General features: G+C 35.0%; 4 protein-coding genes and 1 pseudogene across 7 annotated transcripts in view; 2 read left to right on the forward strand and 3 right to left on the reverse strand.

Moving 5' to 3' along the window:
- The window catches only part of LOC129757840 (cytochrome P450 4c21-like), a 73,287-nt gene extending 66,817 nt beyond the window's left edge, over positions 1-6,470 (forward strand). For all 3 annotated transcript variants that reach the window (XM_055755168.1, XM_055755165.1, XM_055755166.1), the window contains exons 2-5: positions 4,853-5,235; positions 5,303-5,509; positions 5,584-6,004; positions 6,174-6,470. In XM_055755168.1, the coding sequence (XP_055611143.1) occupies positions 4,853-5,235; positions 5,303-5,509; positions 5,584-6,004; positions 6,174-6,352 (1,190 nt within the window). In that variant the 3' untranslated portion in view covers positions 6,353-6,470. The remainder of the gene's footprint in view (positions 1-4,852; positions 5,236-5,302; positions 5,510-5,583; positions 6,005-6,173) is intronic.
- Positions 6,471-9,265: 2,795 nt separating this feature from the next.
- LOC129753621 (uncharacterized) lies at positions 9,266-22,639 on the reverse strand. Its single transcript, XM_055749454.1, has 3 exons — positions 22,229-22,639; positions 21,687-22,155; positions 9,266-9,368 (listed from the first exon to the last, which is right to left on the reverse strand). Exons 1-3 carry the CDS (start codon positions 22,637-22,639, stop codon positions 9,298-9,300), a joined length of 951 nt encoding a protein of 316 aa, XP_055605429.1. The 3' UTR covers positions 9,266-9,297.
- A 25,629-nt stretch (positions 22,640-48,268) lies between these two features.
- Positions 48,269-49,790, reverse strand: LOC129757073 (uncharacterized). Of its 2 annotated transcripts, none has more exons than XM_055754192.1 (3): positions 49,734-49,790; positions 48,586-49,674; positions 48,269-48,509 (listed from the first exon to the last, which is right to left on the reverse strand). In XM_055754192.1, the coding sequence occupies exons 1-3, from the start codon at positions 49,776-49,778 to the stop codon at positions 48,300-48,302; spliced, it is 1,344 nt and encodes a 447-aa protein (XP_055610167.1). In that variant the 5' UTR covers positions 49,779-49,790; the 3' UTR covers positions 48,269-48,299. The 2 variants fall into 2 exon arrangements, with proteins under 2 accessions (XP_055610167.1, XP_055610168.1); XM_055754193.1 differs by having other exon boundaries at positions 49,746-49,783.
- Positions 49,791-58,151: 8,361 nt separating this feature from the next.
- LOC129758164 (probable cytochrome P450 313b1) lies at positions 58,152-59,837 on the reverse strand. The gene is made up of 5 exons (XM_055755627.1): positions 59,544-59,837; positions 59,226-59,487; positions 59,041-59,167; positions 58,404-58,971; positions 58,152-58,349 (listed from the first exon to the last, which is right to left on the reverse strand). Exons 1-5 carry the CDS (start codon positions 59,752-59,754, stop codon positions 58,183-58,185), a joined length of 1,335 nt encoding a protein of 444 aa, XP_055611602.1. The 5' UTR covers positions 59,755-59,837; the 3' UTR covers positions 58,152-58,182.
- A 6,656-nt stretch (positions 59,838-66,493) lies between these two features.
- LOC129757132 (uncharacterized) lies at positions 66,494-121,634 on the forward strand (annotated as a pseudogene).
- The last annotated feature ends 2,921 nt before the right edge of the window (positions 121,635-124,555 follow it).

The raw sequence follows: 124,555 nt of genomic DNA on the forward strand, positions 1-124,555 counted from the left end.
TAGCAGACATAAGAAGAAAATACTATAACTTTGTCTCAACGCTAATAACATTGCATACTTAAAGGCGCAATTTTTTATAATTAAGAGAAAATTAATTATTTTTGCTCTTTTCTTCAGACAATTGTTTGATAAATATTATTATTTGGATAAATATTAGTAATTTCTTAATCAGCAATCATAACGATCAATTTTCAGAAGAAGAATCTGCCGTTTGGAAGGGGGATCAATTGTACCCAACTCTAGAGGATCAATTATACCCATAATCAACATTTTAGAAAACTTTTTCTGAAAAAAGTTGAGGGTTTTCCATTGCTTTGAAAATATGGCATTATGAAGTTCATTTTACGCTCGAACGATTGATACATTGGAACAAATATTTTTTTCATAATTTTCCCATGTAACGAACATTTTAAAGTGATGAAAAAAGATCTTCATGTTACATTTTGTGAAATTTTTCAAACAAAGTTCAATTACTCAAACAATTATTTTGTTAAAAATTTTAAACTACAAGCATTGTTATTTTACTCATTTTGGCGCATTTTTCTAGAACATTTGATCTTTGTAAGACATTCCAGTTTCGAGATATAGCTAAGGAATCAAGTATCCCCAGGGATCAAGTATCCTCATTCTCCCCTATTATATTTTTAAACTTATCTATTTGAGAAATAAAAAATGCACCAAATGGCTCCAAAGCGTCTACTGCTTCAGGAATCGGCATTTTCTCAACGAGTTATGTATGACTACATTTTCAAAAAGATCAATAAGAATAGTTCCGGAGGCTATTAGGCTTTCCCAGAGTTATAATTTCATACATGTCGGGATTTCCCGGGAATGAAACTATGATTCCCGGGAATCGGGAATTCCCGAATTTTTGAAATTTCCGGGAATTCCCGACCGGGAATTCCCGACCGGGAAATCCCGAGACGGACACTCTATTCAGGTTCTTTTTTTCCGTTTGCTTTCGCTCTCTTAATCGATGCAAGCTTAGTTCATATTTTTTTATTTTTAGGTTAAACCCAACTGTAAATAAAAATTAAAAAATCTTAAAAAATCACCTTACACAATTTGAAAAATGGAAAAGCGATTTGCATTATACTTTAAATCAACCATTTTGTCTCTTATACTCCTTTGGCTTTGTGGGCCTAAATTGAGCTTTCTTTAAAGCAATTTTCCTAATACGCCACAAGAAGATGACGCCATTTATTGAGAAATCTTAAGCATCAGCCCAATCAACTATGTTGTCTTAAATCTTTACAGCTTTATTTGAAATAAGCAGATGCTCCCCCAGTTGTTAGTTTTTTTTTGACGTTGTTTAGAACAATTCATTTTTTAAACTTATTTTAGTACCTTGTTTTCTTCTTATTAGGTCATTGGCATATTTATCACTGGGGAAGATTCATTCTTCTTGATAATACTGGTCCTAATAGAGTGTTTTAAGAAACATAGCAACACAATTTCATGTTATTTCTATGAAAAAGAGACTTAACGCATTAGTTTTCAACTAATAGCACACAAACAAAACCCTACACTGTTTTACATGATGCTCTTATGATGTTTTCTGATTAATTTGAACAGAATTATTAAAAAAGAGTGCTTTTCAAAAATTACTCGATTTTGTCACTGTACCCAATTTTTCACCCAAAAGTGCGTCATAGGGGTGACAAAATTGGGGATTCACTGTAACGCTTTTATCAAACAAAATGTTTTGAAAGAGTTATTATTGCTCTGTTTCAACTTTAATAAAACACAAACTTAGAAGTTTGCTCCAAGCTTTCTTTAGCATGTTCTATAAAATCTCTCAGTTCTCAGAAACTCAGTGCTTGATTATTAAACCAAATGTCAAAACAGGACACGCTCAGGTTAGATAGCACATATTTGAATTGGAACTCCCATTTTTTGATAAGTTGAGTTAAAAGAAAAAAATCGCATAAAACCCTAACAATATGGGTATTAGTTGAAAGAGATCAACTTTTAAAGTTGAATTGCGTTATCTGACGCTATCTTGAAATCCAAGATGGCGGCTTTCGATAAATTTCAAAAATGCTACAAATCATTGAATATCGCATGTAACCTTCAAAATATGGGTATATGTTAATTGGGATTAGCTATAAGAAGTTGATTTTCGCATTTTGACGCTATCCTGAAATCCAAGATGGCTGCTAAAGCTGAACTTTGAAATGCTGTAAATGAATGAAAGTAGCATGAAATCCCCAAAATATGGGTATTGGGTGAAAGGGCTAGAAGTCGAGTAGAAGTCGAATATCTCATTCCGCGTTTCTCTGAAATGCTGTTAGTGGCTGAAAATCCCTTCAATCCGGTTTTCAGTGATTAAAATCATTTTAAAATTCAGTGGAAGACGCCATCTTGGATTTAAAGATGGCGTTTAATTGCAAACTTCAACTTCTACTCGTTTGTTTCTTTCAGTCAAACTTCAACTTCTACTCGTTTGTTTCTTTCAGTCAATACCCTGATTGTAGAAGATTCATGCGATTTTTTGTGATTAACAGCATTTTAAAGTTGATTAGAAGCCACCATCTTCTATTTCGAGATGTATCTGATAGCGAAATTTAACTTCTTCTAGTTTCTAGGCCCTTTCAAGGTGGGGTCTCCATGCGATTTTTAGCTATTTACAGCATTTCTAGAAGCGAAAGTCGCCATCCTGGATTTTAAGATGACGTCGGAAAGCGAAATTCAACTTTTTCACTATAGCTTTTGATGAAGATTAATATCATAGTCCTAACAAAATGTTACTTGGGTGGGGTAGTTGATAAGATGAGCACAGATTTGCAAGGCTGATGCTCAGATCATTTGAAAATGGTTCCGGCTCCGATAAATAAGGCGGAACGAATGGAAAAGCGCGGATTGTTAAAGCAGCTGCAATGATTATTTGTTCCTGTGATAAATAAGACGGAGCGACAGATAAGTGTAGATTGTTAAGTCTTCTGCTTATTGTTTGTTTCTTAATCTGCCTTCCGGTGAAAATAGACGAATTGGCATAGAAAGCGGATATTTCTAAGGCTGCTGCTGATTTTTTAAAAGTTTTATTAGTGACACTTTACCATCATTACGGCATTCGTATCGAGATGCTGCTGCTGACTGTTTGTTTTGATTTGGCTTTCCGGTGGAAAAAGGCCGATTGGCATAGAAAGGGCAGATTTTAAAAGCTGCTTCTGCTGCTGATTGTGTTTTTAATGGCCTCCCGGTGGAAACAGACGGATTGGCTTAGGAAGCGCAGATTTTGAAGGCAGCGGCTGCTGTTTGTTTGTTCTGATTTGGCCTCCCGGTGATAAATGACGGATTGGCTTGGGAAGCGCAGATTTTCAAGGCGGTTTCTGTTGTTTATTGTGTGTTTTGACTTGGTCTTTATTAGGACGGATTGGCTCAGGAAGCGCAAATTCTCGAAGCTGCTGCTGTTGTAAGTTTGTTCTAATTTGTCCTTCCAGTGGAAAAAGACTTATTGACTGGGAAGCACAGATTATCAAGTCGGTTTCTGATGTTTATTGTCTGTTTTGATTTGGTCTTCCGGAGAAAAAATGCAGGTTAGCTTAGGAGCTGCAGATTTTTGAGTCTGCTGCTGCTGTTTGTTTGTTTTGATTTGGCGTTCCGGTGGAAAAAGACGGATTGGCTTGAGAAGCGAAGATTTCCAAGGCTTCTGCTGTGGATTGTTTGATCTGGCCTCCCGGTGAAAAAAAAACGGATTGCTTTAGGAAGCGCAGATTTTTAAAAGCTGCTACTGCTGTTTGGTTTTTTTTGATATAGCCTTCTAGTGAAAATAGACAGATTTTCTTGGGCCGCGCAAATTTTCAAGGCTGATGCTGCTGTTGATTCTTTGTTTTGATTTGGCCTTCTGCTAAAAAAAGACGGCTGCTGCCACTGATTATTTGTCCTCCGGGTTATAAGACGGTGAGATATGATACGCGTTATTTATCAAGGCTGCTGAGATTGTTTTTCAATCATTTTCATTCTGATACTAAGATGGATGGCTGAAAATAAAGATTCAAGGATTACTGCTGCAATTTTTGTCTTTGTATATTTTGAAACTGGTAAAAATCAAATAAGGAGTGTATTCGAAAAAAATTCATCACTAACAAAGTGAACAACTTTTGAATGCATGGATGGAAATTGATGAAATTTTCAAAGAAGTTACTGAAGTTGTTGTTTACATATGCAAATTTTTGTGATATTCTGTCAAGTGGTTTTTGAGATAACGTCCGATAAATTTCACTAAGTTTCACTGAAGTATAGCATGAAAAGTAGTCATGCGATACCTCGCGAGGTTCCAGCAGTGATGTCAATTTAATTATTTCTTTATAAATGCGAAAAGACATACCTCTGTTTAACAGCTAATAACGTTTCTGCCTTAAAGATACGAAGTTACGGTCTTCAAAAAAGTTGTTCAGCGGAAAATTAACTTCCATGAATTCATAAATTGGCACAAAAAATATCAGCTGGCTCGGTTTCACAGAAGAAACAAAAATGATGTTGATTTTTTAGTACAACATATTATATTTTCCCATACAAACCTAAATATTCAAATTTACTCATGTAAACGTTACTTAAAAATTTTGGGAAAAATCATGGATGAGTTTTGGACCAAACGAAACTGTTTAGCCTCCAGGGCATAAGAAACTCAAAAATGGCCCTAAATCGACTTAATCTATTGTGACATACGATTTTTCCAATCTGTTTTTTTTTGCTTGAATTAAAAAAGCTACAATTGTGATGAGTCTTTTTAAATGATAGAATGATAGCTCTTTTGTGTCCGATTATCGAAATTTTCACTGTCTGTTGCCTAATTTTTTTTAGTAATTATCTGGTTACACACATTAAGAATCGTAATTTTCCCCCTCAGATGATCTATGGAAAGCGCATCGCAAAGTGCTGAACCCAACCTTCAATCTGCGGATCCTGAACAGCTTCCAGCCCATCTTCAACGATTGCGTGAATACGATGATGCGCAACATCAAGGCCCACGTGAAGCCAGGAGAGCCGATGAACATCCTGGAGTTCACGTCGCCTTGTACGCTATCGATGGTTACGCGGACTTCCCTTGGAGGTCGAGTGTTGGAACGTGAAGGCACCAAGGAGTTCTGCGAGGGAATGGAAAGTCTACTGCATCAGTTGGGCATCCGGATGTTTAACGCCAATCTTCATCCGGATTGGGTGTATCGTTATACACGAATTTATCGTGCAGAAATGAAGGCTCGTAACTTCTGCTGTGCTTGGACAGATAAGGTAGGTTTTATCGGTGATCTGGAATCTGAAAACCGAGTAAAAATCCGGTGTTGTTTCTTTTTCCCAGATTTTGGAGGAAAAGAAACAGGAGCTCGCAAAAAAGAAAGAAGACATGAATAACAACGCCGACTCCAAGGAAGAGAATGAAGACAACGAAGTTTCCTACAAAAAGCCACAGATTTTCATCGATCAGCTGCTGACGATTCCACTACCCGATGGCAGACCCTTCAGTGATCAGGAAATTCTCGATGAGATTTACACGATGATAGCTGCGGTATGTTCCAAAAATCTTAAACTAAAGATCTCTTATTGAATGTCTCATTGATCGAATTCTCCTCTCATCGCCAGGGTAATGAAACATCAGCTGTGCAATCTGCTCACACCATCCTTCTGCTAGCAATGCACCCGGAAATTCAGGAACGAGCCGTCGAGGAAATTCTACGAGTATTCCCAACCCCAGAACAGAACTTCAACCAGGACACCCTTAAACAGCTGGAGCTCCAGGAACGGATCATTAAGGAATCTCAACGACTGATGCCGGTGGCCTTCATTCTAGGAAGAGCGGCACAGCACGATATTCAGCTCGATGACTATGTGTGTCCAAAAGGCACAATCTTCATTTTGAACTTATTCGAAATGCAACGGCGGAAAGAGTTCTGGGGTGAGGATGCGCATGAGTTCAATCCGGATCGGTTCCTGCCAGAGAATAGCAAAAATAGGCATCCCTATGCGTACGCGCCTTTCAGTGCGGGACCCAGAAGTTGTATAGGTAAGATCTGAAAATGCTGGAAATTCTTCAAGGAAGTTTTTATAAGTGAATAGAAGAACATATAATATATTTACTCGAATGGAATCTATATTGTAGCAAGTTTTTGCTTAACGATATTGCCAATTTCTTTAAACAGTTCCTCTGATTCCCCTTTTTTCTGTCATTCCAGGAAGTCGCTACGCCATGATGTCGATGAAGACGCTGCTGACCGAGGTCCTGCGCAACTACAAACTCACCACCGACATCAAGTACGACGAAATTCAGTTCAAGTTTAAGGTTTCCCTTCACCTGGCCCATCCACATCGTGTTTTCCTGGAGCCACGAAATCTCTACGGAGGAAGCAAATGAACAACAAAACACAGTCCAGTTTTGCGTTTTTGCCAATATTTGTATGTGTATTTGTGTATGCAATAAGTTAACGTCTATCAATCAATACCTTTATGTTACCAAATAAAAAGTTACCTACTTCCACCGAAAGGCGGTTAGTGTTTTATTGGCGCAAAAAAGTTTCGAAAAATCCAACCGAAAAAAAGCTTATGCGTGTGAACAAATGTCTGTTCGCTTGTTTAACGAATTGCTGACAGCTCATTTGAAAGTCTTCGAGAAAGCAAAAGGAATGTTTGATAGATGGTTTAGCATTCTATAGTGGGTTGTTTACATCATTTGACGGATAGTTGATATGTGAAGGCGATTTGGATTTGGTGGAAGAAAAAGCATTAGGTACAAAGCTTTTAAAATGGATTTAATAACTTGAAAATTTAGGCGATAAAGTCGATAGAAACATTTTTAATTATAATGTCAAGCAGTCGATAACTTTTTGATTTATCATCACGTTTACCTTACATTCAATTAGGCACAACTTAAAATGGCGTCGAAAAACTGAAGTCAGACTCTGTCCCAACAGCATTGTGAGCTAGTTTGTCGGACAACTTTGGCTATTTGAAGCAGAACCAGTTCTGTGTGCGCTCTACAATTGCAGTTGCTAATTCAATCAACTCATAAACTGAGTCTGCTGCCCCGAGAGATTCCACTGATAAAGTGAACGTATAGACAGCGAACCTTGATGACCCTCCATATGTGAGCAAGAACAAAGAAAATCGATGGAAATGGAAAACTATTTGCCCCAGTTGGCAACAGCCTTGCTGCCATAAACTAAACTGAATTCTCCAAGGTGTAACTGCATATAGTAGATTTGAAACACTGTTGTTGATCTTCTGAACAAAGATTTAGAATTTTCGAGTAACAAAGTACGAGGGGATCATATTCAGGGTACCCATATAAATTGATATTTGTTTATATCAGTAAGTTCATTTGCCAGTTTGCCCGGTTTAGAATGGACTTGCCCAAATGTTTGATAAAAAAAATCGAAAGTTACGGTCCGATCGTCTGAAGCGGTTGTCTGAATTTCGATAAAAAAAAAGTTCGGATTTTCCCGGATTTATTCACTTTGTTCACAAAATGAAACAAAAATCTTTTATTAACTCAATAAATTTGTTTTCTATTTTTACATGTTAAATCGAAACTTTATGAGAAAGTTTTACCAAAAAAAATCATGAACGGTTTTTGAACGCTTAAAAAACGATCAAATGAATCAATCAAGGAAAATAATATTCTACGATATAACCGTTAAAGTTTTGAGTGACATTCGAAACAACTTAAAAGGTGAAAATGAAATGTTCGATTACAAAATCTTCTTTTCATTTTTAAAGTAACACCAATAGAATGTCATATTTTTCACTCATAAGTAAAAGACAACCAGAGATTGATTCACATATTTGTTTTTTTTTTAACTTTGAGAATATTTTGAGTTAGATTGAGAATAGAATGATATCAGCTTTGTGATTCCATGAGAATTTCATCAATTCAAAAAAAAAACAATTGGAAAATTTGTAGACGTTAGATGCATAATTTCCTCTTCTTCCTTTCATGTTGAGATGCTTAAAACCCAAAAGAAATTTGATCCAATATTCATAACTGGGTGGCGAAAAAGGTTAATACGGTGAATTGGTCTTAACGAAAAATATGAGGAAGCCTGTCATTACTGGATTAAATTGATGTAAGTATTTGCCAAGCGAAAAAACGGACTGATCCACGTTCAAGATAATGTTGTTAAGGTCCCCTTAAGGGAGGAGTAGGGTCTCACAAGAATGTTGTGTCAAATTTTCAAGTCAATCGAAGCAAAACTGTAGAAATTATAGGCCTTTATCTCCTCTTATCTAATACTGCAAGAATTCTAGAGCAGAAGCTTCAAACGCGTTTTTCTCGAAAGCACATTTTTAAAGTCAGTGGCCATCGTCATTTGAAAACAACTTATCCGATTCTTTTCAAATTTGGAACATATTTTCTACATGTAAAATACCAAACCCAAACGATTTTCTTATTTTTTTCACTTTGGGGAGATTTTAAAGAAAAAAAATGGCGGATTTTTCGTGAAAAATCGTAGTTTTTACTTCAAACAGCCACAAAAATTTCATAAATTTTTTTTTAGTTGAATAAAAACGTTGGGGTCCAGAAAAACATCTAATAAAAATATTTTGCTCTGATTTTTTTACTTCAGATGATTCTGTACTGAGATACAGTGTCCACCGCAAATCCTGTTCTCTTAAAGGCATCCTCGAAAGTGCTCCGTCACCGGCTCTTTTTTCAATATTTTTCTACGAACAAATTACTAAATGTTCTTTTAACAATGCTTTGTATATTGCAAAAAATTTGAATACATTTGTTTGAACAATAGCTCTAAAAAAAATTCGTGAAAATGGTGTTTTTTTTACCCATTAGACCTTACTCTCCCCTAAATAAAATACGTGCGTTTAGGATGGTGTCTCAAACCAGAAAGAATGAGACTTCCTCCTCAAGGAGGTTTTATTATTCTCAATCATTTGACAGCTCAAACAATCATCGATCAACGATGAGAAAGACCCACATCCGAAATGGAACTATAACAATTCTCGCTTCTTAAGTTATTAATTAAATTCACATTATTTTAATAGAAAAAAATTACAAATTCAAATTCAAATTCAAGGATTATCATTAAGCTTAACGTAAGATTTGCAATAATTTGCCACCTTTGACTTTTCAATTCACATTATACACAAAATCCACAAAAATCAATTTTAGTTTTTCTCAACCGTTCCGATCTCCTCAAGATTGGATTTTCTTCATCGCTTTTTCTTTTCGTTGGCGGCATCAAGGGGTCTGGGAATCCTCTGAACGGTCCGTCCTCATTGTCATCGTCCTCAGACACCACCCTTGGACGCTTTCCTTCTCTCCCGAAAGAAGTCATTACGTTGCTTTTAATCTTCCTTGCTGGAAATAACTTCAACTGATTTCTGTGAGCGTTCACAGTGATCCCTCCAACGGCGACCTGGAATATATTTTTAGAAACTCTTTTAATGTATTTTGCTTCAACCCATTTTTCTAAATCATGCTTTTTAGGATTTTAATAATAGACCTTGTCTTCTTGAATCAGATTTCTGAAACTGTCGAACAGTTCACTTTCATCAGATTTATAATTTTCATTTATGTTTACCGATTCTTCATTACCGTGTTGTTTATTTTTGTATCGGTGTTTAGGATGAAGCAAATCAATGATTGTCTTTGGTTTATATTTAAAAACTTTATCGAACGGTGATTCATTATCAATTGATGTGCAAGTATCTCTATAATTGAATAAAAACAACTCTAATCGATCTTCTTTGTCGAGAGATCTTAACTCAGGTTCTAGAAGAAATTTTTTAAGGGTATCTTTCATCGTCCGAACCATCCTCTCAGCCTGTCCATTGCTTTGAGGGTTATAAGGAGGGCTTTTCAAAACCAAAACACCCTGTTTTTCTAAAAACTTTACAAAAAGCAAAGAATTGAACGGGGGACCATTGTCCGTCACTACAACATCTGCAAGTCCAAAAGTTGAGAAAAACTTGATAAACTTTTTAATTACTTTCCTAGCATCTGTGCCATATTTCATTAAATAAACTTCCAACCATTTAGTATGGCTGTCTACTATCAACAAATACATCTGCTGCTCCAAATAAAAAAAATCCGCATGAATTCTACTAAACGGCTTCAAGGTTGGTTTCCATGGATTAACAACTTTGTTTGAAAAATTTGACAATTTAGCACGAGTCTCACACTTTTTGACATACTGCTCTATATCCACATTTATCTTGAACCAAAAAATACTCCTTCTAGCAATTTGCTTCATTTTGGTGATTCCGACATGATTCATATGTAAAAGCTTTAAAATATTATTTTTCAAAGATGCTGGTACAACTACTCGATCTTTGTAAAGCACACAATTTTCAATCAATTCTAAATCCTCCTTATTTGCATATGCGTCTTTAAAATCTTTTTCAACTTTATCCGGCCATCCGTCTTTAATGAATTTTATAATTGTTTTCAAAAATTTATCATTTTGTGTTTCTGTTTGTATTACGTTAAAATCCACCGGACAACTTTCAGAAAAATTCAAACTTTTAATAAAATCTGGATCATAATCCTTAGGTATCGATTGTTGTAAGGGGAATCTAGAACAGAAATCTGCGTTGCCCATATTAGATGAAGGTCTATAATAGATTTCGAAGTCATATATAGAAAGTTCTAGAACAGTGGTTTTCAAAGTGGTCCCTACCGCCCCCTTGGGGGCGTTGAGAGCTTCCAGGGGGGCGGTTAGCTCAATTTTTTGAATTTGGGGGGCGGAGGAAGGGCTCAGGGGGGCAGTGAGGTCGTAATTCACATTTTTACAAATCACGAAACAACGTAGATTTTAAATAACAAAGATTCAATTCGATGCAAAACAATGAAATCACGTTACAGAACTAAACATCAGGTTCAAGACTAAAGTATCGATAATTTCACAGAGCTGCATGCAATTTTTTGTTCCAGTAGCTCTATTTTTTTTTAAATCTATTTAAAGATTTTTATATATTATCACAGATTTTTTATACGCTCTACATGTTGATCTTGTTCTGTAAGATTTTTATGGGTTTTACTAAAAAGATTTATTTTAGATGGCAAGGCTTGATAATTTTTAAAATATATTCTCTCAAAAAATTTGATAAACAGAAAAAAAACCTTGAAAAAATCTGTGTAAAAGGTGTCATCTGTGATTTAGTGATAGCTTTTTGGAAAGAAAATTTGAGAGAATTTTTCTAGGCAAGAGAATTTTTATTTTAGTTTCTTACTTGTTCATTTTTATTTCAATCGATTCTAAAACACAATTTTGCCATCTGCAATCGACAAACTTTTAATCTTTTTGGTTATCACTAACATTGCCGAAATTCAGTTGTTAGAATCTAATTTAAACTTAAAGACCCTTGAATGTTGCATAGCTTTGAACAGGACTCAAATCCGGATATCAAGTACTATTTTTTACGTTATTTCACCGGATGGAAAGTGATTAGTTTGTATTCAATTATGCAAATTAATGGTGAATTTAAAATTTTCTTTACAAAAATTTAAGATATATAATTTTATATCAAAACATACTAATAAATCAGTTTAAGTAATTGTTCAGGAAACATTACAAAGAATTAAGTGTTTGCTGGAGGTTTGAAGCAAAATGAGGCTCTTGGAGCCAAAATCATATAAGTGAAAGTTAATTTCGATAAAACATGTTTTTACGTTAGGAAATTTTTATATATTTTTCAAAAATTTGCATTTTTCTTTCGGACGGAATAGTATGTAAATAAAATTCTAAAAATCTGAAAAATCACGAAATATAGTTTGAAATGGATATTATAAAATTAAAATCAACTATTTTTACACTTATAATACCCGCTACCTCTAGGCTCTGAGGGCATCATATAAATATGAATGAATTTTGAGTTAAGTCTTACAACAACATGAAGCCAAAAGCTAATGGTTTTTCAACGATTCAGATTATCTTTATTTTAAGATTTTTTAAAACTTTGCCCAATGGGCGATGAGCTCAAAAATTTTGCAAAAGGGGGCGGTGAGTGAAAAAAGTTTGAAAACCACTGTTCTAGAATGTACCTTTGAATACGAGTTACATAAATAGAATTTTTACCACTTTTCCCAAAGATACCAATTAATGGCTTATGATCAGTATAGATGCTAAACTTCTGCCCATATAAAAATTTGTGAAATTTTTTTATTGTACAAACCAACGCAAGAGCCTCAAGATGTAGAATTGGGTACTTCATTTGAGCAGAGCTCAACGTAAATGAAGTAAAACAAACTGGTTTTTCCACACCATTAATAACATGTGCAATTACTCCTCCAATTCCATAACCAGAAGCATCTGTCACCACAACTAAAGGTTTCTGAGGATCATAATATTCCAAAAACTTTGCATTCATCAGTTGATGCTCCACCTCCTCGAAAACCTTAGAACATTGGCTCGTCCATTCAAACTTAACATCTTTTCTTAATAAATTGTAGAGAATGTGAAGTTTTGTTGATAATTTTGATAGAAATTTAGAATAATAATTGATCAAACCTAAAAATGATTTAAGCTCCGTCACGTTCTTTGGTACACTAGCATTTTTAATAGTTGCTAATTTTTCAGGACACGGCAGTAATCCATTCGCTGTTAAAACATGTCCTAAGTACGGAAGTTTGTCCACAAAAAATCGACATTTGGACCAATTCACTTTTACATTGAATTCCTCTAATCTATCAAGTACCATCAAAACTTTAGATTTGCAATCTTCCAAACTCTTTCCGGAAATTAAAATATCATCTAAATAAACCGATACATTGTCTAAATTTTTCAAAATTTGTTCCATAACATGTTGGAAGATAGCTGCGCTTGAAGATACTCCTTGAGGCAATCTATTGTATTGGTAAAGACCTTTAATGGTATTAATCACCATAAACCGTTTGGATTTTTCACTCAACAGAAGCTGAGTATAAGCACCTTCTAAATCCAGTGAAGTAAAAACCGTCGAACCAGATAATTTGGCAAAAAGATCTTGCGCCACAGGTAAAGGATATGTTTTATTTATTTTATTTGATGTCTTTGACTATGTTGTCATACAGACCATGAGTATCTTAAATTAGGTTATATAGTTGGCTTAAAATTAGGTTACATCACGAATCAAACATTTAAATTTTGCTTTGGATACATTGAAGTCGAACAAATAAGAAACACCATTAAACACTTGGCAGCATCGTTGTAGTGGATGATTTTGGCCGAATACTGTCCTGCTTCTTGGTAGCCAGAAAAGAGTCTGGTAACGAAGTTGTCGAGTTGGAGCGTGTAGGTTCAAAGAGTAAAGCAGTTGCGGACAATCAATAGCATTCGTAGTGATATCATAGACAAACATTCGTTGTTGATAAATTCTCCTTTGGCTCAGCGACGTCAATGATAATAGACCACATCTATCGGAGTACGGTGGCAATCGAACGGGATCTCGCCAAGGCAGATGACGCAATGCGAAACGAAGAAATCTTTTCTGGACCCTCTCAATTCTGTCTATGTGAACGGAATGATAAGGTGTCCAAACTGGTGCGGCGTATTCCAAGACGCTGCGTACGAGCGAGCAGAACACAGTCTTTAGAGCATAAGGGTCTTTAAAACTCGAAGTATTTCTGCGAAGGAAACCGAACAAAGCGAAAGCCTTTGCTGTAGTTGTTGCCATATGCTGAGCGAAAGAGAGTTTTTGATCGAATGTTACTCCAAGATCTTTTATCATGGTTGTTCTTTCTAGTGTAGTGTCGCGGAACGAGTAGTCGAAGGTAACTGAAGCTCTGGTTCTAAAAAAGCTTATGCATTTACACTTTTCAGCATTCACTTTCATTCCATTTGTTTCACACCAGAGCAATAACCTTTCTATATCCTCTTGAAGCGCTGCGCAATCCACAATTGAATCGATTACTCTGTAGAATTTCAGGTCATCAGCATACAAAAGCTTAGACGACTTAAGACAGGTTGCCAAGTCATTTACAAAAAGCACAAAGATAAGCGGGCCTAAATGACTTCCTTGTGGGACTCCAGACGGCATATCGAACACTGAGGAATGTGTTCCACGGATGTTTATGAATCCTTGGCGATTTATCAGGTACGAGTGCAGCCACCTGGTTGCCCATGTAGGAAAACCATAGCGCTCTAGTTTCATCACTGCAATGCTGTGGGGTACTGTGTCGAAGGCCTTGGCGAAGTCGATATATACTGAATCCACTTGAAGTTTTTTATCGGTTGCGGTGTGTAATTCATTAACATAACACATCAGGTTTGTCACAGTCGATCTTTTCTTAACGAAACCGTGCTGGAATTCGGTAATTATCGGAGTAGCTGCAGAATAAAACCTTTCATATATCAAAACATCAAGAACTTTGGAAAAACAGCAAAGAATTGATATTGGTCGGTAGTTCTCAACACGGTGAGCGTTTCCAGACTTATGAATTGGAGATATTGCAGCCATTTTCCAAAAGCTTGGAAAAACACATTCAGAAATCGATCGGTTAAATATCATACTGAGCGGTGTGGCAAGAGAAGCAGCGAGTTTTGATGCCAACGACGATGGAATTCCATCCGGACCGGGCCCTTTCGACGGGTCTAGGTTACTTAAAACATTGAAAATCTCCTGGGCAGTTAAATGAGGCTGTGGCAGTCTAATGTCATAGTTTGGTAGAGCATCAAAGTAGATATCAGAACAGTTTGGAGATTGAAAACTATACACGCTGCTAAAGAACTCGGCATACAAATCAGCGGACTCTTTAACAGTTTCCGACGTGCGGTCACGAAACGATACAGACGACGGTACGGTGTTGGTAAGACGGCGACTTTTAACATATCTCCAGAATGTAGAAGGATCTTGTTTTACGTTGCGTTCAATTTTTAAGATGTATAGTTCAAAGGCGGTATTACGAAGAGCTTCATAGTCGGCTTCTAGTCTCGATAAGTAGGCTTTGGTTTGATCCGTCTTATCTTGGAAGTAGCGTTTTCGCGCTTTACGAACTAAATTACGGCTTCTTCTTAGCTCGGAGTTCCACCAAGGGAGCTTATAAGGCTGATGTCGGTTGAATCTTCTAGGTGGCGTGTGTTGGCGTAATGTATCCCAGAGACGTTCGTAGAATGCCGATACTGCTGCATCGACAGATAAGTTTATAAAAGCTGATTGCCAGTCAATCTCTCCTATTGCTTCTTCAACACGCTCGATGTCACAATTCCCAAAGTTCAGATTATGTCCGAGGGCGCTGCTGGTGTCCATACGCTCGTCGCAAGTATATTCGAGAAGTAAAACAGAAGGATGGTGATGTCGGTCAGTTTTTAAAATTGGATTCGGTGGGTGTATTATTTCAGCTTTTTCGGGTCTGTTTACAAAGATTAGATCCAGCATTTTACCGCTAGTATTAACGAGTGAGCACATTTGCGACAGCCCGGAGGCTATTGTTGATTCGATGACAGCGAGCTCCTGCTCAGTGGAAGCATTCACTGGCAGGAACCCATTTGAATAATAAGAGTTGGGAATAATTAGTTTATTTATCGAGACTTTACAATCTATAACAAGTCTTATTTCACCATTCTTTTTTGCCACTGCAATTACCGCTGAAGCCCATTCACTTGATTTAACTGGTTCGATAACCTTTTCAACTTCTAATTTATTTAGATGCTCCACAACTTTGTCACGCAGTCTGAAGGATACTTCATATGCTCTTTTAAAAACTGGTTGATCATCTTTCAATACAAGATCAGCCACAAAATGATTTATAGGTGTTGATAAATCCTTTTGAAAAATTGTAATATATTTATTTTTAATTTTAGACAACGTACTTTCACGATCATCTGTGTTCGGGACGTGGGCGTAGAAAAAATAAACTGGTTTTTGAGAGCAATGCAATGCAGCTTCAAACTGCAAGAAATGTATTTTTTAGTAAACAAACTAATTGAAAGGGGCAATTATTACTTACAGAATCAGTATTCGAACAGTAATTTTACCACGTGTGAACAATCTTTCCTTTTAGTTATCGATTCTCAAGGGAATCGCTGCAAATCGATTTCAAGGTTAGGTATGGTGGATTAGAGAACGTATTAAAATATTAACCTGTATATCCTACGGCGTTGGAAAGAACTTATAAACTGGATACAATCGATAACTTTGGATATTATAATAAACTTTTAAACTAAGTAAATATAATCTTGAATTTTGAGGATTTGAAAGATTTTAAGTTGGAGGTAAACTCGACGATACTGGCAGGCTCGATGAATCAGCAGAAAAGATGATTTGCCAATCATCCACCGGCTAACGTCACTCGGCAAGTTTACAGCGACGTACCCTGTCGCAAAGTGCTCCTGCAGTGTTCCCAGTTGTCAACATCCTCCCCCCCCGTAACACAGGTCGAAGAAGTGGGAGATCCTTTGTTACAAGTAGGTAAGACGTCCAAAACGGCCAACTTGGACACTGCTTGACGACTAAGACCTCTGGTCGTCTGAATAATCGCTTTCCTAACTCGACCATCTGAGCCCAATATGACCTCTAAGACCTTACCACGAACCCAACTGTGGTGTATAGGAATGACATATGAAAAATGTAAATAAAATTCGAAATGAACAAATAATTCTTAACATAAAGTTAAGACTAAACGCAAGCTTTACTTGTTTTCATTGTGCGTGTACATAATATTTCCCGTACGTTTTATCCCAACCCTGCTTGTCTGTCAGAGAAACAGCGTGAAAGAGAGATCTCTTTCACGCATTAGCTAGAGAATGGTTGCTGAAAGAGACAAGAAGAACATGAGTCAGTTTATTAGCGGATTTTGATGCGGTTGGATGTTGGCGAGATTTTGTCCGGTTTTTCCGGCGCTGATTTCTGGGGTCGCTTATGAAAATGGCCGGTTACGACACCAACCATTTCTTCTTCCCTCGTTTACGACTACTACTAAGTCTCCTGCTGCAACCGGTTTAACTTCTCCGAACCATTTCGTACGCTTCGTGATAGTCGGGAGGATTTCCCGGATCCAACGACGCCAAAACTCATCCAGCTGGTTTTGAATAAGATTCCAGGTTCGGTTCGATGTTCTGCCCAAGTCGATGAAGTTCATCGGCGGTTGTTTGACCCCTGTAGAGCTACCCAAAAGAAAATGGTTTGGGGTTAGCGCTTCATTCTCCTCAGACTCCAACGGCAAATAAGTAAGCGGCCGCGAGTTAACAATTCCTTCGGCGTCGACGATTAAAGTGTACAAGGCTTCATCGTCTAGCTTTCTCCCATCTTGAATACTGGCCTCGAGAGCTGTCTTAACTGATCGTACCATGCGTTCCCAGCAACCCCCCATATGAGGGGTTCCGGGAGGTATGAAGACCCATTTCGTGGAGGTATTGGTAAACGTAGCGGCCATATATTCGTGGAACTTGAGAATTTGTTGCTGCAGTATGTTGTCCGCACCACGGAAGTTAGTCCCGTTGTCGGAATGGATCTCAATAGGAGCTCCTCGTCGTCCTATGAACCTGCGGATACCCATGATGCAGGATTCTGTACTCAGCGTGTAGACCACTTCTACGTGAACGGCTCTGATGGTCATGCAGGTGAAAAGGGCAATCCACCGCTTGACCGAACTTCTTCCCACTTTCACCAACACCGGGCCAAAGAGATCCAAACCCACGAAACTGAAGGGGCGTACGTAGGAGGCAAGCCTTGCCTCGGGTAGGGGTGCCATCTTGGGAATCTTCGGCTTCGACTTGTAGATCTTGCACCACTGGCATTTACGGATGACTCTCTTCACAGTTGGGCGGATCTGACTGATGTGGAAATACTGCCGCAGCTCTTTAACAACGGTTTCGAAATTGGCGTGTAGGTACTTCTGGTGATAATAGTGGACTATTAGTTCTGTCACAGGATGATCTTTGTCGAGGATTACCGGAAACTTAGCACCGGTGGAAACATTTTTCGCCGCTCCGACTCGTCCGTCTATACGGAGTACGCCACGTTCATCAAGGTACGGGGTCAACTTGTAGAGCTTACTCGATTTGGGTATAGTAGCTTGGCTTTTAGTTGGAAGATCTTGATTGGCTTTCAGTAGAGCTACTTCTTCTGGAAAGGCCTGCATCTGGACAATACGAAACAAGGCATTTTCTGCTGCTAACAGCTCTTCTTGTGGCCCCGGGAAATGTTCACGCGGTAGCCTGGCGCGGTTTGGAAATCCGTTCAGGTATCGGTCCAAGAATCGGTACACGAATGACATAGATCGTAACAACCGCTCCCATTTTGAAAATCGGGAAAACTTTACCACTACTTCGAGATTAACGGGCACGTGATGTACGCAGGGGGCCTTAAGTTCTTCTGGTGTCGACGTTAGCTTTCTCGGTTGGGGCCATTCCTTCTCGGTCTTCTGCAGAAACTCTGGACCACTGAACCACGTATCGTCCACCTGCAGTGGTGGCCCAAGGGCCCATTTGGTGGCACGGTCAGCAATGTTTAACTTCGACGGAACCCATCGCCAGTCGGTGATGTTGGTTGTTGACAATATCTCTCCTACACGGCACGCTACAAACTGCGAATATCGCCGGTGGTCGGACTGAATCCACGAAAGAACGGTACTTGAATCGGACCAGAACATTACACGTTGGGGAATTACTGTATGACCTTCCATCACGAACTTCTTCAGACGCGTTCCAAGCACTGCGGCCATCAGCTCCAAACGAGGAATAGAACAGTGTTTGAGCGGCGCTACTTTAGTTTTGGCTGCTATTAAGTTGCACTTGAATTCCTCTCGATACGAAATGCGGAAGTAAGCTACGGCGGCATAGGCGTCTTCGCTGGCATCTACGAAGATGTGTAGTTCCAAACTCTGATAATGACTGGTTCGGATTTCAAAAAAGTAACAACGAGGAATACGCAAGCTTTCGACCTTCGGAAAATACTCTACCCATTTCTGCCACTTCTCAAAGGACTTTTCGTCGATTTTCTCATCCCAAGATGTTCCGAATCGCCAGACGTCTTGCAAAAGGACTTTTCCGTAAACGACGAATGCTGCCAAGAGACCAAGGGGGTCGAAAAAGGACATTAGGCATCGTAGTAATTGTCGCTTTGTTGGAGGTGTTTTCGCAGCAATGACTTCATTTATTTCGGATGGTAGAACTGTGGAGTAGCTTAAGGTATCTTCCTGGGGCAACCAATGCATGCCGAAAACACGTTCAAAGCCATGAGAGCTCTCTATGCTCAGATCTTTTGGTTGTGATGTGGTTCCACCATCAAGATGTTGTAGGACTTCCGGTCTATTAGATCTCCAGTCACGTAAATTGAACCCGCCTTTTGCGTGGATCATCTTAACTTCCGGCGCAACCTTTGCCGCTTCTAGTTCCGTCTCGAAACTGTCAAAGTAGTCATCCACGTAGTGACACTTAACTATGGCTTCAACCGCCCGTGGATAGACCTTCTCAAACTCTTGCGCGTTTCTATTTTTGATATACTGCGCTGTAGCCGGGGAACAGGTGGAACCAAATGTTGCTACATCCATCACATAGACTTCCGGGGGTTCTTGAGGGTCTGTACGCCAGAGAAACCTCTGCGATTGACGATCAGCTTGGATTATTTGTATTTGGTGGAACATATCGGCTATGTCCGCACAAACGGCAACTGGGAACTGACGGAAACGAAAAAGCACATGAGGCAAAGTTGTTAATTCATCAGGTCCTTTAAGCAGCATTTTATTCAGCGATATTTGATCAACGGTAGCAGACGCATCCCAGATTAGACGTACTTTTGATGGCTTTTTAGGATTGGTAACAACTCCGAGCGGTAAGTACCACACACGTCGCGGATCGGAGTTCAGGAGTTCTTCTTCTGTGGCTCTATGAGCGTATCCCTTGGCTTGGTAGTTCGTGAGCTGCTGGATAACGTTTTCCCGTAACTGTGGGTGTCGATTTAGTTTCCGCTCCAAACACTCTAGCCGTTTGACTGCCATCGGATATGAATCTGGAAGTTCGAAGTCATCACATCGCCATAATAGCCCAGTTTGGAATTTATCCCCTACTCTGGACGACGTATCTTGCATAATTCTTCGTGCTCGCTTATCAGCTTCGGACTCTATCTGAACAGAAGGGTAAACACCAGCTTCTTCCAACGAAAAGTAATCGCGGACTATGTTGTGCAAGGTTTCATCACTAGTGCAACTACAAGCATGATAGTTCAGCAATGGAGTAGATCTACCTGTTGATACGCCTCCGTATACACACCAACCCATCCTGGTTTTGGTAGCCTTTGGTTCATGAAATAGGCCTTCTTTGATTTTCAGCGGAACAGTGAGATGGATGTTGTTGACCCCGATCAGAACGCACGTCCCTTGAGATGGGAATATTGCTTTGTTAAACTTTCGAAATTCAGTGACTGACTTGTGAGGCCCAACTTCTTTACAGTCCTTGTCTCTTTCAGAGTTGCCTTCAATCCCGTCACGCTCGAAACTTGCATATCAATCACCTTCGATTCTCGTTCTGTTCGTGATACTTTACCAGTCCATTGTAGACACAGTTCTCGCGGGGTACCTTCAATGCCAAGCTTTTTCACCAACGCTTCCTCCACCAACGTAAGCGCAGAACCTTCGTCGATGAATGCGAACACCTCCTTCAAATTGCCATTGCCGTGAACCGTAATAGGTAGAATGCGGAAAAGAAACGGAACTTCTGAAGCACTATGAGCGAAATTTCCGCTTGCGACTGGTTGTGATGGCGAATTCTCTAGAGTACCACTAGCTGCTACTGGTTTGGTTAAATGAAGCAATGGATGATGTCGATTACTACATGCGTTGATTCCACAGCGACTACTGCTCCGGCACGATCTTCTTCCATGTGGGAACAGACAGATCCTGCAGATGTTGTATTGTTGAACAAAATGCCACCTTCCGTCCACATCGAATGACTTGAATTTGCTGCAGTCCTGCAACCGGTGATCTCGAGAACAGGCGGGACACTTCTTTTTATCGGGCGTATTCTTGGGAACTTCTCTGGGAGTCTTGGTGTGTGTATTCACTGCACCCCGCTTGGGCTTGTACTTCTCCTCCTTCACCTGAGACCCACTGTAACGAGTCACTCTACTTGCAGTCTTCACCAACTTGGTCATGAACACACCGAAGATTTCCATGTTCACTTCACTGAACTCAACACTAAAATCAGACCACTCGAGTTGCTGCTGCGTGGGAAGACGACCGACAAGCTCAGACATTAACGTGGGATTCGACAAATGTGCGCGTTGATTCGCGGCTACTAAATGGTCGCACAGGCTTTGCACCGCTATACCGAACTCCATCAGTGTTTCTAACTTGTCTGCTTTAGGAGCGGGAAGGGATCTGACCTTTGTCAACAGGGAATCAATAAGAAGCTCTGGTCGGCCAAATAAAGAACGCAGAGTGTCTATAATTTGAGGCACAGACTCGGGAAGTAGAAGTTTACTGCGCACGGCTTCTAAAGCTGCGCCTTTCAAAGAGCGCTGCAAACGATCGAGATTCTCAGCTGGGTTGAAACCGCACGCCAGGGTAGTATTTGTGAAAATGCTGATAAATAACGGCCAGTCGGCTGGGTTACCGGAAAATTCTGGCAAAGGTCGGTTCATGACCTGGCGTGTGGCTAGTTGCGAGGGGGATGGTTGATACGAGGTCATAACATTTGCAACAACTGGCAGCTCATTAGGTCCGAGGCCGAGTTGCTTAATATATGATTCGAGGTGGTCATTAACATGGGCATTATAATCATTTATTGGTCTGGGCAAAGTATTAAGTGGAATGTTCCTACCTTGTGTTTGCTGGAGGGGGTTGAGAGGGGGAGGATGGCTGTTACGGTTCGCCGACATTGGGCGGCTGAACGAAGGCTCTCCAGTACCTCCCAACGACGCCTGGTTCCTCGTCCCGATGTTGCCACCTTTCGGCTGTGCACCACTTGGACCTCGAAAACCGCATCCGGCATTCAACTTTGGTGTCGAATTTAGCTGAACCTTCGATTTGGTTGATTGATGACTCGGGGGATGTTCCTTGGATGGTCCCGGTTGAGACCCAGACGAATTGTCCACCAAATGTGGGATCGGAAAATGTCGATCCGGTAGCGATGCTCGCCGATAACTAGCTGGTTCTGTTGTTGGCTGCTTTTCCACTCCTTGCCTTCTAGAATTGGATTCTGTGGCCTCGGTACCTGGATTCGCGATGCTGGCGCGCGATTTCGGATCCTGCATTCGAAGAACGCCTTGCTGTAGCACTGCTTGCTGCACCTTCCGATTCGGGTGTTGATTCCAACCAGCTTTGAACCGGCGACTCATCCGGATCTATTTCGAAACCGCTTACCTCGCTGTCATCGGAATCCATTTGTTCCTGGAGTAGATTGAACCGTTCATCAACATATTTTTTTTCTGCATCAAGTTCCTCTAACTTGGCCTGCAGTTTCAACTTCCTTGCTTGACTCTCCAGTGCGCGCTTTGCCTCTAGCTGCTGCAATTGGAGGTCGCGACGACGAGCCTTGGAACTGGACGTGCTGGGAGCTCGTGTGTTCTGAGCCGGAATACAAAATTTGCAGCTCCACGGTCGCTTCTCGACGGAGTCCGTTACACCGGCACATGTTTGGTGCCACCAAGCTTGACACGTGTCACACTGCACCATATTGCTGGCCGAATTCGGAAGATCGCATCCTGGGCACAGGAAATCCGTTTCCTCCGGTTGTGGCGTTCCAAGTTGGCCGCTTTCATGGTTATTTTCCATGATTCTTTTGAAGAATTGTTCGGGACGTGGGCGTAGAAAAAATAAACTGGTTTTTGAGAGCAATGCAATGCAGCTTCAAACTGCAAGAAATGTATTTTTTAGTAAACAAACTAATTGAAAGGGGCAATTATTACTTACAGAATCAGTATTCGAACAGTAATTTTACCACGTGCGAACAATCTTTCCTTTTAGTTATCGATTCTCAAGGGAATCGCTGCAAATCGATTTCAAGGTTAGGTATGGTGGATTAGAGAACGTTTTAAAATATTAACCTGTATATCCTACGGCGTTGGAAAGAACTTATAAACTGGATACAATCGATAACTTTGGATATTATAATAAACTTTTAAACTAAGTAAATATAAACTTGAATTTTGAGGATTTGAAAGATTTTAAGTTGGAGGTAAACTCGACGATACTGGCAGGCTCGATGAATCAGCAGAAAAGATGATTTGCCAATCATCCACCGGCTAACGTCACTCGGCAAGTTGACAGCGACGTACCCTGTCGCAAAGTGCTCCTGCAGTGTTCCCAGTTGTCAACAATCTGAAAAGGTAACTTTTTTAAACTTCCAATTTGAAAGGCATTTTCTCTCCATTTTGGGAAAAATATGTCGAGCCAATCACGTCCTAATAAAGGTGTAAATTCAAAATTACTTTTAATAATCAAAAGTTCTAACGTTTTGTTCAACCCTTGACAAGATACGTCCACAGAAGCTTTGCCAAGAACATCCAATTTTTAACCATCCACAGATATCAAATTTTTATTGCAACTTTTTAATTTTTTTTTCGAAAAACGAAAAAATGTCGAATTATTCATCCCTGTTACCGCCGAACCACTATCGACCTCGAATTTGAAACTTTTCCCATCAATACATACATTCAGGAGACAAGGTTTGTTAACAGTTTTTGACGATACCATCATGCAACAAAATACACCTGAATCGTTATCATCATCATCATCAGAGGAGGAATGAAGATCTGCTCGAAGACGTTCAAAATAACTGCTAATTTGTGAAGAAGAAGATGGATTACTGTTCAAATGTTTAACTGATCTCGAAACGTCCTTTGCTCGCTCCGGACAATTCCGCTTTATATGACCACGCTCTCCACAAGAGTTGCAAATTAAACCAGAATGTCGATTCAAATCAAATCCTTCCCTGCTGTTGTTGCGTTTCCTCCAACCCATACGAAAACGATTTGCACTCCTACTTCTGTCCCTATTATACCTTTCTCCTTTCGCTTCGTTCCTGTTCATGAATTGTTCTCGACGACCTAGTCTATTTCTGACCGAAGCAACTTGATTTGTTTCATTGATTATTCGGACCCTACTACCGGCTAGCTCTCTCTTTACTAGCATTTTCTCTGTCATTTGTAAAGTTAAATTATCCTCATTGAGTATTTTGTATTGTAGATCTTTATCCCGAATGCCAACAACTATACGATCGCGAATCGCAGTTTCCTTGAAAGCCCCAAAATCGCAAAACTCAGCTTGGAGTTTCAAAGCCAACAGAAAATTTTCTGATGACTCATCTGAGCCTTGAACTCGAGTATTGAACTTATAACGCTGCATCATCTCATTATCAACTCTATCGAAACGTTCCTTGAGCTTTTTAATGATGTCATTGTACGCAAGATCCGCAATATTACTTGATGGATACAACAATTTCAATTCTTCGAAAACCGTTGATCCACTCAAGGTGATAAAAAGAGACTTTTTTTGCTCTTCTGGTACCTTGTTATAATCAAAAAAATAACATAAACGTTCCGCATAGTTCGTGAAAGAAGTTCCGGGGACATACGCCTCGATGGAACCAACGATATTCGCCATCTAATCAATTACCACTCAATATAATTGTCAAAACTTGAAGAAAGAAAAAAAAACTTTCTACTCACCAATTAACCTTTGAACCACCTTACTCTATCGATTGAAATGGTGTCGCTGTTGCTCGAAATATTCTGGCTACCACCACCAGTTTAGTCAACGAAAGCCGAAAACTGCCAAGCGATCTATCGGTAAAACTTTTACCTCTTCAGCAGACAGGGGCGGTCCTAGAGCTGGCTCTTGGGGGGGGTGATTTTACAATTTTCAAAAATCAGTCAATATAAAGGAACGTTAATAAATATCTGGTGAAAAAACTATCATTTGAGTGAGCGAAAGGAGGGGGAGGGGTTGCGGGGGGGGGGGGGATGGTCATTTGCAAATGAGTCTACAATTTAAGCTGCACACTGCTTCTCCTTCCCCTATGAATTTCGCTGAACAACATGTATTTAAAAAAGTATGAAACAAGAAAACTTTATCAAAGTTTCTCTTTATACTCATTTTAATATCCTTCTACACAACTTACACATCCTTTTATAAAACAACCAGTGAATCTATAATATCATCTACGAAAATTTTTTTAATAATTTTTTTATTTGTATTTGGTATTTTAAAATTGTCACTTTATTTTCATAGAACTTCTTGTTAAAAATGTTATTTTTCTATGAAAAATAATAGACGCGTTGTTGAGAAATGAAAAAGTTGAAAAAAAATTCAAGTTATCTTAATTAATTCCTGAGCTTCTAAATATTAGCGCTCTGATGTTATATAATTTTTTACCTACCCTACCTAAGGGTCCAGCGCCGATTGACCGGCGCATAGGGCTGAGATAAAAGATCTCCACTGCTGGCGATCCGGAGCCAGCGTCTTCACTTGCTGCCAGCCAAGGTTCTCGTCAACTGTGCGGATTTCAGCGGCTAGACTTCGCCGCCACGAGCTTTTGGGCCTGCCTCTTCTTCGATGCCCATCTGGATTCCAGTCAAGCGCCTCTCTGCAAATCTCGTTTTCATCTCTTCGCAGCGTGTGCCCAATCCATCTCCACTTACGTTCCCGAATCTCGATTTCTAGCGCCTTTTGATGACACCGGCGATGAAGTTCAACGTTCGAGATCCAGTTGCCAGGCCACCAAGCGCGGATGATGTTCCGCAGGCAGCGATTTACAAAAACTTGCAGTTTTCGCGTCGTCACCGCATATGTGCACCAAGTTTCACACCCGTACAGCAATACGGATTTGACGTTTGAGTTGAAGATTCGGATCTTAGTTCGTAGAGAGATCTGGCGTGAATTTTTTGGAAGTATTTTATTTTCCACCGATAAGGCCGTAAACTAATTAACAAACTTAACTAACGGGCATCAAATTGTTGATTGAGGTATTCTACTGAATCGTGATTTGGAAATTCAGTATTATTTATTATTTTCAAATTTGGAAACACCATATTTGAAATATACAATTTAAATAGAAATTAAGTAGAAAATACGATTATCAAAATCAGTTTCTGAATATGAAGCTTCTGGAACCTAATTCAATTTCATTTGCTCTTGAATTTACAGTTTTCATGCGAAATATTCAACAATACAAACAATAATGAAAAAAAGGGATTTGTCTTTTTTTATTGTCCATGAAGGTACCTAAACATAATTCCTAAACTTAAAAAAAAATATTAAATTATAATATACTTATATACAGTGTTCGGCACCAAAGCGCTAATCCGCTAATCGCTAGTAAGTCCGCTAACTTTTCATTAGCGGTTCAATATTGCCGCTAAATTTTTATTGTTCTAGCGAATTAAAAAGTTCCGCTAGTTTTTGGTTCCGCTAATTGTAGACCGTTAAATCCCATATATTTGTATCAATTTCTCGAGTTATTAGTGATAGAATAAACTTTTTGTCATTAATCAAGTTAAGGCGACATTGGGCATCGTTCTGATTGCTTGATTGGATTCATTGGAGCAATATGTACCCGAGTTAGAGGAAAGATGTATTAATTGTCATCTTTCTTTCTATATCACTTTTTTTCGCAACATCTATAGAAGATGATAATCATAACAGGTGTTCATCATAAAACAATTAATCAACATTTGTTTTAAAAGAGTTGGAATGTTAACTTTCCACAATATAGTTTTTAGAGATTTTACAGATCAGCGCATATTAAAATAAAATCAGAATCACCATAGAATGATTATAGTTCATTGTAGCCTTCGTTTTAAGTTCAAATAGAAATAATATAAGTGTTCACGTTTGAAAATACTGCTGGAAATTTGAAAAGGGGGAAAACATGTTAAAGATTTAAAAAATGAGGATAATTTAAAATAATGCAAAAAATAACAAAATGGAATAAATTGCACGTAAACTTGTCTACAACGAAATTGCACACTCTCTACTTTGCACAAAACCATAAATCGAGTAAATCTTTAACCAAAATTCAAATAAAAAAAAAAGAAATATGTAGTTAATCATCTTCCACATTTAGTCCTTTTGCTCTTGTAATTGTTTTAAAATTCGGTAATTTTTCTATTAGTACAACACAGAGAGGTGATGATAAACCCATATTTGACAGTTTTGGTCTTGCTTATATAATTGTATGAAAATTCGAACAGTTTATAGACTTTTATAAAAATATTTGAAACTTTATTCATTCCTCTTTGGGGAGTTGGAAAAAACGGAGGGGGGGGGGGAGGGCGTGACAAAAGGAGAATCAGATATTTGTTCCGGCAACAGTTAGCGATTAGCGATAGCGCTTTAAGCTTAAAGCGATAACTTTTTTGGCACATTTAGCGTTTTTAATTAGCGATCGCTAACTTTTAATGAGTTAGCGATTCACATAGCGGCGCTAATTTTTCAGTTAGCGATGCCGAACACTGCTTATCTATTATATAAAATTCTCTTGTAACGGTGTTTGTAGTACTACTCCTCCAAAATTACCCAAAAGGTTCGAATGAAATTATTTTTAGAATATTCTGTAGCCATGCGAATCGGTTTATATCGAATAAAAACAACACAAAGTCGCATCAATTGTCCGTAATAATTAAATTTGTAGTTTTTTGAATGAAATAAAAGTCATGGCTTCCATTTTTTCGAGATTTTTTTTTCCTTTGGGCGGTTTGTTTTTCGTCTCCAAGGTCGAGGCGTCGCGAGCAGACGTCGTTAGAAGATAGTAACCATGACATAGCATACTGATCAGTGAGAATATTTTGGCGCGTATTTCTCAACAAAGCATATTTTCAATGCAAGTGGTGGCGATATGAAGCCTTGATGTAATTTGTTTTGTTTTTGATTCCTAGCTCATTTATACAGCACATGGTTATGAATGACGCCTAGATGTAACTCAGGTTGACATTATGCTGATCGAATAAAACATATAGGTAATATTTGTTTTGCCAAAATCTGAAATTGAAAAGTCAGGCATCCATTTTTAGAGATTTTCATTACTTCGAGGGGTTTGTTTTTCGTCTCCATGGGCGAGGCGTCGCTAGCAAACGTCGTTTCAAGATAATAGTAACCAAAGCATACTGTTCATTGATCGCTGGAAAAATTTAAAAATTAGGCGCCTATTTCTCTACCAAGTACCTATATTTCTTATGCACGTGGGAGCGATATGCAACCTATATGTGTTATTTTTTGCTTATTTGTACACAGCAAATGGTAATAAATGACGCCTAGATGTGACACGGATTTGTATTTTATCGATCGAATCAAAACCATATAAACGATTTCAAATATTAAAACCATTTTTAATTCGTGTTAATTTAAGTAGTAAATTGTTGTCCAGAAATATGAATTTGGTAAAGATAAATATGAAATAATGTTATGACACTTTGCGGACGTTTGAAAATAAGAAATTGGGAAGCTTTACATTCAATTTCGTATAATCCAATACGCCTAGAACGCTAGACACATTAACTGAACAAGAGTCTATTCTATTCTATTTTGTTTATTTAAAGAATATTTTAACCAACTTGGTCGTTCGTCCTCTCATCAAGAGTCTGTTTTTTGAAAAAGATTAGATAGGATTGAACTATTTGATTTTTTGCAAACGTAAATTGAAGTTATCAATAAAATAATCAACTTTTTAATAACAAAAAGTGAGGATATGCATTTCCGGAAGAATTTTCAATTGAGAAAGTAGACTAGAGCAAGTGCAAACTATCAACTTTTACAATAAATGTATACATTATTTCTTCATCTAAAAATTGTTAGGCCCAAAAAAAAATTGATTAAATAAACTTTAGTCTTTTTTTAAAATCATTCACATCATTTACACGTTTACTGTTTGTTTGCACACACAATTCAAGTACAAACTTAACATTTTTTTTTTTGTTTCGATTATAGTCGTTTTACTATCTTTATGGCATTTGCGACTTTATCAACGGTGCAGTTGGCGGATCGTTATTGAAAAACTTATCCGGTACAACTGTGTTCGATGTTTACTCTTGGGCTCGAACTCGCGGACATCGGCTCAGAAGACAACAGACTTGCCAACTGAGCTATATCACAAGCCCACAAACTTAACATGAAAAGTGTGTTTTTGTTTTACATATTTTGGCTATATAGAAGAGACTTTTGATTCACTTTTTTGTTGAAAAGTTTTTTTTTTGTGATTGATATTCCAGGGGCAGCAGATTTTTGTGATGAACTTTTAATATGACCTGAAAATGTTAAAAATAATATTAATTCCTGTAATTTCTTAGGTTGAACAGCATTCAGTGAAATTGAAGTACCAAGAATTAATTTATTCCGGAGAAAAACTTATTAAGGATATAGCAATGAAAGTTGATAAAACAGATAAACAAGAACAAGTATTAAATTCATTTTAAAGTCTTTTCACTGACGCATCTGAAAAAGACCTATGTGTTTTCACTTGCCCCAATAAATGGGACGAATTTATACTCCGATATTTCCTTTTGTCAACATAACTACTATTTTTTTTTTGAAAATATTACTTTATTCAAAAAATATGAAAGTTGAACTGTGGTGATATTCGTTAGGATTTGACCGGTGTTTCATTTTTGAAAATTAAGATTAACAGTAAAAATGAAACATAACTTTTATTAAGGTTTTGTTTATATGATAATTTTCAGGAAACAAAATGAACTCATGAAACCATCGAAGCCTGAACAGATTATTTCTTTTCGATCTATTAAATTTAAAAAAAAATCTGCTTTTTAATTAAATGTTATTACATCTTAAAAATATAACGTAATCCTGAATGAAATCACAGATCACCACCAACAATGTTCAGGAAATTTTGAAATCAGAACTGCTTCAATTGAAATCTGTAAAATAATGGGTGAATATATCTAAACATATGTTTTCCTCTTTTCAAAACCATAATTTGCATTTTTTGCTTGAATAAAAAAAAGGGATTTGCAATACACAATATCGCCAGATTTAATGCCATGACAAGTGCTGTTTGGGAACAATTTAAGTTGAAATGTGTAAAGTCTATAACTCAATTATCAGGCCCGTGAAAAGACCCGTTGAGTTTAAATTCTTTGGTTTAATTCTGATAGAATTGAGCGGGACGACTCGAGTAAAGAGAAAGAAGGGAAATGTAAAGAAAACTAGGAAAAATTGAAAATGGACGCCAAATTGAACATGGTAAGACGAAGTTTACCGGGTCTGCTAGTATATAATATAATTAACTGAAGGGTTGATTCTGAAAGTTAACACTTTTCTTTGGTGAAGAGTCTCAATCATTTGCAATTGAAATAGCCAAGCTTTCAGATTCAGAATATCATACCTTAAGCTAAATTTTAACTTAAAATTTCAATATTATTGTGTAGATGAGCTGAAAGCAGTATCGGTGACATAATTGCTGTAGATCTTGAAATCCACGAGTGTTGGTTAAAAATCACTAAAAGATCTTCTAACTGTTTAGCATGAATAAATAGTGGAATGATAAGGGGATAGTTTTAATTCACAAGGGAAACATTAAAACCGAGGCAAATTGATTTTGGTTAATATGTAATATGTAAAACCTTTTCATTATCTTTTATTCATTCAACGATACAGATTAGAGGGAAAAATGCCAAAAAGTGACAAATTTCCGAAAAAAAACAACACAGATTTCGTCTAGATAATCTTCGTATTTAAAAAAATGGGGAAACAAACTTACTTCTATATTTTTTTCTCATGGAGAATAACACATAGTCTTCATGAAAATGGATTTTTAAGTTAAAACCTTTTTTCTAATTCTTTTGGATTAAAATGAATTAAATATTGCTAAAAAGTGCACATATTTTTTCAATGAACCTTTTTTTTTCAAAATGTCTACCGGAAACAAGAGCTGATATAAAAAATACAAATTTGCATTTGTGCTCCTTAATAAATCGAAATCAGTTTTCTTATACTCTGTATCTCGGAAAATGTGAATTTTGTTTCCTTGTGTTATAGTTTTGAATGCAGATTTTGGGTTCTAGAGATAAATTCGAATCTCTATCGCCAACACCAATTCCTTCATATTGAAACAGCTTTTATAAATACTTTTTTTGTTCCTTTTGGACTCAAAAAACTCATAGGGAACGTAAAAGTCATAACACGTAATCTCTTTTTTCGATTTATTGTTGCTGAAATCTCTTGAGAAGATTTTTTTTTAAATTTAAATAATTACTATGAATACTTTATATTCGATTTCTTTTTGGCAGTGCTTGTATTTTTTTAATGGTCATCCATAATATAAATGTTTGATGTGATACATTTCAAACAGAATTAAATAAAATCAGATCTGAAATTTAAATTTTTGTTTTTGAATTTCATAATATAAGTTACTAATTTTAAGTTTATAATTCATATTTGAATGGTGAAAAATTAAGAGTGAAAAAAAAACTCGCGAAATAGAATCTTTACTGTGATTCAGAATTTGAATTCCTATTTTGCAATAATTCAAGAATTCCTCGTTAACGCAAGTAAAAATAGCACTACTTTAGATTTTAAAATGAGGTTAGGATTACACAACTGATATGACTTTACAAAGTTTACAAATTTTCAATAAACCAGCTGTAAACAAAAAAAAAACAGAATTTTGAATTCAAACTCATATTTCAATTTCTGATATGTATTAGCTTTTTATTCTTAAATTAAAGTTTTATTAGTATGATTTTTCCTGATCTGAATTGATAGTTTTCCATCGATTTAATACATATTACAAAAAAAATCCTAATGGGAAGCTTCTCGCTCCTCAAAACTTTATCAAAAACGAATTTAATGCGGCATCAACACTTGTTGTTTATTACGATTGAATTTGTTTAATGTAATAATAGTGACTTAAAGACGGAAAGGAATTTGAATTGAAGGCATACGTTTCATGAACGCCTGGATGGATAATTTGACTGAAATTTAAATTTCTTACAATAAATGCAATTTAACACTTGAAGGCCTGTGACTTTTTCTATTTTGTAATTAAATTAAAATTCGAAACAAAATCAAGAATTTATAAGCTCTGAGTTTGAAGCAAGTATAAAATTAATTACGATTTGTTCGTGTTAATTTAGGCATATGAGGGAAATTAGTGACAATTAAAAAAAAAAAGTTGTTCTTACGTTTCATTAATAGCAAATCAACACTCAACATTACACTTTTGTTGAGTTACTTATCAACAAAAGTTATTTGGTATAATTCAGTTGAGTTGAGTTTGGTGGGCCGACTTTCTTCAATATTGAGCCATTTAAATGATAAATTAACTTTTTTTGATGAATAAACACCCCCACGGAGTGGAAAATTTTGAAAATTTAAAAGCATATCTACTAAGAAAAGTTCCAACTTTTTATAGAAATTCGAGCTTTTGCGGATATTTGGTAACGGTTTTTTGCCGCTTGGGGGGGGTGATCACCCCGATCACCCCCCCCATAGGACCGCGCCTGTCAGCAGAGCTCCTTATCTCCACCTACACGGCCACACGCTTTCAAAATGGCCAACTTCCGGTTTTCTCAATATCTCCTTGCCAGGCCTCTTACGTTTTAATTGCCACCACTGAGCGGAACTTCCGGTTTCCAAAATACCACCACTTATTTTGGTTCTCCCTCCTTAACCGCCGCTGTATCCTGCAGGAGATAAAAAACACAAAAGAAATAATATTATAATAGCTGCTAATAAATCTTTTGTAATCTCTATTATTCTCAAACGAAAGACTGGGCACACAATTGAATTGGATTATAGCTTTAAATCAATTTATGTTTCACTATTTGTCACGTTCACGGACGCATTAAACAAATAGAATTCTTACTCTTTTGCTTAACTAATCGGTGGAATCGTCAGAGCGAAAAAAAAAACTTGTTTAAAAAACTTCCACTTAAAACTTCTACACTTCTTCAAAATCCTTTTGTCTCGTCGCCACTAAAGAAAATACGTGCGTTTAGGATGGTGTCTCAAACCAGAAAGAATGAGACTTCCTCCTCAAGGAGGTTTTATTATTCTCAATCATTTGACAGCTCAAACAATCATCGATCAACGATGAGAAAGACTCACATCCGAAATGGAACTATAAGATCCCCTTAAGAAGTAACATCAAGATTTTTTCAAATAAATTATTTTTGTATGCCTTGTAATATTTCTGTTGTGTTTGCCTTAGTATATTTACAGAAATAAAAGTGCTTTAATTAAGAAATTTTTATTTTGCATCAGTACACCTTCCATGTTTTTTGAATGGAAATCTTACGTTTTGCATATGATTTTTGATACAGAAGTTAGACTCAAGGTGCTGAATAAGAACTGAATGTATCGATTCCAAGTTTTCAAATGTACTAGTTTTTGTATTTTTTTTTATGGTGAGAACGTTTTCTAATCATATCATATTAAAATTTACCAGACAAGCTTACAGTGGTCTTCTATTTAATCTTGAGTAAATTTGTCTAACGCTAAATTACGAGTACTTAGTGACCAGTTTTAACGGCTTTGTGCAACATCAGTTTAGTCCAGCTAAGAAATCCTACAAATGAAAGAACAGAAGCGTTACCAACAAAATTGTACCGGTTTCCTGAATGAAGTTATTTGAACGTTCAAGATAAACGGTGGAAAAAGAACAGCTAAAGCATAACTTCGAAGGTCCCAAAGCATATTTCTCTGTTCTAAAACCAACGATCGAGACAGGACCACCTCTCGCAACAACCGATCAGTGTTGAGCACCTAGATGTATCCATAAATCTTTTTTTTTTCCCCTTGAGCAACGCAGATATGTAGAGGGTAGACAGATAGTTGTCGATGGGCCATAAAACTTCATCACTTACCCTAACCGCTGCTGGTTGATCACCCAGCAACTAGTTGAGCTCCTGGTGCAACTTCTAGTTGCAAATTTTCTGAGCCCTGAGAAACAAAATATAAACGAAGTGGAATGCATCATCGATGTTGGTCTCAATGGATCAAGCTCTGTTTCAAAGTCCACGCCGCCGTTCCTCTTCCCACTCTATCTATTCGATCAGAACCACACATCTTTAAACACAGCGCCAAACTAAAGGGTTTGGAAAATGTGCAGTCGAGAAAAACTTGAATTCTGTTATTTTGCAACCGGATTTGTCATTTGAACTGCGCGGAAAACCTGCTCCAGTGACATAATGATGCTCGGCGATGGTGGTTTGAAAATCGAAACATAGAGTTTTGGTATCGTGACGGTAGAAGACGTTAGAGGAGGTAGTTATCGATGCAAAAAAAATGCACTTCAATGAAGGTCATCCGGTTAGTGAATTGCAAAATAGTTTTGATAAATTCTGCAAAGTTGCCTTTACCTTTGGTGGGTTTTGGGGGCAACTTGGGCTTAGCAGGTGGGTGACCATGAAAATGGTTTGAATTTTCAGATACCGTTAAACTTGTTCTGCATATATTTATCTATCGAAGCCGTAATGTTGGAAAAGAAGATTTGAAGAACCTTTTAGCTTTATCGAACTGTGTTTTCAAAAGGTAATTGATGAATTCCTTTTAAGCATCCTCAGTAGTGAATTAAAGGGTGCTCATCGAATTCCTTTCATCATGGATATTTTCTCAATTATCGAGAAGTTAAGCGATCTATCTAACAAAATATCGAACTTACACAACAAAATAAATTGGTTCGTTAGGACTCCAAATCAATTTGTTCAATCTTATTTCATATTCATCATCACTTTAAGTCAAACTTGCTTAGGGAAGATGAATGCATAACGAGCACCCGGGTTAAACTGGGCACTCCTCTTTTCTGAAGAAATGCGTATATTCTCGAATAAATTTTCATGAGGAACAGTTTTTTAGTTTCTATAGTATCAATTTCTCAGCAAAAAAAAATCTACTTATCATCGTTACAGAGCTATTTAAAAAGAAAACCAACTTGGTTCTCGAAAGACAAAAATATCATAATTTTTGAGCACCGGAAAATAAGTTCTTTTGGTCATTAAATCATTTTGATCTATAATGTACGCAATGTAACATGATGTACACTAGACAACTGCAAGCTTTGTATGGAAATTTCAAATTCTTAAATTTTTACACCTCCCATAACTTTTTTTTGATTAATTTTCAAGCCAGAAATAGCAATTATTCTTTCAGAAACGATCCGTTCAGTCCTTAATAAGCGCAACGATTTTCAATTTTGTATGGAAATTCGTATGGGAAAACAAAATTTTTAATTCAAAAATCGCCAGAGATGTAATGAAAGTTTCAAAAAATTGAACCTCGGGTGAAAAATATTTCTTGATTCTTGCAGTACAATTTATGTGAACAAAGCGCATACCTTACTTTTACCTCAGAAAAGTTATTCAATGTTATACAAAAAAAATATTTATATTTTTTTTATATTTTTGCGTATTTGTCTGCTTATTTGAAAGCTGTGTAACCGTAGGATAAAAAAATCTGAAAAAACGTCTTCTCATTTCCAGAGAATTTATTGGTTTATATAACCTTTGCAAAAACATTTCATACAATTACAAACAGCTCTAGCAAGCAAAGTCTGCCATTTTTAAATTCTTTTCAATGGGTCTCATTTTTCTTATTTTGAAATTGATATAACTTTTTTCATAAAATTTTTAGCTGCTTGTCATGTTAGCAAAAAATATAGCTTAAGAAAAGTTCAAACCAAAAATTAAAAACCGACTTCATTTCAAGCTCATTTGAATTTTCTGGATGATTTAATGTGCAAACTCAGGAATCAACCAAATCATTTTAAAATTTTACACTGATGCTTGGTGACTAGAGATGTACCGAATAGTGGTATTCGGCGAACGGCCGAATACCGAATACTGACCTTTTCAACTATTCGGCCAAACGAATATTCGGTCGAATATTCTGTTGAATTTTCAATAGAAATACATCATACATCTATTTCTACTGTTAATTCTAATAGAAATCTTCAATTTCTGCCATCTTAATGTCCCTCATGTTTTTAGGTCGATTATTTCTTTCCAGATGTATCAGATCTTTTTTAAGTAGAAGTCTCTTTGATTTTCAAAATGTCACCATGAGCTGAAAGGACATCAGATGGCTTGTCGCTTCTAGGACGTTTATCACAAAAGAGATAAAATTCCAGTGAAATCCTGGACAAAATCGCTTTTTTATATCCATTTAGAATGTCTAATTTTTGCTAGATGTCATCAAAATAGTTACCAAAAAGAACGACCATTAACCTTAAACATACAATACTTTCTACGACACGTATCCATACGGCCGGATCTAAACGATTTCTTGAAAAACTTGTAAAAAAGTGAAAATCTTAACACAAACAAGGCATTTTTCTCAAACATACAAGAGGAAAAAGAAATAAAATTAGTGTAAATTTAAGGTTTTCATCGAATTACAACAGCAGTGTTCAAATCGTATCTCACGAAAAAATTTACTCAAAAAATTATTTTGTAACAGAAAATTAAAAAATCTTCAAAGAGATAACCCAGCAAACATTTAAGAGGGTATATCCCAGGAACAACAGAATTAATCAAACGAATATACCAGATGAAAAGATTGTATTAAACTTACCAAAATAGCATATAGCTATAAAAGTGGAGGCGATATATCTACAATGACAAGATTTTAACGATTCGATTTCCCCACAAAATGCAAAATATACGATTTGAAGTAATTTGAGTAAAACGAAAAAAAAAAATTTCCCGACCGAGATTTGAACTCCAGCCTACGAGTTGTCTGTCCGGTATCTTACCACTATGCCAACTCATCAGATGAAATGATTCGCGCTATAGCTCTATATGTGAGATTTTCTGTTTACGAACCGGTCAAAAGAAGAAAGAAGGAAGGATCGCCCATTTATCGCAAATCAGTTTACTCAAATCGTAAATGTCGAATTAGCGTATTCTCAACTATTTGGAGACATATTTACGAATTGACTAAACTGCTATCCGATTCAACTTTTTTTGGGCAAAGCTTCTCGTAAATGAATGATAGAAAATCAATCAATACCAGCTTGTTTACGATGGCTATTGAAAATGTCTTAATATTCGATTTGGATTATCATTTCTATTACGATTTCATGTTAGCTGGGAATTAATTTTTCTTATTTGATTTAGCAAAAAAAATCTGAATAAGCCCGGCTAGAATCCAGAAAGTGTAAAAAGTATGTGGCCATCCCGGCCAGATTTAAATTTTTCTGAATTCTTTATTTATTCTAGCCTGGATATATTAATTTGGAATAAACGATAATCAAAGTATAGAGCTATCTTCAGTGAAAAATACACGGATACATCTAAAATGGTTAACTGAAACCATAAGTTTTTGATGATTTTTAAGGTTTTTCAACATAACCTTTGGATATTCAATAAGTTATCCAACATCAGTTGAAAAATTTGAGAAGTCTGTTTTTGTTTAAATTTGAAATGATAAATATTCGACCTATTCGGCCTATTCGGCCGAATACTCAGTTCAACTATTCGGTGAGCCGAATATTCGGCTTAACGGTTTTTTGGCGGTATTTGGCGCCGAATATTCGGCCGACCGAATATTCGGTACATCTCTATTGGTGACCCAAAAGGCATGGACAAAATATGGGAGCAAAAAGTCATTTTTTCAGCGGTCTAATGTACATATTGTTCCTCATTATTGAATTTTTGATTTTTCACTTCATTCAGTTTTGAAAGGCTTTTTGACTTTAACTTGTTGATTTAATGTAAATTTAATAGACTGGAATTTGCAATTTTAAAAATGTTTGTTTAGTGAAATACTGATGGTGGCGCATCTTGCTACTGCCTGTCCGAGATAACCTGATTGGTGAGATCCAACTTTTTTTTTATTTTAGGCTTTGCAATATTTGGTTTTACTATAGAGCTATTGTATATGAAGCAATAGGTAGTTTCCAACGCTTTTTCCAGTATCTTTTGCGATATTTATCACATGGTTAGCCTGGCCAAAGTTATCTCTGCAAGGCATTTTTGAATGTAACAGAGATTACTTTGAAAAGAAAAATTAGGCACACAATTCATATTTTTAAAAAATTATTTTCAAATCTAAAATTCAATATTAACTCAATGTAGGATTCGTTTTCAAAATTTTGCTCTGGAGTAGGATTCCAGAAGGGTTCAGAGTCATCGTAAAAAACTTTCTCTATTCTGAAAAAAATTGTATTTTAACTGTTAATTTAAATAAGAAACTACCTCTCAAAATCTGAGTATTAAATTTCGGAATCTGCATCTCAATTTGATCTATTTTGACAATCAATTAATGGTTAAAATACTTTTCCTAAAGCATAGCAATTGGACTTAACCTTGCGTTTTTATGAGTGTTTTTAAAGTTTATCTGAGATTGGATTTTCTAAACCTTAGTTTTCTCATTAAAGCAGTTTGTTAAAAATGTGTTAAAAATGGGTCGAAAATGATCAAAAATAGACTATGTTATATTTGAACGGCTCCTTATCGGCCTTATCGTTGAAAAGAAAGATCGTGAAAATTAGCAAGTAGAGAAAAAAAAAACAACTCTAACTGTTTCTTGCACCAGATCCGTGCAGAGAGGAGGGAGGTGGATTTCGAAATTCATATCTAATAATAACAACATCGTTTATCGTTTTCCTACTTAAGACCATCGCACAAACTCGATAAAGTTTAGTTTTAATCACCGCACGTACTTATAATCTTTTTTGATTGATATTTTTCGGTGAGCGCAAGACGAACACAATAGACAAAAGAACACGGGATAAAATTCTGCTGTTCAATTGTCCCCCACGACAGTTCTGTTTCAACCGTTGAGCAAGTCACATGTGACAGAGTGAGCAGCTGTTGAACAATTGTTGGTTTTTGAAATAGTGCTATTGAAAAGAGACTTTTTTTTTGAGTGGTAACATTTGTGTTAAAACATACGAGTGAGTTCCGTGGTAGTTATGGCCGCGGATCCGGGAGGTGGCGGAACACCTCCTAGAGTCTTCGGATCCCGTTTCGAGATGTTGGCAAATGAACAAGATAACGTTGAAAGAGGTGTTTCGTCTAAAAAATTTAAAAACGTGAAGAGAACAGCACAACGTGATCGGGAAAACGAGCAAATATTCTCCAAGCAACTTCGACTGTATGGGAAGGATAACGGCGGAAGGTTCTTGATTCTCACTCGTACCGATGAAGGCAAGACGATGGATGATGTCAATCCATTTCTCATTAAAAAATGTATTGATAATATTACATCGGGAGTTGAAATAACCAGATTCAAGGATGGGAAACTTCTACTCAAATCTACTGATCGACACCAAGCGGAGAAACTGTGCAAACAAAAATCGTTATGTGATTCAATACACGTGAATATTGTAGAACACGATTCTTTGAACCGAACGAAAGGCACAATCTACTGTCCGGATCTCAAGCCTATGAAAGATGAGGATATTCAAAAACATTTGGCAGAGTTCCACGTTGTCGAAGTAAGGCGAATGCAACGTATCAGCAGACGAGTAACCTCTACCACAACGCCGCCATCACCACCACCTGTTAGCGATCAACCAAAGGAGAATGAAAAAAAAACTAAACCTAACCTAGAAGACACCGGATCTTTCATATTGACCTTCGATCTGAGTTACTTACCAGATACCATCGATGTAGGTTTCTACAAATGTAAGCTGCGACTCTACGTACCCAACCCAATGCGGTGCAATGTGTGCCTTCGCTACGGTCATAAAAAAGAAAGCTGCAAAGGAAATCGAGTGTGCGCCAAATGTGCCGAGTTATTTCACGACCAACAGCCATGTTTGCACCCAGTCAAATGTGTAAACTGTCGGGGCTCTCACATGGCATTCTCGAAGGAATGTCCAATCTATGTTGATGAGCAAGAAATTCAAAAAATCCGAGTCACCCAGAGAGTAACGATGAAGGAAGCACGACAGAAACGGAGGCAACAGGTACCCCTTGAACTCATCATCACTCAACGTCCCTCTCAAACTTTTGCCGGTGTTCTGAGAACCGGAAGCAATGGATCGATATCACCAACTCAAACGCAGACCTCTCCAGTAGAAAATCCAACGAAGGCTCTGGCAAGCAGCAAACCGACGACACTCACTAGAACATCGAATGTAACACGAGCGACGCAACATGAGAACACGGAACAACCAACGCCGAACCCAGCAAACTGGGTTCCTCCAGGTATGCAGAATGAAAATCACGAAAAACCATGTAATATAAAAAACCAATCAGATTCAGATTTGAATGATGTGACTAGTGTTAACTTTGAAAACGTTGATCCTCCTCAAGTATCAGAATTAAGTATTTTATCACAAGCAATATCCTCTTCCATTTTATTAAATGTTCCAGATTATACGAAAATTAACGACCAAGATATATAAATTATAACAGATATTAAGATTCTTTTCTTTTACCACTTTGACACATCGGAACAAAAATTTTGAGATTTCAGAAATCATTTTACTTTTTTTTTCACAATAATTTTCGCAATGGCCATGTTACAATGGAATTGTAATGGATTTCAGCAACACATTCAGGAACTGAAACTTTTGATTAGTCAATACAATCCTTATGCTATTGGTATTCAGGAATCTCACTTTAAGCAAACTAACATTCCAACACTTAAAAATTTCAAATTGTTTTATAAGATTGACGAAATTCACCATCGAGCAAGCGGTGGTGTAGTAATTTGTATTCGCGAAGGCTTCGAAGCACAAGAACTCGATTTAGAAACAGAGCTGCAGGCAGTTGCTGTCAAATTGTTTTACCCTGTAGAGTTTACTCTATGTTGTCTTTATCTTCCACCTGGAGAGACCATTTCTGAAAAGATTTTGTACGAGTTGATTTTGCAACTTCCCAAGCCTTTTTTGATTATGAGTGACTGTAATGCACACAATGTTTGTTGGGGTAGTAGAGAGGATAGTGTGAGAGGTAAAATGTTGGTTGATTTTTTCGAACGTTTTGATTTGAATTGTTTAAACGACGGATCACCCACTCACTTTAGTGTAGCACATAATACTTATTCGTCTATTGATCTTACTTTTGGTTCGCCATCTTTATCTACTGTATTTAGCTGGGTTGTTCATGATGATTTATGTTTCAGTGATCATTATCCTATCGTTATCAATCCTTTGCAAACTAACCTTAACATTTCCAAACGACCTAGGTGGTTAACTAATGAAGCGGACTGGGCTAAGTTTCAGGACTTAGTGACAATAAATATTAATGAAAATATTCCATTAAGTACTTTAGAACAAGTGACACATTTTTCTAACTCTATCATTGAAGCAGCTACTCAATCTATTAAAAGAACGTCTGATATTATCAAAAAATTCCGTCCCCCTTGGTGGAGCTCTGAAATATCTAATAGTATTAAGGAAAAAAGAAAAGCACTAAGAAAGTTCAATGAACATATGTCTACAGAAAACATGATAGCTTACAAGTTAGCAAAATCAAAATCAAGAAATTTAATAAGACGACAATCCAAGGCTAGCTGGAATAATTTTGTAGAATCTGTGTCAGCTTCAACTTCTAATAATGTTGTATGGAGTAAAATTCAGAATCTTAGAGAAAGAACTAAAAACTGTTTAATTTCTTCGCTGAAAGTAGACAATAATTTGATAACACAGCCAGATAGAATAGCTGAACAATTAGGAAAACATTTTTCACAAATATCAAGTTGCGAGAATTACTCGAAGGATTTCACACGTTGGTCCGACGAAACTGAAAAAACTAATATTTCTTTCGATGAGTTAGAAAACAATGTATTGAATACTCCGTTCAAGATGATTGAGTTACAGATGTCTTTAGCAACATGTAAAGGTTCATCTACAGGTGTCGATGATGTTCACTATCACATGCTTCAAAATCTTCCTCCCGATGCAATGTTTTATTTGTTAAGAATGTTTAACCAAGTTTGGTCTGAAAGAGTTTTTCCTGATCAATGGCGCCGATCGATAGTTATAGCTATACTTAAACAAGGGAAAAGTCCGCTCAATAGTCAAAGCTACCGTCCAATATCTCTTACCTCCTGTTTGTGTAAATTAATGGAAAAATTAGTGAATCGAAGACTCCAATGGTTTCTAGAAAATAGTAAATTTTTTGATCCAACACAGTCCGGCTTTCGTAAATTTCGTAACACTTTGGATAATTTAGTTACATTAGAATCATCGATACAAGAAGCTTTCGAAAACAAGGAACATTTGATTTGCATATTTTTTGACATTGAGAAAGCCTACGATATGACGTGGACAGTACAAATAATTCAAACTCTCTCGGAAATGGGTGTAAGAGGAAATATGTTGCACTTTATCAACAATTTTCTAGAAGATCGTAGCTTCCAAGTTCGAATAGGAAATCATTTATCATCATCTTTCAAACAAAATAATGGATTACCACAAGGATCAGTTTTAAGTGTAACCCTTTTTCTAATTGCGATCAATTCAATGAAAACTAGTTTTCCTCCTCATGTTAGAAGTTTAAAATTTGCAGATGATACAGTAGCTTATGTAGCTGGTAAATCTTTAGAGGTAGTTCAAGAAAAACTTCAGCAAACTTTAGCAAATCTAGAAAAATGGTGTGATCATACTGGCTTCCGTTTTTCCACCACGAAAACGAAGGTAATACATTTTTGTCGACGCTTCAGATGTATTCATAATCAATCGTTAGTATTTAACAATCAAAATCTAGAGTATGTTGAATCCCATAAGTTTTTAGGTATTTTCTTTGACAAAAAACTAAAATGGGACATTCACATAAAAAATCTAAGAAAAAGCTCAGAAAATTCTTTACGGATAATCAGGACATTAGCACATACCACATTTGGTTCTAATAGGAAAACTTTACTCACCCTTCTCAAATCGTTGGTAATTTCTAAACTAGATTATGGAAGTATTGTATATGGCACTGCTAATGAGAAACTACTAAAATCACTGGGAACAATACAGAATACAGGAATTCGATTGGCAACTGGTGCATTTAGGACAAGTCCAGTGTTGAGTTTACATGCAGAGTCTGGGATTTTACCAATGGATTACCGTCGAGATTTACAAATAATCAAAACAGGAATTAAAATATGTTCTTTAGAAGACCATCCATTAAGAAAAAAAATTGTGCTTTTGAGAAATCAGACTAGGTGTGAAAATACTAACGAATGTTCGAAATCTTTCATACATCGTTGTTTGCACAAATTTGATAAATATGATTTAGTTTTCCAGTTCCCGATGCCTAGGTCAATTTTTCCTACCCCTTTTTGGACTCAAGATTCTCAGCTACAATTTGATATATCTTTAAATAAATTTAAAAAAACAAACACAAGTCCAATGACTTTTAAGGCCCACTACTTAAAAATACTTAAAGAACATGAAAATTATTTGAAATTTTTCACAGATGGATCAAAGACAGATTCAACTGTTGGTTTTGCAGTTTACGATGGGTTTAATAATATAAAGAAAAGAATTTCTTCAGCATCGTCAATATTTACCGCTGAACTTCTTGCAATTCAAGAAGCAGTTGAAATTGCTCTTTTAAAAGAAATGCAATATCAATTCGTGATATTCTCGGATTCTCTCAGTTCTATTTTAGCACTGAAAAATCCTTCCAGTGACAACCCAATTGTTCAAAAAATTTACCAAATTATTAAAACTAAACCTTTAGTAACAATAAAAATAATATGGATTCCAAGCCATATAGGAATAGATGGCAATGAAAAAGCCGATAATCTAGCTAAATCTTCTCACTTGGAAACATTGACGCCAATTTCTCTTCCTATATTTGATTTTATAAATTTAGCTAAAAGTAATATTATTAAATCATGGCAAAATTTTTGGACTAATCTTGAAAATAATAAATTAAGAATGTGTCATAACGTGGTAAAAGAATGGCATAAAATGCATACCCTTTCAAGAAAAGACTCAGTAATTTTGACAAGAATTAGAATCGGTCATTCCAGATTAACTCATTCGTATTTATTTGAAAAACAATCTCCCCCACTATGCGAATTTTGCAACTGCCAATTAACAATCAACCATCTTTTTGTGGATTGCAATAAAGTAGTCGATAGTCGAACAAAGTTTAATATTAATGAGGAAACCTTGAAATTAAATGGAGATTATAAAAACGTGATAAATTTTTTAAAGGAGATCAACGTTTACAAAGACTTATGATAGGATTAAAAAATGTAGAAGTAAGAATCCGATGTAAAATATTTATTCTGATGTGTACACATTTATTTTTTTTTTAATAAAAAATAGTGCCAATAGCCTGTTAAGAGCTGGGCACTTTATTGTTCAAAAAAAAAAAAAAAAAAAACTGTCCCCCACCACGCATATACGGGCTCCCGAAAACACACAAAGGAAACCGACCACTTCGCCCAGTGGTCTCAACCGTAGGCTCTGCCCCATACCGCTTGGCTCAATTCCTCGCCAACATCCTGCAAAAGGTAGTAGGGAAAACCGAATACCATGTTCGTAGCAGCTTCGACTTTGCAGAAGAGATCAGCAAAATTCAGATCCCGGAGGGTTGCGTCTTATTTTCTCTCGACGTCGTGTCGCTCTACACGAACATCCCAGTAACAAGACACATACGAACTAATCAAACGAAAATGGGGAGAAATAAGTCGCCACACAAACATCCCGTGGCTCGACTTCTTGCGCGCACTCCAAATTGTACTGGACGCATCTTTTTTTCAGTACAATGGAAAGATGTACAAGCAAATATTTGGGGTTGGGATGGGCTCACCACTGAGCGGAGTTGTGGCGAATATTCTATTAGAACACCTTGAGGAGGTAGTCATCACTGAACTGAAGACCAAAGGAATCAATCTTATCATCTATAAACGCTACGTTGATGACAGCCTTCTAATTGCTGAAGAAAATAAAATTGATGAAATCCAAAACGAATTTAACAAACCCTTCGAGAGCATAAAATTCACAGTGGAAAAAGAAACAAACTGTTCTATTCGCTTCTTAGACATGACTCTCACCAGAAAAAACAACAAAATAAACAAGCATTGGTTCACAAAACAAACGAACGGACGATACCTAGATTTCTCATCCGCCAGTCCTAATGCGCACAAAATGAACACAGCCATTGCTTTAATTGATCGCGCACTAAAACTGACTGACGTAGAAGAAAGGGTAAAAAGCATCCAGAATGTCAGAGGAATCCTTCTTTCCAATAATAATTATCCAGACAGTTTTATAAACCACATTTTGAAAACAAGAACAGATGCAATCTATAACTCGCTACAATACGAAAACCGAGACACTCAAATGGGTAGATATGCTTCCTTAACATACATCCCCCATTTGAGTGAAAAAGTGAGCAAAATACTAAGAAAACACGACATCATTGCTTCATCAAAACCCGTGAACAAGATCAAAAATTGCATCTTCTCCAAGCTCAAAGATGAAATCCCAAAAATGAAGCAAACACAAGTGGTTTACGAAATCCCAAACTATTGAAAAACGCATCAAAAACCACAAATATTGTTTTAAACCGAATTCCTCCACAACCGGCCTAACACAACATGCGGTGGAAAACCATCACACGTTCAACTACAACGATGTCAGGATTCTGGAAAAAATGAGCGATGACAACAAGAGGAAAACTGCGGAAACTCTGCATATCAAATTGAGAGGAGAGAAGGCAGTCAACATACAGAGAGACGCAATAGAAATTTCCTCGATATACAACGCGCTAATTAAGAAGCTGAGAGAGACACCACAATTTAAAAGAGCGAACAAACCCAAAACGCAACCGACGACGAACCAATCAGGAACGCACTCGATGACATCATCACTGGACGACGGCTGACCAGGAGCAATTAGCTGACGTCGATTTTAAAAATCGTGAGACGGCCGTTGAGGAAACACGCGGCAAAAAAGTTAGTGAGTTTCAATTTCCGATTGCACAGTGCATTGACAAATTCAAAAGTATAATTTGTAATTAATTTAATCTTTTAATTTTACTTAATAAATACAGTTTTTCTGAGGATGGCCGAAAGTTAAGTAGGCCGAAAACGTTAAAAAACAGCATTTTTATTTCGTCTTGCGCTCACCGAAAAATTTCAATCAAAAAAGATTATAAACTCGATAAAGTAATAATTTAGTCTGAACCTATCAAAAGTTAACCAGAATTAAAATATAAAATCGATGTTTTTCGGTAAGTCAAAAATAAACTATTCAATAAATTAGCAGAAAAATAAATTTAAGCAGTAAACAAGACTACAAATTTCTAATCAATATTTCCTAGAATCACTAGAAAACGAATACGAATTAAAATTTCAAATAGAACCTGTAACGGGTACATGTGACATTTATAATAGTCAGCAATAATCTTTAAAATAGATGTAAAACCAATAAATAAATTTAGGCCATTTAAGTACGCTTTAACGAAATTCAACATATACAAACAGATACCTGTAAAATATTTAGTTAAGTAACATAAAGTTGCCAAAATCACCTTAATATAAGAATACAATGAACAACACGAACATTAAATCTTGAGCTTCAGTTGAGGCTCCACCCCAACTGATCAATCATTGAAATCATCATTGAAATAGATAGACACGTTTCTGGTTCAAAACACGTGGTTTAAGATGCTGTCCTCCTTTAGATCACCAACCACATTCTTTTTTGTGCCAGGTGAATGACCTCCTTCGGGACGCGTTTGTGAACCTGAGTTTTGGGAAAGGAAAAGACTGGCCTTTAGAACTCGGTTTCCGAAGGGGAAGGCGAAGCTTGCTCGAGAATTCGCGAATTGGGATTTATTTGTTTGACTTCGCGATTAGACTTGGTCGTATCGGGAAGTTCCGGTTACGAAGTCAAGCTAGGCCAGCTTCGTCCGAGGGCATCAGAAGCTCCCAACTCACTTACGTCCGGAAGAGACAGAACTAATTTAATAAAGTAGTTTGTCGATAGGTAAATTTGTAGTTCGAAGTGTGATTCTTAGACTTTATACCTCAATCTAAACAGACCTCTTTTAATCTAGTCGCAAGGTAATGGCAAAAGGGCAAGATAGGGTAGTGCAGTGCAGTGCAGACCTATAAAGTGCATTGGAGGTAGGTGGAGAACCTCATTGGGTTGAGAGGAAATCCGGACCCGTGAAATTTATATTCCTGCTCATCAGCTACAGGTTCGACGCATGCTCACCCAACATCCACCAAGTCGGCGGACGCCGAGTCGGTTTCAGGCCACAATCGATTCCTATATCTCTGCGGGAATCACCATAGACAACGCCAGCCAGATTCGGAACGGTGTTCCGGATTCGCATGCGCCGTTAGTGGCCGACATCAAGCCCGTCGGTTACTTCAGCCACGTTTGATTACTGCTTCATCGTTCTTAGCCTGTCTTCCCCACGAAAGCAACGATACTTGCAACGGTTTTCCAGCGGGCACCCCACGTAGCTGCCCAATTGCTAAGTGGTTACCGGCCAAGCCAAAATTGGTCTAGCCACCCATCGTAGCCACCTGCGTAGCCCGTCAACCAGCATCCATCGACCGAGAGAGCAACAGGTAGCTTCAAGGAAGTAGCTGAACCGGCAAGGTAAAAGTTTTCACCGAAACCCCGCTAAAAAGCTACCGGACAGAGTGAGTACTCGTTATAAGCCATACTTGCTTCATTAGTATTTGCTGTACAGTGCATCACTTTCCCTAGTATACGCAACTCTAGCCGTTTTCGTTGCACTAGTGGAAAGTTAGTCCGTCACATTATTTTGACAGACTATAGTAATTTATCGGACAGGCGAGCCGAATAAAGTAGCCACTTCGTCACCCACAGGATGGGAAAATCCTAATTAGAATGGAAAATTAAAATTGAAACGGACCTGATCAGTCCCGTTTCAATTTTAATCATCACCAAGCTTCTCCACCAAAAGCACTGCCACAAAAAGTTTGAAGAGGGAAAAAAGTAGTCAGACCAAACAGTACTAGGTATGTAAAACTCAGACGGCACACAGAACAAAATACAATAAAATCATGATTGTAATAAATTTATGACTACATTTGTGATGATGATGAGGAGGTTGGGGTAAACGGAAAGGGGGTCACATTTTGTTCGTTGTTCGCGATTGATTTATTTTTTTGCTTTCTTTACTGCGGGGATTGGCCGCGAATCCAATCAGAATCCTTTCTTTTCCGGTCCAAGTAGAGGGTTGAATCTCACAATTGATTGTTCTTGATTTTTGTAATTTCAGGGTTCTGACAAAATTTGCCCGTATATTGCCCGGATTTTTGGTCGTCAATTTTGAAATCAAAATAGCAGGATTTGTCCGGCAAGGATACGTGCTGAAAAATTTCTGGCAACCTTATTATAGCCCACAAAAGTGCACAGGTGGTTTGATGCAATCCTGCCTTAAAAGGAAGGACTTTGGCTAGCAACCAATCAAAATGTGCATATCCGAGATACTCCACCACCGAATATTAAGCTCATGATTGTTTTGAATCGGACTAGAGAAAAGTTATCTCAGTAATAAGGCATGATATTTATTTATTCAACAATATAATTTCTTATTCACGGTAGCATTTCTTCGGCGAACCGCGCCTTACACTCGTTATAACGGAGCGTACGATCAGCAATCTCCAACACTGCCTTGCGTACTTCCATCTGCAAACAAGCCTCGATCGTAACCTCATTGAAGATCATCGCATCCTCCACGTGGAAGAATATCTCATTGGCCTTCAACTGTACAAAGTTTTCCGTCTCGTTCAGAAAGTGTCCCAACTGTTGATCAGAAGATTAAAAAAATCAAATTTGTTAATTAAAAGAGATTTTCAAAAGTTACAAAATTAGAAAAAACCTCATCAATGCAGGCCGTCAAAGAATCTGGAAACATTTGCTCCATTGATGCACATTTTTTATAGCTTTCAAAAATGAAGCTGACAGCTTTGTCTGTTGATGTCAACATCGAGGCAATTTGGCGATAAGAACTCATCATATCGTCCTCAAAATCGACACATCTATAGAAGTCGTCAACGAGTGAGAAGCTGTATTTGTCAACAAACTTAATCGAATCAGCTACACAGGTGAGATCGGTGCTGCCACCTAGGAAGTCTTCCAGGGGCTCATCAAGGAAAAGCTGTCGAACCTGAATCGACACGTTGTGAACGGACTCTAGCACAAGGTCCAAGATTTCGATCCAATCCTCGATGAATTCTTCGAGTTCGTCCTGAAGAACTCCTGTTTCGTTGTCCAGGGACCTCATGAAAGCCGATACTTGTTCGACTTCCTCCCAGTCAGTGGTGAATTCCGGTAATAGTGTAGTGAATTCTTTCTGCTTTCGTATCCATCCAGCTATGAAGGAGGTAAAATTTTGGTCCATATCACGCAATAAGGTGCCATTGATTTCGTTTAAGCGAGATCGAACTTTGTCCATGTTTAAACTGATGTGGGCTGTGATGCGATCTTGGTCAAGTTCTGATGAAACGATTTCAATTTCTTGCAATACACGGTCGATGGCAACCCTATAATGATCGGCAGCTTGTTCTATGCGTTCCATAAGCTGCTCAACATCAATCAACCGACTTTCCGAAACTGCTCGGCAAAGTTGACTCACCGAATTTACCAATGGTTTCGTTACCTGTTCATAAATTAGGTTTCCATTGGATGTCACAGCCTCTTGTAGACTCCAAAGCTCTTGACAGCCAGGAATCACATTCCCTATTTCATGATCAACGAGTTGTAGAATTTGTAGCAATGTGTCGATGCTAGCCCGGTTCTGAGTCAAGAAATTTTCAAAAACGCCGTGAAGATCATCGGATAAATGATAATCAGCAATTTTGAGGCCTTCGATACTGTTCGGTATCATTTGGGCCATTGAATGAAGTTCCTTCTTGAGGCCATCTTTGGCTTCCACCACCTTTGAAGGAAGCTGGGAAGCTTGTAGTTGCTGCATTAATGAAAAAAAAAAATCTTTTATAAGACTTTTACTAGGCATGTTAAACTTACCGTTACAACTACCGAAAGAATCGTTAGGCAGAGAAAGACCTTCATCTTTATCACCCGGTATCAGCACAGTGAATGATTTGATTCAATATCAAAGCCTAAATCTGGATTGTGGAAATACGGCTCATCAAACAAAGCCGACTTAGAAGATGATATGTTCCGGTACTGCTCGGAAGGGTATAATTTAGTGACGTTGCATCCGTGGGTGTATGATTGTCATGTTTGGTGACGTTTTTTTCCATGTTCAAGTGGGAAGGGCAGTTAAATTGAAACAGTTTTGAGTTAATCAAATGATCGTCGCACTAGGAAGCAAGTGAAAGAAAGTGCTTATTTGAGAACATTTCAATTGAAAGCTAACTCATATGCATGTAAGTGATCATAAGATTTTTGTTTGACTTTTTTGTTTATATAATTGCATATCCATAAACGTTCAATATATTTGAAATTTTGGGGAACCTACAGTTTCTTAAACTTAAAAAAATCGAGTGGCATGGAAGAAATTTCTATTTTAATACAAATCACAAATTCTGAATACCTACACAAAAAAATAAATCAAACTTATAGAAATTGTTGGATGAAGCACATATAAAAAGTTTTGTAATTTACTAGGTAAGACCGAAGAGTCAACACAAAATCTTTTTATTTCCTGTTGAACATTCAATCAAATAAAATAATCAATTATTAAAACGAAGATGATAATCAATTCTTTTTAAATAGTTATTACAAAATTATGAATATCATTTTCAAGTAATTTAAAAAAAATAGAGAATCATAGTCCTCATCATTTTCGACTGTTGCACCATTGCAGTCATTTGAAACAAAAGTGAGCGCCAACGAAATGTAGCTCAGCTTCGGTAGCTCAGCACATTTGCTTAATTTATAAAGGCTTTACCTACGGCCAGATTTTTATATGAGAAGAATTTTGTGATTTGATCCCAATGTTCTGAGATGCATTTTCAACGATTTCACTGAAAAGTCGTACATTCGGAAAAGTATTAACGATGAGTTTACATAAAATCAATAAATAGTACCAATTTCTTTGAATTTGAATGAATTGGAGTCAGAAATCTAGGGTCTACAGATCCTGTGACAAAAATTCGTTCAACATCAGTGAAATTATTATTATTTTTTTTTGACAATTTTGCTCACAGCGTGTGATTTTTTCCCAAATAGATTGATAATTGAAAAAACAATTACACCATTGCTTTTGGAAAACCCCTCATTTTCCCAGTCCCAGTCCTAGCTTCGATTTTTGAGGATAAAAAACTGAAACCTTGAACGCAAATTCTACAAAATTAAAAAAATCGTTTTCTTGATTGACCGACCAATATTTTTTTATGTCAAATCGATTTTATTTTGGTCTTGCTTAGCTACCGACAAGGCCACATGCCAAATTTTAAAAAGATCTAACTATGGGAGGGGTTGCTTGAGTCTCAAGCGTGAATGGGTTTTAAAGTTATTTTACTCGAGAGGAGTAAAAAATACTGGTTTATCATAAAAAAGTTTTGTCTTCACTGGGCGATTTCTCAAAACTTTAATTGAGACAAATCCTTCACCCGAAGACTGTTCAAAGATTGTATTATGGCCAAAAATAATTCTCTAACAAGCAATGAGTACATTTTACGCATTGCGTTTTATACAACAATTTGTAGCCAAAATACAGTCTTTCACCCGCAATAACGTTTGGTTATTGCGTCATGGTCAGATCTTTTTTCAATTGGACATGCGACCTTGTTGTAAACTAAAAAGCAATTTTAGCTTCAAGCGTGTTGGATTTGTCATGTTTTATTCTTTATAATTATATTCTTCAAATCGTTTAGAAGCAGCAAATTGATGTTCAACTTTCTTACTTATTAAATATATAGTTTTGGTGTAGTTTTGGTTGTTTTTTGTGGTATATTTTTGATATTAAAAAATAGGGACATTTTTCAAGTGTAGTTCAATCTAGAACAAAAGGCTAGAAAAGCTAGCAAATGGTAAAGTTTGAAGAAAATAACTTAAAGGGAATAGTGTGGGACTAGAAAATTTCATGAAGGCAAAATTTTATTTGTAATGTAAAAAAATTTAGCCCCTTAATTAATGCAGCATCATCGTTCATCTTTCGATTTTAATTATTGTTCGGCTTTAACACATTAAGGATCACGATGTTGTTATTTTGGACCGCGAAGAAATTTTAAACAAAAAACACCGAAATTCAGCATTGACTATCTCAGAATTCACTGGATCAAAAGTTACAAATTTAATATATTTAAGCCATCGAAAGTATTATGTTCAATTTTGTGAGTGTCATGGTTAATCATCATTTGGATTTGTTCCGAACTACCTTAGCATTGCTAAGTTAGCAATTGATAAACTAGCATTTGTTAATATTTGATGGTGTTTTGTATTCTTCATGTTGAAAAAAAAAAACTCGTTAAACCGTCAAAATAGAGACATTCTAAACAAAGCCGAATTTTCATATCAAACTAGCTGACCCGGTAAACTTCGTTTTAGCTTTAAATAAATAAATCACAATAAATGTTTTGTTTCATCTACACGTCCTTAACTGCATCGAGCTCGTGAATCGATTTTTATGAAAATCGTAATCAAAGTGTACGGCTTGTGTCCCATTTAATGTTGTTTTTGTATGGGGACTCTTCCATAAAAAGTGAGAATCTTGAAACTACTATACAAACCATCTTCGACCCAAAAAAAAACGAATACCAAATTTCACTTTATTCCGACCAACCGTTTATACGTGATGGTGATGGTGTTGCAGTCTTTTAAATTTCTGCAACTTTTTTTTTTATAGGAGTCCAGTTCTGGTTTTAAAAATATTAAACATGCCACGTTCCCCTCAACAAAAAAAATATCTAAAAATATTGAAAAAAGTTATCAATGTTACCCCATTTGAAGGTACTTGGATAAGTACACTAAATGACTAAAGTTCGTTAAATTAGTCAAAAATTCAAAAAAATATACTTCGAAGTTATCGACGTTTTTCGGTGAGTTTTAAAAATAATCAAAACAAATTACCAGTTGTCCATACGAAGAACAAGGACGTTAATGTTGTGTATGACATAAAGTGTGGAGGATGTAAGAAATCGTATATAGGAGAAACAATCCAATTTTTAGAAAAACGATTAAAACAACATAAAACAACTGTATCCACAAAACAAATAAGCACAGGTCTAGCTTAGCACTGTCTAGAAACAGGCCACATTTTCGATTTTGAAAATACAAAAATATTAGAGAGAGTTACTGGATACAACGCTAGGATAACTGCCGAAACGTTCTATATTAAGTTGAGAGGAGACGATAATGTCGTTAATAGGCAGAGAGATTCCATAAATTTTAAGACCGCTTTTGACCCAATAATATCCAAGTTAACACAGACACTGACAAACAAATGTAAACGCAAAACAAAACAAACTGTCCAAAACCAAAATAGTTTAGACGATGGCCAGTCAATTGCAAGTTTAAATAAAAATTTAGATTTAATGTGTAATTTTTAAACGTAAAATATAACTTTAGTATCCACTGAAGAGGAGCGAATGCCATAGTAGCTCAAATCGTATGGACAACTGGTAATTTGTTTTGATTATTTTAAAAACTCACCGAAAAACGTCGATAACTTCGAAGTATAAACAATCGCGGTGATAAAACCAAAAATCCAAATTCAAAAAATAAAAAATCACTTGAAATTTTTGTTTAAAATTGAAAATTAGGATACATACAAAATCAGGGAATATTTCTGTTATTATTAAAAACTACTACTTTCTTCACTGGGAGTAAAGGGTGATACGGTCAAAATTTGGTCAAGGGATAACGCGTGTTAATCGGTGAAATCGTTTATTTAAAAAATTAAATTAAATCTCTTTTTCAAGTTCAATTAGTATAAAATTCAGGAAAAATATTCAGTTAGGCTTCCGCTTTTCCAAATCCGAATTGCCGGGCCTTATGCTTAACCCCTGCCATCAGATTTTGTACAGCCACCTTGTCCACCTTCTTCGCCGCAGAAAGCCAGTTTGCCTTGAACTGCTGCTCGTTCTTAGCAGTTTTTTGGTCTTCTTTATGTTCCGCTTGACAATAGCCCAGTATTTCTCAATTGGGCGGAGCTCTGGCGTGTTGGGAGGGTTCTTGTCCTTGGGAACCACCTGGCGTACCATTTCATGGCCTTTTTACCGTAATGGCAAGATGCCAAATCCGGCCAAAACAGTACGGAACAACCGTGTTTCTTCAGGAAAGGCAGCAGACGTTTATTCAAACACTCTTTCACGTAAATTTCTTGGTTGACAGTCTTAGAAGCTATGAAAATGCTGCTTTTCAAGCCACAGGTACAGATGGCTTGCCAAACCAGATATTTCTTCGCGAACTTTGGCAGTTTCATGTGCTTGAAAATATCTGCTACCTTTCCCCTTCCTTTTGCCGTATAAAACTCCTGTCCCGGAAGCTGCTTTTAGTCGGCTTTGACGTAGGTTTCGTCGTCCATTACCACGCAGTCAAACTTCGTCAGCATTGTCGTGTACAGCCTCCGGGATCGCGCTTTAGCAGTGTTCGGCATAAAAACGCTAATCCGCTAATCGCTTGTTAGTCCGATAACTTTTTGTTAGCGGTTTAACTTTGCCGCTTAATTTTGATTGAGCTAGCGAATCAAAAAGTTCCGCTATTTGTTGGTTCCGCTAAATGAAGAACGCTAACTTCCATTTACTTGTTTCAAATTCACAAATTATTACTGATAGAAGTAGACTTTTTATCAATTCACAAGTAAAGGAGACATCGGGCATCATTCCTACACCAATATGCGCTCCAAGTGAAAATGGTCACTTCGAATGGTCTCAGGGCAGAAGTGCCTCACACAGATTAAATTTTTTTTCTCTTTAAGTACTTCTTTTCTCAACATTCTCAGACAAACAATTCAATAAATATTGTTAAACAGCACGGTATAAATAGACAAGGTAGGCTACTAACGCGAGTAAACAACTCGTTTGAATGTAAACAAGTGACGTCATTACTATCTTCCTATAGTGTGCCAGTCAAATAGTTTTGCCCCTTAAGATAATGCTGCATACACCGAGGATCACTAGGTGGATAGTAATGACGACACTATCGGAAAGATATCACCTTATTATATTGTACACCGTGGTTAAACAGTATGAAACTATTATAAATTCATTTATATTATTCAAAGCTAGAAGGTCAATTTTAGATACTGTTTTTTGCTTGCGAAAGTAAAGTAAACGGCCTACTTGATCAATATTTTAAATGACTTTAGCATGGTCGTCCACATGCGGTGATTTGTTAAAATGTGATTTCTAGGTTAATAGAAGGATTTTCAAAAGCTTTTCCAAGTTTCTAAGTTTTTTTAGATCTTACAATTCTATCTCACACGACAAGTCTCGAATAATAAATGCTGGAAAAATCCGCTTTTAACAACTTGTTTTAAGTGGATGAGATATTTACTTTCTTCAAAGCAGATTTTACAAGTATTTCAAATCAGGTAAAATAAATAAAAGATAGTATCACCATAGAATGAATTTGCATTTTTATTTCATTTAGTTTTTTTAGATACACGTTTGGCAATGGTCCTATCCCTGATCATACTGACAGGACACTTAGAACAAAACATCGATCATTTTCTGGCTAATTTTTTTCGCTACATTTAGCAGGTTCGCAATACCGACGGTAGGTGGCGAACCTACCATTTTTCCGATACAAATGCCTTGTAGGAAAAGTGTACATGTTTAGCCCGATTTTATCGTCTCAATTGCCATTTTTTTTTCGAAAGTTAGTTGGAACTTTATAACTGGGATAGCATTTCTTCAAATCGATAGAAGCGCACTCTGGAATCGATATTCGACGAACTGTTGGAAAAATTATCCAACAAACGAAACCGAGTGTCCAGTCAGTATGGTCAGTGCTCTTATCATGCGAATTTTGCACTAATATTTTGAAAGTTTGAAAAAAAGTGAAACTTGGTTAAAGATTATTCAAAAGACTGGGCATAATAAACAATCCGCACTATGTTTATAAAGTATTTGAGCAAACGAATTAAGATGCAACCTTAATCCATGCTGTTGCCATTCTGTTTACGTTATTGTTTATCAACAGTTAGCGATTAGTGATTAGCGCTTTAAGCTTGAAGCGATAACTTTTTCCGCTCATTTAGCGGTTTTAATTAGCGATCGTTAAATTTGAATGAGTTAGCGATTTAATTAGCGCCGCTAATTTTTCAATTAGCTATGCCGAACACTGCGCTTTGGCCGTCGTATTTTGTTTATCATCGTGATTTGGAGTCACTACCTTCTTGTAAGTCCATAATCCGGCTCGTGTTTTGGGTCGATACACGGTTGTAGACGATACACCCAGCTTATTTGCGGCATTTCAGAGAAAGAGGTTATGGTTTCGCTTGAAACTACCGGCAACTCTCTTTGTCGTCTCAGCGGCTTCCGGTTTTCGATTTCCCCCCGATCCAGACTTCCTAACTGTCGACAAACGTTCCCCAAACACTTTAATTACATTTGTAACGGTTGATTTGGCAACTTTTAGCGATTTTGTCAGCTTTGCGTGCGAGTAGCTCGGATTTTCGGAATGCGCGAGCAAAATTTTATACGCTGCCCTGCTTCCTTGGACGGCATTTTGACTACTGAAAAGTGAATTCCAAAATCAAAATAGGAGCAAAATTCTTAACACTCACACACCTTCAAAATGAGGGGTGTTCAGCTTTTTTAAATGCAAAGTGAAAGAAGTACGTCAAGTTGATATTGACCAAATTTTGACCGTATCACCCTTTATTAACTGAAGGTTTATTGTTATTGTCTCATGCTAGATGACTCTTGTTAGTATTTCAAAATTTTCAAACAAATTGGTTTATCATTATCAAACTATGAAGTTTGTTAGATAATTTATCAAATCCAGATCTTTAGTCAAAGGATATTTTACCGAGCTTTAATCCAGCAATGACATGACAAAATCTCTATTGAAATGTTTACATTATTTAATTGATTAAAAAAATCAATGCTTACAAATGCTTTCCGAAGTGCCAGTGCTAAAAAATAACAAAATGCTAACTATTAATATCCATTTACTCTTTTAATGGACTTGGATTTATGGCTAAGAGACTTGTGACATATCTTGAAGTTTCCAAAAAACATGAAAGAAGTGTAAGGCTGGTAAAGTACTGGCGGAAATTCTCATTGCAAAAGATTAAAATCTGTGCAGGCAGATTTTATCGTGAATGTCGTAATTCAATGTATTCTTAGTTATTTATTCAAAAAGTACCATTTTACTTCCGCCACTTTGTGCGATTGTAAATTGAAAAATCAGGAAACCTGGCATCGCTGATCAAAGCTCCGATAAAAATCACACACTCAGAGGAAATCTTATTATAAATTTCATAAGATACATCTTATGAACCACTTTTTTGCGTCCAAACTTATTTTTCATAAGAGTCTTATGAAATTCTTTCAATTTTCATAGATTTTCTTATGAAAAATAGAAGAAACGGCATTGTGAAAAAATGATGAACACATTCATTCATAGCATCAGTTTTTTTTTTCATTATCTAACAGTACGAAGCAATCGCCAGTTCATAGTTATTATAGTTTTCCTTCAATGTTAAATGTTATTGTTATCTCCGGAATGGTACGTTCGATTTGATGTTTTTGGTGTGAACGTTTAATATATTAGTAAACTAAAATACATTATTTGTTTACTTTTCAGCAAGCTGATCGGCAAAAAACGAAAGGTCGAAGATTAAAATGCGGCAAAAAAAAAAATTTGATGGAGCTGTCTGTTGATGCGCTGCTGATGGTGACCATGAAGGATTTAATTTTAAACGAATTTGGCAAACAATAAAGTGAATGTTTTCAGCATGAAATATCGAGAATTTTTCTTATTAGAAAGTGATTTACTGTTTCCATAAGAATCTCTTATGAAAAGCAACAACCTCTCATTGAAGTAGGCGTTCATCTTCAGAATTCATTCGCGTCATAAGACAATCTTATGAATTTCATTAATTTTTCTTATGGCATACATAATAGTATTTTTCTGAGTGCAGTATAATACTTCCATTTCTGTCGCCAGATAGCGCTGTTCGTGTCTCCCGTTTTCTCGTTAAATGGTGTATATCGGTTCAAGTATATCTGGTAACTGGTTTAAATGGTTCACATAAAAGATGAACATAAGTGGACCAAGATAACTGCCTTGGAAGATTTCAAGGCCAAGATAATTAGTAAATAGAGACAACGGGTTACCTCTGATTCCAAAAGAAATTATTCAAAAGAAATTAAAAAAAATTAGAAAAGATATTGAATGTTGGAATGAATTTTTAAAGAAATGTCGTTTACTACTCAGTAAAGTATAAATAATAATAACAGGGTTTGAAAAACAAATGGAGAGTAAAGTCTATTTAAAATTTATAAACCTTGTTATATAGTCAGCATTAGAATCTACTTTTGAATTTTTTAAATATTTAGTATGTTTCTCTGGTCTCCAGACGGACTAGATGCTGTCCTGCTAGGAACAGCATCATTCCACTTTCAAACTTGAGATCCTCAAATCTTAGACTTGTATTGAGCCTGAATTTTCTAAGCATATAAACTATCATTATTTTCATACTGATGTTGGCATAGCGATGACCTACGAGAAAAAAATAAGCATTTGGGTTTTTAAACAATGGATTCCAAGATTTACCGATACAATTCCTTGATCCAGCAGAAAACGGGATATATGCGAACGGATCACGTCCTTCTAATGAATTGCCTTCTTCGAATCGATCTGGATTGAATTTGTCACTGTCCGGGCCCCAAAGATCTTTCCGTCGATGCAGGGCAAAGATGCTCATCAAAAAGACAGTCCCCTTCGGAAATCGAGCTCCATCCAGTTCAATTGACGAGGTTGTTTCCCTAGCTATGAGGGGAGCCACCGGGCATAATCGCATGGTCTCCCGGAAAAACTGATCCATATATCGGAGTCTGGTGAGAGTTTCAACCGTTAGTGGGTCTTCTGGGTCAAGAACTTCGGAGATCTCCTTGAAAACTGTCTCTTGAACGTCCTGGAACATAGCCAGTAGAAGACAAGCATATGCCAGAGTTAGGGCTGTCGTTTCACTTCCGGCTGCCAGCATACTGTACACATTGTGAATGATTTCCTGATCGGTGAAACGACGCTTCACCAGACTCGTATCAAGAAGCTGCTCGATGAAAACTTTTGGAGCTTGTGGTGATTTTTGGTGGACATTTTGTCTTTTCCTATCTAGAATCTGAAATTTGTGATTTTTTTAAATAAATTATGTATCGTGCTTAGAAAACAAAAACAATTTCAAAAATACCCTCGAAGTGACTTCATAGCATTCATAACGCAGATTCATCTCCTTTCGAAAATCTGAGGTTCTCTGATAAACAATATCGGAGTGTAAATGTGGAGAGAACAATCGTTTACTCACAATCCCTGAGAGTCTTGAAAAGTAAATGATTACTCATAACAGATAGTATTGATCATTTCAAATAACGTTACCTGTCCAATCGATCCACGAGTGTTTCCAAATCGCTATTTTCAGTACCCAGTTGATCCAATCGTGATCCCAATGTGGTTGCGCAAACCATTTCAAGTGCAGTTTGAGAGGAAAACTGTAGTATATCAACTTCAAGCCCTTGACGTGTCGAAAGACGGTCGACCAAAACTGCCGAGAGATTTTCAAACATGGGAACAAAACTGCTGAGAACTCGACTGGAAAATGTTGGATTCACAGCTCGTCGCTGTTGATGCCAAAGGTTAGCTAGAATTGAAAAAACAAATGAATTAAATTAATACAAATTTTGAATGAAAACTAACCATTAGCTGCCCATAAGCCGTGATCGACCCGTGAGAATCGATAGAAGAAAGGTTTTTCCACACAATCGGCATTGGTAAGCACTTTTCGGATCAACTCGGGATGAGTTACTCCGATCGTGAGTCGACTACCAAACCAAAGTTGAAAGACTCGTTCATGACTGCTGAACACTTGCGTCAACGATTCGAACACCTGTTGTCTACCTTTTCCCATGAAATGTCTAGCATTCCCCAAAACTGGATACCATGGTCTGATCAGTGGGATCGTTTTAAGGTATGATAGGGATTTTTTAGTGTTCACATAGTTTAAAACCAACAGAAATAGCACTAAAACTAACAACCATCCAGAAACAGGCATTTTATTTAAGATCTTTTCAATAAAAGTTAGAATTGGATTAAAGTTGCTGAACCTCATGACTCGATTACTTTACACTGAATGAACTTGTTTACCATTCCGGACTCAGTTGTAGCATCACTCGCTAAGTAGTACTGGGTTTCTGGCAGATTCTACATATAAACAGATAATTAATGCTCCACAGCAGTAAAAAAAATTGTGCAATTTCTCATGAACGAGAGAAAGCTTCTAGCTAGATAAACAACTAAATTAACGAACGCGGCTCTCATACAAATCACGTCTCGACAGTTTTTATAACACGCTTCACTATTTTCACCGTATAAGTTCATTCGACGTCTATAGACGCTGCTGTTGACCCGGGATTCCGTTCATTCAGTTCAAATAAGCCTGCCGGAAATGCGGGGTCGGGAATACGCGTTAGGCAATAAAAGCTATCATTTTGAGTAATTGATGTTTTGATTGTTCTGTTTAATGCTGATATCAGTTTGGATTTCAATTGGAAACGGGGATATGTATCAGATACGTCACTCAGATGAATAAATAGTTTAAAAAAAAATTCATTGTTTTTTATGAAATAATGTAACAGTTTTAAAAGCTCAACCAGCATTCGAGGTTGGTAGATTTGTTGCAAAGTGAATTTAAAAAAAAAGTTTTTTTAAAGTTCCATGATTTGTTACTCTTATTAATTCATCTATTACATCTTTTAATAATTGTTTTTGATCTGATTCAAGTTCTTTTACTTAGAGATAACATTTTTTGCATCAGCGCACACATCATCAGCCCACGTGCTATAAGGAAAACCTGATCTCTTTAGTTAAGAACATACGATCAAAAGAGAAGAGAAAAATGAACGAAAAACTTTCCAAGCTTTTTAGCACCATCAACAAGAAGGTCGGCACATCTCCTCAAGTTTAGGCCACTTGTGTGCAATATAGCGAGCAAAAAAGCTCAGTTTAAAGCTGAACCTTAAATCAAACGTTTCAATTATTAGGGTGGTTCATAGAAGGAAAGAATTATGAGCTTTGGAAATAAAAAATAATTATGATTATAAATATGATCAACTTGTGCACACTAGAGAGATGAGGGCGTAGAGAACAAATTTTTGCAAGAGTACAACTGAAAAACATCATGATTCGATCTTTGAAAAAAGTACATTTTTCAAAGATATGTTTTTCAAAAAATTCTTGTTCCTAAATTTTATACAAGATATGAATATTTTAATTTTTTTAAATTTTGTTTGAGTTAAAGTCTACACGTGAAAAATAAACCAAATTTGTATCAAAATTTTTAATTTGCAAGCTATTTGAAAAAAGCTATTTTTCTATTCTAACATATTTTATTCAGCTGACCAAAATCCCACGCAACCAAACGTCTCATACTACTTAAACTCGTGCCTCCAAAGTTCGAATTTCGCTGAACAAAAGTTCCAAAGGGAATTGGTACCGAATTTCCTCGAATGTGAGCATGAAAGTTACAAAAGGTTCCTCAAATAGCCTTCTATGGACTTGAAGTTCCAAAAAGTTCCCCTAATAGCGTTTTTTGTGACACGTCATTTGCATCCACACGGTATAAAAGTTACAAATAAGATCTAAAATAGCCTTCTGTGGACTTCAAGTTCCAAGAAGTTCCTCAAATAGCCTTTTTTGTGACATGTAAATCGCATCATTCAGAATAAAAGTTACATTTTGGGTCTCAAATAGCGTTCTATGGATTCGAAGTTCCAAAAAGTTCTTCAAATAGCCTGTTTTGAGACATGTCCGCCATTTCATGATTTTGAAATGTGAACGAACATCACAAAAGGGCATATAATAAAAAAAAACATTTTTTGGAGCTTGGAAATTGTTGAAATTAAAATTTATATTGAAACTTCAACTCGAAACAACTTAAAGCAAACTCGCAAATGATAGTTTTTGTAAAGAGTAAATATTTTGACTTCATAAGATTTCGTCTAACTTTACCTACTTACCACGAATTAAACACACATTGAAAGTCAGTTGAAGCAATTCATTAATAAAATTTCAAGATAAACTCAAGGATTTGATTAATTTTATGCTTAACAGTTATAAACATGGAATTCCATTTTTTTTAAACCGATATTATTTCAGCGGATTATTAATTTATACGCCGTTTCGTAATGTTTCTTAGTAAAAATCAACATGCGTTTTTGCTGCTGGCCGCTGGCTGCCCTTGCGGGTATTCTAGGAAGCTTATTATCACTTCGAATTTAAGCTGCCGGTAAGGCAACATCTAGGCGTGGCGTCGTGGCAGCGTGTTTGGCTATCATCTCGGAGGATCGGGTTCAAATCTGGTACCAGGACTTATTTTTTCCATTAGGTTGTTTGATTGCTTGAGTAAGCGAATCAAATAATTGTGTAGCAGAAATGGCGTGCGTGCTGGCATGTATCTAACAAAGTTAAAAATAAACCAATTAAGTAAAATCCATTGAGGGAGGTGATGGGGTAAAAAAGATGGATGCCGAGAAATCAGCAGCACCACATGGGCTGCTAAGCAGAGAGAAGTTTTTTTTGCTGATTTAAAGTTTACTTGTGGGCTGAATAGAAGGCCGTTCAAATCTGTAATGGAACTTCAAAGTTTCAATAAGAACTTAAATTTTGGGCTGAATGAAACGCACTTCAGCACATTGATTATGCTGATTAAGCTGTGTTGGACCTTTTTAATGAGACTTTTGGTTGCTTGGGAATGTTTACCAAGCATGAATAAGTCTCCCTTTTTGACCCTAGTGTGCATGTATTCACATTGATCGACATCATTGAAAGCATTTTGTATGAATGACCCAGTTTGCCGATTTTAGATTGTAGATTTGATATCTGAAATCGATTTTCCACCTCTTAAAACCCAGATGTACAATATTGCATGACACTCGGATGCATAGTAACGTCAGCATAGCAAAAACAGTGAGTTGTTAATTTAGATCATATGCAAACGATTGTTTTCATGTAATCCAAATTTCAATACGTAAACATTGAACAAAAAACAGTGAAAAGTGTATATGGACTTCTCCTTTCGCCGACCTGTGACTAGAAATTTCATACCCTAACTAAATAGCATGTCTCTCAAAACTCCCATGTGCAATCCGATGCATTATTACGGCAATAAAGGGCGAACACGAAATAATTGGGAAACATTCAAAAGGGCATAACTTTTTTACCATTGGGTAAAAGTCAACCAAATTTTCCACATTTTCTCATTGATGTGTACTGTTTACATGCTGTCAAACTCGAAGTCGTGTTTTTGATTCAACGAAAATGGAGGTGAACTAACGCAAGTTGAGAAAACAAATTCATTTCAAACACCTGGAATTTTCTGACCAGCCGCACCGGTAGTTGAGAAAAATGTTGAACATTCACCATTCAACCGTCTCCAGAGTGTTGAAGCGGTTCCAGGAGCAATTGACGTTAGACCACACGACAAAGGAGCTGGAAGAAAACCGAGACCGGAGAACAAAAAGACGGAGGGAAAGGTGAAGCGGATGATTAAAGCAAATCCCAACGTCACAAGCCGTGAACATGAAGTATCACTGTCTGATCAGAGATATAGAGGCTTGAGACTCTCCAAACATAAAACTCTCTATGAGGGGGATCTTACAGGACACCTAAAAATTCTGAAGATATTTAAAATTAACTCACTTATTGTAGAGAATGATGACTGGATGGAGCCCGTTTTCAACCTAGACATACCATACAATGTAACTATCAACGATAGGGACGTGTGGGAGTCAGGTGGTCCTGTGGTTCCTCCTGGATCGATTAAATTCTTTACTGATGGGTCAAAAATGGATAACAGAACTGGGGCAGGGGTGTTCGGACCTAGACTCAGGATCTCAATTCCTATGGGAAACTGGCCAACAGTATTCCAAGCAGAAGTTCAAGCAATTCTAGAATGCACTTTAGCCTGTTTGAAAAGAGGATACAGATACACAAATATCTATATATTCTCTGACAGCCAGGCCGCTCTCCGAGCACTAAGTACGTTCACATGTTACTCCAAGCTAGTATGGGAGTGTATTGTTGCACTAAGAAACCTGGCCATACGGAACAGAGTATTTTAATTCTGGGTTCCAGGCCACTGCGGTATCCTAGGGAACGAAGAAGCAGACCAGCTAGCTAGGGAAGGGTCTCAGGGCCTGTTAATTGGACCTGAACCTTTCTGCGGAGTATCTAGGAGTGCCTTGAATATGGAACTCAAGAACTGGGAAAAGCACCACTATTGTCTCCAACTGGAGGACAGCAGAGGGAGCAGCTCAGGCGAAAAGATTCATTGAACCAAGCGCACGACTCTCCAAAAACATGTTGAAACTAAGTAAGCACGAGTTACGTACTTACACAGGTCTCTTGACCGGACATTGTCCAACAAAACAACATCTAAAACGGATAAACATTATTCAATATGATGACTGTCGGTTCTGCGGGTTCGAAAAAGAAACTGCAGAGCATCTTCTATGCAACCGTTGCGCCCTCCTAAATAGGAGAGAGCGTGTACTTGGGGCAAAGTTAATAAGCGCACAAGACATATGGTTGCATATCAGCCCTAAGAAGGTTATATCATACATCTTTGATATCATACCCGATTGGGATAAAATGCTTAGTTAGCAATCAACTGTCACTTCAACCCATAGTGCAGGTGAGCCTGATAGCATACAGTAACGCGGGGTAATTACCACAATAGATCAATTACTGGTCGCAGTGGGCTCTCCCCTACTAGGAAAAAAAACCATGGGTTTGTTCAATATAAACTTCAGTACTTGGTATTTATCTGGGGAGCTGAATCCCTCACGACCAACAGTCCGATTTCCGGTAACCTTACAGCCAGCGTTTCCTTAAATGAGAATTTTCTCATTGGGAACGCATCAAAATTTTGGATCGTCATCATCGTATCTAATGTCAAGCTAATGCCTGTTCAAATATTTCTTATCTTCTCGAAACCAGCCACGCACCACCGCATCAAACACCGTCTCCACCACCAACCGCCACCACCGTTGCTAGCCAAACTAGTCTTATGAAAACTGATTGCAACTAATGAATCTAAGAGTCTCAAAAGAAAATGTAAAAATATTGTACAATCAAATCATTCGCAAAATATTACATTATTATTCTCGTTTATGAACATTAAACAGCAACCCAGGTTTTGTTGAGTGGTGCAAAATAAGTCCCTAAGGTATTAAAAAGATCCTATTTCTGACATGGGTCAAATAGCTATTGAAAGAAGTTTTTAAGGTTCTTCGTGCTTACAAACTAGTTCACTGCTGTTTAAGCACAGCTGTGAATATGTTAGTAGTTGTTGAATTCACAGTTATGTAGAAAACATCTTGAAAGTTTACACGTTCTTATGAAATGGGCTTGATTCAACCCAACTGTTTCGTTTAATTTTCTCTCCCTTATAAGCTTATTTAACTGGAATTTCAGATGTGATAAAATCATAAGAAGTAACTTAAACTATATTTGTTTAAAGTTTTCATAATTAAAATAATTTATGAAATAAATATTTAAAAAAAAGCTGCAAGGCGGTCCAAAATATGTAACCGGTCCAAAATAAGTCCGTTACCCTAGACCAGAACCACAAAGAAAAGTTAAAAAATTTAACTCGACAAAACCAAAAAATTACTGCAATGAGTGCTTTATGATTTATGACATCATAAATATATTGAAAACTATAAAACAAAGTTGGTTGCAACTTTCCTTTTTTTCTAAACAGGGTGAAAATCGCATGTTTTTGTAAATTTGATAATATCTGGTGAAACCAATATTTTTTCTGACAACGTCAACTTGATGTCCCATCAATCTTTAAACTTTTGATATACAAGTGGTGTGATAATTTGTGGACATTAAGTTTTCATTGTTTTTTAGGTGATTTGAATAAAGTTGAACCAATGAATAATTTGCTCAGAAAGCTAAACTGCTAGCCTCAGAAATCTTACAAACTCATTCGTTAGATAATAAGAAAAGAATATTCGAGAGCCTAAATTACCCAATGGGAATCAGGAAAACAGACCCACCCTACCACTCTACCCAAATCAAGAAAAATCCACACCGAGTAAAGGAAAACGCAAACCACAATCAATCACACCAACACCAAGCCGGCGAAGCCGGTGTATCATCATTCAACTATACTTGCTGGTTGCTCGACTTAAGTAACTTCAACGCAAGTGTTGCAGTGAAACCCGATGCCCAATCTCTCTTCAGGTGATTTTGCTGCTACTCGAACCAAAGACGATCAAGCAACCGCAATCTCACCTGAGAAGAGAGAAGAGAAGGAACAATTGACGACATTCCGATCAACACAGGTAGGTAGTCAGAGATAGCTACCACAGTTGATTTGTGGTCTTACTGTTTGAGGCTAACGCCGGTTCTGCATCGTTCACCTCACGTTGCATTCTTACGGTTTTCTCTCAGGTGTATTCCGCCGATCGCTCTCTTGCATTCTCACCTTTTCTCACCTGTGCGTTTTTCTTCTACTATAAGTCAGTCAGTCGATGTATGCGTCTTAAACCTCGGTCCGTCTGTCGTGAAGGTGGTGGTCGTGGTTCAAAGGAGAGGAAAAAAACCACACGTCGGCATCGGCCATTCCTGAGTGAACCTGCGCCGTGATCGGTCGCGTCTGTGTCGAGGTTGACTGTGCGGGAGTTTTTTTTTTACTAGTTTCTTAGTGGCTTTCTTGTATATTTTTCTGTAGTTTTTCGCGATCGCGTGTTTTCCTCCTGTAAGAAAAAGAAGAAATATGTGATCGCTGTTTTCGCGGAAAGTCTGACAGTGGAAAACTGATTTAATCCCGTACGATCGGTGTTTCGGAAGGTGATCTCGTGTGTGGAATTTGAACCCGATCGATCGCCTGTTGTGAGTGGGAGAGTGTGGGAAGGAAGGAAGCTAGCAAAGGTGACGCAAAGGGTGAAACTGTTGACGTGTCTTGCGCGCTGTCACCTGAAGAATGTTGGTCTGACCAGGTCCGGTTTTCAGAGAGTATGTGCTATTTTTTTTTCTTTTTCTGGAGTCCACTTGAGGATCGAGTTGAAGGAAGATTTCTTTTGGGGAATTAGTGATCGTGAACCGTGAAGATTAAGCAGCTACAAACCACAGATAGTCGTGTGAATTGTTCTCGTGCAGTATAAGAATTCTTGGTTTTCTGGAGATTGTGTGAGAAAACAAGATACGAAGACCGACGAAATCGGGGAAAACGGTTCAGCCATATTAGGTTGCCCTTAACAATTTTGTGGTAGCCCGTCCTGCTTTGGCCACTGGAAGTTGGGCCGAGGATCTGTGCAAGTTTCTCAGGTGGATTGGCCCCGAAAGAGGTGCGAAAGAGTTCGAGCGATACGTGATCGGAATGTGGTAAAGCCCGTCCGTCGAAGAGCCTGCGGCTGTAAGGCGGCTAAAGAGTGAGTGTGTTTCGGTGTTCCAAGCCAAGAGTGCCAAAGAGCACGAAGAAGTGTGTGTTTTTCGTTCCTCCTCGATCTTCTGAGCTGAGTGTGTTGGTTTCCAAGTGGCCGGTATGATGGTGTGATTTCCCAGCAGCAGTGAGCGGACATTCCAGAGGTGAAGTGTTTCGTGCTATCGATGCGTTGATACCTCCGAAACCCCAAGGAATACTGTCGGATCGGGTTGAGTACGCATTGTTCCGAACAAACAGGTTGCGTGTCAAGGAACGCTACTTACTCGAGAAGAAGAAGAGAACAAGAACCGGTCGTGCTTATGAAAGAACGAAACATGGGAGATTCGACGCCAATTTGTCGCTGTCGGGTTCTCTACTTGGGCAGCGCCGTCCCTCGCCAAAGTAAAGATGGCCTGCAAGGCATCCAGGAACCACTCAGAAGCCTCTATCCCTCCGAAGGTGCCACCGGAGCCAAGGGAATCGACTCCTGGCTCAGCGTCTGGTCCAACGGAATCCTACTAGAAAACGTTGACGAAAACCGGAAACAGGTCACTCGATTCTTCCCGATCGAGTCCCTCCATTATTGCGCCGCAGTTCGGCAAGTCCTGATTCCGGAACGCGGCAACAACAACCCGGAACCCAAATTCCTACCTCTTGACTCCCCATTTGCTCGGACCCCCAGAGCTCAACACCCCCCAATTTTCGCCGCCATTCTCAGACGCACAACCGGAATCAAAGTGCTCGAATGTCACACCTTCATCTGCAAACGGGAAGCAGCCGCAAATGCCCTGGTACGTTGCTGCTTCCATGCGTACGCAGACAACTCGTACGCACGCCAACTAGAAGGTTCCGGAGGAAGCGGAAGTTCTAATAGCGTCTACGGAACGATCGGCGGCAAATCCAACGGAACAGCTGAAGGAGGTGGCGGAGGCGGCTGGCGATCACGTGCCGGAAGCACTACAACCCTCAACAGCGTCGGCGTCAACGGCAACGGTCGGCAATCCACGATGAATGGCGTTGGTGAGGCGTATACGGTGAAAAATCGTAAGTAGATTCCTCCAATTAGTCCCTGCGGGACTACTCGCTGCTAACCGTAATGGCCGGATGATTGTTTCCGGCTGCTAGGCAATCGAGCACCTGATCGATGGAAAACAATCAAAGACGACGATCGTGATTCCTTCCAGGCGAACACTTGTTAGTCTAGCTTTTTGGAACGGAATTCACCGATTATCACGTACCGTATTTTTTCCTTCTCGATAAGCGGCAAATCAATCAACCTACTTACTCTGAGCACACGTGTGTATAATGTTTCAATTTTTTTTACCAATAGAAGTAAATGTCATGATCATCTTCTTCTGTGGGACACATTTGTGTAACATTCTCGTAAACCAACCTTTCAAATCTAATCTGCAACAACGACGACACGGGCGTGTTACTTAAGTGATCGCGCGAAGCAACTGCAGCGTGAAATTGACATTCAGTCACGTTCAGGCGATTTCATTTCGGTTTGACGATTGCGCGATCAGAATTTTCGACGACAGCAACCCTTTGGTATTTAAGCGTTGCGAAGGTTTATGCAAATACCTTGATGAAGAAGAGTTAGGTAGCATCACCCTTTTCAATGGTTGTTCATATCGCTTTTACCAAAGGTCGTTTAATTTAATTCTTTTAATCAATTTTTACCTTCGATAGGGTTATGACATAAATGTCGGTAAACCTTTTTAATTTGTTTTCTTTGCCTTTTGACTTATTTGACATTTTACAACAAACTTCAATAGTCAAAGTAAATTCAAATAATGCATTGAAGTTTATAGGGCATACCAGTATTTTGGATGAGATGAAGGATTTGCAGAAAATAAATCAATTTTAAAAAAAATAAAATAAAATAATTGCTGGATTCTGAAACACTGAAGAAAAATAAAATAAAACACATTGGCTACATTTGTTATTCTGGCAGCACTAGGAAAAACAAACAAAACAAAGTCAGTCATTGATCTATTCTTGTGAGTGACAGATGTGTCCTAGTGAATCTCTGAATTGAAATTCGTAAGAATCGTAAAATCCCAACACAGGGGTCAATTTCCACGCGGATGCCAGCCGAGCTGACGAAATCTGACCAAAACACTACATGATCATCATTAGAATCAAATAAGTGTAAAATCGGATAATTGAGACCGTAGAATCCGAAATATAATCAAACAAAGATACTGTCGAAGTCAGCAAAAACAAAAAAATTAGCTTAGCTTGATTGACTACTCATCAGTACATACTACTTCGATTTCCTATTCTCTCTGTAGGAATAGGATATTGATGTCTTCAAAAAAGCTGTAGAGAAAACAATTTCTTACAATTTTATGTACATAGCTTCTCGATTGAACAACCACGAAAAAAGTTATGCTTCTTTAAAGTTGTGATGTAAATTAATTTGGTTAAAATAGAACAGGGTAGTGTAGTAAAATTGTTGTTTTTAATATAAAAAAAACAAACAATCAAATTAAAAAATCAAAATTTTGCAAAAAAATTAAATTTTGTGGCGTAAATTCCTTCATTCGCGCTGTTGTAACTAAGTTGTATTTCAACAGATTTCTATAAAATGAAGTGTTTCAGAATCCTCTCATCATTTCCATAGAAGATCTTATTTTTTTATTGTTTTACAATGATAAAATTTTCTCATAAAATTAAAAAGTTTCCTTCTTTGTGACGTGAATTCGCTCATTTGCGGCTCTTTTTGTTCGCTTTTAAGGGCAATCCTATTGGATATAAAAAAAATTACACACAATGGAATAGGATTTGTTGGCTTCAACACGTGTTAAGAAAAAACTAAAAAAAATCAATCCATAAATTTTAATTAATTATTTTGTTAAAGTTGTTTTCATTTAGACTTTTTCCATTAAACAAAAATAATTTTTAAAATTATATAAAACATGTAAAAATAATTTTTTACTTTTTTCGTTGGTTTTGTGTAATTTGTATTATCAAATTTATTGATAAAAATTGAATTGAATAAAAATCACTTGTAAGCTGTACGAGCGCGTGCAATGTGACAAATGACGCTGGAAAGTATTATGAAGATTTGAAACACAGAGTACTAAATTCAAAAAAATAAACCAAATAATTAAATTCAAATTTCATATAGATCCAGATATAAGAGTTTAAGAATTCAAAACTTGAAATCAGGTTACATTTAGAACCTCGATACAGTGTCTCAAATCTAAATAATAATTTCAAATAAAGCTTCGAGAAACAAAATGGAAAAAAAAGTTACAATCAGAGCCAAAGCAGAAATCGCACCAAATGTGAGTTTCAATTTTATATCTTTGAAACACAAAAAAAACTTTTTCATTAGATGATTATGAATATGATTTTCATCACATAAAAAGTAGTTATCAAGTTGTTATTCTAGATGGTCGGTTGATAAAAAAAAATCAGAATAAAGATCAAATGTTTAAATCAGTTATCATTGAAAAAAGTAAGATCGGGACCCAAATGAGTTTAGTTCTTTAAATAAAGATCCTGAGTTCTCAAAATTCTGAAAAACCATTAAACTGAACTTCAGTAACTGAAGAAACAACACAAGACTTTAAAATCTCAATGAATTGAATCTGGAAAAAGATAAGATTAAAACATAGAAATATCCATGTTAAAGGAATCACTCAGGTCTAATACAGAAATTGGGAGGTAAATTCAGTTAAGAAACTCTGTTCTGTCGTTTGGTCCATTTTGAGCAACTACATAATAACAAACTTTTTTTTGTGCAAGACGTTTTACCTGTTCTGTACAGAATATTTTTACTGATATGTTAAGATAGAAAAAAGTAAGGTGTTTTCCCTCAGATTCTAATTAATTATGTTTTTCGAATTTGGATTAGTCTTGATTTTGGGTTGAACATTTTTAAATTCAATAGGAAAATTTTGATATTCTAAGCTCGCAAAATGCAGGAAAACTTCTTCACTGCTTACGCTAGGGGCCCCCCTTAACTTATATAAGAGAAAAACTATTCTAGATATTATTTCATGGGGGCCCCTTTAGTTGCCATATTTCAAGTTTTCATTCCAATTTTCTAGTTTTGATTTCTTCTCAAAAATGTGTAGTAGTATAACTAGAGTAATGTTAAAAAAAATTCCCTCGGAAGGCCCCCTTGAGCTGGGTGGCCAGGGGTAATTCCCCTTTTGCCTCCTACCCCCTTAATCTGGCCTTAGAGATAATTTATTATTAGTAGAGTGTCCATTTCCCGGCCATTTTCTGTTCCCAGGATTTAGGAAACCTGATCATCCTATTCCCGGAAATTCCCTGGATCCCGGTAAGAATTGAAATAGGAGATTATAACCCCTTTTTACTGCATATGTACGAAATCATAGATATTATAGTATTCTGTATTCTGTACTCACTTTTTTTAGCATCATTTTTTATTGAAAAACCTATACAACTATTTAAATGTCTCAAAAATTCAATAAGCCATAATTAAACAAAAAAAAGTAACAAAAGTGTGACTATTTTATAAACTTTAAACTTTTTAATCAAATAAAACTGTTTTGAATAACCTCGATTTCATTTGCACAAATTTCTAAGCAAGAGATGAACAGAGTTATTTCCACCGACGAAAAAATTGTTTTACCTCTGTCATAATTCATGCAGCAGACAGTTTAAACAATAATGATTTAATATGAATCAGTTTATAGGTTCCGCAAACGCGATCTTTGAGAAAAGTCCACTTTTTCAAGATTTGATTTTAAATTGATTCTGCGTCCAAACATTTTCAAACAATTTATATATTTTGTATTTTTTTTTAATTTTGTTTCAATTTAATACTACACGTAAAAAATAAAAAATTAACCAAATTTGCATAACAATTTTAAATCAACGAGCTATTTTCTTGAAAAAAAATTTTTGTTGTCCAAAAATTTTTCATTTAACTGACTAAAATGGGTACCCAGTGTAGATTTTTTTAAGCATCAATTTTATCAAAAGATGCAAAGTTTTGTGCACTTAAACTCTGCTGAACGAAGTATGCTGTTTATATCATTGTGTGAAGAGCTATTGACAATTCAATCCTTATTAAAAATCACAATTTTTATTTAATTTTTCAAATTCGTCTTTATAAATACATACTTGAAAATCAAAACACTTGCAAAAAACACTAAGATGATTTAACTAAACCATCAAAAGACCATATGCCAAATTTGAGTTGAATCTGATAACGAGCAGGGGCTGCCCTGAATCTCAAATTTGAAAGGGATTGTGTTCTGAAGATGCATTAAAATTTGGTTTTTCATACAACACTTTTTTTCTTTACCAATCAATTGCTTGTTTATGTTGAAGTAATTGTATTGTTAATCAAGACTAACATTTCATCTGAAGATCGCAACTCGATTGGACTTGAAACAAAAAAGTTATGGCGGTTCAAAGAATGTGTTTTGGTCGCAAATTGTCTTATGAAACGCAATGAGTAAAATGTACTCATTGCGTTTTGAATGACAATTTGCGACCAAAACACATTCTTTGAACCGCCATAACTGTTTTGTTTTAAGTCCATTCGAGTTGCAGTCTTCAGACGAATTGTTAGTCTTAGTTAAAATTTCAATAAAATAATATAAATTAGAAACCGATTTGTAAAGAAAAAACTAATTCATAAAAAAAACCAGTTTCTCATGCTTCTTCAGAACACAAGGTCTCGAATCCCTTTCACACTTGAGATTAAGTGCAGCCCCTTTCCGTTATCAAATTCAACACAAATTTGGCAAATGATGATTCCCTAAATCATCTAAGTCTTTTTTTGCAAATGTTTTGATTGTCAAGAAGGTATTCATAAATACGAATTTGAAAAATTTAAAAAAATATATATGTACCTACTAAATTGTGATTTTTAATAAGGATTGAACCGTCACACAATGATAAAAACATAATTTGTTCAGCAGAGTTCAAGTGCATAAAAATTGCCATCTTTTAATGGCCTGGATATTAAAAAAAATTACGCTAGGTTTACATTTTGTTCGGGTAATACAAAATTTTTGGAGAAAAAAATTTTTTTTCTAAAAAATACCTTGCTGATTTTAAATTGTGATGAAAATTTGGTTTTTTATTCTATTTTTTATGTATAGCATTTAGTGCAAACAAAATTGAAAAAATATTAAATATATAAATTGTTTGAAAATTTTTGGACCCAGAATTAATTTAAAATCAAATCTTTAAAAAGTGGACTTTTTTCAAAGATCGCGTTTGCGGAACCGCTAAATACGATTTTTTTAGTTGGCTCCTTACAAAAGTTTGCTTTACACATCCTAATCTACCATTTGGAGGGTGAATCCCCAGATTCCCAGAAGTTGCAGAAGTGCAATTTTGGGACACCCTAATGAACAGTCGCCTAAATCTCCGGTTAGCGCTACTCATCAACTCTCCGTTTTATGAAATTACAGTCGTTCGGAACTATATTATCTCTTCTTTTGGGATCCTGGTGCACTTCCTGACTTATGGTTCTAAAAGAAGCTACATAGATCTCTCATTTCGTTGCCTCAGACTTTGAACGATTTGAACGAATGTAGCTATAATCGAATGTTGCCTAAATCGAACGGGCTCGGTTGTACTTTAACCATCATAATTGACTGCTTCTTGCTGCAAAAATTGGATAAAATTGAGAAAGATCTGGTACTATCGATAGAAGTTGATTTGCTTGATTTGAGGTTATTTATCAAATATAGTAAATTTTCAGAATTATTTTTCTACCGTTCACTGTGTGTAAAACTAAAATTCTAAATCATGAATATTTCTAAAAAGACATGCCATCTATTCTTGTGGTGTTTATTTATTGATATTGTTTGGTTTTACAGATTCATTGTTTTTTACTTGCAATGAAAGGTTTTCTAAAAAATCATTTTTTTAATTTAATTTTGTTTTCTTGATTTCCATGTTTAATCAATCTTTAGAGAAAAAATTTGGCCCAACCATACACCAAGGTAGAACAATAGTTTTTCTTACCAACTTTGACCTATTTTTTTTCAATTTAGATAGAGTACTTTTTCAAACATTTAGCTCGAATTATTTTGTTCGGAAAATCCCGGGATTTTTACATCGTTTCCCGGGATTCGGGGATTTCCGATTTTTTTGATTCCCGGAAATTCCCGGGACGAACAGTCTAATTGTAAATTATTGCGATGAACTAGAATACCGTCACCGTATCATGCAATAGCAGGGTAAGATGCAACATATTTTTCTAAATAAATATTTTATAATTCAATTACCTAGAAAATTGTGAATTTTGTGGTTTTGTGTGATCCAATTTATTCTGGTATGTATGTATGTAAGTAATCCACCATGGATGCACGGATTCACCGCAGTTTCGCCAACATATGCGCTAAATTGCACATTGAACTTTTTATTCAATTATTCCAAAATATTGCAAACCCGGATAAAACCGGGCCATCTTGTAACCTTACGCTAGCGGGAAATAAAATTTGCTTAAACTTTTTGACAAATTTGTTAAAACCTTTTATTTACACCATTCTGGATTCAGTAGATTCCCACTGCTGTGGTGGTTTCGTTTCATGAATAAGTAATTGTATTTGGATACATCTCCATGGAGAGGGGAGGAGGTTTAATCCATAAACCAGCATTCCCCCCCCCCCCCCCCCCACTTTGCATAACCTTATATGTTCCGTTGATTTGTCATCCAAAACAAAGCATAACCTCGTAAATTCCATATCTAAGTTCAGAAAATTTTATTTTACTTTATTCAAATAATTTGAAATATCTATTTCACTTCTATCTATCTTCTTCACTTCTTCACTATCTATCTTCACTTATTTTGACTCAGAAAATGATCTGAAGTACCAGTGTGAAACAGAAAACTGCTTGCAAAACCCGTAATCTAAAAACCGTATCCCCTTTTCTGTGTTGATCTTTATTTAATACTAGCTGATCCCATACGAACTCCGTTTCGCTTTCAACTTAGAATAAATCATGATCAGTTTTCATGAAAGCAGTGCAACAATATTGAAAGGTTTATATGGACGACCCCTTTGGCTGCATTTTGCAGATGCACTTTTGAAATCATTGTTAAGTAATAATTGCAAAATTATTGGACGATCACTTTGTCTGTCGTCTGCTACTAAACTTGAAATCAGGAATCAATTGACCGGGCCAAAAAAACCCGTGTATAAATATCGACTCAATCGTTGCATAACAACGCAATCATTTCCAAAAAGTTAAACTCCTATCGGTGGCCTCTTATACAATCTTTGATATCTGAAATCGATTGCCCTTCCCTCAAAACTCCTGTGTGCCAATTTTCAAAGCAATCCGTTGTATAATAACGTCAATATTTCTAATAACAGTGAAAAATTAATCTATATGGACGACCCCTTTCGTCGACCCCTGGTAAAATATTTGACATCGAAAACCGATTGCCCGTCTCTGAAAACTACCGTGTGCAAAGTTTCATCCAAAACCGATGTATAATTTCGACGATATAGCAAAAATATTGAAAGGTTAATATGGACGACCCCTTTGGCTGACCCCTGATTTTAGTTAGGATAAGTGAAATCAGTTGTTTGTTCCTAATAATTCCTATGTGCAAATTTTCTTCCCAATCCGATGTATAAAAACGTCAATATCACTAAGATACTGAAAATTCAATATGGACAAAGGGGCCGGCCCTTTAAACTGAATTTGATACCTCAAATCGATTGCCCATCACTCAAATCTATCGTGTACCAATTTTCATATGAATACGATGTATAATAACGTCAATATCGCAAAAACATCGAATAGTTAATATGGACGACCCCTTTGGTCGATCCCTTACACAAATTTCTACACCTGAAATCGATTTCTTGTCTTTCAAAACACTCATCTGCAAATTTTCAACACGATCCGACGAAAAGTAACGTCAATATCGCGAAAACAATATTTGCCTTCTAAGGACGACCCCCTTCAGAAGGGGTCATCCGAAAATCTAAAAACATTTTTCATCATTCCTGGTCCTAATGAGCATCCATGCCAAATTTCAGACCTCTAGCTTTTAAGACGGCTGAGTCTATAGAGGACAAACAAACAAACAAACAAACAAACATACAGAAATTGCTTTTTATATATATAGATAAACTCTAATAACATTATCTGTTTTCATAATTATATTATTTCAAAAGTATATTGGATTTAGCTTAGCTTAGCTTGGTTGACTACTCACATTTACTCTTTCAAAAAGTTTATTGGACTTCTAATCTAAGATGAAACGAAATAACTTTTTGAAATTTAAGAGTTAATGTTGAAGATTGAATTGAATAAATCAATATTGATTAAAATTTTTAAATGCGTGACAAGTTATACATATTAAATTATTCGAAACAAATGAATCACTTTTCCACAACTTTCTGGCCTTTAAATTCGTAAAAAAAAAATATTTAATTGAAGATAAAAACTAGTACAATTGGCTTTTTATTAACCCAAAAAACCTCTAATTTGATCAATTGCAACCGAAGCTAAGTTCGAACGAAACGCCTGATAATGTTGATTACATTCACACATCTCAGTCGCTTACATCACCACCAGGCTAATTGAAGAACGGACAGGTTCATACATCCATTTGTACGTTCATACTTATGTACGTAATAATACTTGATTGACCTCGGAGTTCAAAGCTACAGCAATTTTGCCATAAAGCCGAAGGTGTATTCGAAGAGCCACAATCAGCAGCAGTCGAAAGCCATCAAATCAAAGTTTCGACACAGCCACTTTGCACGTCTTCCATTGAAGAGTCAAGCATGTTTGTGAGCCTATGTACATAAGTCTAGTATGAACAACAGCATTTTGGTGTCAGCTACCTCCGGTCTTGAAAACGTCATAAACTTTTGGCCGCAGGAGCAAGGAGAAGGAAAGACAGAGAGGGAGACCTTCATTCAGGTAGCCATCAGCTTCGAAGTTGCATTTTGGCATAAATCGCCACCAACATACATGATTGGAATTTGTAGTTGGCTAAAGACCGAAGCAGCATAAAAAATAAAGAAACAAATTGTGCATTCGAAGAAGGTTGCAAATTTAAATTGCCAATCCCATTTGGCTTTAAAAAAAATTTTAAACTTCTCGGAAGTTTTGCCACCTGCAGCGATAAGCCCCAGGAGGAGGTGCGAATTCCGTTTGTCACTCTAGCCTTGATCGTTTTGCAGCCATCGAGTTCTTGTGTGTTGTTAGGAATGTTGGAAGGTGAAATTCAAATGAGATCTAAAATTAACTTCAATAGCAAGACGGATTAACAGCGATTAAGATTGGATGTTGTTTCTTTTTTTAGCTCGAGACAACTTTAAAATAATGAAAAATGAGAAATTTGTACCCTCTATCCTAAATTTTTGGGTATTTAGTACGATATCAAATCGATTTATCCACCGCAAAGGATCGTAGTCCCTGAAATCATTGAAAGGAACTACCTTTTCAAATTAATTTCTTATTAGAAAAATTGAGAATAAATATTTTCAGGACTTTTCGTTTGAACTTTTGATTCAAATTTTAAAGTTTTTCCTATGTTTTTTTAAACAACATTTTTTTTTGAAGAATATGATACAAAACAAAGTTTTTTCAGTTCCATATTAAACCATTAAAATTGTTGGTTGATAAATTTTCAAATTCGAGAGGTGTACACTTCGATTGGTTTGAGAAAAAATATAATCGTAAGGCGACATTTGAGAAGTATGATATTTTTGTGCATAAAGTCTAGCGCGAGAATAAAATCACAATGAAAAATATGAATATTCGACCGCTGTAAGCTTTATATGAAAATTTCATATTCTTAAATTTTTACAACTCCTATAACTTTTTTTGGTTGGGTTGCTTTCAGAAAAAGCAATAAAAATTTTGGAAGCGATCCATCCAGTCCTAAATTACCGCAACGAGTTTAAATTTTGTATGAAAATTTGTATGGGAAAACAAAATTTTTTATTCAAAATATGCCAAAGATGTGCTGAAAATTCCCAAAAATATAACTTTGGAAGAACATACTCCTTGATTCTTACAATACAATGCATGTAAACAAAGCACAAACCTAAATTGTAACTCAGAAAAGAGATTCGATGTTATACAAAAAAAATTTCCGATATTTTTTTTTTCATTTAAAGCTTTTTTAAATAAGCCAGAGATTTTAGTGATTTGGTGATTTAGATAACCTTTGCAAAATCATTTCATGAAATTATTAAAAGCTCTAACAAGCAAAGTCTGCCATTTTTAAATACTTTTCAATGGATTCAGATTTTTTTTTATTTTGAAATGGTTAAAACTTTTTTCATGAAATGTTTAGCCGCTTATCATGTTCGCAAAAACTGAAGCTTAAGAATAGTCAACACCAAAAATCAAAGACCAATTTGATTTCAGGCTGATTTGAATTTTCTGAATGATTAATTGTGCAAAAATTTCTTCTTCCATACAAATTTCCAAACAAAATTTGAATCGCTTTGCGCTAACTAAGGAATCAACCAAGTCATCTCTAATTTCACACTGATGCTTAGTAACCCAAAAAGCAGGAAGCAGGCGATGCCTGATTGACACCGCACGCATTTTTTAGCTCTTCTAATAATTCCAATAATTTTCGTTTTTTAATCCAGCTAATCTATATAAATAAATTAAAATTTGGTGGTACCAATGTGTGGTCGGATGTTCACAGCAGGGATGGCCACCGAGATAAGTGCTCCAAGTTTAAGGAAATGATCTTTCGGAGAGGTTTATTCGCCTCATGGAGTCGAAAGCACCTTACTTGATTGCGGTGTTGTTGTTCGTGTCGGTACTTGGATTTCGTTTTTCCTTCAATGGGCCTGAAGTGATTGTTTTTTAAAAAACAAGTTATTGATATATAAATTTGGTCTTGTTGAATCCCACGAGTTCAATGCTAAGTTTAACTGTAAATTTACGCTCGGAGTGCCGAATCCTTTCGTTACAAAAAGTGGTTAATTTTATGGTTCTGGGAATTGGGATACAAAGATTATGTTATCTTAGTGCTAGTGATAGAGAAGTGACCTTATCCTGTAGAGTTGTTGTGGAAAAACTCAAAAAGCCAAACTATTTGACAACAAGCTTATACAAATAACCTTATGAATATTTTGTCCTCAGAGCTAGAGAGGACATTGGATTGCTTCGATTGGAAAATGTTAGAAGATTCAACACTCTTGACGAGAAACTTTGGTGAGATTGTTTCATGTTTCATTCATTATATTATTCATCAATCCTTTTTGCCATGTAAGATTCCCTCAATTGAACCCTTCCCATTCCTTTCTGAAACGACTTTATGGGTCGTATGAGTTCTCTGCACCTAAAGAGTTATTTTGCTGTTACAGATTTTCTAGGGTGGTCGGATTTACCGGTTTTTTTCAAATCCGGTATTTCGGTATTTGGAATTTTCAAAACCGATAAAACCGGTAAAACCGGTATTTTTCAAAGTATATCGAATTCATGAAAAGGTTTCGTCTAATTGCAGTAGTAATGGCATAAAATGCGCAGAATTTATAACGCAATAGATTTTGCAACATTTTCAATTGAAAAATATTGCATTAAGCCTTTAAATTATCACTTTGTAATAAATCTATCATCACCCTCATGATAATCATGATATTTATCATCGTCATTATTATTTTAATTTCACATTGAGGATGCAGAAATAATAGAAGTTTCATATAGTTCGCGACGAATTTTTGTCCTAAACTCTGTAGAACAGTATTGAAGAATAGTTTTACAGATTTAGTAAAAGTCTTAATCTTAATCAAATCTTAATCAATTACAAAACAAAACTCAAACACTGTCACAAAGTTTTTGGTTGACTCACAAAATTACAGATTATTGTTGCCTTAAATACGGATGTTTTCCTCGCAACCTAGGTCGTGATAGCATTATGTTTGCCTTTCCAAAATTGAAACAAACAAATAGAAAATAAAATCTTTTAAAAAATCAGTCAAAATTTAGCAATAAATATAGTTGTTTGGATCTGATCCATACGCTCTTTGTTGCTATAAAACTGTTGCAAATTTATAAAAACTTTTTTACTGCTTTGTCGGAAAAAGAAACTTTACTTGAAATCTTCTTAGTTTATGTTATTTTAATACAAGGATTTTTTTTACATTTCAAGAGATGTGATGTCGTAACATTTCAGCTTCGATGTTTTTATGTAATATTAATTTTTGTTTTCAACATGAAAGATTTTTAAATGATAGTTTTGAAGCTTTGCTTCCGTTTTTGCTATCGGAAAAAGAAAATGCTTCAACAGCATTAAAAATAAAAACAACAGAGTTTCATCAATTAACTTTAAAATATTGATAGAGAAATTTCATACAAATATTTCAACATGTGTTTAAATGCCGGCACTATTGAAATATTTTAATTTTTAAAACAAAGTAGGAAGTTTCTTATCAACATTTTTGGTTTTTAATTTTTGAAAGCCCTTCACCGTTTAGAACAATTTTGAAAAACTTGGCCTGTTTATAGATAAAACATGTTCGCATCTTTTGACCAAATTACAGTTTTTCAATGAAAACGAGTGTGATATAATAATCAAGCAATCTTAAATTTCTTGTAGCTGTTTCTTTTTTCAGTCATTGTTCACTTGTACAGTCTTGAAATGTTGTGAAGCGTTAGTTCGATAGCTTTCATGAAAATATTTCATCTGAGTGAGAGATGGCAGCTTGTCAATGCTTTTTTAAACGCCACTCTAGCTTTAATTCAAAAAGTACATCGGTAATTTTTAGCAACAATCATATCTCACATACTTAAACCTTGTAGCAAGGTTTATTGAGCTTAGAGTTTGAAACTGATTGAACAAAATATAAGTATTTGTACTCATACATATTTGGTAAAAAAACATTTAGCTGTGTCAATTTTATTACAGTACCGTTGCTGAAAAGATGATGAAAAGTTGATGAAAAATTTACCGGAAATCCCGGTTTTTTACCGTCTCAAAAGTCGGTATTTCCGGTATTGGAAAATGGACGGTTTTACCGGTTTTACCGGTTTCGGTAAAACCGGTTAGACCACCCTAAGATTTTCCCTACCATGATTACATCGACTTGTCCTGGTGTACATTATGGTACCACACTAATCTTCAAAATAAACATTTGAAATGAGAATTGAATCCAGATTCTCATTTTGGCATCATCTGCTGGTTTTCATTATTAGTTGAACCATGTGTATCAGCCAATGCCAGATGTGTGTAGTCACCCTTTGCTATGCTCTGCTATGCTATGATGATTAGTGACTCAAAAAGCATCGAAAAGACATATGAGAGCAAAAAGTCATTTTTTGCAGTAAACACTTCTATTGGTGAGATAAATTTGAGATTGATGAATTTTTTTTTGCTTAAAGTCTAGTGCAGGGATGAAATCGCAATGTATGTATTAAAAAAATATCTCACATAAATACCTTAAAATCAGGCGTTGAATCCGAAAAAGATATTCAAAAAAAAGTCTTTAAGTTAAATGTTAAGCTGCAAATATGAAATTTTGGGAAAAAAAAGTACATGGCATTATATCTAAATATTTCGGATTGCTTCACATCCATTAAATGAATTAAAAATTCCTGATTTCTGGTCATAACTATATGGAGTATGTCACAAATTTCGAGCTATGCTCAATATGTTTTTGTATGAGATGATTTGGTTAACATTGAAGTGCTAGTCGTAAATTTACTGTTAAACATCAACTCATAATGAACAGAAGTCCATCAGGAAAAGGCACAGGAAACATGCAATGATTGAAAATTCATAGAGAAATACCTTTAATGCATAATTCTTTGAATAATCCTGATGAAAATTTGTAGTTTGTAAGGAATTAATCTTTTTATTCCAACTGACAAGACAAGGTTCATCTTTAGACATTAAATCTCACGACCAGGGTACATTTCTAATCATAACAGTCAAAAATGAATCTGTTAATAAATCATTTGACTTTAACCTAATTTAATCCCTATGTTTTCTAAATCATATCAACAAGACAAAAATAGAGCCTGAAAATAGAGATTTGTTGGTGGCAAAGGAGTATAAGTGCATGTGTTTAAAGCCAAGGGGTAAAAGAGTAAAAAAAATCATGTGTCGCCTCAATTAACGCCAAATAAAAGTAAATAAAAATTGTTTTTCTTAAAGATGATTTCAAATGATTTGTTTTTATTTTAAGAGATCAAACTCATTGAAAAATTTCATAAAAAATATATATGGAGTTTATTGGAATATAACGAACATTAAGTGTTTTTCTCAAAATCAGCTTTAATGCACTTTTACCCCTTTGGCTCCAAGGGCCTCATTTGTAAATTTTTGATAAAAAAAATGGTTTAAAAAGCAATTTTTAAATATTTTTCATCGGTGATTTCAGACACGAGGGTAGCAATTCGAAAACTTCATTTTCTATGGACCTATAATGTCAATTTAAAAAAAAAATCAAGTTGTTATTTATTAAAATCTGTTAAAAATTGTAAAAATTATAGTTACTTTACTACAACAGAAATGATTGAATTTTTAAATAATTTAACGAGCCACAGTGTATCGTAGATCGTTATAACTCTGCTGTATACTGAGGTTCGTATTTTTTTTTTAAGACAGACATTACTGTTGAAGTAATCACTGCTTATATCTCTATCACGTGTAGTGAGCCTTCTTGATAGAATAATTCTACTGAATCAAAGCAATCGAAAGATTCCCTTTAATTCAACCACGGTATAAGAAAAGTTCATATACCGGTATTTTATAGCAACTTACTATCTTCTTCAGTGAGCGTTTTCAGTCAAAAACGCTCACTGAAGAAGATAGTAAGTTAAACGATCAAAAACACATACAGGATCTCAATGAAACTTGATGTTTCCTCGAAGAGATTCCTTTTACTTAACTCTAAACGTACATCTTTCGAGGATATGATGGCTAGCATCTTACAAATGCTAAAACCACTAATCCACAGAAAGTGTACTATGTATGCCGTGACCGGGATTCGATCTCATGCCCGCTGGCTTAGAAGACTTGATGGCTATCCTCTACGCCACGGGCTGCAGCAAGTTGCCATCGAAAAACCTGTATCTAAACTTTTCATGAAGGGTTGAATTATAGGGAATCTTTCGATCGTTTTGATTTATAACTACTACAATTTTTAAAAGATTTTGATTAATATTCACTGGAAATCTTTGGTTTTAATTGAAATTTAAGGTTCAAATAAAACAAAACTTTTGAAATGTTACCATTGAGACTTAAATCGTAATTGAAGACAAAATTTTCTTTTAAAAAATGCATTTTCAACGGTTTTTTCGATCGTAAATTCTAAAATATCATCAATACATTTAATCATTCTCAAAAATGAAGTTCAAATGATGGATAGCAAAATAATTTACCTTTAATATGCAAAACACAGATTTCAATTAGATGATAGGCGATTCGGATCGTAGTGCAAGTATCTTTTCTTTTTTTTTGGCAAATTTTCATATTTGAAGCGTAACTCAAAAATTGTCCTATTGAGATTTTTTTTAACTTTCATTATCGGATTCAGCACCCAATTCTATTACTTAAATGCAGAGTTAACCTCGATCCAAAAGCCAAATTTTTTTTCTGTCATCCTTTTTTGAGTAAAATTCAACTTTTATTTTTGTATGGAAAATTGAGGTTTTTGTAGTGAAAAAATCAACTTAATTTTTGTTGCTTCTGTGAAACCGAGTTTGTTAATGGTTTTTGTTTCAACTTATACATTTTCCAACAAAAATTTTCCGCTTGACAACTTTGTTGAAGACCGTAACTTTGTATCTCATAAGGCAAAAAACTTATTAGCTGTTTCTTAGGGGTGTGTCTTTTGGCATTAAAAAACAATCAATCCAATTGACATCACTGCTGGTGCCTAGCGAAGTATTGCATGAATATTAGTCATGCAATTCCTCGCTAGGCACCTAGCAGTGATGTCAATCACGATTCAAAGTTACGGTCTTCAACAAAATTTTTCAACGGAAAATTTCCTTCAGAAAATGTATAAATTGGCACAAACTCATCAACAGGCTCGGTTCCACAGAAGTAACAAAAATAATGATGATTTTTCAGAACAAAATATTCAATTTTCTCATTCAAACCTAAAAGTTTAAATTTATTCATGTAAACGTTCCATATAAATTTTGCAAAAAATCATAGATCGTTTTAAACCAAAACGAAGCTTTTAAGACCCCAGGGTTTGATTCGAAAATTACCCCAAATCAACTCAGTCTAATGTTCCATATCTAAAGGCATGAAATTTTCAAAGCTCTACTCTACTTACGTTGCAAGAGGGAAAGAAGAATACTTCCTACTACAGTTTTCGTAAGACAAAATTTAAAGAAATTGATTATTCTTCAATTTCAAGATATAAGAATACTGTCAATGAGTGAAATTTCAGTGACATTTCATTCATTTCTGTTTGATTTTATAAAAAATTAATTAATTTTGTGTATTTTTCTGAATTTTTATTTATGAATTGTGCATTTGTAATACTTTCTTTCATTAATTTGTTTAAGTCATTAAAATTATTCAATAATGTTTTCATGGAATATAACTGTTTCTGAAATAGTTAAGAATATTTGTAGGTCAAGAACATATATTAAAATAAAAGATAAACAAACAAAACCTCAACATAGCAATCAAAATGTCGAACACTTATGTTAATCGGTGTTCATGCTGTTCAAGAATTTTGACTCAGGCTATAAGCCAGGTTCCCAAAACACAGATTAATCTATAATTTAACAGAATTTTCAGCAAATTTTCATCACAGAATCTGTGTCACGGAAGCCAGAATTTTCAAATTATTTACAAATTTCATTTTTCAAATTTTGTAGGTTTTTAAATCTTTGAGATTATTGGATGTTCAATATATAACTGGAAAAATATGATTAAATTTTTTAAATTAATTGATTTTCCTGAAGTAAAATGTATAAAAAAAGGCTAATTTTTTCATCACTATGAAATTCATAAAAATAGCCTTACAGAAAACTATCACAGAATTTTTGGGTGAATTCACTGAAAGCCAGAATATTTGTTCGTGAAAACATAGATTTTGTTTTTCGCCAAACTTGGCTATGAGTCACACGACCAGTCCATGATTCGCAGTCTCTAAGAAATCAAAAACATTTACTGGACGGAACCTTAAAGCTTCAATGAAATCGTTCTTCAAGATGTTGCTGAGTAGCCTCAGATCCCAGACATGGTGAATAAACCGGTTTCGCATCTCTCAACGCGAGAAAAAAAATCAACCGACAAAGTCAACCAGAGGACACCAGCGGAGGTTTTTGGGTGCGGAAGAGCCACTAAATTGCAGCCCCGTAAACATCGATCGAATCAACAAGGTTCTGGGAGAAGCTTGGAACAGAAAATCTAAATAACCATGTATGGTCATTCAATTTGAGTCAAATGGATGTTTTTGAACGTGATCAAGTTTCAACAAAGTATAAAACCACAATTTTTGAAAATATGAACTTTTTTTTTCTTTAAAATGTTTTGAATCGATTATACTGAATTTTTTTTAGTAAGGATTTTCAAACATTTATTTTCTAGACAATAAAATGATCATTGACGTCAAATGTGATTCCAACTTCAAACATTCGAGTTCAACATTAGACAACCCTCAAATTCGTCACAAGTCACAAGTTTATAAAACGAATGAATTCAACGTTTTACAGCCTCCCAGGCAGAGACTAAATAGTCAACCCACTCATTCGAAGATAATTCACCAACAATTCACACGTTCCACGATCCCAAAAAAAAAAAAACAAAAATCCACCAAAAAATGAAACGAGAGTTTGGGATTTGGGGTTGAAAGAAACCATTTCGTCGTCAGCGAATGGGGCAGATTTCTCTTCGTTTCTTGCTTGCTTGCTCGAATCACACCGAAGTCAATTAAAGAGAAAAGTTCAACAGCCTCTGACTTACTGGCTTCATGCCAGATCGGTTCAAGTTAAATGCCAAAATAAGTAAGAGGAGAAAAAAAAATTTAACCCAACATGAGAAACAAAATCTGCACGAAAGCAGGTACCAACATTCGATGCGAGGGCCTTTTCAGATGTTTCATATCCAAATTGTGCCCGTGCGAGATTGGTGCGGGTTGACTCATAATCTGCTCTGATTTGATCTGATTTAGCTTTATAGAGATTTGTTGATGTCAGTTTTCAGAAACAGTTTTATTACTTAAATAAGCATTTTCTTTACCGAGAATTCAATTGTATCCCAAAGTACCGGAACAAAAAAAGAACATTATGTGTTTTGCTTGTTAAAATATGAATGATTGAAAATGACCAAAATCGCTCAGTGGATAAATCAAACATTAGTTTAATTATATTAGATAAAGAAATTGGCGTTGAGGACTGTGTTGTGTTACAAAAGTCAGAAAGGGTATCCCGAGTGTTCATTCTAGACCGGATATTCAAATTGTAAACTTTGTAAACGAAGGTCCTTTGATTTAAACAGCATTCAGTAAACGTAGAGTATCAATTTTTTTTCTGCAGCAAAGCAGCAGACATATCAATGAAACTTTATAAAACAAACTAACAGGAACAAGAATTAAATTCATTTTGAAACCTCTACACTGACGCATCTTAAAATAAGCCATGTATGTTATTTCCCTTGACCAATACTTTTTCTTTTTTTTTTTTAAATTTTAATCGAGATGCCGATATTGGGGGGATCTAAACTAATGAATGAGACTAATATAGTTAGTTAATATATTCAAATTCGAATAAAAAAACTATTGACGGAATTTATAAACAAATAACAAAACTATTCTTTTTCACTGAAAGATGGTATTTTTGTGTTTGCATGACATATCCATGAATTCGAATAAAGTTATTTCATCAACAATCATTTTTCTGCATTTTAACATTATTTGATAAATTCAACATTTAACCGCTTTGCTCTTCTCAGGGAAAAAAGATCTTCATTTAACTTTTTTTGCTTACGAGGCATTGTACCATTTCCAAAAATATAATGAATATATGCGATACTTACCTGTTGGGTTATTCTTAAGATATTCTCAAATTAAAATCGCCGTTGTACGGCTGAGAATTTCAGAACCTAATCTTTGTTGATGTCGAAGATGTCACTGCTGGTTTCAATTTCAATACAAATACAAAATACTTCTTGATTTCACTGTGTCTTGTCATGATAGGTAATTTTCAACTCTCGCAGCCTGAATCCTCCATCAATAAGAAAAAAAATTAAACACTTACAGCTCCGAAAAATTCGATGTTAAATATTCGCGTCTGCTTCTATTCAAGCTCAGACTACTTCTCATTTCTAAATATTTGATTTAAACTATCGTGAACAAGCTTTTGTTATTTTTATCATTTTTGTAATTTTTGCAATTTTTAACATTTTTGTCATTTTTGCAATTTTTTAAATTTTTGTCATTTTTGTTATTTTTGTCATTTTTGTCATTTTTGTCATTTTTGTCATTTTTGTCATTCTTGTCATTCTTGTCATTTTTGTCATTTTTGTCATTTTTGTCATTTTTGTCATTTTTGTCATTTTTGTCATTTTTGTCATTTTTGTCATTTTTGTCATTTTTGTCATTTTTGTCATTTTTTTCATTTTTGTCATTTTTGTCATTTTCGTCATTTTTGTCATTTTTGTCATTTTTGTCATTTTTGTCATTTTTGTCATTTTTGTCATTTTTGTCATTTTTGTCATTTTTGTCATTTTTGTCATTTTTGTCATTTTTGTCATTTTTGTCATTTTTGTCATTTTTGTCATTTTTGTCATTTTTGTCATTTTTGTCATTTTTGCCATTTTTGTCATTTTTGTCATTTTTGTCATTTTTGTCATTTTTGTCATTTTTGTCATTTTTGTCATTTTTGTCATTTTTGTCATTTTTGTCATTTTTGTCATTTTTGTCATTTTTGTCATTTTTGTCATTTTTGTCATTTTTGTCATTTTTGTCATTTTTGTCATTTTTGTCATTTTTGTCATTTTTGTCATTTTTGTCATTTTTGTCATTTTTGTCATTTTTGTCATTTTTGTCATTTTTGTCATTTTTGTCATTTTTGTCATTTTTGTCATTTTTGTCATTTTTGTCATTTTTGTCATTTTTGTCATTTTTGTCATTTTTGTCATTTTTGTCATTTTTGTCATTTTTGTCATTTTTGTCATTTTGTCATTTTTGTCATTTTTGTCATTTTTGTCATTTTTGTCATTTTTGTCATTTTTGTCATTTTTGTCATTTTTGTCATTTTTGTCATTTTTGTCATTTTTGTCATTTTTGTCATTTTTGTCATTTTTGTCATTTTTGTCATTTTTGTCATTTTTGTCATTTTTGTCATTTTTGTCATTTTTGTCATTTTTGTCATTTTTGTCATTTTTGTCATTTTTGTCATTTTTGTCATTTTTGTCATTTTTGTCATTTTTGTCATTTTTGTCATTTTTGTCATTTTTGTAATTTTTGTCATTTTTGTCATTTTTGTCATTTTTGTCATTTTTGTCATTTTTGTCATTTTTTTCATTTTTGTCATTTTTGTCATTTTTGTCATTTTTGTCATTTTGTCATTTTTGACATTTTTGACATTTTTGTCATTTTTGTCATTTTTGTCATTTTTGTCATTTTTGTCATTTTTGTCATTTTTGTCATTTTTGTCATTTTTGTCATTTTTGTCATTTTTGTCATTTTTGTCATTTTTGTCATTTTTGTCATTTTTGTCATTTTTGTCATTTTTGTCATTTTTGTCATTTTTGTCATTTTTGTCATTTTTGTCATTTTTGTCATTTTTGTCATTTTTGTCATTTTTGTCATTTTTGTCATTTTTGTCATTTTTGTCATTTTTGTCATTTTTGTCATTTTTGTCATTTTTGTCATTTTTGTCATTTTTGTCATTTTTGTCATTTTGTCATTTTGTCATTTTTGTCATTTTTGTCATTTTTGTCATTTTTGTCATTTTTGTCATTTTTGTCATTTTTGTCATTTTTGTCATTTTGTCATTTTTGTCATTTTTGTCATTTTTGTCATTTTTGTCATTTTTGTCATTTTTGTCATTTTTGTCATTTTTGTCATTTTTGTCATTTTTGTCATTTTTGTCATTTTTGTCATTTTCGTCATTTTTGTCATTTTTGTCATTTTTGTCATTTTTGTCATTTTTGTCATTTTTGTCATTTTTGTCATTTTTGTCATTTTTGTCATTTTTGTCATTTTTGTCATTTTTGTCATTTTTGTCATTTTGTCATTTTTGTCATTTTGTCATTTTTGTCATTTTTGTCATTTTTGTCATTTTTGTCATTTTTGTCATTTTTGTCATTTTTGTCATTTTTGTCATTTTTGTCATTTTTGTCATTTTTGTCATTTTTGTCATTTTTGTCATTTTTGTCATTTTTGTCATTTTTGTCATTTTTGTCATTTTTGTCATTTTTGTCATTTTTGTCATTTTTGTCATTTTTGTCATTTTTGTCATTTTTGTCATTTTTGTCATTTTTGTCATTTTTGTCATTTTTGTCATTTTTGTCATTTTTGTCATTTTTGTCATTTTTGTCATTTTTGTCATTTTTGTCATTTTGTCATTTTTGTCATTTTTGTCAGTTTTGTCATTTTTGTCATTTTTGTCATTTTTGTCATTTTTGTCATTTTTGTCATTTTTGTCATTTTTGTCATTTTTGTCATTTTTGTCATTTTTGTCATTTTTGTCATTTTTGTCATTTTGTCATTTTTGTCATTTTTTGTCATTTTTGTCATTTTTGTCATTTTTGTCATTTTTGTCATTTTGTCATTTTTGTCATTTTTGTCATTTTTGTCATTTTTGTCATTTTTGTCATTTTTGTCATTTTTGTCATTTTTGTCATTTTTGTCATTTTTGTCATTTTTGTCATTTTTGTCATTTTTGTCATTTTTGTCATTTTTGTCATTTTTGTCATTTTTGTCATTTTGTCATTTTTGTCATTTTTGTCATTTTTGTCATTTTTGTCATTTTTGTCATTTTTGTCATTTTTGTCATTTTTGTATTTTTGTCATTTTTGTCATTTTGTCATTTTGTCATTTTGTCATTTTGTCATTTTTGTCATTTTTGTCATTTTTGTCATTTTTGTCATTTTGTCATTTTTGTCATTTTTGTCATTTTTGTCATTTTTGTCATTTTTGTCATTTTTGTCATTTTTGTCATTTTTGTCATTTTTGTCATTTTTGTCATTTTTTGTCATTTTTGTCATTTTTGTCATTTTTGTCATTTTTGTCATTTTTGGCATTTTTGTCATTTTTGTCATTTTTGTCATTTTTGTCATTTTTGTCATTTTTGTCATTTTTGGCATTTTTGTCATTTTGTCATTTTTGTCATTTTTGTCATTTTTGTCATTTTTGTCATTTTGTCATTTTTGTCATTTTTGTCATTTTTGTCATTTTTGTCATTTTTGTCATTTTTGTCATTTTTGTCATTTTTGTCATTTTTGTCATTTTTGTCATTTTTGTCATTTTTGTCATTTTTGTCATTTTTGTCATTTTTGTCATTTTTGTCATTTTTGTCATTTTTGTCATTTTTGTCATTTTTGTCATTTTTGTCATTTTTGTCATTTTTGTCATTTTTGTCATTTTTGTCATTTTTGTCATTTTTGTCATTTTGTCATTTTTGTCATTTTTGTCATTTTTGTCATTTTTGTCATTTTTGTCATTTTTGTCATTTTTGTCATTTTTGTCATTTTTGTCATTTTTGTCATTTTGTCATTTTTGTCATTTTTGTCATTTTTGTCATTTTTGTCATTTTTGTCATTTTTGTCATTTTTGTCATTTTTGTCATTTTTGTCATTTTTGTCATTTTTGTCATTTTTGTCATTTTTGTCATTTTTGTCATTTTTGTCATTTTTGTCATTTTTGTCATTTTTGGTCATTTTTGTCATTTTTGTCATTTTTGTCATTTTTGTCATTTTTGTCATTTTTGTCATTTTGTCATTTTTGTCATTTTTGTCATTTTGTCATTTTTGTCATTTTTGTCATTTTTGTCATTTTTGTCATTTTTGTCATATTTGTCATTTTTGTACTTTTTTGTCGTTTTTGTCATTTCTTTCATTTTTGTCATTTTTTTTTTTTTTTCATTTTTGTCATTTTTGTCATTTTTGTCATTTTTGTCATTTTTGTCATTTTTGTCATTTTTGTCATTTTTGTCATTTTTGTCATTTTTGTCATTTTTGTCATTTTTGTCATTTTTGTCATTTTTGTCATTTTTGTCATTTTTGTCATTTTTGTCATTTTTGTCATTTTTGTCATTTTTGTCATTTTTGTCATTTTTGTCATTTTTGTCATTTTTGTCATTTTGTCATTTTTGTCATTTTTGTCATTTTTGTCATTTTTGTCATTTTTGTCATTTTTGTCATTTTTGTCATTTTTGTCATTTTTGTCATTTTTGTCATTTTTGTCATTTTTGTCATTTTTGTCATTTTTGTCATTTTTGTCATTTTTGTCTTTTTTTCATTTTTGTCATTTTTGTCATTTTTTCATTTTTTTCATTTTTGTCATTTTTGTCATTATTGTAATTTTTTTAAAATTTATAACCTTTATTTTTCATATTAGTTTTTTTGTTTTTTTTTTTTAAATAAATGATATTGTTTTTTTTAAACAAACATGTGTAAAATTTAAATTATTTTTTTTTTTTGCATTTTATATTGAAAATATCAAAACTCCACATTTCCTTTGATTTGCTTCACTTTTAGCTCACGTGTTTCTACTTGTTGAACTTGGGAGCACTTCGTTTGAGCAACCTCACACATTAAACGACTTAAGATCACCGGGCGAAGAGCGCGCGGGGCCGCAAAATTATTAAAGTGGAAAGCGAATTAAAAGTGGTAGCTTAAAAAGAGTTAAACCGGGAAGCGTTCCCCGTTCAGAGAACCGTTTCGTTACAGTTTTTTTCCCTGGCTCTATTTTTTCTCTTCATTTTTCTGTTTCTCAAACTCGGAACACTCTAAAGTGCACATTAATTTTCGCATTGAACTTGAATTTCACCAGAAGCCAACAGCTAAGGCTACTCCATCATTTGTGGGTGATGATGAACGAGATGCGGTTGGAAGTTGGGGAGAAGTCTCAGAAAGCATCAGGTAACAACAACCATGAACTGTGGTGCTGTGGCAAGTGAACGGGTTTCTGATTATCCCACACACCAAACTCACTCAGATGCTGCCTTTTCCCTTTTCATTCATGATAGGCAGTATTAATGAGAAAAAAAAGAGAGGAAAAAAAACTAGCGACACAGATCTTGTATGGGTCGGATTCTTCTCAAGTGGAGAAATAATTGGCATTAGTTTCACCCTCCCTAAGTTTTTAAACAGGTGGAATTTGAGCAGGAATGAGGATACGACCAGTAGTCGGATTTACTCGTGCCAAACCGTAGCATTTTCCAAAGTATTGAACTGGATTTTTTTAAATATTTTTTTAACGCTTTAGTGACCATCTTTAAAAAATACAGCAAACAAATCCAAGTGAAAAGTTGGTCCTTCGAGCCGGATTCAATAATATGGACCAACTAACATTGATCCGGCTCGAAGGACCAATTTTGAATGTTGAATTGATGTTTTCCTCTTGACTGACCATTCTCAGAATTGGAGAACTTGCCTCGAAACTTTCCTCGAAACTTTCCTTTTGCCGTAACGAGTCTGTTTCCATTATCTTCCGGGTCAAACTTTTGCTACCTGATTAACATTAGACTCATCTCCAATATAAAAAAAATTACAACTCTAAAAAAGCGTTAATTTTTCATTGGAAATCTTGTTTATTGCCGGTGAGCTCTGACGATGATGATGATCATGAGACAGACATTCATTGTTGTTCCAACAACTAACGGGGACAATTTTCTCACGGTTTGATTTTTTTTGCGGCATGTTGATACCTACCATTTTTTTATCGTTATTATACATTTTACCCTCTTTATTTTTTGCCTTCTGACGCTGTCTAACAGTCCGTGATAAAGAAAAAGGTCTTCAAGCAGCGAGTGTGATAAGTCATTGAACCTTCCGTCCCTCGCCTTTTTGGAAAAGGGAATTGGACCTGCTTCCGAAAAGTCAGTAGAGAGTGTGGAAGGTGCTTTAAAATGGATTTAATTTTTCGTTTTACATGCCTTTAGGACCGAAAGATTGGTCTGCCCCAAGGGGCATCAAAGAATCGTTAAGTCCCACTTAACGTTACTTTGATCAACCTGAAATTTTATCCTGAATCCTCAAAATATTTCCTCATGAGAAGACCTCAAAATTCATTGTACTTGCCTTTTTGAGAGATCTGTGAATGAAAAAGGAAAGGAAAAGATCTCTGAAAAAAATTAAATTCATCAAAAATTTTCTACTTTTTGTTAACATTGAATCCTAATAATAATCGTGCGTTGTTTGATATTTTTTATAAAACTTAATAGATTTCACAAAAAATACAAAACGACACAATTAAAAAACTTATCAAAATGTCAAAATATACTAAATAAAAAAAAAATCAAAATAGATAACTCTTAAGAATGACGAAATCGACAAATTTAACAAAATTGACAAAATTGACAAAAATGATAAAATTGACAAAATGGAAAAAATGACAAAATTAACAAAATTGACAAAATTGACAAAATTGACAAAATTGACAAAATTGACAAAATTGACAAAATTGACAAAATTGACAAAATTGACAAAATTGACAAAATTGACAAAATTGACAAAATTGACAAAATTGACAAAATTGACAAAATTGACAAAATTGACAAAATTGAAAAAATTGAAAAAATTGACAAAAATGATAAAAATGGCAAAAATGACAAAAAAAACATAGACAAAGTAGTTAAATAACAAAAAAATCTGACAACTGTTTCGAACTCAGGACGCAAAAATTTTTGAAATCCATTGGACATTAAAAATGTTTTCTTTTGTGTAATTATCATAAAAATGTCCCTCCATAATTAAAAAATGATAAATTATAAAACATTCGCCGTTTAATGCCCATTCCTATTGCTTGAAGCTATTTTCATTCCATAATTCTTTTTAATCATATTTTAAATGTTTGGAGTTTTAAATTGAAATTTTTTCGGATTTTTCTTTGCCTTAATAACAGCTGAAGTTATCAAAATATCTTCAAATGTCTCGGTGGTCGAGTGGTTAGCATGGTAAGGCGGTAATCGCTGGTCAACTGATGGCATGGGTTCGATTCCCATCTCGGTACTGGGTGTTAAATGTTAATCTTAAGTTGTCCACGTCATTTATTCAGTCTGTAAAGCCTAAATCGGCTAAGACGGTGTATGTCTTTTCAATAAGCTCAGTGTTCAAGTTCGTTTGAATAATTTTATGTTATGAAAAATACTTCAATATAATTCACTCTAAAAATCCATTTTTAATGAGTATTAAAATCTCATTTTTGAGCTTCTTTGTTTGACATTTTAAATTCATAATTCATAGGATGAGGTTAATGTTATATTTTTGTTAGTATTGTTTTTATTGAGATAACTAGCTATTTCTTCTTTACATTTTAAAAACTCAAACTTTCCAAAATGTTTATATTTATTTTGTGAGAAGACTCTTCCATTAAGCGTAGAAGACGATTTTTAATTGTGCTGCTATAAGTGCGAGTATTTTCATTCCATGGCGACCGTAAAAAAGCTGAAGATTTCATATGATTTAAATTCTTTTTTAACTTAAATGGATTCTCTACGAGCAACCATGATTAGAAAGTTTAAAGAACAACTTCAGAACTCAAATGGCTTTTTTTGCAGCTCTTATTATCTGGATCTGGATCTGGATTTCGTAAGCAGGAATATGTTTTAGCAATCCAGTAGAAATTGTGTTTTTTAATAAATCGATTTTTTTTCTCAGTCGATAAATTGGCTTGTTACAAATGGCAAGACACGTTCAGCACTTTCTCCAAGATCTTACGTGTGCATCAAAGTGCGTATGACGAATGATTTTAAGTGGAAATGTTACACATTTCGATAAGCTTTAACCCTTTAAAAGTGAAGCTTTTCGAATTGTATTTCTTTGTAGGGAGGTAGCTTTTTTTTCTTCGTTAGCTCATCTTCACAATTCCATCACCCCAGGCTTAGGTAACACAAACACAGCTCTATCAACCCCCGCAAAAATAGACTTCCTCCAAAAGTGATTGATTTTCCATTGTGGCTACAGCCCCCTCGCTGTGAGTTTACTTTGTATTTCTAGTAGCGGTATTGGCGCTATGTCCAGATAGACTTGGCGCATGGGCCAGTCATTCAGTCAGCCATTCAGCCAGTCAACCGATGATGTTTGGCAAAAGCTCATTTATACGCTTCATTACTCATCGGACGCTTTTAGAGATAGCCGTTTCATAGTGAAAAAAAGGGGGGTTGGGTTGATGAATTGGGAGGGACGCCATCGATGATGGAAGCTATTTTTCCTGTCTCAGAGTATTTACAGTTCGCCAGCTAGCATCAGCGTTCATAACTCAGAGCAATGAATGTAGGTAAATACTGTTTAGACATTCACGCGGAATTGCCACGTGCCGATTGATCGACCGATGCTTCCAGCTCAATTCATTGTCTCGTTTTGGGGCTCCCGTTGATGTTTTGTAGACAGTAAAAGAGTGAGAGCGAGTAAAATTATTCGAAAAAAGTTTAACCTAACGCCTCAATTGCTGCTACGTAGTGAACAAATCTAGCTTCGGTGTGTTTTACGAGTTTGTTTGTTGTCGGGAGATGTTAATTGGATTTCGAGATTTGTTGATACTCGATGATGTCGAATTAATTATGGTGAGGTAAGCTCAATTATAGAGCCAGTAGTTATTTAATTCCTGGTTTAAAACCGCTGAGAAATGATGCGAATCAATTCTGAAATTAAATCATTTTGCTTGTGTGAGGCAGGGCCATCTAGCGAGTGGGTGGCATGTCAATTGTCAAAAATAAAACAATGATTATGATTATTACGAAAAAAATTAAAATTTGTCAAATTTATGATTTTTACAATGAAACATAAACATCTCAATTTGATTCAATTGAAAAACTTTATTTTCCTATTTTTGGTTGGATAATAATTTTTTTTAACACCGTTTTAATTTTAGAACACCATTTGTAGGTATCTTTTAAGGTGTCCCAAGATTGCTTAATGTCTGGGAATCTTGGAGCTCAGCCTACAAATGATAAATGACAAGAGAGTGGAGAACAAACGTTTTTTATGTCATAGAAAAAAAATCATGTTTTGAGGTTCGTTCATTAAAAAAACGTCCACTTTTTAAAGATTCAATTTGTTTTAAATTCTGATTCCTAATATTTTAACAAAATTTAAAAAAATATATTGTTTTATTTTGTTGGTTTTAAAACACGAATGGACTGGAAATAAAAAAGTTATAGCGATTAAAATATCATATTTTCCCCAAATATTGTCATATTACGTGCAATGGGTAAAATGTACTCATCGCATGTTAAACGACAATTTGCGCCAAAATTAAAAACTTTAAATCCAATCGTGTTGCGGTTTTCAGATGAAATGTTAGTCTTGATTGAAATTTTAATAAAATCAACACAAGTAAGCAATCGATGCGATAAAAATAAAATTTGATGTAAAACCAGGTTTTTATGTTTTTTAGAACACAATGTCTCAGAATCACTTTCACACTCAAGATTCCCTTCCCTTTGTCAGATTTAGCTCAAATTGGGCATGAAGTCTTTTGATAATTTCCTCAAATTCTATTTTATTTTAATGCAAGTGTTATGGTTTTCAAGTAGGTATTCATTAAGTCGAATTGGAAAAACTCAATAAAAATATTCTAAATTGTGATTTTTCAATAAGGATTGATTCGTAAATAATGCTACATGCGATGCACACAGGAGTATTTCACCCAAAAACCTGGCCAAAACTCAAAATTTAAATTTCATTGTTAACTTTTATGTCAATGTTTATTTGATTCTTGAATAAATTTAGCATCATGTACCGGTCATTTTTATGACATCTGATTAATTTCTAAGCTGTAGCAGCTGTCGAAAATTTAGTATTTTTATGAGATAGAATTTTTCTACGAATCGTTCAAACAGCCCGCATGAGTAAAATCTATGATAAAAACTTCCTTAATTGACTAAAAATGAAAATTTGGAATGGAGAACTCACATGGAGGAATTTTTATCATTTGAGGTAAAATAGAAAAATATTTATTTATTTTCAGTTTTAACGTGGATTTGTAAATAGTGTTTTTGTTTATGTTCTCAGCATGTATCGGCAAAATGTTTGAAATAATTTGAAAACTGATAACTTAAAAAATCATGTGCTAAAGAAAAAAATTGCGCAAACTCACGCAATTATGGTAATTTTTAATTTGAAGTTTAAAAATATTGATAGTTTTTTCCCAAAAAAGTCACCTTGAATTCGTTTATTTTAATTTAACGCCCAGTAAAATTCATGTTTTTTTTTGAATATTTTCATCCATTATTTCACTTTTAAAAACAAATAAAAAACTCTAAGTTTTTATTAATTTTATAACTTTTTAACCTGGATTATCTATCTTGTTATAAAAATGTTAGAAAATTTCTAAAAGAAAGCTATGAACAGTTACAAAAACGGTTAAAATATAATAATTGGTCTAAAAAACGTTTGACGAGTCAAAATAAACGCTTTTATTGACTTAAAACCTAAAACAAATTTTTTGGCCAACTTTTTCTTCTACGTACTTACGGGGTAACTTTAATCACCGGGGTATCTTTGACCAACGATACATTTTTCCACATTATCATCAATAACTCAGTCTATAGTTTGAATGTTTGAAAACTGTTTTCTACGTTTGAAAGCCTATAAGTTAAGTATAAAATAGAAAAAATTTGGCTTGCATTTGAAATTTATTTCTTGTTAGTAAACATGTAATTTCAAATTCTTAAAATATCGATTTTTTCAAGGCTCGCAAACAAACAGCTCTCTTAATGATACCAAAAAGCATTAAGAAGCAAACGGGTTGTTGAATGTGAAAGAACAACTAATTTTCTTTGTATAAGTATATTTATAGTGCAATTTTTATAGTCATCCAGTGAAAAAATTCCTATATTTATAAAATAATGACATTTTTCAAAGGTAAGCCCGTATTGGACAAATAGATAGGAACCCTATCAAATGATTAACTTTGAAAAAAAAAATTAAAATGTTAATTGTGGGAGGGCCCACAGAAATATGGGAAGGTAATATTTCAATTGAAATTTGTAGCTCAAACTATTTAACAATTAATTTAATTTTTGCCCAAATGTATGCATCATAATAGTTCATTTTTCGATTATAAATGTTTTTAAAAGAAAACGTTAAACAGCAAGGTAAAATTTATAAAATATCATTTGTAAATAGTATGAAGGTGTTTTGGATCCTTCATCATCAAGAAAACTAGTAAAAACCGTCGAAAATAGAGGCTGACCAATGTTACCCCAAAGCATCAGATTCAAAACAGAGACGAAATCGAGTTTTAAATCAAATTTAAAGTAGTCTAATAAATTTCTGCAACCATGTTTTACGTTCACAGGAGTCCAGTACTGGTTTTAAAAGTATGAAACACGCCACATTCCCATTTACAGAAAAAATAATCGAAAAATATTTAAAAAAAATGATCAATATTACCCCGGATTACGGTACTCCTGTGTGTGGTGGTACAGTTTATTTTTAAACAGCTTGATGATTTTAAAATTTGATACAAATTCGATAATTTTTTTTTATTTTTTCATGTAGGCTTTAACCTAAACCAAATCAAAAATAAATAAAATATTTAAATTTTTTGAAACTTTTTGGACAAAGAATTATTTTTGAAACAAATCTTTATAAAGTGTACTTTTTTCTAAAGGTCGCATTTGAGGAACCTCTTAAAATGATTTTTTTTTAATTTGCATCAAACAAAGTATTGTTCTCCATACCCTAGTTTATCGTTTGAAAGTTAAGCCCCCAGATTCCCAGACTTTATGCAATTTTGGAAAACTCCAGTATCCATAATCTGAAATAAGTTTAAAGATTTTGGCTAAACCTCAGTTTGTGAAAACTATAGTTTTTTATAATATTCAAAATCAAGAAATATATGAAGCTCTAAAATACATTTAAACCTTTTCTTAGAGTTTCTTAGCAATCTGATTTTTCTTTTCAGATTATTTCGGGTTCAATGATTCTGGTGGATGTGAGTAGTCAATCAAGCTAAGCTAATCTGATTTTTCTTTTCAGATTATCCCCTTTATTCCGGTCCATGCCATGGTAAAAGTTCTTTAATAAAATTTGAAACGTCCAAATCTGCCAGATTTCTGATTTTTTTTTAATTTTGAACTCTAAACTCACGCATCAGTTCTTTTGTATGGGGGGAAAGATAGAAGTTGTAATGAATAAAAATGGCAATAATTAAAAAAAAGTTCACATAAACACACTATCTTTAGGAAAATTGGACCTAGATATGAGTCTAACCAACAATTTTTACTGAACAACCGCTGACACATTTTCTAGGTATAATTTTTAATCAGCTATCTGTCTGAAAGAATACAACCAAAATTCACGGAAGAGCTGATATTCAGCCCTTAAACATCTTGATTTGGAGAAGAAATATCTGCAAAGAATAAAGATGACATGAAACGTCAATAGACGGATAAAAAACAACAAAAAGAATTATGACCGATGTCTGTCCGATGTTTGTCAGCTACTTTTCCCCTCTCGTGTGGTTTTTTCTTCATTCAAACTTGTTTCAAACTATGAGTCCACAAATTCTTGATCTCATGGCGCAAAACGCAGAACCAATCATGAAATATGCGAGGCATTAGAAAAGTGTCGTTCTTCAGCAACCAAAATATGTTACCGTCAACTGGGGCAACATGCAACAATTTTCAACTTCAATGGCTTCTAAAAAACTTATGTTCACAATTAATCCTATCCCTTATGCATCAAAAGTTTTAAGAATGCTGGGGTATCAAATTGGCGTAGTTAGAAAAATTATAGGTTTCTTCAGTTTTTTTTAATTTTCTAAAAACATGCGATTTTATCCCTCCTTTCAAAATGGGGTAACTTGCAACAAACTTGGTTTTTAATGAAAAATCTTATGAACACGTACGAAAATTTATAGTTTTTAATATATTAGCGATGCCTAAAAGATCATTACGCATGACAACACCAATTGCAGTAGTTTTTGGGTCTGTAATAACTAATTTTCACATTTTTTCTGAAAATGAAGATGCTGCATACATTTAGGGGTTAAATAATACTAAGAAAAATTCAAAAAGCTGAAATAATTAAAAAAGAATGTTTGGATGAATGAAATTCCAATGTTTACAAACGCGTGATGCAAAACATTCATATTCCAACACATGGAAACGAGATTTACAAGGTATTTCTTTGTTTTGCATTTTGTTGCATTTAACCCCAGACACCTAACGGAATTTTAAAAATATTTATTTAAAAAAATTGTGTGATTGTTTGAAAAATATTTTTACACCAACAATGTTGATATAACATGAGGAAACCAGTCAAAAGTTTGTAGGTAATATTATCAAGCCGATCCGTCGTACTGGTTAAAGTTTTTTTCGGCATCAAAAAATGTTAAAATTTGTACATTTATTGCTCGATTTTTCAAATTTCCCATAAAAATAAAAAAAACTTAAGAAAACTAGCTTAAGATGTGAGAAATTATGTCATCATCATTTTGTGATCATTAAAAGATAACTTTATTACAATACATTAAATAAAAAAATGATTTAATGTAGTGTTATATAAATGTTGCATCGAACCCCGCTGTTGCATGATGCCCCGTTTGACGGTAATATATGGATTTAAAAGCATCTTTTTTACCAAAATATTCTTTCCTTAAATTTAATCATCAATTCAATTTGTTTTTCGGTTTTTCAAGCTTAAAAAATTGCCGAAAATATTTGAAACATACTTACTTTTTCTTTTTTCAACAAGCAATGAAAACAGAAGCCTGTAAACGTAACAAAACATGATTCATGTTTTTGGGTAATTCATTTTTTTAGTCAGCTGAGAACATGTACATGGAATGTGAAATTATAATTTCATATTTCTCACACTTATTATAACTATCTTGTTTAAATGTTCAATTCGGGATCCAAAAAAGCCTGAAAATTAAAAACTAGTTTTTTTTATCATTAATATGATGGATGATTTCTTAATTCAAGTTCTGAGTCTGGAATCAAACTTTATTTTGTAATAAATAAAAGGGAAACAAATACAATAAAAGAAAGAAAAAATGAATTTTCTTATTTGTAATTCGTTATTCTTAATTATAAGCTTTGTTTGTTTGTAGCTTAATTTCGAATATTTTTTCTGGATCTGAATAATAAAAAATCATACATAAAAACTATATTCTGACTCAATGTGTTACCGTTGGTAACAATCCTTTGGTTAGAATTTTTGTACCCTTCCCAAGTATATTCATGTAGTTAGATTAGGAAGAATAAAATTAAAATGATATAAGATTAGATTATAGTTTAGATGTATATTTGTAAAAGGCTCAGTAAAAATAGTAGGGACAAAATTGTGCAAAAAGTTGTGTTGTCTGTTAGATCAGAAAACAGTAGGGTGGTTTCACGTTCTTCTGTCACACACGGATGGTAACCTGGCCGGTGTGCTCGAGGGCGCGATGCCCGAAAGCACATCCAACCGGTCCGGCGATTTGATGCGGGCGTCTTCCGTGGCCCGAGAGTGACAATCGAACGTGCCACTATGTCCATGGTCACCCTATCATCCCATCCTTACCCAACCTTTGATAATGGCCCAACGATAAGTTGACACGTCATTGGTGGGCCATTATTGAATTGTCATCGAAGGTTCCGGAAACAGCGAGAGAGGATAAGAATGATTCGGGCGAAGAGAGGAGAAAGCAAGATAGTGAAGAAAGAGCGGATCGTGAAAAAAGAGGCGAAAATATTTGGTACGACGAGCGAGGCATTCAGTGTAGGGACACGGATAAGTGTGGTTCGTTCTCTTCGATTCCTCAAAGCGAGGCGAACCAAAAGTGAGGACCGCGTGTGAAAGTGCCGAAGTTGGGCAACCTGGTTAAGCGCAAGAAATTGAAGATCCAAGGATCCGAGGGCTAGGTTGGTTTTCCGAACCATCCGACCGAGTCGCCGATCCAGCAATCCGCTTCTCCAGGCCAGCAAACCAGACCGCCCAATCCAAACGCCAAATTTAACAACCATCCTTTCCGTTGCGGAAGTCGGCCACGTGTCCGGGAGGAAAATTCGGGTTAATTCGTAAAGGCGCACGGGTCGGTTGACACCAGTATCCGACTCCCGTCAAAAGCCTACAACTCGTCCGAACTAGTCCGGCCAAGCACAACCAGGAAACCACGTGGTCCAAGTGAGCCATCCAAACAGATCCGTATCTGTCCCTACCCAGACCAGATTCGTTGGGCCGAGCATCCGATCGGCCAGGAAAGCCGGCCGGCCAACCAAGTTACCTAGCGAAGCCGTCAAACTAATCCGCTGGGTCTTATTGTTTATCCGGTAAAGCCACTAAAGTCGCCGATTCCTGCCATTCATCCGAATCGGGCGACACAGTACTTGGTTTAATCCGTTCACCAGGCCGTCGAACCGGACCAAACGTCCAGCGTAGCGGGTTACCGGGTCTACCGGAGTATCGGGTCGTCTACAACCGTCAAACCGAAACAACAAACCATCTTGGCTACCCGTCCCACTAAGCCACCTGGGACCGGAGGTCGAATGCGGTCGATTTGGCCCGGGGAAACAAACAAGGTCTAAACATCCGTTGCCGAAAAAAAGGACTAAGGTAACCAATCGACCCATGCTCCCTTCAACCAACTTTCTTCCACCAACCATCCTCGACCTACTCTCTACTACCAACCATCTTCAATCAACCATCTTCAATCAACCATCTTCAATCAACCATCTTCAACCAACCATCTACCACCAACCACACTCGATCCATCTTCTACAACCATCTTCAATCAACCCCGAAGCTCCACCATCCCGTAACATGCAGCACGGCCGCACCGGTTCCCTTCCCACTATATGTTTATGTGTCTAAAAATAATGTAAAATAAAAAAAAAAATAACAAAATTTTCACATCTTTTCCCTTTTGAGCCGATATACCTCGGAAGGGTGCTCTTCCACTTATATTAATTTTCTTCTTCCTCTCAATGGCTATGGGTGAGTCATGCCTAAGCTAGCCGACTCTGGGATTACGCATCGTCTGGGCTAGCCGTACGTAATAAATGCAAGTTCAGTTCAAGAGATTCAAATTTGTAATTTGTGACGGAAATAAGTTTTCGTCACTCTTTAGATTTCTTTCAATGATTTACAAGATATTAACACATCAAGGTTCGGTAAGAAATCCAAATGGTGGAATTGTTTTTCACTGAAAAACATTGATATCTTTCCCTGTAACGAGAGTCTCAAACAAAATCTAAATTGGGATTTCAATTGAGACTAAAACATGTCTTTGAATAAGTTATTTTAATTCGTGACATATGTTTTTCTTTTCACCTCTTTATTGAAATCAATCTATAAAAAAAATTAGTGTGCTCCTAAGTACTCGTTGAATTTTTGAACCTTGTTGTCAGAAACTTGAATTTGATACTGAATCAAAATTCTGAATTCAGGTTTCGAAAAGGCGAACTGAGTGTGTGAATGAAGTGTAAGATCAGGAATTCAGTTTTAAATATTTCGTTTTTGACTTTTGTAATAAAATAGAAATTTGAAATTTTACGAAATACCCGGGATAAAAATTATTATTATTTTTTCATAAAATAAAATAACAAGTTTCGATTAAGTACGAAGTCTTATCTGGATGTGTAATCAACTTAACAAAAAGTCTTCAGATCAGATCAGTCATTATCTGAGGGGATCGAGATTTTTTTTACAATTGATAATGAAACATTCGAAATGTTTGGAAAATGGGTAAAAGCAACTTGCTTTAAGCCAACTGGAAAAATTTCAAAAAAAAGGCGCCAAACAGTCAAGGAACTGAAATTGATGAGAAAAAAGCCGCAAAGTGAGGTTACCTACAAAGCACCTTGACAGAGGTCAACCGTGAAACAAGTTCATGAAATGTTTAATCCATTAGGCCGTCTTCGTTGTGAATTTTTTTTTTATCTTCTACGCTGGACACTAATTTAAAGCACTATCCACTAGGCCGTGTTCATAAAATGAACGGTTTCAATTAATTTCGGTTTCGGATTGGTGGTTTGATGTTTTGAGAAAAAAAACGAAGGCAGTAACAAAAAAGAAGCATCCATTTTGTGGGAAGGTCAGCTGGCAGGTGTGAAGCGACGGATTTCTTCAAGCTACGGCCTCAGTCAATCGTTTATCGGCACTGAACCAAATTAATACCATCAATGTCAAGTACAAAGTATGGGTAACTAACTGGCAGCGGCGTGGCGTGGCGTGGCGCAGCTTATGCTAATTGACAGCTGACCTTGTTATGCGAACGGAGAAAAAAAAAGTTGCTACAACTAGTCTAAGCCTGATTAGCGCCACGGAATGGAGGCCTACATGTAGGACTACGCTAGACTCGATCATGTGATTCGACACGGTTCGTCGCTTGAAAACCCGTTGAACTTCTACCTGTCTACCATTCAATAGAGTGTAGCTCTAGCAGCACATGACGGACAGATTTCTCAAACCCCCATTGAAATTAAATGAAAAAAAAAACCACAACGATGGCTCCCCTCATACATCATCGATAATAATTTCCACTATATTTTTTCTTGGAGCGTCTTCCGGAATTTCGCTTAAGATACCAGAAGAAGTCGTAGGAATCTGAGACAACTCCCACGGCTCGATTTTCACTCCCTGCGCGGATGAATTGAATAAGCGAATGAACGAATGAATGGTGTGGCCCCTTTGGGTTGCTGGCACATTTCCCAGGGATGATGCCTTCAGCAGCCAGCACATTTGCCCATCAGCATGGCAACTCGCGATTTCTCCCGGGAAGGTACTGTTATTACTATTTTTATTGTTATTATTATCATTATTGTTACCATTTGCGACGATGGGGACTTCTTGGGGAGTCAATGGGCTGAATACGCCCAAAGAAAGCTTCCTGCAACCTGAGATGCCTTGAAAATTCTTTGGTGCATAAATCTTAAAAAAAAACCTCAAATTTTCAAACTATTGTTCTGAAAAAAAAAACTTTTCACAACACAAAAATTAGAAGTAAGGGAGATGAGAGAAAAATGAAGTCCCAGGGTGAAGTGGGAACCCCTCTTTTGTATGGAAGTACAGTACCGTTCATAATTGTATAGAAATTGAACGCACGCATACTGTCACTTCGACTTTGAACTTCCATAATTTTTTACTCTTATGGTATTTTTTAATAAAATTTTCTGCGTTATATAGATCAATTATCACACTATTATATCACAAAATTTGAGTTCTCTGGAATTTGTATGGCTGGAGATACAGTAATTCTTCGAAAATCGGACTTTTTGGACTTTTCTCATTCTAACTGCAATATCTCAGAAACTACGCTTTTTTTATTAAAATTTTGCAGAGTGATTGTTGAAATATAAATCTAGCATGTCTGAAGTTTTTGAAAAGTTCTATCGATGCGATCAAAAGTTACACGAGGTACAATATTTCAGGAATGAATCTAAAAATGCGATTCCTATAGAATTTTGGACGATTCATGAGAACAATATCATTTCCATCCACAAGTCAGTTAAAAATGTCTGGCAAAAACAATGAAGAAAAGAAAAAATGGAATAATTGATCTGTTTGTGTTTTGAAATCTACATTTCGCGATATTGTTTTGATTTTTTGGTTGAAATAGTTTTCCTGGTTGTTAAACATAAAATAGGATTTTCCTATAGAAACATTCGTCCAAAATTCTATAAAAATCGCATTTCTAGGTTCATGCCTGAAATATTGTACTTTTGATCTCATCGATAGAACTTTTTAAAAACTTTAGACATGCTAGCTTTATATATCAACAATCACTCTGCAAAATTTCAATAAAAATGTAGCGCAGTTTCTGAGATATTGCAGTTTGAATGAGAATAGTAAAAAAAGTTCGATTTTCGTAGAATAACTGTATCTCAGGCCATACAAACTCCAGGAAGCTTAAATTTTGTGATATAATAGTGTGATAGTTGATCTATATAACGCAGAAAAATTGATCAAAAAATATCATAAGAATAAAAAGTTATGGAAGTTCAAAGTCGAAGTGACAGTGCGCGTGCTTCCAATTTCTATACAATTATGAACGATCCTGTACGTATTTTCGTGAATAAATTTTCATGCGAAAGAGTTCGATAAATCATCATGATATATAATATACACACTGCTACATGATGTTTATATTGTTCCTCAAGTTTCACCATCATTGAAGTTTTGACTTTTCACTATAATTAATTTTAAATGCGTTTTTTCTTTTACTTGTTGAATCGAGGCGAACAGATCACCATTTATCGAGGCATGATAAACATTATCTGCCGTATAATCAAGCAGCGAATTCAGCTGGATGAAGTCAACTCAATTATAGAGCTACAGCCAAGGTTGCCAAAATTATAGAAAAATCTGAAATTTCGCAGAATTTCTGCAAATTTTTTCATCACAGAATGTGTGTGACAGAACACAGAATTTTGTGAATATTCACAGATTTCACAGATTTATTTAATTTTTTACGTGGTTTGATTGAAAACAATATGATAAAATTGGTAAAGTGATTTGAATCAAAGCAATCGAAAGATTCCTTTTAATTCAACCACGATAAATGAGAAGTTCATATAACGGTATTTCGATAGCAACTTACTACCTTTTTCATTGAATCAGAATCGAATCGATCAATCGAAAACGCTCACTGAAGATGATAGTTAGTTGCATTCGAAATACCAGTATATGAACTTTTCATTCACCGTGGTTGAATTAAAAGGAATCTTTCGATTGTTTTTATTCAGTTGAATCATTCAACCAAGTAGGCTCACAACACAATAGAGTAAAGATATTGGTTTTTTTTTTTAAAAAAAAAGTAAACAAGACTCAATTTTTCATGAATTTAAAATAAAACTTATGGAAATAATGTCACAGAAAACCATCACAGAGTTTTTGGGTTAAATAGCAGAAAGTTAGAAATTTTTTCGCCAAAATAGAATTGCTTTCGGCAACCTTGGCAACAGCTTGACTCATTTCATCTGACCATTTGGCTAACGGTAAAGGTGTCAAAGGGGCAACTCAGAGGACTTTCTTTCAAATCCTATTGCAATTTTTTTCTCGTTTACCATTCATGATCGATGCACTAAATGGTAAGTCGTAGCATCAATCAAACAAAACAACAAGAAATAAATTCATCATATTTTTTCATATTTTTATAATTTTTCAATCTAAATTTGAGATTCAAAATTTATTTTGACATCAAAAATTGAAATTTTTGATTGTGAATATTTCCGAAATTCTTTGTCACAGATTTTGTGATGTAAACCACAACCAACCCTTCCCGTGCCGGACCCGAATTGCAGAATTTTTGGGTTAAATCACAGGGTGTTGTCATTTTGGCTTTATCTTTCATATCTTCTACATCATTTACAAAGTACAACAAACTTTAGGGAATTTCGTTCTTGAAGGCGACCAGCTTTTAAAGCACTAAGAGTAAACAATTTTCCATCTTGTTCTTTGCTGCGTATGACGTACCATGACTTTAGCTTTTCATAGTCTCCTTCAACCTTTCCAGCATACTCTACTGCCCAATACTCTACTTCTAAATAACGAAAGCATTTTTGGGAAGACTGTATCCAGGTTTAGCACGTTATAACCTGTAGTTAAGCATTTCTTGCAAGTTCTCCGTGTCCATCCATTCGGGAATGGTTCTCACAGGATGATCTCCTTGCGAAGGACTGATTTTAATCTCACCGAGTCACACATCCATCAGAAAAAATAGTTGCCTTTAAGATTCAAAAATAGTGCGCCCGTTGAGAAACATAAGAAAAGTGTTTTTGTTCATCCCATTTCAAAATTTTGAATAGCAATATTAAACATTGTGTAAATCTAATATATTATGAAGAGTTGGGGTATATCTGTTTGTTTGTTTGTTTGTATGCACCTTATACGAATCCACCCCGCTTAACCGACTAGCCTCAAATTTTGAACAGTGATGTTTTTGAACCATGGTAAGATTTTAGTAATACTTTTGAACCCCTCCCCACGAACCAAAAGTCATGGCACCCATTTTATCAAGCGACGTTTTCCTCTTGGCGGGTTGTTTTCACCATCACCATGGGCCGGGCATTAGAAACGACCATCAAGAGTTCAAGTGAACTGGAAAGCAAATCAAAGCTTGCTAAGCATTAAAGATTTAGAAAGGGAAATTTTTGCGGGTGCTTTTTTCCCTTCTACTGTTGAAAACACGTGGAACCGGTATGAGATATTTGAATGCAATAGTGAGTCTACATTTTGCATCGAAAAATACAACTAGCCTGTTAATAATTATTGACAAGAATTTTAGCAGCTTTCAAAGTGGTTTTTACCACCGCTGGGGGGCTTTGAGGGTCTACAAAAATATGTAGTGAACTGAACAGTGAACTATGAATTGACTTTTTAAGCTGAACAACTATTTGGACTGAGTGTTGAAAAAATTATGAACCGATTTCCATTAATCCAGCTTTAAAGAGCCAACCATTTTCATATTTTTGGTATTTTTCATAATTCCAACTTGAAAGGTGGGATGATCTTCAAAAGAGATTTTTATTAAATGGGAGATGTGAAAAAAAAAACAGTTTTATCAGCTGAAGATATCAGGTAAATGCTATTCAAGCTTCCTTAGAAATGGTGGGTGAAACAAATGTTTGTTATGATAGGATGAATAAGCATTCAAGGGGAATAGTTTTAAATTTCTTCAAACACAAACCTCATAAGAGCAAGTTTACTGGTGTTGGGAAAAAGTGGACGAAATTTTGACACTTACGGTACATTTTGAAAATTTTCCCATGCAAAAACATTATCAAGATCTGTGGCCTTCTAGTTTTTTTACAACACGTGTTGTATTTTCGCATGCTGTGATGCAAAAATAGCAATATTTCTATCACATATGACTGAAATAAAAACAGTGGTGTAAAAAAATACAACGCCTCAAGATCTTGAAAACATTTTTGCATGGTAAAATTTTCAAAATGTCCAAATTTCCACTTTTTCCAACACCAGTAAACTTGCTCTAACTATAAGTTTTTCAAAATTTTGAACACGAGTAAAACAATAAATAATCTCAATCAAAACCAAAAAAAGACTAACAAAACTTACAAAGCTATCATGGCCTAAAATTGGCAAAATTTCTTATATCTAATGATGAATACAAAGTTTTCAAAATTTCTTCGACTTTTTTTCAATTTTATTTTATGCGAACCCGAGCAAGGCCGGATAAAATCAGCTAGTCTTATATATAAAAATGAAGGCGTTTTCTTTGTAACACCATCACGGTTTAAACGGTAGGTCGGAATGAAGTAAAATTTGGTATCCGGTATATAATTTTATTTTTTTTTTTTCAGTTCGATTATAGTGATATAACCATCTTTGTGGCATTCGCGACATTGTATTAATGATGCAGATTCGCGGAAAATAATTGAAAAATTTTGAAACTGCGACGCAGAGATGGGTCTTGACTCAAACATTCAGTCAGCGAAACTTTTTTGACGTAGAATTACGTCTTACGGCAACATTATAGGGGGACAAATCGAAATTCCCAAACGAATCTCGCGTCACGAAAACGTTCCAACTCAAAGACATCCTTTTTGAAAGACATATCATCTCTACTCGTCATGGATTGGCTGGTCAAAAATGAAAAAAAACACCGACGCCCCGCCCCTTGATGGGTTTTGATTTTCCCTGTCAACGAAATGTATAAAAACAAGGGGTCGCCTTGCGAGTTGGTATCAGTTTCTGTTTGCCCGTTGTGTTGGAAAGTTCTACTGCTGCTGCTTCGATCTGCGTTTGGACCCCACCAGTGGTAATCCAACGCAGATATCAATTTGCAGATTAGATCAGTGGCAAGCAGCAGAGGCGGTGCTGACGACAAGCGGCGGACACATATTGACATGTCATGTTGACTTGTCATATGATGTCATGTTGACATTTGTATTTAAATGTCATAACAACACCAATAGCGTTTGATACTAACACACATCATCAAACACATATCAGATGAACTGTTTATTTTCATATATTTTCTACACGTAATTTTTATGAGCACTTGATTCAATTGTTCGCACATACATTCGCCCATCTTTCACACGCAACCTAGGATTAGCACTCGCTCGACCCAGGACACGCTCAACCCACACCCAACACCCGTTTTTCCCCTAAACCCATTTGCAAAAATAGAAAGACTTACTTCATTCTCTCCGTATCGATTGGCCCTGAGAAGGGCCAGTTACGATGTTTGAAATAATTAAATCGGATCCGAAGTGCCAATTCATTGCACCTTTATGCTAGCGAGTGATATGCGACATATTATGAAATGTGGACGTGTTGACACGTTGACATCACATTTGAACATTGTGTGGTGCATTCTTAAAAACAGAGAAATGGTCCTCTCAGGGCCGTTTCAATTTTGGTGGTTTTCTCTAACATATAACTATCTATCTCACAAGCAAGCTTAATAAATTGTCGAAATCAATCATTAAGGTAAATATCAAACATAATTTCAATACCAAGGACTGCTAATGATTAATTGCTTGGGCTTTCTAAATAAAACCTTCCCTGCCTTCATCTGATACAGGACTGCTGGCTCGATTATCGAAAAATTCAGTTTTGTCATTTTTTTCTCATCGAATAAGCCCCGCCTCCATTGACCGCAACAATACGAAAAGCCCGGGTGTAAAAAGGCATAAATATAACTACCGTAACATTTTCCCTTCATTTACATTAAAGCTTCTTTCGTGTATGGTCGTTGCTTGTAAAGCAACCAGCTAGGAAGGAAACAAGTGAAACCATCCAACATCAGCCTACTCCGTTAATGTGTTGCATTTCGTTCAAATTTTTCTCGCTTAGCGCAAAGCGAAAGCTACATGAAAATGTTTCAGAAGAACTTGGTACGGATTCTCTCACATTCTAGGGCAAAAAATGATAAGAAAAAAAAAGCAAAGAAAAAAGTTGTTATCATTGCTTTCTATTTTATTGTTTGAGAGATTTTATTATTTAATAATGAGCAGTTTTTAAAGATGAATAAAGCATGAATGTATAATTCACCACTGTTTTCGATTTTTTTGAATTTTCATGATTTTTTTATCGGCAAAATTTGACAGAAATTAACGATTTTAACTTTTCTTGTCGTAATTCTACGACAACTTTACGGTCGTGTGTTGCACAACCTCTTCAACTTTTTTTTTTTTGTAGAGAAATGAATCCAACTTAGATGAAATTTCAGGGACTAGATAAGAGAAAATCGATGTTGAAAAACATGCGAAAAAAATCGCCTTGTCTCCCGGTAGGACTTGAACCAACATCTTGCAGCACTCCGGGGCCCATGTATTAACATTCTACTACAGGAGACCAACCTGGCGACCAACCATACAAAAAAAAATTGAAAAACTTATCCGGAACAACTGTGTTCGATGTTTACTCTTGGGCTCCAATTCACGAACATCGGCTCAGAAAGCAACTGATTTGTCAACTAAGCAATATCACAAGGCCGTTAAAATCAACTACGCTTCTTAAACAACTATAAGTTGGAATCCGAAATATTTGCCAGTTCACAAAGAACAGACGACAAATAAATTAACGACACTCAAATGATACATCAACTGCAGCAACAAAGAAATTTGGAAATTTTTTTGTCGAATTTTCGAATTAAGTTCAAATTAGATGTAATCTTCAAATATTAGGATGAGAAATATCCGAATTTAAACTTCCATGTTTCATCACAACATAAATTTAAGAAAAACATGACACATTTACAGAAATGTATTTTCAATGAAAAATGGACAACAGTAAGATTGAAGTTCAACCATCGAAATAAAAGCATTTTTGAAACTTGAAGTTGTATATTGACGCTTTGAGATTTACTGTAGAATTATGTTTTTCCCGGGATGATTATAGCTCATATGTAGCTGGTAATTTAGTGGAATAGCGATTTGTCTCTAAACAATGGCGTTAGAAGTTAATTTGGTCGACCATTTTTCAATAAAAATTTAAAAAAAATCATTGAAATTGATTTATTCATTTTTTCATAGAAATTGAAAGTGTTTCATATGTGTATCTGTTTTCAAAAAAATATACTAAGAAACCTATAAAGTTTTTTAAATATATTAATAGTAAACAATAAGAAAGTAAGTAAAACCCAAAAATAATTTTATAATGAATGGCGTTGATCAACAAAACTTATCTACATATTTTAAAAAATAGAAAAAAAAATCGAAGATTTTTTTTTGTCAACTCCACCCCCACTTCATCGATTTTTCTGAAAATCACGAAGGGGGGAAGTTCAATGCAACGCACATTGCTTAGGATAAATGGAGCTCCCTGACTACGATGCGTCGCGATGCAGGTTTTTTTATGTAACTTCTTTATTTGAAGAAGTAGGCTTTGTTAATGTTTATTTTCGATTGGACTTGCAAAAGTGCAATATTATGTGTACCTCCCGCGTTACCTTAGTAAAAGTGTGCCTCATTGCCTTATAACTTCCCAGGATTCTAAAAATCTTTATATTTCTTATTTTCTACAATATTCGACTCATTATCTGTGCTTTAAAAAGCACATTGTATGATAAAAAATTTTCAATCTGTTTTCTTTATACCACTGGTTTAAATAGTAGCCCTAACCGTGGAAAGCTTTTAATCGAGCGTTGGGAACCAGTTTGAATTTTGAGGGGCTTTGAAAGTCCTCAGCAATAACGAAAATACTAAAAACAATAATATGAAAATGAGAAATAAAAAAAAATCTGAACGAATTTTTATTCACGAAATTATTCCGAATATAGCAAAAATTAAAAATCATAAGCAACTATTTTTTAACTTGAACGCTGTTTTATTAATTTTGTCATTCCCGTATCTGATTTTTTAAAACAATGAACAATTCTTTACCATGTACATATGCTGTTAACTTTTATAATGATAGTGAATCCTGATACTATAATTGGCCAACACATTACTAAAGTAACACAGAAATAATTTTTCTACCCCTTGAAATCGTTAAAAAATAACCAAATCCTTTTAAGTATGGAATAATTTCAAAACATATTTTTACAGGAACTCCAATGATTTAAGAAACCAAAGATTTACAAAAATCTTTTTCAAAACATTTTTATTAAATTCAGAAAATCGTTTTAAAATGTTGAAGCTTTCCCCAGTATATACTTCAATTTTTTTTCTAAACTTTAACAGAAAAAATGCATTGTTATGAAATTCAACTTCCTTAAAATTAACAACGTGTCCTGTAGATACATATCTTAATGAAAAACTGGATAGAATTTACATTTAGGCAACTTTCCTCTCGATTTCAAAAAAATGTATTTATTTCACTGACATATTACGTTTAAGGGTAATTTACTTAAATATAAATCTATTTTTTCTAAGTCCTATGTTTTTTTTTTCAACAGCTCTATTTAAATTTTAAAAATTGAAACAAATCTACGGTAATTTATCTTATCAATTTTTTTTTTTAAACGAAGAAAAATTCTTCTTAGTGCCATTTAAGAAAAGTTTTCCCAGGTGCACTGATCCAATTAAAGTTGGTTGTTACGGAAACTTTAAAAAAATACGAATGACATTTCAACCGTTCGGTTAAGTAGGGATAAATTTCGAGGTTTTTCCTAATAAAAAAGTAAATGTTGCGAAGCCCTACTTTTTTCCAAAATTAAACTTCCGAAGTAAAAATCAAATACAAAACTATTATAAAAGTTAAAAAAAAAGTAAAATACAGAATTTGAAGATGAGGACAGTGAGTTTGAAAAATTGAAAGACCATTAAATGGACTTAATGCTTATTCAAATTCCACTCGATTGGATATTTATGGGATGAATAAAGAGATTTAAGATCCCTTTGGTAAAACTACTTGACATATGCATATGGGGAATTAAATAAAGTATGTTTAGTGATTTAAATTATTTATTCATTTTTTGCTGTGAGCTCTTAAATTATGTAAGTAAATTGTACATTCGAAATTCATTCCAGGAAATTTTTAACTATTTGAGGATGACTTTTTTAAAATTCGTACCAAATCTTTAAAATCATGTGAAGAATCGCTGAGATAAAAATAAACTTGATTTACTAAACTAAACATGCAGACATTTTTAAGTTTTTTTTGTGTATCATCTTTCAAAATCAGTTTATTTTTGTTAGCTTTTAATACTAAAGGAAAAAATTGTTTTGTGATCCACTAAAAAATCCCAAATCTGAAATTTGGCGCGCCTGTTGAAAATGTTGGTCACCCATGTTTTAGAGACTCTCTTAATTTTTTAAAGATTATTTCGAGATTTTTCTGATTATTGTGCGACTGTTTCGAAACTCTTCTGAGACTCTTTTCAAGATGTTTTGGGACTCTTGAGATACCTTAAATTATTTTAAAGACACTTATACGACTGTTTTGAGATTTTTTTTGGACTTTCCCAGAAAGGATTGAAGCTCATATGAGCCCATTCTTTGGAGATTTCTTTGACTTTCTTTTGAATCTTTTGATGATCTCAAACTCTTAAGAGACATAATTTAAGACTTTTTTGAGACTCTTATTAGATCCTTTAATGTAGGGTTACCATCCGTCCAGCAAAAGCGGGACATGTCCCGTTTTTTGTTGAATGTCCCGCTGTCTCGCTTTTTCCTCAAAATGTCCCGCTTTTTTTCTTAGAATACTTTTACAATGTTATCTGACTGACACCGAAAAAAAAATCAAACTTAAAAAAAATAGTCACAATTTGAATTCCATGACGAACAGATAATCTTTCAAATCATTTTTCATAGCATATACAAGGCAATACTGATTCAGTTGTTCTTGCAGCACGTAAGCCAATGTATGAAAAAAAATATTGTTAAAGTAGTTCCAGATAATTATAAATTATAGAATTCCAGAGATAAATTTTTTCGACAAGAACTTAGTTAAATTTCTAAATATTATACCTTTTTCGACTCAATTGTCCAAAGTATATATCTGAAGATTGAAGTTTTCTAGCTGTTTTCAAATTTTGAACAAATTACCAAATAAACTAATTGCATATGGCAAAAATAAAAGTCATGTAAGAAAAACTGAGCAAAAGCATTTTGCGATTAGGAAAACCTAAGTAGACTTTCTATGAACAACTTTGGCTGATGGTAAACGTATAAGTTTGGCTACAGAATTAAGCTTTTTTTAAAAACAAATTGTCTTAAATGTCCCGCTTTTTTCCGCTGTGTACCGCATCTTTTCGTGAAATGTCCCGCTTTTTCTTAAAATATCTGGCAAGCCAACTGTAATGTCTTTTGTGGGGTTTTATAAATACTCTTTTAAAAATTCAAAGACTTTTTTGAAGGAATCTCAATGTGAAAAACTTTAGAATCAAACATCAAAAGTTGAAAATTTAAGATCATAGGCAAAAAAGGTTCATACAATACTTTTTTTATTATTTTATATCAGTTTTCCAAATTTTACGAAGGACAGCTTACTTTCATAAACGTTTTTTCAAACAAATCACATTACAGTATTGTAATGTGTATTTTATTGCAGGAATTCATCCACATGTTTTTTTTTTTCAAATATTTGTAACTTAATCTTTTGGTTCCAGAATCAAAATCTCACAAATTTCATAAAACATTTCTGATTTCCTTTTATCGAAGGTTTCTCTTAGATTTGATTTTAGCGGCTTTTTTCGGTGAGTTTTAATTTTAAAAAACCAAAACTTACCAGTTGTCCAGACGTTTCGAACTACTTTGGTACTCGCTCCTCTTCAGAGGAAACATATTACACAAAGATAATTATATTTTCTCCAAACATTCAATCTTAATTGTTATTCTTAGTAAAAACTTACGAATAACTGGTCATCGTCTCAACTACTCTGATTTTGGACAGATGGTTTTGTTTTTTGTTTGTCAGTGTCTGTGTAAATTAAGCAATGACAGGGTCGTAACTAGTCTTAAAATTCAATGAGTCTCTTTGTCTATTGACTACATTATTCTTGTTTACGGCGTATCTGAGTTTCGAACGAACGAATACTTTCGAACGAGTTCGAAAAGGTTGTTCTTGTTTTCGTTCGAGCGCTATACGTTCGAAATTGGTGTTACCCGATCAAGTTAGAAATTTCGAAGCCTGGATGACGTTTCTCGCCAGCTAATAGGATGTAAATAAACAGAAGTCATACTTTTGTGATTTTGTGAAATTGTATAACAGCAAAAAAAAACCATCAACAGCAGGGGAATCCAGCAGGGAAATATTTCGGATATTGATAAGATGAGCAACGAGTCGGAGCCGAAAGATAACAGCCGATAGTTAGATAGCTGCTGCTGCTGTTGCTGAGTAAAAGTTGCCCCAAATATAAAAATTAAATAAGGTATCATAAATAAAATCATAATATTGACGAAAAGTTACGATTACGAGGAAATAAAAATAAATCCTTATTTAGAAAATTTCGTCGTATTGAATTAAAAAATTCGAAAAATTTATCCCGAAAAAATTAATATTTCCAGCCCCCCATCTAATAAATTGTTAAAAATTCTTGCAACAATTTGCTCAAACCTTCCTGGATAGGAATTTCACTCTGATAAGTTTCGAGCTTCCATTTTTTTTCTCCGAATTTCTGTTAATTCACACAGAACACTCTTCATGTTGGTCCACTCAATCCAACGTCGATTTGTGGAGTATTCCTCCAGAATACTCTTCATATTGGTCCTCCCAATAAACATCAACTCGTATAGTGAGGTTTCAGAACACTCTTCATGCTGGTCTTCCCGATCCAACGTCAACTCGTTTAGTGAACCTTCAGAAACCTTCATGTTGGTCCTCTCGATTCAACATCAATTTGTAGAGTGTTCCTCCAGAACACTTTTCATGTTGGTCCTCCAAATCCAATATCAGTTCGTATACTGAGCCTTCATGTTGGTCCTTCCGATCCAACGTCAATTTGTAGAGTTTTCCTCCAGAAAACTCTTCATGTTGCTCCCGATCCAACATTAGTTCATATAGTGAACCTTCAGAACACTCTTCATGTTGGTTCTCTCGATCCAACTTTAGTTCATATAGTGAGCCTTCAGAACACTCTCCATGTTGGTCCCCCCAATTCAACAGCAATTCGTATAGTGAGCCTCAGAATACTCTTCATGTTGGTCCTCCCGATCCAACTTCAACTCGTATAGTGAGCCTTCCGAACACTCTTCATTTTGGTTTTCCCGATCCAACGTCAATTCTAAAAACGATCCTCTAGAACACTCTTCATGTTGGTCCTCTCGACCCAACGTAAATTCGTATAGTGAGTCTGCCTGATGGTTCTCCCGATCTAAAATCAATTTGAAGAGTGTTCCTCCAAAACACTCTTCATGATGGTCCTCCCGATCCAACCTCAATTCGTACAGTGAGCCTTTAGAATACTTTTCATGTTGGTTTTCCCAATCCAACTTTAGTTCGTATAGTGAGCCTTCAGAACAATCTTTATGTTGGTCCTCTCGATTCATCATCAATTGGTAGAGTGTTCCTCCAGAACCCTTTTTATGTTGGTCCTCCCAATCCAATATCAATTCGTATACTGAGCCTTCATGTTGGTTCTTTATAAAGACATACACCGTCTTAGCCGATTTAGGCTTTACAGACTGAATAAATGACGTGGACAACTTAAGATTAACATTTAACACCCAGTACCGAGATGGGAATCGAACCCATGCCATCAGTGGATCCAGCGATTACCGTCTTACCACGCTAACCACTCGACCACCGAGACGTTCTTCCGATCCAACGTCTATTTGTAGAGTTTTCCTCCAGAACACTCTTCATGTTGGTCCTCCCGATCCAACTTTAGTTCGTATAGTGAGCCTTCAGAACACTCTCCATGTTGGTCCCCCCAATTCAACAGAAATTCGTATAGTGAGCCTCAGAATACTCTTCATGTTGGTCCTCCCGATGCAACTTCAATTCGTACAGTGAGCCTTCAGAATACTTTTCATGTTGATTCTCCCGATCCAACGTCAATTTTAAAAATGATCCTCTAGAACACTCTTCATGTTGTCCTCCCAATCCAACGTCAATTCGTATAGTGAGTCTGCATGATGGTTCTCCCGATCCAACATCAATTTGAAGAGTGTTCCCCCAAACCACTCTTCATGTTGATCCTCCCGATCAAACTTCAGTTCGTACAGTGAGCCTTCAGAATACTTTTCATGTTGATTTTCCCGATCCAACGTCAATTCGTATAGTGAGCCATCGGAACACTCTTCATGTTGGTTCTTTCGATTCAACGTTAATTTGCAGACTTTTCCTCCAGAATACTCGTCATGTTGGTCCTCCCGATCCAACGTCAATAAGAATTGTGTGTTTTCAGAATACTTTTCATGTTGGTTCTCCCGATCCAACTTTATTTTGAATAATGAGCCTTCAGAACACTATTTATGTTGATGCTCTCGATCCGATGAAATTTCATAAAGTGAACCTTCAGAACACTCTTGTAGGTGTTAGTCCTACCGATTCATAGCTGTATCGCTGTGAAAAACTGAAGTCTTTCACGGATTTAAACTTCAGGTTGAAACTATTTGACCAATACTTTTACTTTGCCGTTGTTTGATTAATCGTTTCTGATCTAAGTAAAAACACTTTTGCCCTGTTATCATCTTATTATTCAAATTTAAAATAAAATCAATTTGCTTATTCGAACAACCCTGTAACCTACAAACAAAACACACCAAACTAACCGATCTCTTTCTCTGCTTTCTCCCCCCGCAGTGTACGCCAGCAGTGCCGACCTGGACGTGGTCGACGATGGCGACGGCAGTTCCCTCTACAATGGCGACGAAAACCACAAAATCTGGAACGGCTCCACCGATCAGCTGGACGGGATCGGCGTGGGAGACAGCGGCCATTACGACATCTACTCGGGCAGTGGATCAACGCTGGGTCGACCGGTTCGGGCCCGACAAATCGCAGCCCCCATTCCGGTTCCGCCGCCCCCGAAGGAAGAACTCAAAAAGATGAAAAAAGAAGCCAAGAAACAGTCCAAACATCAGCAGCAGCAGCACCATCTACAGGTAGGGAGTCAAAGTCTATCGGTACCCTTATCAGACCCCGACCAATGCACATGAATCCGTTAGGTCGATCCGGACCTCCCGGGGGCCCAGGTGGTCCAATGCCAGGCCCCGGAGGACATCCAGCAATGATGATGTACCCTTTGGGACCTCCCCCGCCACCACCACTTGGGGGTCGTCAGTTTCACACCATCGGCCATCGAAGCAGCAACGGGATGGTCCCTCCACCCGGGATGATGCACCCGGGAATGCACCACCCTGGAATGCATCACCCTGGCATGCATCACCCCTCGATGCAGATGATGGTCCCTCCACAGTATGCCACCCTTCAGAATCCTCGCAGCAGCAAGAAGAAGAAAGATAAGCACAAATCGAACGTCGGAATCCCGATTGGGGTCCCGGTTGTTCCACCGATCTTCGCCTATCCTCCACCTCAACCGGGATCGGTCCTGGAGCAACGCCCACTTTCCATGAGCAATCGCAAGCTGGCTCAATCGGCCGCAGCCGGACTGGATGAGTCGGGAAATTCCGGAGCCGAATCGCCCGGTGGAACCGGAATCTACCGACGTAAGGGACACCTCAACGAGCGGGCCTTCAGCTATTCGATTCGGCAGGAGCATCGGAGCCGAAGTCATGGGTCCCTCGCTAGTCTGCAATTCAATCCGCCGGACATGAAGAAGGAGCGGGAAATTGCCCAGATGGTCGCCGGGCTGGAGTTGAACGACGATCGGGACGCGACGCTGCAGCGAAGGCGATCCGAAGTGGTGATGGCCGGTTCGTCGGGGACCTTCGGGAAACCGAGAAGATGAAATTGAGCGTTGATGAGGTTTTGTGTTTTAATTTTGGATTTTTGTTTTGCGATGTGGACCATGAATATGCTGCGAGAGAGAGAGAGAGAGAGAGAGAGAGAGAGAGAGAGAGAGAGAGAGAGAGAGAGAGAGAGAGAGAGAGAAATGAAGCTGGATGATAATGTTGTACAGAGAAGTGAGCGAGATGATGAAAGTGGTGTCCATATGTTTGTTAGATGTTAGGGTTTTAATTTGAGATGCACTGCGTTTTGTTATTGAACGCATTAAAATTTGGATGAGTTTAAAATTTTTTTTGAATAGAACATAATTTTCTGGGATAGATGAGACTTGATACTTTAAACTTCTTCAAATTATCCTTAACAACCTGTTAAAAGGCCAGAAGAACAGCTTGAAAATCGATCACAAAATAACATCATTTTTGAAGGATAAATGTTTATGTTTTAAATTATAGAAATATACGTATTTTTTAGTAGTTCTCAACCCTTTCAGTAAAACAGGCTTGTTCAGTGCAGTTTAAACAGGCAAGAAATTTTCACATCGAACACACATAATAACATTAATTAAAAAAAAATAAATAAGCATTCAGGAAGACAAAGTGACGCCTTGACCAAAAAAAAATTCAAAAACTGAATATTTTTCAGAAAAACTGAGAATTTACCATTAACAGTTATATAAAATAATAATAACCTTTTTCACATTTAAAAAAATTATAATTCAAAACAATTTTTTTTTTTTTCAATGTTGTTTTGGTTCTATTTATTACTAGCCCGAAAAAAAAATTCTTTAGTCCGTGTCGATATTTCCGAAAAACTCAAAGGTAAACACGAAAAATACAAGGTTAAAAAAGGTTTAAAAATTTTTCACACATTTTCTGAAAGCGAATGTCGTCAAATTCAAATTAAAATGCTTAAATTGAACTTCAAAACATAGAATAAGTTTTATTTGGAAATAAAAAAAAAAAGTTTAAAATCAAAAATTAAAAATCTTAAACTCTTTATTCGATTCGATTTAGAAATATAAAATTCATTTTATGAAAAGAAGATTTCAATGATCAATTTAAATTTGAATTTCAGATTTTTAATTTGAAATCGGTTTTTTTCCAAAAATGAAATAAGAAATTCAAAATAAAAAAACGCGAATTTATTTACAAACTCACTCAAAATGGCAAGTCGGATTCCCAATTTAAAAACTTAAACTAAACTGTAAACTAGGAATCTGGAAATAATTATTTCGTTTCTGAAACTTCCCATAAGAATTTCTGATATTTTTATCTAAAGAACCAAAAGTTGAGTTTCCAATTTTATATTTAAAAATTTTGAAAAATTATAAATCACAGTTCTGAATCTCAAATTCCTAATTAATAAATTTTAATTTTAATTTATATTCGCTATTCCAAAAATAAAATGTGAAATTCATGTCCAAAAATTAATTTAGTAAATTTATATTCAAATTAATTCAAAAACGAAATTCAAAGAACCATTCGAAAATTCAAAAGGCGATTTTAAATAACGAAAATTTAAATAAAAAGTCGAAATCCCAATTTTAAAAACCATAATTAAACTCCAAACTAAGAATCTGATTTTGAAACTAAAACTTCCAATTCTGAAATTTCAATCGTGATTTTCAAATTTCAAGAATAAAATGTAATATTTTGGAATTGAAAATCAGTCTACATCTTATTCGCAATCTTAAACTCTTTATTTTCAAATTTAAATCTCAAATTTATTAGTAACAATACTTTCTTTTAAATTTTTAATTGTTTTAAAAAAAGAAGACTTCGGATTGAAAATTGAAAATTGAAAATTGAAAATTGAAAATTGAAAATTGAAAATTGAAAATTGAAAATTGAAAATTGAAAATTGAAAATTGAAAATTGAAAATTGAAAATTGAAAATTGAAAATTGAAAATTGAAAATTGAAAATTGAAAATTGAAAATTGAAAATTGAAAATGAAAATTGAAATTGAAAATTGAAAATTGAAAATTGAAAATTGAAAATTGAAAATTGAAAATTGAAAATTGAAAATTGAAATTGAAATTGAAAATTGAAAATTGAAAATTGAAAATTGAAAATTGAAAATTGAAAATTGAAAATTGAAAATTGAAAATTGAAAATTGAAAATTGAAAATTGAAAATTGAAAATGAAAATTGAAAATTGAAAATTGAAATGAAAATTGAAAATTGAAAATTGAAAATTGAAAATTGAAAATTGAAAATTGAAAATTGAAAATTGAAAATTGAAAATTGAAAATGAAAAATTGAAAATTGAAAATTGAAAATTGAAAATTGAGAAATGAGAAATGAGAAATGAGAAATGAGAAATGAGACATGAGACATGAGAAATGAGAAATGAGAATGAGAAATGAGAAATGAGAAATGAGAAATGAGAAATGAGAAATGAGAAATGAGAAATGAGAAATGAGAAATGAGAAATGAGAAATGAGAAATGAGAAATGAAAAATGAAAAATGAGACATGAGACATGAGAAATGAGAAATGAGAAATGAGAAATGAGAAATGAGAAATGAGAAATGAGAAATGAGAAATGAGAAATGAGAAATGAGAAATGAGAAATGAGAAATGAGAAATGAGAAATGAGAAATGAGAAATGAGAAATGAGAAATGAGAAATGAGAAATGAGAAATGAGAAATGAGAAATGAGAAATGAGAAATGAGAAATGAGAAATGAGAAATGAGAAATGAGAAATGAGAAATGAGAAATGAGAAATGAGAAATGAGAAATGAGAAATGAGAAATGAGAAATGAGAAATGAGAAATGAGAAATGAGAAATGAGAAATGAGAAATGAGAAATGAGAAATGAGAAATGAGAAATGAGAAATGAGAAATGAGAAATGAGAAATGAGAAATGAGAAATGAGAAATGAGAAATGAGAAATGAGAAATGAGAAATGAGAAATGAGAAATGAGAAATGAGAAATGAGAAATGAGAAATGAGAAATGAGAAATGAGAAATGAGAAATGAGAAATGAGAAATGAGAAATGAGAAATGAGAAATGAGAAATGAGAAATGAGAAATGAGAAATGAGAAATGAGAAATGAGAAATGAGAAATGAGAAATGAGAAATGAGAAATGAGAAATGAGAAATGGAAATGAGAAATGAGAAATGAGAAATGAGAAATGAGAAATGAGAAATGAGAAATGAGAAATGAGAAATGAGAAATAAGAAATGAGAAATGAGAAATGAGAAATGAGAAATGAGAAATGAGAAATGAGAAATGAGAAATGAGAAATGAGAAATGAGAAATGAGAAATGAGAAATGAGAAATGAGAAATGAGAAATTAGAAATTAGAAATTAGAAATGAGAAATGAGAAAGAGAAATGAGAAATGAGAAATGAGAATGAGAAATGAGAAATGAGAAATGAGAAATGAAAAATGAAAAATGAAAAATGAGAAATGAGAAATGAGAGTTGAAAATTGAGAATAGAGAGTTGAGAGTTGAGAGTCGAGAAGTGAGATATTTAAAATTATAAATAGACAGTTGAGTTGAGAGTTGATTCTTGAAAACTAAGAACCGAAATAGAAGTACCAACTGAAAATTGAGGAATGGAAATTGAGAATTGGTATTGAGCAACGTGATTTGCTCATTGTTTTTAAAGAATTGCAAACAATTTCAGTATGAGTATGGAAGATCATTTTCCAAATCTCTTTGAAAAGTATCTAGTGTGTCGATTAGACCAAATGGAAGTCGAAGAATTTTCAATTTGTGTGTGGTCACTTAAAATTATTCATCATTTTATCTTAATTTGATGAGGATCAATTGCATTGAATGGTTTTTTTTCTAAACCTTTTAGTCAGATATGTGTTTTTTTTGTTCGAAGATGGTTTGCAGTCTTGTTTTTAGCAAAAACGACGTGTTGATTTACGTTTCCATCGTTTCGATCCTTATTGGATCTATTTTAGTCCCTGAAGAAGATCCAATAAGGATCGAAACGTTGGAAACGTCGTTTTTGCTAAAAACAAGACTGCATTTTTTCAGGTAAGTTTTTCTTCCACAAAAAAAGTTCAAAGATGATAGAAATCTTAGTTTTCTGTATTAAGTCTCATCAGAGTTTCCAATAAAATTTTAATCATTCAAATAGAAATATGTTAGGCAGTCGATCATCGAACAAAGTGTGCTATATTTTAGATATGATTTAGATACAGATATAATATTTTGTAAAGAAAAAAATCCAACTTCAAAATCAAATTATGAATTATTCGCCTGAAATTGTATAGCTAGGAAAAAAAATTCCCAACTTCGAAAATTTTTCTTTAAATTCCAATGATTTTATTTGGTAACCTTATCTTCTAGGACATTTCCCTATTTGTTTACATTCCTATCATTAAATAACTTTTACAACGAAAAGAAGGCAAGCTTAAAATTGCTCACTGTAACCATCCGTCCCACTTAGTTAACTAGAACTAGAAAAACAAACTTAAAGCATGTTTGAAATCAGCGCTAATGCAATTAACAAAAAAAAAGTGTAAATAAAACTAACA

This window comes from Uranotaenia lowii, chromosome 3 (genome assembly GCF_029784155.1).
Source record: "Uranotaenia lowii strain MFRU-FL chromosome 3, ASM2978415v1, whole genome shotgun sequence".
Taxonomy (NCBI): domain Eukaryota; kingdom Metazoa; phylum Arthropoda; class Insecta; order Diptera; family Culicidae; genus Uranotaenia; species Uranotaenia lowii.

Coding starts and splice junctions, on each gene's coding strand:
- LOC129753621 (XM_055749454.1), bottom strand. CDS start 22,639: ATGGAAAATAACCATGAAAGCGGCCAACTTGGAACGCCACAACCGGAG. Junction 22,156..22,228: donor TGGATTCCGATGACAGCGAG/GTAAGCGGTTTC, acceptor CCGAATCGGAAG/GTGCAGCAAGCAGTGCTACA. Junction 9,369..21,686: donor CCCCCTCCAGCAAACACAAG/GTAGGAACATTC, acceptor AATATATTCCAG/GTCGCCGTTGGAGGGATCAC.
- LOC129758164 (XM_055755627.1), bottom strand. CDS start 59,754: ATGGGAAAAGGTAGACAACAGGTGTTCGAATCGTTGACGCAAGTGTTC. Junction 59,168..59,225: donor CTCGTGGATCGATTGGACAG/GTAACGTTATTT, acceptor TTACTTTTCAAG/ACTCTCAGGGATTGTGAGTA. Junction 58,972..59,040: donor GCTATGAAGTCACTTCGAGG/GTATTTTTGAAA, acceptor CACAAATTTCAG/ATTCTAGATAGGAAAAGACA.
- LOC129757073 (XM_055754192.1), bottom strand. CDS start 49,778: ATGAAGGTCTTTCTCTGCCTAACGATTCTTTCGGTAGTTGTAACG. Junction 49,675..49,733: donor TTCTTTCGGTAGTTGTAACG/GTAAGTTTAACA, acceptor TCATTAATGCAG/CAACTACAAGCTTCCCAGCT. Junction 48,510..48,585: donor TGACGGCCTGCATTGATGAG/GTTTTTTCTAAT, acceptor TCTGATCAACAG/TTGGGACACTTTCTGAACGA.